Below are 144,179 nucleotides of genomic sequence, written 5' to 3'. Positions count from 1 at the left end.
ATTCTTCCCTCACCTAGACAAGAACTCACCGGGTTTTCTCTCAAGAAACCCCCATTTCACCATTGAAAAAAGTTTGGAAGAGCAGAGAGTATATTATTTTTGAAGCTGAAAAGAATAATTATATCAAATATTGATAAATCTATGTAACTTAAAAGAAAGTAGAAACTTACACAATGAACTTGTAAAGTCAACTGAGAATATTTAAAGAAGAATGTTAAAGGGGCCAAAATTATTTTATATACTGTATGTGTATGTGTGTGTGTGTGTGTGTGTGTGTGTGTGTGTGTGTGTGTGTGTGAGATACTAGGGATAGAACCCAGGGACATTCTAACTCTGAGTTATACCCTGAACCCTAGTTTTTTTTTTTTTTTCTTTATTTTTAAATAGGGTCTCACTGAGTTGCAAAAGGCACAACTAAATAGCTGAGGCTGTCCTCAAACCATAATCCTCCTGCCTTAGCCTCCCAAATGCTGGGACTACAAGCATGCAGTAACACGCTTAGCTCTATTTTAGGTGCTTCTGATAATTTCCAGATAAAGCAATGAAGAGATATGAAGTAAAGTATGAATGTTTCAGTTTTCAAGCTGAAACTAGAGGAATATGCTTAACTCAGACTGATTTAAAAAAAAAGAAAGGATTTCTTCCCTAGACACCCCCACAAAAAATACTTACATTAATGATCAAAGCTAGGGCTCTGAAAGTAAAACACTGTCTAAAGGAAAGTTTCAAAAGTGGATCTGTTAAATGCTTTCCTAGGATTTTAGATGTAAGTTCGTGGTTGTCACCCAAGCATTAAGACTGAGACTCTGAAGGACATTTATTTTAGGCCAGCTTTGCTAGAAAATAAGAACTCAAGAAATCTTAAGGTATTTAATAGCACTCTGACTTCTATCCCAAGGTAAGAAGAAACCAGTTTCAAAATGATTTGTGGGACCACAAATTTGTTTGATGGGTTAATATAGACATAAAGTAGATTTTAAATTGATACATAGGAAACCCACCTAATTTTTAAAGAAACAGTATAATTTTAAACAGGTTAATTTTAAAGAAACACTATAATTTTTATAGAAGCAGTATAAAATTTTAAAAAAGATTTTGGGATCTTCAATTTCCTTTGAGCAGAAAGCTAAATATGCTAAGTAGATGTAAATAGGGGGCAATTCTTGTGGAAAAGGAAGAATGTCATAGAGTGAAGAGCCAGAGACCCATAATAGAGCAAGGAGAAATGAACAACCAGTCCCAAGGCACATGCCTCAATAAGTTGTCAATATATTAAATAAATATGATTGCTAGATATACCGATATGACTTCAGATTTTTTCTGGACCATTAATATGGTTTCTATTTTCCAACTTTCTTTGTTGGATTAAACACTGTGTAAGAGACATTTCTTAAATTTTCAGTAAGTATGGTGGGAGTTTTTAAATCATAGAAATCAACAAATGTACCAGGCTTGGTGGCACACACTTGTAATCCCAGCATTCGGGATGCTGAGACCTGATGATCGCAGTTCGTGGACAGCCTAAGCTACTTAGTGAGGCCCTCTGCAACTCAGAGAGACCTGGTTTCAAAATAAAGAATAAAAAAATATAGGGCAGGGGGTGTAGCTCAGAGGTCAAATGCCCATCCCGAAACCTGAAAAAAAATCAACAAATGCTGCAAATCAATAATTCTCATTGAAAAACATTTGGTGATAGAATCCTTGATAGCAAAGTAAATTGTGATTATCTTGTCCCTGTCTCGCCATTCCATGTTAAGGGCTTGGGAATCAGATTAGTATCTTTAGCTCATTAGGTTTTCTTATTGAAAGGTTCCACACTCAAGATCTTATTTGTATGGTGACCTCATTTAGATGATGAGATCCCACTCTTAAAGATTAATTAGAAAAGGGTTTGAGATTTTGGAAGGTCTGGGGATAAAAAGAAGTATTTTTTCCAAGTGAAATGAATGTATTTTTCCAGTGAAAGTTGGTGAGTTAAAGATGTCTATAATTACTTTGTGTCTTTTTCTAGTTAGAGATGACATATTTATTCTTCATATTCTCAAGTCGGGTTTGTCAAGTGGTTGAGTGATTAACTAATAGAATGTGGTAGAAGGAGTATTGTGCCAGTTCTAGGTCTACCCTCTCAGGAGACTTGCAAGCCTTCATTTACTCTCAGTTTAAGACTTATATTTGGAATGCGTTCTGTTAATACTTAGTTGTCTCTAAAATTCCAAGCAGGATGCATGTCAATGTTCTGGCTGACATCCCCTCCTGGGATCCTAGCCAGGAGTCACCATTTTACCTTCAGCAAAACTCTTGGAGTTTCAATCCAATTAAGTCCCCACATAACTGCAGCACCAGCCAGTGTCACACAAAGCAGAACTACCAATCTGAGTTTAGTCATTCTAGAGAAATCTTGAAAAGAAGAAACTGGTGGTTGCTTTTAGGCATAAATATTTTGGAAAACATTGCTATGAAACTGCAGACAATCAAACATTTTATACTTCAGATTAAACTACTGATGAGGAGGGAATTATAAGAACAGTCATGCTCAAGGTAAATGTTAGAGTTTAAACCTGTAATTTTATAAATGAAGACAATGATATCTTAATCGAAGTGAAAGAATATGTACAAGGTTACATATACTGGTAGTGGTTGAGACTGATATTTTTTTTTCTTCTTAATTTTTGGTATTAGAGTTTGAACACAGAAGCATTCTACCTCCAAACTACACCCCAATCCTATTTTACTGTTTTATTTTTGAAAGAGTGTCTCACTAAATTGCTGAGGCTGGCCTCAATTCTGCAATCCTGCTTTCTCAGTCTCCCAAGTACGGGGATTAAAGGCTTATGCTACCATGATGAGCAAGCCTGATATTTTCTAAATCCAATATAATGTATATTTCTTATATCTGGTTATTTTGATCATTTTTTTACATTCTCTGATTTCATTCTCTGTAATATTTATAGTACATTAACAAACCTTACAGTGATTCTTTTATTGACTCTCACTTACTCTAAAAATTATGAAAAACTCAACTCCCACATATACAACAACAGAAAATGTTAGGGTTCAAACACATGTATCCATAAACTCCACCTGCTACATTTAACATGTTGCTAGACACTTAGTAGGTGTTTGACTCCAAATAATTTCTTGTTACATTATTCGTTCTCTTCTTCTGTATCTCAAGCATCATATGTCCAGATTGAATCCATCATCACTTGGGATTAATAAATTATTAACTTTCTTCCAGGTGCAAGGCATTATGCTAATTGCTAAACACAAAGTTGAATCAGAAATATATGTGTGTGTGTGTGTGTGTGTGTGTATATATATATATATATATATATATATATATATATATATATATGGAATTCTTGAGAAAAAGAGCATACAAGTTTAAATATTCATGAAAATAGAAACAAACTGATATACAAAGATTATGAAATGTTATTTATGAATGCACACAAAAGAGTATACAAGCTTTGTAAAAATTTTCAAAAAGTGTATCAGCCAGAACATGTACAAAAATACCACACAAGAATACACCCATCATAAAATTTTTTTCTGAAATATGACAGAATAGCCATGAATCTTTTTCTAGCTGAAAAGGTTGAGAATTTTTTTGCCCATCAGTAACTAAAAACATAAATTGAAAAATCATACTTCAGAATTGACAGGTTTCTGAAACTTCATGAGGGATTGTCTCCAACTAAGCCCCTAGATGGAAAAGTAGGGGAGAAAAAAGAATATAAATTGTATGAGCCCAGGAAAAATTGCTTCTGAATTGTGGCTAACTCCATCATAGTGTAGAATAGCTCACATCTATGTTTGCGAATGCTTTTCTAATTCCATATATTCTTGACATATTGAACAAAAGCTCACCCCTTTCTAAATTTCTGAACAATTTAGTTCAAATTCCCTTCAAGAAGTTTTACTTCTCTTCCTTCATACAACTTGAGGTGCTCTTCATTTTAAAACATGAATGGTGCTTACTTTAATAATAGAGCATCATAATAATTGATTAAATGCTCACCATGTTGACAAGCATCATTTACATATATTAACTTCATCAATCTTCCCACGAATTCTACAAGTTTCATAAATAGACAAACTAAAGCAAAGTTATGTAACTTAATCTGTGATTTCTACCAGGTAAAATTTCAATAAATATTTCCATAAAGCCAATCATTTATTGAGAGTCCACACTTGCAAATAATTTTATTATCAAATGTCAAATAAAATAACTGAGACTCTGGAGGGTAAGTGATTTGCCAAAGACCAGGCTAATAGAAAGAAGTAAAGGCTGGATTTTGAGTCTCAGTCTATCCTTTCAATGTACTATGAAACCTTTGAAGAATAGTTATTGAATCATCCACATTATAATATGCACTGGATGATTACTACATGTGAGTAAATGAAATAAAAAGAGATTTAAGAGCTATTTTGTAGAGAACATTAAAGGTAGATTTATATTAAGTGCTCATGTTTGAGCCAAGCTAAATTTTATGATCTATTTTGAGACATTCCTTGAGCATAATAAAATTAAGAGTTGTGAATAGGAGAACTCTGCTTAGATTGGCTGCAATATACTGTTTTAAGGAAAAAACAAATATGACAATACAGTTAGTATTCAGAAAAATGTAAATACCATACTCTAGGCCTTTGGGACATTCTAGTAGTAGGCTTTCTAGGACTTATTAAAGATAAATTTGTACTTAAAATGTGTGTGTGTGTGTGTGTGTGTGTGTGTGTGTGTGTGTGTGTGTGTATACAATAGTATGCTTTGGGGAAAAATAACTGTATCTACAGCAATGAAACAACAGGTTTGTCAATCTTTTTAATCTTTTAAATGAACCAGCTTTTTGTTGTGTTGATTCTTGGAATTTTTTATTCTCTATTTCATTTATTCCTGCTGTGTTTTTATTAATGTTCTGCCTTCTGTTGGTTTTGTGATTAGACTGCTGCTGTTTTTCTAGGTCTTTGAGATGTGTCATTAGTTTGTTTTCTTGGTGACTCTCTGTTCTTCTTATGTGGGCACTCAATGCTATAAACTTTCCTCTTAACACAGCCTTCAAAGTGTCCCAAAAATTTTGGCATGTTGTGTCTCTATTTTCATTTAATTCCAGGAATTTCTTTATTTCTCCCCTTATTTCTAATCTTACCCACTCATCATTCAATAGTGTATCATTCTATCTCCATGTATTTAAATAGTTTATTTTGGTCTTCCTGTTTTTGAGTTCTACTTTCATTTCATTTTGATTTGAAAAGATGCAGGGAATTATATTACATCTTTTGAATTTGCTTTGAAGGTCAGGATGTGATCTATTTTGGAGAAGGTTCCATGTGCTGCTGAAAAGAATGGGTATTGTGCTGTTTCTGGTTGAAATATTTTGTATATGTCTATTATATCTATCTGGTTTATAGTTTTCTTTAGTTCTGAAGAGTCTTTGCTCATATTTTGCCTTGAAGATCGATCTAGTGGTGTGAGTGGTATGTTGAAGTTTTCCAGTATTATTGTATATGGGTGTATTTGAGATCTGATGTTCTGAAGTGTTTGTTTTACAAAAGTGACTTCAACCACATTTGGAGCATAAACATTTACTATCATTTTATCTTCTTGGTGAATTTTTTCTTTTAATAAAAGGAAGTTCCTTGTTTTGATTTTTCTATGTGTTTTTGCCTAAAGTCTGTTTTGTTGGATATCAGCATTGCTGTCCCTGCTCATTTTATGTCTCCATTGGTATGATATCTCTATTTCTATATTTTCACTTTCAGCCTATAAAAGGCTTTGGCTGTAAGGTGAATTTCTTGCTAGCAGAATATATTTGGATTATGTTTTGTAATCCACATTTCCAGTCTATGCTTTTTAACTGTTGGTTTAAGTCCTTTGACATTCAAGGTTATTATTAAAATATTATTTTGTTTTCTATCTTCTGTTTGATACAACATTATTTCTTTGTTTATTTTACCTGCTGATCAACTTCATCTCTTCTCTGGTTCTGAAATTTTCTTCTTTTTTTCTTCTTTATGATTTTTTCTTCAAGTATTTTCTCTAGTACTGGCTTTGTATTCATGAATATTTTGAGATTTGCTTATCTTCAAACACTTCTTTTTTCACCATCAATAGTGAATAATAACCTTGCCAGATATAGGAGTTTATTTATATTTAACAAACCTTCTGCAAATTCTGATATGCTATGCCCTTTCATAAATTCGTAAATTACCTTCTTTAATTATATATATATATATATATGCCAAATATGTTCTTGTCTTACATAGAGTAATTATGAGTATATTCTGTCTGCTATAACAAGTTACCAAAGAGAAATTTACTTCCAGATACTTCTGGGAGACAGAAATCCTCTTATTAAATAAGTGGTTTGCAAACATCTTCTTCCATTCTCAAGGTTGTCTCTTTGTTGGTTATTTGTTTATGCAAATTATTTTACTTTGTTATAACCCTATTTACCTGGTTACCTATGCCTCTTTGTAGAAATTATCCATAGACATGATGACATTATCCTCATGAATTTTCAAATGCTAAATTGTTAACATTTGTAAGGACTCATTATCCTTATAAGGTAGAATTTGCAGATTTCAGAAATTATAACGTTCTATCTTTATATGGCCTTGTTTAGACTTGTACAGTATGGAAACATACTTGAGAGATAATAGTGCAGTAATATTTTACATTCTTTGGATTCCTTTGCATTTGCATATCATCATGTGGCTAGTCTTTATCAATAGAATGGAAACCAAAATGATGTATGCAATATAAGGGGCAAGGCTTTCAGAAGCTGAGTAACTCCTCCATGTTCTTTATTTCTTTTACTGGGTGGTCAAAAATGATGGTAAGCCTCAGAATGTGGTAGAGGAATGAGATATGGGAGCCTGAGTTTACTTCTTTGCATGAGGTATAGGTATCCTGGATCTCTGTATTAAAGAGAAGAGTCTCATTACTAGTAACAACACAGTGCATTAAATAAGTGAGGACGATATTTACTACTGAGTGTTTGAACCATAAACAATGTATTGTTGGAATAATTCTATCCTCTTAATAATATAATCTATATTATAACTATAAGCTAATTAACATAATTTAAGAGAAAATACATACTCCAATATCTACAGTGAAATTATGAGTTCCTACAAATCATGAGTCAAAACTTTGGACCACATGCTCTGTTTAACAGAATTTGATGGTACAAATAACATATATGTTTCAAATTATAATAGACTACACACATACATACATGCATGTGCACAAAATATACATATGCACGCATACACACACACATAAACACACACACTACCCATCATCAAATCATGGTTTCCCTTTCATATAGCTAAATGTATAAACAAGGCTTACCTTGATTTGTCATCTGAGTTTCCATCTCATTTTCTCCCTGATTTTCTCTCCAGTCTCCTTGCTTGAGCATACCTCTAATGCTACTTCTCACTGACTACTCTGTACTCTATCAGTTTGTGCCTTTCTCTCAGTTTGTGCCTTTCTCTCTTGGCTGACCTTCCCAGACATGACTTATGGCCTTGCTCATTTCTAGAACTTGCCAGTTATTTTGCTTTGGCTCAGCTTTCATATCTGGCTCACTATACTAATTTCAGTCTATTGCTGGTAGAGACTTGAAACACACATGAACAAAACTTTCTTCTTTTGAAATAATAAAACAAATTGATTTGGGAAAAATTGAGAGAAGAAATAAAAAATTCCATGTGTAGCATTAATTTAAAAATGCACATTCATGTGTCTTAGGAAAGGGCAAAATGTGAGCTACAATAAAGTCTGAAAAAATTTGATGCTTAAATATGCCTTCAAACATTTAAAAAATAAATTTTATAGCCTGTAATTGCACTTGTGCATGTTCACCTAATCAATTAATGTAATATTTGCTTTCCAAATCATTTATAGCTATTTTAACCAGTAGGTAAAGGTACATCTTGCTACTGGGAATTTGCTGCAAGATTTTTTTTTTCTGCCAATAAAGTTGGCAATGAAAACATTCAGCTTCTGGTTGTTCACATGACTGCACACTTTGGAAAGTGTGGAAAAGTGTATGTCACTAAGAAAAAGAGACTCATATTAACTTAATACAATGGCAAATAAAGTGGAGAGTAAAGAGAACATAAACCCCAAACTCATAAAATAATCTCAATAATCTGTTCCCCAGATGGTCCATCAACTCTGGGAGTGCTCCAACTGCATTGATTTTTATAAAATTTTATTTTAAAAGTAATATACTCACATCAATAAAGGGAGTTATTTTTGTATTAAATAAAGATTATTCTACTGTCCTAAAAAAACAGCTGTGATCACTTTAGCCTAAATTGATTCTTAGCCAATATTATAAAAGTCTCAGTCCTAAGAAAACTGCAGTGTTAACACATGGTATTGTCCTCATCCTTAATTCCATAATGCATAAGCACCTGCCAATTGTCTCTAATTCATAGCCACATTCATCGTGAGTTTGGTTCCTGATTTAATAGGAAGAACATGAAGGAGGAAATGTAGATATGAATCAGTTAATCTGTTTTCCAAGTATTGCTATTTCTCAACTTATTTAATGCTTTGGGTAAATATATTTTAATCTCTTCTCAGCTCTTTCTACAAATTTATAAAATCATAAAATAACAATAAAGTAAATCAACAAACACATAAAAATTTAAATAAACTCTATGCTATATCTATGAGTAAAATGCACTAATCAGTACATCATCACACCTTGTAAAGGATTGGAGTGATGGAAAAGAAGATTAAAAAGAGTCCTAATTGATAAGAAATATTATCTACTCCACAACATTTTCAATAAGCTCCTATTATACATCCTATCCCCCAACATTGGTCTTGTTTGCATTTGTTCACTTCGATTTAGATACTGACACAGACCTTCTACTTGAGAGTCTCTCTTTATAACTTCTTTCAGATATATTTTAACTAAAATTCACCCATGCCTTTTCATCTCCATTTTGGTGCTTACAGCATTTAAAGGCACTACGTGACAATTTAGTTGGAGAAAACATGTCTGCCCTTGGAGTCTTCCAATGACATGGAAGTTCATATATTTTTAATTAATTGACTGATGATGTGAAGAGAAGAATAGAGAAAGGACAAGTCTGGTTCAGTTACTTAAATTTGTTTGAAGAAGGGAGAAGAGTTGAGTTACATATCATAAGCCATCCTGGGTAATGGAGATGATTGCCCCACTGCTGTTACTGAGACCAGACGTACTGGTAAATGAACATTGTTTAGAGCCAGTTTTTCATCAAGACTAAATCACCAGACTGATGGATTATTGCATTTTGGAGATAAATTATGCTTTTAATTTTGCAAATGCATCTGGAGCAATAAAGGCACACACATCTAGACATAAAATGAAGAGCAATGCCTTAGATTAAGTAGCTTCCTAATTTGCATTCTGCTGAGCAGGACCAATAGGCATAGAGTGGTATGAATGTTTAGCATTTCTCATTTTCTGGTGTTTAGAATTCTGTGTTTCATTGACTATGCTATAGTATTTTATTTCCCAATCTCAATAGAATCATTTTTATTTGCTTTTAATTAAAAATGCATTATAATCAATAATACAAAAGAATATAGCTCAAGAGCATTTTTTAAAAATTCTGCCCATGTGTTTCAAGACTATATCATAAGGTTGTGAGAATATTCAAGTAATAGCACATTTCTCCCAAATTTTGCAGTTTATGTTCTTGAAGGTCCACAGAGAGCAGGATATCTCAACATTAATATTTGTTTAGTTTTTCTTGGTATTAAAACAACAGTATTCAAGAACTACCTGGTAAGAATTAGAAATAAAAAGGCATTTATTCTCTTCTTATCTGAGCTTCCTTAATTCCATTCTTTGAATTAAAATCAAGGTAAAAGATAAAATAATAGGAACACTCAACTGCCCACAGTCATGTATTCATTCATAAGTTTACCATATGTGTAAAGATGCATATAAATACAATGTCTGAACACAGAGATAACATACTATATGCATGTACTCATGCACATCCCCAAACCCCCTGCATATAGACCTTCACATATAAAGTTATATATACACATAAGCCAAGACATAATTTTTCAATTCACATGTCAAAGGTTATTGCTGAAAACACAGTGATAAAAATTCTAAGACTCATTCATTACCTTAATATTAATTATAAAGTCCTCTCCTAACTCACTTAATTTCTACTTCTCTCTGAATTCATCTATGTCATTCACTATCTAAATTCACTAGTGAATGTGAATGCTTATGCAAATCTATTTCTCACTAGCAAGAGTGACCAGTGTTTTGAAAAGCATCACCAGATATTGGATGAAAGTTAATTAAACACTTTCTCACAAATAGTAAATTATCACTGCAGTGAGGAATTCCTTCTCAGGACAGCAGGGCTCTAATTTCTGACTGTAGGTCGTTAATTGAATAAAACAAATTGCTGGTGAGATTCTCTCTAGATGTGTTCAATTCCTTTTTGTTACTGATTAAAAATAACCTAGATTCTACTTTGCTGGTTGACCACCCTTTGATCCAGTTTGGTTTCTGGGTTGCGTTGAAGTGATTTATGAACATTGACAGAACTGTATTTCATAGGAGAGTGTATTTTGAAAAGAACCTCACTTTGAAGGGACTTGATCAATTCACAATTTTAAAATTACATTGTGCTACTTGAGATTAGTCAGTCACAAATAGTAAAAAAAAAGTTGAATGGTTCTTCATATTTGGAAGCTAGGGAGATAATGAGACACAGGAGGGACTCTAAACAATAAAAGATGAATAAACCTTAGATGAGTAAAGAAGATGGCCTAGCTGAAGGGAATGGAAGGAGAGAAGAAGAAAAAAAATTCTAATGTGCATAACAAACATTCACAACATATTGAAGTTAAATACTATTCTAAAAATGAGAAGGAGGGAGGGGGAGGGGATGGGGTGGGAATGGGGAAGAGCAAAGTCAGCAATGTGTGTATGTATGCCTCGACCATCCTGTACCTCATTAAGATGTATGATTACAATCCACCAATAAAAAATACCTTTGAAGAAAAGCTATTATCTAAAGAATAAGTAAGGTGTGGGATGATTTGAAAATAACAAAAACGTATGCTTTGTAATAAAGACTTATTCTATTGGCTATTACGTTAATGCTTATATCATGTGTACAAGGCCAAATTCTAAGCTTCCTGTGATCAGGCATTTTGATTTGTGTCCTCCTTATCCCAGTAGAGTCAGTAAGTAGTGCACTTAGCATACACTGGGTGCCTAGTAATATTTTTTAAGTGTGAATTATTTCTCAATACTTTTCTTTTTTGCAGTACTGGTAATGGAACCCAGGGGCATTCTACCACTGTCCTACCCCCAGCCCTATTATCTATTCTTTATTTTGAAACAGGGTCTCACTGAGCTGTGTTTCTCAATACTTTAAATAATGTTGAGTACAGTACTATTATGATATCTACCTTATTAATAAAATATTTAATCTTAGCATAAATTAGTGACTATAACTCAATAGGATTAAATATAGGCCTGTCAGACTTTTAATGACTCTGCCTTTCTGTCTTTGAATCCATACTGTTATATTCTTAATAGGATGAACTGTGAAAAAATGGCAGACATGTCTAAAAGTAGAGAAATGGTTAAGCAAGGTATGGTGTAATAGTAACAATATATTAAGAAATACATTATCTAATTATAAAATATAATTTTATAATTTTATAATTAGATAATGTATGAGTAAAATTCCTAAATAATATTGCACATATGCACATCTTATATAAAAATCACATCTATATCTATATCATATCCATATATCCATATATGTGTGATAAATTGTGTGCAATATTATATATACACGTTCTGATATGTATGGCATAATAAGTATATGCTGGGATATAATTCTTAATGTGTCCTATCTTCAGTTTTGTTACAGTTCTTTTGTAATCACAATATAGGCTGGGGAACTAAATCCTTTCTTCATTTTCTACTATTGACAGAACATTGATTAAGTCAATAAATTTCTTTGAGGCTTAACGTCTTGTCTTTATGGAGTACATGTAGACAGAAACAATTTTTTTTAGAATTTTCTGAGCACTGGAGATAATGTTTATAAAGTGTTTGGCTAATGGCCACTGCTCAATTAAATCCCACAGATCTGAATTGTGAAAATTCATGAGTCTCAGTTGTTTTAAGTTACTAGGTTAGTGGGTAGGTTTTTCCATGGCAATAGATAACTGATGCATTAGGGTATGGAGATCATTTGAATTCCACAAGTGCCTTTTTGGTTTCTCCATGAAAAGAAATATAGATAACAAGATGGGGATTGGTTGCATTTTTTAAACATGATATCATAAAAGAGAAATGACCAATAGTTGCAGGTTCCACAATTAAAGCAGATTTATTCACTTAATAGCCATATGGGAATATGGCCAACTTTTGCATTCTCTCTACCCTGGAGATGACTGGATAAAGAAGTTGCCTATACTTATATAAATTATGGAAGGTGCCAGGTACATAGCAATAATAATGCAAAGTAGAATGTCATGAGTACCTTAAAATAGGTTTATGTATTTTACAATGGAAGTTCAAGAGGAAATGAATTTTATAAATAATATTATTAAAAACAAGTTATAATAGGAACAGTAGAGCATAAAAAACAAATGTATGTCAAGGTTACAAGTATGTAAAAACATGTAAATAAGTAAAAGATCATCTAAAGTGATTGACATTGATTAACTATTTTTCATATTGTTAATTCAATGTATAGTAAAATATATACAATTACTTATACATACTCACCCACTGGATTTTTTTTCTATGTCAAGGAGGTCTTTTATTCACACTCACCTTGAGCTCTACATCATCGAACTCATTACCAGTGAAGGCTCCTTTGGGAGCTGTGACAAATGAGTTCATGGCTTTAATCCAGTTTCTAATGGACACCTGTCCCCATGAAAAATACTTGCTTTCACAGTGGGCATACCTGGATCCCTTGGCTGTCAGAGACCTCCCAAGGCCAAGACCTTTAGACAATCTTCCATCCTCTTTTCAAATGCCAACTCAATCATTGTGGACCACAGTTTACCACTTCTATTTAGCAACCTTGAAAAGTGTGCATGCTTTAAGGATGGATGGGAACTTACATTTGGAGGCTCAGAAATTCCCAGCTAGTAAAAAGAAAGTAGAGACATTAAGAAAAAGTGATGCATAAGCTTAGCATGGCCAACAGGTAGTTGTATCTTCTGTAAGAATATAAAGCCTCTTTTCTCACCCTTGAATCTGGGTTGGTTTTGAGACTTTCCTAGACTAATAAAAAGTGGGAAACATACAGCTGTGAAGCCTATACTCCCTCAGTTGCTTTTCTTGATATTTTAGAAAGTGTCTCAGGAACTACCATGTAGTAAAGTCAGAACTGCATTATAGAAGATGGGAGACCATGAGAAAGAAAACTGAGCAGCCCCAGCTGAGATTTTTGCATGAACAGTCAAACATATAAGTAAGTGTGTTTTGGTCCTTCAAGCCCAACTAAATTTAGCCACTGTGAGAATGATCCAAGATGAAACAAGTTCAGCCAACCACCTGAATTATGAACAAAATTCATCTGAATTGTTTTAAGTCACTAGGTTAAGGGGTAGTTTGTTACAGGAAAATAGATAACTGATATTGGTCAGGGAGATCAACTAAATTTTAGAAGCATTTTTTTTTGTTTTTCTCCATAAAAAGAAATATAGATAATGAGATGGGGGTTGGTTACATTTTAAACATGATATCATAAAGGTGAAATGACCAATTTTTGTGGGATGCACAATTAAAACAGATTTATTTGCTTAATAGCGGTATGGGAATGGCCAATATTTACATTTTTTCCGTACTTTGAAACTCATTCCATCTTGTTACAATACCCCCCCATCTTTTCTCACTTCTTTACGCCTACACTGATCAGAGAATTGCATAAGTTTGCTCCATATTATGGACAACAATTTTCTCTTACTTTCTCCTACTCATTGATTTATTTAACTATCCATTTATTCTCTCACACATCAAATATTAATTTGTTATTTATTTTATGTGATATAAAATTCTTGGAATATAATGGTATGGTAGAAATAATATCTGCCATAGTTTCATGTTCCAAATCCATCAATGTGGCCTATTAGGAATAATAAACAAAAGAAACTACCGTTTAAGTGCTCACCCTATTTGAAAGAAAAATCTAGGTATAAGTGAAACTGGTATTTTATTTTGCTACATGTGTATAAGTACTTATACACATGTAGCAAAAAAAAAAAAAAAAAAAAAAAATATATATATATATATATATATATATATATATATATATTACACATATGTTTAAATGTACTAATGTACTATAAGGTAGGAGTAAATTATATGCATATTTCCATACATATATTCATATCTTCTTCAGGTATCCATAAATGTGAGGGTGAATGTGTATGCTTTAGTTTCTGTAGTCCATGTGTATTACTGAATAGAATGTGTTTAGCATGTGTGTGTGTGGGTGTGTGTATGTGTGTGTTTTTACAAGCACATCTGAGCATATGCAAAAATATGCATACAATATGGATTATTTGTGCTTCATTGTATAGGCATGTGTACTTCAACATGAGAGAAATATACTTGAAAAAGAACTTAATTTTAAATTTGGTTCATTTCTCACCAGTTCATTAAGATTGATTTAGGTATCCTTGCTTTGACCTTCCTGAAGATGTCAGAAATAGTGAGAGAAACAGTGTTCTACAAATTTCTGACACCACCATGTTTCAGTATTTTATTTATTAATCTCCAAGATTCCCTCCTTGGAACTAATAACTAATAAAAGACAGAGACTATTATTTAAATAAATAGTTGTGACCATCAGTATCTTTATAAAATAATCAACAAGGAAGTGTTGGTAAATGCAAGGTAAATCAGTTAATATTTATCAAAACTGAGCATTGATATTTTGTGCTGCCTTTATACAGACATGAAGATTACCAGTCAAGGGTTTGGCTTTAACAGATCGACCTCTGAAAGGTGCCACGCCAACTCCACTAATTGAAGACCAGGGAATTTTCAATGAAGCCATCGATGACATGGATTGCTGACATAATACCCTTTCTAGACTGTTAAATGAGCAAGGTCTCAGTTAGCAGTCATCACCCGTCTGGAATGAATTACTTTCTTCTTTTTCACATAGCACCCTTAGGAAGTCGTAAGCACAGTGTTTTAGTTTCCTAGATTTAGCAATTACACAATATAATGATGCCACAAAGTTCTCATTGTCCTACCTTGGAGACCTCTGCCTGTTCAATATGTTCAACAGTAACATTTGGGAGGTCCCAGCCTCATCAAGAAATTCCAACCTCCAAGAAAAGAGAAAGACCATTATGTAATTTGTTGTTTAATCCTCAGAGCAAACTTTTTAAGCATCTGAAATATACTCAGGCAGCTCCCACTTTGCTAATCAGCCTTGTTATAAATAATATGAAACACACCATTTAGAAAGAGCTGTAACAACAAAGCCTCTTCCATTTGCCAGGCATGTACATGCATTGTTTTATTTTTTCATTACAAAATGCATGATAGATCATTATTATCAACCCTATTCAGACATGATGGAAGCTCAGAGAAGATTAAAGGAATCACAATGGCATATGAAAAGAACCTGGGAGGTCTGGGTTAAAATCTGTATCTGCTTATATTACATTTATTCATTCATCATGTATTTGCTTAGCATACTCTAAATATAGGGACCTATATTATTAGTTTGGAATATTTCAATGAACAACAAAATTTATTCCATGAGCATTGATGATTGAATTTCACAACAGCCACATCATTACTGCCCTTCATAAAAGCAGGGTTAGTGATCATGAGTGACAGGAATACTTTAAGAGAAATGCGAGAAAGGGGTTGAAGAAAGAGAATTAGATAACTTAGACAAAACTTTTTAGAAAGTATGTATGCCTCTACCATCTTGTACTCCATTAAATGTGGCACACGCTTGTAATCCCCGCGCTTGGGAAGTAGAGGCAGGAGGATCACTCAGGTTCGAAGCCAGCCATGCTGGCTTAGGAGACCCTGATTCCAAATAAAAATATAAAAAGTAGGTCTTGGAGTGTAGCCCGGAAGTAGAAGGGTTTCCAGGAACCACCACCACCAAAAAAAAAAAAAAAAAAAAAAAGATGTATTGAAAAGTTGGGTGGGGGTGGGGGGCAAAGGAGACTCTGCTGGGTGATATCTAGAGATAGGCGATATCCTGAGAGGAACGGAGTTTCAACGCATAACCCCACCCACAAGACATAAACTTTAAAAGGAAGGCCATTTCCCTTCCAGCATCGGAGGAGCTCAGAGGTCTTCAGGAGTGGTCCAGCTCCTATCCCCGAGAGGATACCACGTTAAAATTGTTTTTCTTTTGGCACACCGGTCTCTCTCACCTTTTTATTGTGCCTAAAAACCTAACATGTATGACTAACAAAAATAAAAGAAAGTATTAGAGCAAAGGATAGTAGAAAAAAGGGCAGAAGATAGAAGGGCAGTAAAGGTCAATCCATATTTTTCCCTTGAATTTTTTTAACTATCCAGAGATAGCGTATGAGTGGAAGACTGGGCTTTAGACAGCAGGATAAACAGTGAAGGATACAATGGTGTTGAATTTCTTAAAGTGTTAGTTTAGATGAACAAGGCCAAAGAAACCTACATAAAAATATGGATGTGGCAATAGGTAGTTGAGAGCTTATGAACATTCTCTTCTGTTTATTGTTATTATTTTCAACCAAATACAATGTAATATAACCGATTGAGGCTGAGCATTGTAATAGGAGTGCTTTGAGGCTTGGGGAAAATGGAAAAGAGAGATTCAGAAAAGTAGAAATAAATATTTGTAACTCCAGTCTTCATCCAAACTTTTCTTAAGTATGGGATTTCAGTAGAAAGTTACCCATTTAGTACCATTGTCCTTTGGGGTAGGTAAAAATAAACATTCGTTTCTAGTTTTAAAGTGCAAAAAAAGAATACTTTATGCTGACACATTGTTTACTGTAAATTACCATAATCACATGATTTTTTTTCTTATTTGCTCTTTTAAAATATATTTATAATGTATTTATACAATTTTATATTTTAATGTATATTGGTGTATATCAACCCTAGATTTGTTGCTGTCTTTAGCACAATATTGTATATAATATCATATCAATTAATGTCTTTCCCATTTTGTAGAGGATGACACATAAAATCAGATGCCTTGAGAATTTGCCCAGACCACATTGGCTTCTATATAAACTCAGGGCAGATGATTTATAGTTTAGAACTCTTTATCACAGAACAACAACAACAACAACAACAACAACAACAAAAAGATATATTAAAATAGGAAGAAAGCAAATTGATATTCAGAAACTTAACATTGTTCTTCAGTGTTTCTATGACAATTGAAGTCAAATGACTTTGGTAGATGCTAAAGTTCAGGGGCCTCTCTTTGAAGAACTGTCAGCCACTGGAGCTAAAGATAGAGATCTTTAAGGCATTCAGAGGTCCCACACAGAAGAGCAGAGATAGAAAGAATGATGTGAAGGGGAATCAATTTCAGGTAATATGGGTGTTTTTCTGAACCACCAAAGTAATTGCAGACAAGCAGAGAAAGATACTGAGTCTTTCTTTAGACGAAAAAGAGCTGAGAAAATGGGCACTTCTTTAAACCTTGAATTTCATGTTTAAGTATGCACAACACATTTTAATTATCATCACTATTATACCATTCATCACCAGGCTGCATTGTAATAAGAGGTAATAGGATGCATTGTCCCTTTTTTACATTAAATGTGTCAAGTACCATAAATAGGACAATTGACATAATTGCTGTAAATCCCAGGGTATGTATGTGTGTGGGTGGTAGTGGGGGAAATGTTCACCCAACCTTCACTGGCAATATTGCAGGATGAATTTACATAATTGGGTCTAAAAATGGTATGTCACCATTAGATGCAGTCACAATTCTTGCTTCTTGTTCATCCTCACCACCATCAGCCCTCCCTTTTCTGTGGAAGGGTTGCTACTGTTTCCATTCTGTTCCTGCAGAACCTCCTTTTAATTTTGCAGGATAGTTGGAGGCAGGCAAAAGGGACATTAGTTTATTAAAAATAAACCCTGTTTCATTAGTTTTGGGGGAGAAAAGGAGATTGCACATTTTCATGACAGATGTACAAAGTGAAATTAAGGATCATCTAAAATATTTAAAGCACAGAACATCTCTGATATATTGGGAGACAAAGGGCAGGGTCAGCAATCAGAGATTTTTAGACACTGTTTACCTGGGAATAAACATTGTGAACTTATTATAGTATCTTATCTTCTATAAAATTACTCCCAAAGCGGGATATGTATGCAGTAGTGATTATACTTTTCTCCAAAGAAATAAGTTGAAAGAGGAAGAAATTTAGGAAATTATCAGAATGATGGAGGGTGAATGAAGTTAGAATGGAGAGCTCTCAGTTGAGTCTTGGGGTCAACCTCCTTTCTCCAGGAAAGTAAGTCAAAAATAACATTCTAATTAGCAAAATGGCAGAGGAACATTAGAGCCACTTATAACTTGTGTTTTTCCCAGCGCTCCAGGATGTACCCTTTATCTTTTTAAAATATTGCTACCAGAACTGTCTTTTCATGAAAATTGTGTTAATACCCCATTAGGATAATCTTTACCCTAAAATTTGCTCTCTTTAAAAGGGACTAGCATTTCCCAAAGTGCTCCATTTTGAACACAAACATTATTAAAATCCTAGCACTCATTTTAATTCATTTCCCATAAGACATCTAGAATACTTCTTTTAAAAGTTTAAAGAGATCTCAGTATTTTCTTGCTAAATAACCTTTTTGTCTTCTCATTGTCATTAGGACAAATCCAAACTTGGTAGCGTGTTTAAAAGGGCTCCTTTTGATCTGGATTCTGTCTAAGAAACCAGAGTCATTGCTTATCTTCCTTCACATTGCTACCCTCCACAGGACTCTTTTAGTTTTTATCATTCAAGGGGAAATACTAGGCTTGCTTCATTCCTTGCCCATGGAAGATTTTCTCTTCCATGAGGCTGCATTAGAGGATCTTATTTCTCCTCAGGAACACCTTCTCCAGATACATACACCACATCTGGTAGCTAAATTCCTTCTCCTTCTTCTAATATATATTAAAAAAACACTTCCCCTGAGAGGTTAGTGGCAATTTATCAGCTCACATATATCCAAATGAAGGATTATATCACTTCTATTTCACTAACTTAGTGTCCTTTTCCAACTCAATGAGTGACACCCTTATCATGTTCATCTCAGAAACCTGGAATAATGTACATCCATGGATTTATTACTCTGACTCTTATCCACATGTGCAGTAGAAACGCACCAATAAAAAACTTTTAAGAAGAAACTAGGGGGCCGTCCTTTATATTTTTTTCTTCTTCACTACCTTTGTTTCCTTTTTCCTCAAAATATTTCATCAGCAAGTTACCTAACCTCTACATTTAAAATATATATCCTGTATTACTCTAGTAATGTCCTCTTCACGTGGGCCATTTAGCCCCCACAAAATATTTTCTTTCATAATGACCCCTGTTTTGTATTTCAATTGACCTTCCTCTTCAACTCTTCTCCCCATAGGCAGGAATGATTATTTGAAAATATGAATTATATGTTGCTGCTCCTTTTGCTTAAGATACAGTAATGGTTTCTCATGGAACACTGAGAAAAGTAAAAATTTCTTATCAAAATATTGAAGAGAAACTGGATCTTATATACTTCTAAGCTCCCTGAATCATTTTTGACACAGTGTTAGAATAGTTGCTTCTCATAACTTGAGAATAAATTTGTCATCTCATCAATACTTTAGTGAATAAACTCAACTCCCTCCATCTACCTTCTCCTTTTTCTCCATTCCTGCTCCGATGTTCCTTAAAAGTATACATTTTGTAACTTTTTAATGTCAAAATATGAGCTCCAACATATTAGATATTATCTCTGACTTTCTGATCACTGTAGCTTTATATATTAGTTCAATGATTGACCCAGAACAAATAGTCAATAAAAATTTATTAACTGAACACATATTACTCACAATGATAATTGCTTACTTGTTGTCTTGATCAACATTCTCGCTGATATAACATAAAATGACTGACTATATTACTTAGAGGAAAGACTATTTGTTCTTAGTTTATTGGAGTTTCCAAATTCACTCTGTGCAAAGCTAGGGTCTGGAGCTCACAGTATGATTGTGAGAAGCAGATAAAAGGAAGAGTGAGACTTTCCTCTCACATCATGAAAGCTAATGTAAGAAAGCAAGGGGATTCAAGACAAAAGCACCATCCATGATGCCATATCTCCAGAGACCCACCTTCTCTAGTCATACTCTACCAGGTGAGGTTTCCAACCAGATAGATTCTTTACAATGAATTCATTTACTGATGCCACTACAAACCTCATGACTTAACTATATCAATCTTAAGCTCTTCATAAGACATTCTATATCTGACCATAAAATTGTTCTCAACCTACTCTTCAAAGGTAAAAACAGAGTATACTAATATTGTCTTTTTTTCTTTTTACAATTTTACAAACATTTACCATGAGCTTAATTTCCATTACTTTTTCCCTCATTTCTATCACATGAATGCACCCCTTAGCAAAGGAATAAGGATGTCGAGTCAGTCATAAACTGCTTCTAGCTGAACAGGGATGAAGTTGGGAGCCCCAGCTTTAGAATAACATTCATGTTTGTAGTTGGCATGGGGAAATCAGATGGGTCCATGCCGTGTGTGTTTATGACCATCCAAAGGGTTTTAATAGATGTTCCTCTTGTGTGCTCATGTCACCATCTGATGTCTGAAAGCTTCAACCCTATGAGACAACACTCACAATACAGGTTAACCATGAAAACCTAAACATAGTATTAAATGAGAAATTAAAACCTGTTTTGCCCTTTTATATTATGATAAATTGTGAATGTTTCCTCTTTATTAATTAACCCATCTTTGTTTCTCAAAATTTATTACATGATAGTAATTAAATAAATATTTTAGATTGACTAATATGGGTTAGTATAGGTAGCTGTAAATGACTGTAAGTATCCAAAGAATAGATAAAATGAGTCCTATTTTTAAAACATTAGAGGAATATGCATTCTATATTTATGTTCTGTCGTTGCAAATATTTTAAATTAAGGCTGTCAAAATTTAAATCAATCTCCAAAATTATTTATTTTACCTAGAATTTTACACACACACACACACAATCATACAAACACACACATATATATGTGTGTTCTACACACATACACACATGATGCATATGCACACACATATGTCTACATATGTACACATATTTTATTTTTTTGCCAGAGATAGAACTCAGGGATTTGGGCTGTATCAGTTAGGTACATTCCCAGTCTTTTCATGTAAATTCCAATTTCTTTGATATTTTAGAAAAATTATGAAGAAAAAATAACAAGGGACTTGGAGGAGGTAGATGATGATTTCAGTATTGGCTCTGCCAATTACTGTTGAATTACTTTAAAAAAGGTACTTAACCTCTCTGCACCTACTCTTCTCATCTTTGAGATGGTCATACATATGCCTGCCTTTCGGACTTAACTGTGTTCATAAGACTATAGAGATTTTAGTGTTTAGAACATAACAAGCATCATTGGAGGTGGTTTCACTTAATAACCTCCCTTTTAACCTCCTCTCATCATGTGTGAATATGGTATCATTTTGTTGTGTTTTTATTATTTTCTTTCATTGCAACAGAAGAAAAAATTTGGCTCTAATTCTAAGTTCCCTTGTCGGTGACAGCTGTCCTCACTTCGTGGAGTCAGGGATCATTTAATAGTTGATTTTGACCATACATACATCAGCAGCAGTCAAGACCCAGTTCTTCAATCTTCTCTGTTATAGCAGATGGCCATAGGACCATCTGGGCCTCAGAGATTGAATCATTCTAAGGGATAATGTAGAAAAAAGTAACCATTTTATATCTCACATACAAAATTTATGCTGATGAAAAATAATGAATCTTTTCCAAGATCACTTGGTTCTTGATGGATATTTGTAGCTTTCTTTGCTTTAATGCTCTAGAAAGAAGACTATCTTGATAAAGCTTTATAAAACAATCATTACTTACATTCATCTAGGGCTGCATACTATTCCCAATACAGAGATACCTCCATTAATTTCAAATGACATTTATGGACCACTAGTATATTTAGATATAGAATATCCCCTGACAAACTCATGTATTAATGTTCAGAACTGATATAATTAAGTCTTTAGGGATGTAATCTTATCAGTGTATAAATCCATTGTAATAGATTTACTGGGTAGTAACCTAGGCAGATTGTACATGGATATAGAAGATGGGTCCTTGGGTGTTTCATTAGAAATGGTGCTTTTCTCTTTGAATTTCCTTGCGTGTATTCTCTCTGTTGGCCTCTGGCCTCTTTAATTGAGGATAAGAAGCCTTGTGCTCTCTCCTTTCTGCTTTCTACAAACTTTCCTTGAGTTCCACGGACATGATCTGATATTGACTGAACCTCAAAATCTCCAAAACTGTGAGCAATAAATCTTCTGGCCTCTAACTTATATGATTGCTTGTGTTGGATAATGGTAGTGAAAATGTTGACCAAAACAACCACCAATTATATGTCATTCCCAGGAGATGTAAGAGTTATTTTGGTAAGAAATCAGTTCTTAAGAGATTATATAAAGTAAATGGTTACATAAACAATGTGTCTGTAGTAGCTCATGTTCATTTCTTTTGGGTATATTAGATATCGTGGGGTCATGATTTTAAAGCTGAGTAAGCTTGTCAGGTAGCTAATTAGAGATGAGCAGATAAGGTAGATTTGTGCAGACCTGATGCAGAGATATCAGAAGACTAACCCCTCTACTTGGTTTTGTTAAAACCAGGCACTAAGGTAGAAGACACTTGACCCCTCCAGATAAAATATGCATAAAAAGGGGGGTTCCAGAGTTAATATAAGATTTGCCATGTGGAAAACTTTATGCCATTTTTAGTTTCAGAAAGTGGTCCCTTACAGACAACACTTTATTGAATGTAATCCCTCCTTCTCTTTATTATCCTGATTGTCTTTACAAGATGCCATCACTTCTCTCAATAATCCCCTTATATTTACCATCTGTGCATTTTTATGAATTCTTTACATGTAGAGTTGCAAGGACTAGGGGGATATCACCACCTGGTAGCAAACTGAGCTAAAGAATACATAGATAAATAATTCATTTAAAGTGATTTATGACATGCCTGTCCTTTAAAATAAATTCACTAGTTAAATCGTACTGCCCTGTATAAGTGGAGAGAATTAGTCTAAAGAAATAACATATCTAAACTGATAAGTCTTTACCAATAAGCATCTTTGTCTTGCTTAATAAGCAAATAATGCAAAAAAAAATTTTGTAGTGCTACCATGTCTCAAAAGAACTCTTACTAAAGAGACAAGATACATGATTTTTACAGTTTTCAAGCATTAAAAATCATTCTACTAGGATTTTTCAAACATTATAAATATCTTGATCATGCTGAAAATTGTTTATGCTTTTAATGTGAATAATAAATTCATCCTTTTGCCTATATTTAGAATACTATCTCTTTTGTCTTCAGTTTCTTTGTGTGTGTGCACATGTTACTGAGAATTGAATATAGGGGCATTATTCTACCTCAAAGCTACACCTTTAGACCAATTTTATTTTTTTTACTTTGGAAACAGAATCTTCATTAAGTTTCTGAGAGTCTTTTAAGTTGCTCTGGCTGGCTCAGAATCACTGTTCATTCTGTCTCAGGCTCCCAGGTACTGGATTACAGTTAGGTGCCCTTTCACCTGACCCAGAATGCTATCTTTATAATGGATCTTGCTTTAATCACAGCAGATTGTTATATTTTGTCTACAATATTAACATTTTTTTACTATCATTTGAACATCAGGGCAATGGTATTTGTTCTCCAAAATCTTACTTAGATAACAGCCCTCCTGACTTCAGATAGAAGTAATTGGAAACTCATTTATGATTCCCACAATACTACATAAATATTTCTACCACAGTTTTTCAATAATTATACCAAAATTATTTCCTTATGCGTCTATGCTAAATATACACTCCCTGAACAGATTCATTTTTGTTCTTATTGACAAGAACAATAAAATAATAGCTATAACATGTTAAGTGCTTATTATAGGCTTATGCTACAGATGTTACAAAATTATCTTATTAGAGCAACTTAGCTATTATATTTTATTTTACAAATGATACAAACAGATTTAGCCAAGTTCATACAAATATGAGCATGGCATTTATCAAATCTCAACCCAGGTAAGCCTAATTTTGTAGCCTAGAGGCCACTTAATTATTTTATCAGAGCTTATATCAGTGTTTGAAACACAGGCTTTTACCAAATATTTTTGGAAGAGCATAACAATTAAAAATTAAACTCAGAGATCATATAGAGGGACCCTTTGGACTAGTTATATTCAAATAAGTACACATTGCAAATTAGCCAGGTCCAGATTAATGAGGCTTCTGTAAAGTTCTAGTGGTGCTGCTAGCAGATGCTATTATGATCTATTATTATAGCTAATAATAATCATAATTAGGGTCTGAACTATGTGTCTGGGCTACATAATTTACTAGCTACATAATTTTCTCTGACTCAGTCCAGAATAGTAAACTGGATAAAGATATGGTATTACTTGTTACCTATAGTGACAGTTATTTTAGGAATATTGAATAAAGAAAATCTAAAAATATTATATCTAAATCCATTTGGGCATAGCCTAAAATGAAATAAAATTGATAAAGAAGATGTCATTTTAGTAATTGTTGAACTCATGCCTTAAAATCACTCTATCTAAAGGGCGATACTTTTATATTTATTTAATGTCTATTATGTATTAAATGATACATCTTTTAAAATGTCTACAATATTAGGAATACTAGATATAATTATTGTTTGTGTGTAAAATGAGGAGGCTGCGCCATAAAAATAAACAGATGTAAGTCTACTAAGAGAGTGATAGATGATAGATAAGGAAACTGGACAGGCGAGTATTTTGTTACTCAGACCAGAAAACATGTCTTTCCACCTCCCTCATGGAAGAAGATGTGACTAGACAGGGATGTATCTTTAGCCCCTGAGGGATGGAACCTGCTTATTAATAGACAGAGTCACCATGGGCTATAATTAAATATAAAAAGTACTCTTAAGAGCTTATAAATTGGTGTTCCAAGCTGATGTAATAGATTAATAAGAATTATAGTCTCATCAATTAATTTATTTGAGTTTTATGCAGATAGGAAATGTCTGGAGTGGGTAGGTTCCTGGGGATATGGCCTTAAGGACTGTGTTTGTGTCTCTGAATTCCCTTGCTTGCTGTCTCTGCTTTTGGCTGCCAAGATGTTAGAGCAGAATCCCCCTCCCTCCCTTTCTCTGCTTTCCCCACCATGAACTGAGTGCTGTTGCTATATCCTGTTATCTAAGACACCAGGCTCACGTGGACTGAACCTGGAAAATTTAGGAAACTGAGCAAATAAATATTGCTTCCTCTAAGTTGTGGGGTCAGTTTTCTTGGATTCTAGCAATGAGAATGTTGACAGAGTCACCATGTGATGTGCGGTGTCTGCTCTCTCCCTTGACTTTCAGTGTTTGATAGACACAAACACACCAACTTTGGAATTACTATAGCAAGAGGTTACTCGTTCAAAACAGAATTTGTCTGCTCTTATATGCTGCTTGCAAAACAGTATGTAAGAGTACAGAAACCTCATCTTAATCTCTAAGGCAATCAATCTTCTCTAAAGCTCCAAACAGAGATGCTACACTCTAGAGAGTCCAGGCTACCTACTCTTTTCTTCCAATAATTATCACAGATTTATTTGTCTTTCATACATACTCCTTCAAGTTTCAAAAACCCATTTATATGAGGGATAACTATTTCTATCCTAGGCATGAAGACAATGCTTAAGAAATGATTTAGCAGGGATTTTTCTTTTTAATTGCAAAATACAGAAATCCAATCAATTTGTGTTTACAGAGACAAAAGAGAATTATTGGAAGGATCTTGGAGAATAGAACATAAGTTGCTATGATTTGTTCTGCAGTTTCATGAGCTAGAAACCTGGTTTCCAGTGCATTGGTGTTGGGACAGTAGAACCTTTAAGTTGTGGAGCCTTGCCAAAGGTAATTATGTCATGGGGCTCCACTCTCATAAATGGATTAATACTGTTCTAGAGGAGGATAATATTTGGGATTTCTGTATCTGATTAGTTTTCACAACATTATGTTATTATAAAGTGAGACTGCTCCACTTGAAGAACACCTTCACAAGGCTAGTTTTTATCCCACTAATCTGTCACATTGCGCTTAGCCTCAGACACCATAGGATGCCTATTCTATGCTCCTTGGACCTTCCAGCCACAAAAATTGTAAACCAGAACCCCTCTTTTCTTTTTTAAGTATTTCATTATATAAATATAAAATAAACTAAAACAGTAATATGGATGCAAAAACTTGACCGAAGATATAGATATATTTGTTCTGTAATCAAGAAAATTCAAGAACTTCCTCCTATGAGGAATCTCTCATAATCTCTTGCTTTTCTTTACTTCTATATCTTATCTTTATTCTCTGTCCTTGCAGAAAATCTCCCTTTACATTGCTTCAATGATAGCCTAGTGGTTACAATTTGATGCTTTCACCTACATCTAATTGTAAGAAGAAAATAAATGTAAAGAGTAAGGGCTCTGAAGTTTCACTACTTATGAAAAGAAGGGAATATTTTCTTTCTTAATGCAAATTAATGTAAATTCTTTGCAAAGAGCTCTGTTTATCAAAGCTTGGGATAAATGAGCATCCTATACTTATCAGTGTGACCAGTTTATGAAGAATGAAGTAAAACTTTTTAGATTAAGACAGTTTGGAGCAAACATAAATTTTGAATGGGAGAAGAAATGAACTCTATAAAAAGGAGAGGGTTGCTAATAGCTACATACATAAGCAATAGGTATTTATTCTGGGGAGATTTAGATTAGTTGTTTAGATTATTTGGTCCCAAGATTTTTAGTCAGTAAATGATATTATATATATATATATATTTTATAATTATGTATATTTTAGTCAGTAAATGATAATATAATTATATATAATTATACACATAATTATATTTACTGAATATAATATACTAATAAATTAGTATATATTAGTACATACTAATATATATTATTAGTATATAGTAACATACTACTACTATGTTATATTAGTATATAATATATATTAATATATTATCATATTAATATATTTATATATGTATACACACACACATATATACACATACACATATATTGCATTGCCTTCTGCTTTACTCACACAGCCACACAGCAGTCTCATCCCTATTTCTATGCCATCATTCACTGGGGTTTCTCAAATCTCTAAACTCTACCTCCAACTTATTCTTCTTGGTCCAGAATTTAGATATTTTTCAAGAGGTCCTCCATGCAGTTTTAACACGCTAGAGGTTTCTTTTTTTTTCTCAAATATTATTCAGCAAGTATACTTCACCCCTACCAGTTTTCTACTTTTATATTCATTTGTAGTACTGAGGTTTGTGCATTTGTTGTTACACATTTGTTCTCTTTTTCTTTCTCTAAGCCTATTTTAACTTTTTAAGTTAAAAAAATCTATCTTAAATTGTCATGCATAATGCTTCTACCATTTTGTACCCCATTAAGATGTATGATTACAATGCACCAATTAAAAATAAATAAATAAATAAATAAATATTCATAATTTTACACATGTTCAGGTATAGACCCTCATTAATCAAGATCGGCCTTTCTCCTCTCCTATCTTTCCATTAAAACTTAGCTAGTATTTCCCTTCTAATATCTGGAGTCCCATTGGTATCCTTTGTGTTTTCTAGTTTGGGCATATTAGAGGAAACATGTGTATCTTCTCCTTCTGTGCTTGGCTGATCTCACTTAACATGATGCTCTCCAGGGCTTTCCATCTTCTTGCAAATGATTGGTGGGAGGGGGGAAGAGAAAACGGGGGCGGGGGGGGAGAGGGCGCCAAATATAGTGTAAATGTATACTATTTATGTTCAATAAAAAATTGTTAAAAATAAATAAATAAATAAATAATCATGTCCAATAATAAGAATTTAGCATGAGGCTGATTTTATACGATATTTACAGTTAACAAAATTCTATTTTAAAATATTCATAGAATACTTATGATGAACAAGCCACTCTTCTAAGTGATAAATGAATTATTTGTTGTTGTTCTCCTTTTTTACATGGAATATAGAAATAATTTAAAGAAATGTAGGTAATCAATGATGCTCTTTTTCCTCCAAATATGTTCCTCATCTTTAACTTGCATGCTCTGACCTAGTCACACCATATTATTTATATATTCAAGAATATGCAATGCTTCTTGAAGCTCACAAACAATAAGCATTTAATATATCTAAAATGTGTTTTATATCATTTTAAAATTAACACTAACTCAATAAACTCAAATTTAGACCGTGGATCTTTTTACCTTATAAGCTTCAATAAGAACCTCTTGAAACACAGCAGCCCCTCCTTGTATATATATGTATGTATTTAGAGCCCAAACCACTTTTATACCATTATGATTCAAAAAAAGAGTGGCTCTAGAAATGAGGGTTCATTTTCCTGGCATGTGTAAAAAATTGGGTAAAGAAATAGCAGCCAGTCAGACTCACCCAAAATATTCTCTGCTGCCCTCTGGTAATTGAAGAGTGAAACTCTGAGGGGAAATGGCCACTCAAAGCAGCAAATGTAGCCTACTGGTGTTTGTCAAACTACATCTTGCTATTTTTTTAATCTGGTTTCTGTTGAACTTTTCCCCTTCTTCCTGATAGCTTCTCTGCTGTTTGCCAGTACCTTGGGGAATCAGTGGGGCTACTTTGTTATTGAAATATGTTGGCTGGATTTTCTTTATTTCTTTGCCTCCTTTTTCTTTGGGGGATAAAATGATTATGGAGTAGAAAACATAAAATATGATAGAATTAAAATATTCTCAAAATGATACACATTTAAGTATAAAATCACGGGTGTTTTATCTTTATAACCTATTATATAGGGTTCATTTTCCTAATTTGTTTTGGGGTATGGCCCTCCTGATGGAAGTCATTCTAATCATCTGACATAAATGGTGAGGGAAACTGACATTATGAAGACAAGAGCAAGCCAGGAATTTTCAAATTTTGTATTTCAAACTGCAAAACTGCTATCCACATCTGTCTATATGCTGTTCATGTAAGAAGGGCCATTTTCTGCTTAGCTTAGAATCTCCTTTAACTCTCCCTTACTCTTCCCATCGTTTTCTGAATGGTAGTATTAGTCTTTTTTATTTTTTAACTTTAATATTTTATTACTGCATTGTAGTCATACATCTTAATAAAGTACAAGATGATAGAGGTATATATGCTCACATCACTTCATCTGTCCCTTCCCCAATACTCAACCCCTTCCTCCTCATACTTGGCTTAGTGATTGACTTTGATATTTTTGTGAATGTACAGCATGTACTTTAGTCTTTTAATTTCTCCTAAAAGAAGTCAGAAATACCAAATTCAAGCTTTGTTCCATGATTCTCTAGTTGGATGACTCATAGTAAATACTTTAACATCCCTCCTCTTATGTCATTTTGAAAACAATTCCTGTTTTACAGGAAAATCAGCACTATATTCTGCAGAAGGTTGCTCAATATATTTGATGAAATAAGCAATGTTAAAGTACTAGAACAAACGTGAAACAGAGTTTTCAGGCACTTTTGCTCATTATCGATCAGAATTTTATATGACTACTGATGCTATTCATTCTATATTTTATGATTCAGTACTAGAGAAAATACTCCCAACCATATGATCATTCTATTGTTAGTTCTGTACTTTATTTATAGTTTCCTATTGTTTTTACAAACTTTCAATTGGCTATAGATGTCTCAGTATGTACATATCTAGCTATTACCTGACTAATCTGCTTACCAAAAAAACTAAAAAAATTATCAATCTCTTCATCTCTATTTTATACACCATTTACACCTCCTGATGTATCATCTTTGGTTTTTTAAGCTATATCATACCAATTCTTGCATGCCCAGATAAATTTTACTAATGTTAATAGTCACTGTTTTTTCTTTCATTCTTCACCCATGTTAGTCTTTCATTTTTTCATAATCATCTTGATTATTCTCTTTGCAAAGCTTCAATTTAATACTTTCCTAGTCATATGTAACATGTATCAGTGAATTTTATTCTTGTTCTTGTGTATTATCTCTTATATTTGCATATTCCCATGACTTATATTTTCAACTGAACATAAACTAATGTGCTGGGTCAGCATGAGTCTTTTGACTCTTTATTCATTATAGAGATCAAAGATGACCATTACAATGATGATATTAATGATGATAGTGGTGATGCCCATGACTATAATGCAACTGTTGCTAATAGTCATCATCATCATTATTCTAAACCTTGCCTGATATAGGTCCTGAGTGGCCATAACCAGTTGAATTAGAGAAGACTTTATTATATCCACAGACAGGGTAAATGGAATTATTCAAAAGATTTATGAAAAGAGATTGTGTGGGTATCAAGGATCCAGATACTACACTAAAGGCAAGAGTCTATGCAACCAATGAGCTCTGGAGCAAAAGAGGCTTAAAGCAGTGAACTGGAAGGACAGAGAAGTCAAAACGGATCAGGTAGAAGAAGAATCAAGATATGAGTCTGTTCATTGAAAATAATCCCTACACTAAATCTGAAACCACCAGTTTTGCATTTGAGATGGTAACTCTTTGAAGTCAGAAGCATGGGTTTGGAAGCAGACAGGACTTACCAACCATATGACTTTTGTTAGTATGTGCATCTCCACATGCATTTCTTTTGTTTAATAGTAAAATAGTTCTCAGAATAAGTATAACAAAAGAATTAGTGTTTCTGAAGTGTTTCACACAGTGGCTGGCACATGTAAATTCTCAATCATGGCAGACAAATGAAATAAGGATAATTCAATGAAAGGGGACATGATGGAATCCTGCAGCTGTTAGTGATTGAGTGATAATGCAGCAGAACTTCTTTTGGAAATATTTATATCAGGATGACAAGAAATTGGGAGGCAAAATGGCTAATGTTCAACCAATGGGTTGAGGCAGAGATCAGGAATTTACAACAATCATTGAATTGAATTACCTAGCAGGGAGACTGAAAAGAACAACATAGACATATAAAAAGGACCAAGGTAGTGGGAACAAGCAAGAAGAAATTATTGTGCACACAGATATTAGGAGTGTGTCTATACCAGATAACAGGTAGATATTTAAAGCAGTAGAAATCATTCCATGCCCTGCTTTACTATGGGCTTGAGGTTAGTGAGCCATCTGCCCTCATCAGCCTGGCTCAGAAAACAGACAAATCCAGGTTTACAGATGAAAGATAGTCATAGTCATGGCTCCTGTAATGATAACCAAGGAAGATGGTGGTGCCCAGTAAAGAAAATAATATATACAGCTGTGTAGTTTAAATACAAGGTTAAGTCTGTTCTCTGTGGTTTGAGTCAGATCTGAGAGCACTTGAAGAAGTGAACGTAACATATAGGAGCAATACTAATGTGTCAAGAGAATGCAGGTGATAAAGATGCATTTTGTAACCACTAAGTGCATCTTAGTATCTTATGTCAAATTCTGAGACCTGCTAGCCTTGCAATCCTGAGGAAGTAGGTTTACCTTTGCAAACTCACTCTGTCATTACCTCTATCACAACAGCGGTAACTCATCTACTGAGCAGTGATCAGATACCAAGCTGATAGGGATAAGCGCCTTATATGCATTATGTATTTCAATCCCATAACAAATTATTAAACACAAATTCTTATTTTACTGAACCTCAAATGAGATAAATGTAGGTTAAAGAAAATGTATAATTGAAATAACATCATAGAGCTGGAGAGAGCCAAGATATATATCTGGGTTTATATGATGCCAGCTTCTGATATATTAATTACTAACTTGATAGAATAATTCAACTTTTAAGCTTCTTTCTTTTCTTTCTTTCTTTCTTTCTTTCTTTCTTTCTTTCTTTCTTTCTTTCACATGAATATAGCCTATTGACATCTTATATATAGTAGATATTTAGGGTGTTTTGTTGAGTAAGTTTAAAAAGGTAACATGTTTAAGCAGAGAGCCAGGATTAGCATCTATGGTATACACTGTCTGATCTGTATATGAGTTCAGCGATAACATACTTTCTGTAGATCAGAAAGTTCTGTTTCTGTTCTCTTATCTTTGTCTTGGGTATTTTCAACAATAACACTAGTGACATATTAATTATTATAGTGTAATGGGCTTTTCTATATATTGCACTTAGCAACATCCTTGACTTCTATCATCTAGATGACAGCAGCCTCTGTGTGCTGTAGTTTGGATTTTGGATGTTTCTCAAAGGTCCATGTGCTATAGACATGGCCCTCAGGGTGGTGCTATTGGGAAGTTGTTGAACATTGAGGTGGACCATAGTAGAAGGTTTTTAGGTCTTTGGTTTGTGGTCTCAAACAGGATTATGGGATCTGGATGCTGGCTTGCTTTCCTTTTGCTTCTTTGACCCTAAGATGAGCATCTTGCTCTTCCATACACTCCTACCATGATATATCCTTGTTACATGCCTAAAGCCACAGACCACCTTTGATGGACCAGAACGTCCAAAGTCATGAGCCAAAATTAATCTTTTCTCTGACAACTTGATGATGTCAGGTCTTTGTTTTAGTCAGACAGAGAGGTGACTAACAGTAGCCCTAGCTCAAGTAGAGACAATTTTAAAAGTTCTCTCATCATTTATGAATGTCCTCTGGGAGCAGCATTTTCCTCAGTTGTAATTGATTCTTCCTAATTTATATCTCTCTTTTTGGTGTGAGGAGGGAGGCAGATTGGGGTCTACTGAGAGGCTAAACACTGCAGGGGTGGTGGTTTGTTATCACAGTAGAGAGAAAGTGCCAGTTTTTTTTTATGATATTCAACACAATACTCAACATTTTTCAAAGTCAGATTCTGCCATACAATATGCTGCTTTATCATGGAACATGGAAAGGTGGATCTGAGTTCAAATCCAGCTCCACTGTTTGATACTGTGAACTTGGACAGGTTCCTTAACCTCTTAGAGTCTCATTTTCCTCAACCATGAAATATAGATAACAACATAATTTATCTCAAGATATAACCTATATCATGGAGATAATAGTGGAATTGACCTCATAAACACACAGTAATTTAATCTCTGTAAAGTACAGGGTCAAACAATAATGAGCAGAAAAAAAAGGAAGCTTTTACTTTTTATAGTGCCTGGTCTCATTTTATAATTGTTGCATTTTCTTCCTGCTAGGTGGGCTGTTCATGTGATTAGATAGTAAGCTCTTTTGAAAAAAGACCAAAGTGTAGTCTCTTTACTGATAGTCCCTAACACCTAGGGCAGTGCTTGGAACATAATATGTGCTTACTAAATATTCAAAGAATTAATAAATTGACTAAATAGCAGAGCAATAATCTAAGAAGGACCGAATGCTATATTATTAAGCTTTCATTTTTTTTCATAAGCTCTGGTTGTAATGTCAATGACCATCAGTGAGTACACTGGGAGAGAAAAAGGTACTCATTCCAAGGAGAAGGAAAAACGAAACTTATAGGCCAGCTAGCTTTCAAAGTGTCTCAAGTGTAATTTGGATATGAAAGTTGATTATCTGGCCTCTCCCTTACTCTAACACAATGCAGATCTTAAGTGAAACACATACAAAAGGAGTAGAAAAATAATGAGATGCCTTCCAAGGTATCACTCCTATAGAAAAGCAAAGGCAAATCCATTAGGGACACTTTTCTTCCCTGGGATTAGTGGCTCAGCTGTGTGGACCAGGAAAGGAGAGGAGAGGAGAGAAGAGGAGAGAAGAGGAAAGGAGAGGAGAGGAGAGGAGGGGAGGGGACTGGAGGGGACAGGAGGGGACAGAAGGGGAGGGGAAAGGAGAGGAGAGGAGAGGAGAGGAGAGGAGAGGAGAGGAGAGGAGAGGAGAGGAGAGGAGAGGAGAGGAGAGGAGAGGAGGGGAGAGGCAAATGAAGTAAAAAGGAAAAAGATGGTTTCATTATTGGGGATCTGAGCAGGCTTTGCAGGTAAGTGTAATATGAAACTTTATATCAGGTGGGATAGAGTTATACCATTTGGGATAAAAAGCCTAGTAATTTCATGTGTGCTTATAACAAAAAAAAAGTTGTAAACCATAATTCTGTATCCAAATTGCTGAATGTGAGATGCTTATTTTAATTTTATCTGATTTTTAACCTTTTTCTAAGCTCCTCTTTTCTGATCTAACATATGGAGAAAACAATGCCCTGCCTTACCTTTCACAAGATCATTGTAAAAATTACATGAGATAATATATAGAATCATTTGGCATGGTTCTTGGTACATGGTAAGTTTCAAATGCAAGAGGCTGATCATTGATGTTATGGTTAGTATATGTGAGCTTTCATTCCATAGGGTGAAGAAGCAGAAACCTGGGGATGAAATGATCCTATGGAATGAAGAATTCAGAAGCCAGTTCTATTCTTTTAAAAAAAAAATGCTAAGAGAGGTATAGTTGGAAAAGGAGGTAGAGTCAGAATGAGGAGGATATGGAATGCATATGGAATGCAATGCTAAAGATTTGGGGCTTTCATGACAGAAGAGTAAAAATAGAGATGGTCTTGGTTTTCTGTCAGTCAGAGGGGCTTATGTAGGCAAAAAATGGCCTTTAAATTCCTGCAAATCAATTCATATAGGTGACCAGGCCCAAATTCTCTGAGAAGGAAATGTTGCTTGTGGCAGGATTTATTCCCCAGCCAGTATTTCTCATTTTCCTGCCAAAACAAGAGCCCCTTTCCATTGTGTGATGGGGAGAGAATGCCACATGTAATTAGAGGGAATGAGCAGAGAGGAAGAGAAAAGGCAGCACGCAGGCCACAGCGCTGGCGGAAGTCTCCCAGGAACAGAAGGCGATGCGTTGTGACAGATGCCTTTGTTATGTTGTTTGTTAAACACTGCGTGGCTGCATTTCACAACAGTTCTGAATCTGCCCCTGCATTCCCCAGGCATTCTGGCAGTAGAAATGGAAACTGTTGAATCTGGGGACTGGAGCTGTGGGGTAGAGGGCAAGGAGGGACCTGGAATATTCATGTGGTGAGATTCATGCTTAAAGTTGCCTTCACCCAAATTCACCACCCTCACAGAATTACTGGCCAGTTTGGAGTCTGAGGGTCATTGCTCAAAAGGTATATTTATAGTGTCCCATTAAATTCAGATGAAATTAATATACCTGGAGTGTGTCTAGTTATGATAGGTATTGGGAAAGGAAATGGGTCAAAACATTGTTTCCAAATGCTCAAGACATTCACAACCTAGTGAGTACAGTTCAACACACACAGCACACACACACACACACACACACACACACATATGCACACACACACACACACACACACACACACACACACACACACACACACACCAGATTAAGATGCAGTGAAAATCCAAGTGTGGTGCCTCATGTTTGTAATCACATTACTTGGAAGTAGAGACAGAAAGATTGTAGTTTTGATGCCAACCTTAGCAACTGAGATTCAAAGAAAGCCTCAGCAATTTAGCAAGTTTTTCAGTAACCTAGTGAAGCCCTATTTTCTAGCAAAATTAAAAGGGCTAGATGTAGCTTGGAGGTAGAAAATCCAGGGATTCAATCCCCAGTATCCCCCCACACTCAATACAAATAAAATGAGAATTTATTCAAATTTGAAGGAACTAGTGAGAGAAGTACATTTAATTCTAAGTGAGCAATGCAGGAAGAGTGAGATTTTGACAGATGGTGATATATGAAGTACCCGGTGCAGGAAAGAGGATGGACCAAGAACATGAGTGTGTGAACAAGGGTGATGATTCTATCATTCTGGTGGAGAGGGGTGTATAGAAAATAATATCAACAGACCAGAAAGGGAGATTTTTCTACTATTAAGGGATTCTTCAATAGGAAAGAGAGGGAACAAATAAAGGAAAGAGAGAGGCGGGAGAGAGATTTGGTAAAGAGTTGCCGTCAAGTGGTTTCTGAACATTTAAGTGATGCTTTAGGTTATACTTTGAAGTGTTACTGAAAATTCTCATTGAGATACAGACTTGAGAGAGCTACTAAAGACAACAGTAACCTAGCTGTTGTCTCAATCCTTCTACTGTTGACTTTAATCTAGTCACTCATTCTGTGCCTAGCCTCTGGCACAAAAGATAAGTGTAAATAAACTTTTGGGGAAGCATCTGATTTCTTCATTTTTGTAACTGACTAATCTCACTTAAAAAAAGGGTAACAGGAGGAACTCTAGATGAACAAGGAGATACTGTAGAGGAGCAAATATGGTGACTTAACTGAGGGGATGGGAGGGCGGAAGAGGTAAACTCTAAAGCACATGATGTACTCAAAAAAACATATCAAAATCAATCACTAAGCCAAGCATGGCGAGGAGGGATGGGGAGGGAATGGGGTGGAGACCAGGTATGGGCTAATTGGATGATATATACATGTATGTTTCCACAAGTCTTTTATACCATTGAGATATATGACTATAATGCACCAATAAAATTTTTAGAGAAGAAAATAAATAAATAAAATTTTGGACTGGAGTAAGTTTCAGGATGAAGAGCTGTGCCTGAAGTCATCTTTTCTGTGTGCTATGAAAGACGCTGAGACCAATTCTGTAGACATCAGTCTTGCAAATGGAGATCCTAAGAGAGCTAACTCTCAAAGATCTTGAACCTTTTTTTAAATATATTTTTATTGGTGCACTGTAGTCAAACATCACAATGGAATACAAGACTTGTGAGGATATCCAAGCACACATCATCCAATTAGCCTTTATCCAATCCCCATCCCACTCTCTCCTCCTCCCTCAATCCCATGCTTGATTTAGTGATTACCTTTGACCTATTTGTTTACATACATCATGTGTTTTAAAGAGATTCCATCTTCTCCCATCCCATCCCCTCTGATTGGTCACCTTAATTGCTCTTCCATAGGACCCTTTCTTCAATTAGATTTCCTCCTATTACCCATTTCTTCCTAGTTTTTGCATATTAGGGAAAGCATCTGATTTTTTATTTTGGTGATATTTCTCTGTGTATGCCACATTGCAAGTTTTGATCCCACTCTTGAAGGCAGGCCCTGGTACTGGCCTGGCCACCTGGCAGATTCTGTTCCTGGCCTCACTGGCTCCAGCACTGGCTTCACCCCTCAGTAGGCTCTGATCCTGGCCTCGGAGGCCCCAGCATCAGCCTTACCTCCAGGCAGTCTCTGATCCCGGCATCGCTGGCCCAGCACCAGCCTCACCCCATAGCAGGCTCCGATCCCAGCCTCGGAGGCCTCAGTACTGGCTTTGCCTAGTGGTAGGCTGTGACCCCAGCCTCGGTGGCCCCGGCACTGGCCTTAGCCCTTGGCAGGCTTCGATCCCAGCCTCTGAGGCCCCAGCACCAGCCTTGCCTCGCAGCATGCTCCGATCCTGGCCCCACTGGCCCTGACACCAGCCTCACCCCTCAGAAGGCTCTGATCATGCCCTCACTGGCTCCAGCACTGGCCTTGCATCATGACAGGCTCCAATCCTGGCCTCGGAGGCCCAAGCACGAGCCTAGCTACCCTGCAGGCTCCTACCCTGTCCTCCAAGGTTCTGGCACCAGCCCTGCTGTGCATCAGGTTCTGGTATCTGTCACTATGAGCAGGTAGTCTACAGATGTTCCCTTTTTTCTTTCTTTTTTGGGGTACTGGGGTTCCTGGAAACCCGTTTACCTCTGGGCTGTATGCCAAGAGACCCATTTTTTATATTTTTATTTGGAAAAAAAGGTCTCTTAAGCCATCAAGGTTGGCCTCAAACCTGAGCGATCCTCCTGTCTCCACCTCCCAAGCGCAGGGACTACAAGCGTGCACCACCACGCCCTGCATTCTTTGATTTTTTTTTTTATATATATGAGAGAGCAGTACATGTCTTTTGCAAAATCTGGGAGCCCAAATACCTAGTGGCAATAAATTTTGTCTTCCCTCCAAAGGCAGAGATCCGCAGCTTCACTTTGGAGAGCAGGCTCTGCTGCTCCAGGTGCACCCTGGCATCCTGCTCTGCACAGAGGAGCGCGATGTCCATGAGCACTGATGACTCCCAAAACATGCAGCATGATAGCCTATCCTGGCTATGCGGGGCTCCCTCTGAAACCCTTCAAACCCTTTTACCACTTAGCATGTTGTCCAGAATTTCTGAACATGTGTGGCAGAAGCAATCTACTTTTGAGGTGATTTCCTCAAAAGTTCAAGATGTACTGGACTAGATCAGTCTGCCCCTCCAAATTTTGGTCACCACCATCACTGCTGCTGCCAAGACTGCCATCTTGGTTCTCTCCTAAACATCTTTCCCACACAGTTTGTTTTCCAGAATTCTCAAACATGTGCGGCAGTAGCAGTTTATCTTTCAGAATATTTCTTTAATATTATGAGGTAGATTGGATTGAATCTCTGCCTCTACCAAATACTGACCACCACTGCCACTGCCACAGCCATCACCGTTCTTTTCCAAGCACTTTACTTTCACAGCATGTTGTCCCAAATTCCTGAGCATGTGTGGTCATAGCATTCTACCTTTAGGGTGATTTCTTCAAAAGATCAAGGTGGATTGAATCAGATCTCTGCCTCTCCCAAATACTAGCTGCTGCCATTGCCACTGCCCCCACAATCTCAAATCTCTGCAAACACTTTCCCACACTGCATGTTGTCCAGAATTCCTAAGCATGCACGGCAATAGGATTCTACCTTTGGTGCTATTTCTTCAGAAGATCAGGGTGGGTTGGATCAGATCCTAAATACTAGCCTCCACTGCTGCTGCCACTGCCACTGCTGCCGCTGCTGCCACCACCTTCCTCATGGTTCTCTGCTGAGCTCCTTCCTTACATGATATGGTGTCCAGAATTCTTAAGCATGTGCAGCAGTAGCAGTCCCCTTTGTGGGAATTTTTTCCCAAAAGTTCCAGATGAATTGGATAGGATTTGTCTGCATCTCCTGAATCCTGGCTGCCACCACCACCATCTTGGCCCTTCTCCAATATATATTTTTTTTTAATAAGAGAAGACAGTATGTGTATTTTGAAGAGGTTGTGGGATCAAACACTAAGCAGCAATGGATTTTATCTCCCCTCCAAGAGCAGAGGCCACAGCCTCACCTCATAGAGCAGGAGCTGCTTTTCCAAGTGCACCATGGCCTCCAGCGCAGCATTGAGCTGCGCGGCGGCCAGGTGCACTGAGTTCCCAGGATGCTCAGCTGGGCTTCCTGGCCGGCACTACTGGGCTTCTTCCACCACGCCGGGATCATTTTTCCTAAGAGGTATGTTATCAAGATTTCCCCAACATGCGTGGATGAAGCAATCTTTTCTCTAATCTCTTCTGGGATGTTCTTCCAAAATCATTTTTCTTGTGTGGCAGGTGCCTCCTTGTCATCTTGCTTCTAATTCTGCCATTATCTACTCTCTCTCTCTCCTGTATTCTATATAGGAAGTCATGGTTTGAAATATCTCCTTAAGTTTTCCCAATCAGGTATTAAACCAAAATCTGGTGTCCAGGGCTTCTCTGAAGAATGCATGTTCTTTTCAATGGCTGCAATTGCCACTGTGACTGTGGCTGCCACCATCTTGCCCCCGAAAAAAACCGGATTTATCAATCTTAAAGTTATAGAGAGAGTCAGCATCTGTGTCTATATGAATGTGCTTGATCTTGTTGGCTCTAGAAAGAGAAATAAGAGCTGAACAGTGATCAAGAGCTCACCCTATTCCTGGTACTGGCAGAGGGAGGCATGGAAAAGAGGATCCCTGGTACTACACAATTGCATCCTTGCTCTTTCTTTACATGTCAGGGATAAACAACACTTACATTGCATCTTTCTTGGGACTATGTCACCTAGATTGACCTAAAGGATAGACCAATATGCTGACCTAGGAAAATGACCACACATAATGAGAAATTCAAGACAAAGGTAGCAATGGAAAAAAAAATGGGAATTTAGAAAGAGGGCTCTGAAACAGGTAAATTTGATGACCTAACAAAAGCAAAAAAAAAGAAATCCCATATTAAGTATAAATGCTAATACCACCTACAACTAATAATTCTAAAATTTCATGCCTAGAACAATAGGGTCAAAGAGAAAAAGAGAAAGTAAAATGGCTTTGAAGCTGTTGCCCAAGGTAAGTGAGGAAGGAGATGAAGAACAGACAAAGAAAATGTTTTCCATAATTTCTTGACAAAGGGAAGAGGGGAAAAGAAGAGTGTCTTCTGGGGGTTGTACCACTATTGGGACAAGGCTTCCAAATGTATTAATGTACCAGTATTGGGAAGATTTTCAATTTTAAAAATATATCTTTGGTAGTTAAAAAAAAAAAGAAAAAAATCCAGGAGCTTCAAGGAGAGGGCTGCAGATTTCTAGGAGCCAAGGGTAATTAGGGAGATAATAGGAGAAGCCTAAAGGCCTAGGGATTTTTTACGTTTTTAAGAGAGGTGAACTTCCTCAAGGATGTGGGGGAATCTCAGACACCAGATAAGCAACTTAATACATTTTGGAGTGAAACAAAAGTCATGGGGGCCTGTGCTGGAGATAGAGCAGGTCATCTACACATCAAAACGCCTGTCCTAGAGATCTAGTGGGTTCAGAAGACTGGTTATAAAATGCTCTGTATCCAGGAATTGTTGGTGACTTTGTTTCAGGCTACCCCCTATACTATCCCTGGATAGTATAGTATAATTCTCATCTTGAGGAACTAAGAAACAAACAAACAATATTACACAAACTCTTTACAGAGAATAAAGGTAAAACCTGAAATTAATTTTTATAAAATAAAGAAAGTATAGGAAAAGTTATACAGAAATGCAAACCAGTTTGTTGTGAGTGGAAAACATGAAATTTCCTTTAGCTTATAATAAAATGAAACAACAAAAGCATATCAAAATGAATAAATATTAAGGAGGTCTAACCACAGTAAAATGTAATCAAGAGATCAGTGTATATATTCAGTGCTAAAATTTCTAAATCCTAAAGAATAAAGATGATTGTCCAATGTCAAGGGCCAGCCATGGTTTCAGGTAGTGAGATTCCTAGGATGAAACAAACAAACAAACAAACAAACAAACAAACAAACACAAGCAGAGCAGCCATCTAGAGTGGAATAAACAGCAAATACCAACTTTGTTTCGCTAATTTGTTCCTTATATAGGCCTCTGCAGAAAATGGCAAACACCCATCATTGGGACATGTACATGCATGTCACATTTGGCTTAATTGCTGCATATAAGTATATGTAATGCACATGCATGTGTGTCCACCCACTACTACATGGGAAGTTAGAAGATCCCATGGCCCTGCAGGGACCACACCTATATGCAACTGTGAGGACCACATGCATCCACGACTATGCGGGATGCATGTGTATCTGTGGCTTTGTGGGGTCATGCTGTCACAGCCAGCCATTCTTCTCCTGAGTCCCCACAGCCAGGAATTTATAAATCATTATAATTGACCCCCAAAGAAGTAGAAAAATTGAGAATAAAGCAAGTCCAATAAAATACATAAAAATTACTAAGTTACTATAATTAAGGCAATCTCCAGAAACAAACAGGTTCATAGCTGTCTGTATTATTTTTGGAAACATACCATAGGAATTTTATGCATAATTTATAAATGATTCTAATGTATACTCCTTGTGATAATAAAAATACATATTATTGAAATAGAATATAAATGCAAATCATAAGTATTCTGATTGAAGAATTCTTATAAATGAAGAGATTAATGTTAAAATATTCCAACATATAGGAATAGGTAGAAACTTCTTTAACAAGATCCCCAAAGCTCAGAATATTATAAAAAGAATTAATAAGTGGGATGTTATTAATTAAAATGTTTCTGTTCATTAAAGAAAACCATACTCTTAAATAAAAAAACCTATACAATGGTAAAAGATCTTTGCCAGTTATCTCTTTGATAGAGGACTAATAATGTATAATATGCAAAAAAATTCAAAGACTTTACAATAAAAAACATAACCCAATTTAAAAAATAAGCAAATTAAGGTAGGCATGGTAGGATACATTTGTAATCTTAGTACTTGGAAGGCTGAGACAAGAGGATATCAGGCTTGAGGACAGCTCAACTACTTAGTTAGACATTTCACAATTTAGTGAGACCCTGTTTCAAAATAAAGAATGAAAAATAGGACTCAGGGTGTAACGTGGAGTTAGAATGATGATTCCATCCCCAGTACTGCAAAAAGAAAAAACAATGAATGAAATGAGCATTTGAATTGAATAGACACTTCACAAAAGAAGTACAAATTACCAGTAAATACTAGAAAAAATGTTTAACATTATTAGTAATAAGGGAGGTGCAAATCAAAACTGAATGACAATCAGAAGTCAAAAAATAATAAATGTTGAAAGGAAGTGGGAAATCCGGAACTCGTCTACACTGTTTGTAGAATTGCAAATTAGTTCAGCTACTGTGGAGATCAGTGTGGAGATTCCTCAGAAAACTGGAAATGGATCCAGCATATCATCAAGTTATAATACTCCTAGGTATCTTTCCAAAGGACTTCAAACAAGAGAACTATAGTAATATACGCATACTCATGATTATAGCAGCATAATTCACAATAGCCAAATTATGGAACCAAAGTAGGTGTCCATCAACAGATGAATGGTTTCCAAAATTACGGGAACATGCAATAGAATTCTCAGCAATAAAGAAGAACAAAATTACCTGAAGAATAGTATGTTAAGTGAGATTAGCCAGTTACAGAAAGTGAAGGGTCATATTTATCTTCCAATGTGTGGACTCTAGGGAGTAAGGGGATACCAGAGAAAATTCAGATAATGGAGAAAATTTCTCAGTGGAGCTAGGGAAGTGATTTAAGGAAAGGGGAGGAGGAAGAATGAAATTCACTGAAGAAATTACTACCATTGCCTATGTGTACATGTGTTAAAATATCAATGCCAGTCTCAGTATTCTGTATTGGAAAGGAGGGAGATGGGGAAATGGGGGAAGCACTAAGTGCTTTGTATGTCACTGTTAACATGAAATCTATCTGTATACTTACACCTCTCCTACACACACTTTGGCATACTGTTCTCCAAGAATAATTTTTTCTTGACTCTTAAAGATTTTCCCCACCAAAGGAAGGTGTTAGATATTAGTAATTTTTGAGTTGAAATTGTTAGTATTCTAGCCACTCAGTTCAAATGGTCCTTAGGTTATTATGCCAAATCATTTTTATCATTATAAAAATCATAAGTAGATTTTTAAGTACATATGATAAGTTGAGTACTTTATATTCATTTTATAATTTGAGGCACATAAAACCAATCTGAATATCAACTACTATTTTATTTTGAAAATTAAGTGTTTGAGTAGATGGATGAAAAAATTGCCCAAATTCATACAGCAAGGAGGCAGTAGAGCCAGGCTCAGATCTGTTAGGTGTTCTCATCTCTCCTCCTTGTAGTTTCTATACTACAAGTTGGTACTAGAATTGAACTGGATTATACAAAGTGTTTAACCCACCACCTATTCCAAAATATGTGCTTTCTGAAAGTGTCAGCACAACCTTAATGTCAAAGACACTCATTCCCTGATGATGTTGTCAGGTAGGCTTATTAGCCTCAGATTTGCAGATGAGAAAACCAAGTCTCAAGGAGGTTAATTATCTGTTGATTTCACACAACTTTCTGGAAAAAAAGTAGAGTCAACCTCAGCCTTTTTCTCTTGAAGACTAGTCTTTGAAAGCACCAAGCATCCTGAGTTCACCCGCGGTTGCACTGACCTTGGCAACCCATCTACTCTCAGTGTGTTAGCTGGATAATCAGAACGTTTGAGTCATAACTCCAGTCTGGCTTATTTCAGAGATATAGTGTAAGAAGGCAAAAGGGTTTGGAATAATAACATCATAGACAAAAGATTATTGCTTATTTCTCCCTTAGCAACACAAAGTAGCATATATAACAAGCAGACAACCAGGTCACTATTACCTCCAATAGTCATTTCAGACTAAAAAGAAAACTATGTGCTTTGATACGTCCTCTCATAATAGTTTCATTAAATGTCTGATATTTCTGAAAATGAAGTTTTATCTGTCTGATGAATGGTTCTTATTTTCTTATTTCACAACATGAATGCTGAGAAAGCAAAGCAAGCTGTTTCCTTTTCCACTCTGAAAGACAGAGGTAGTGTGGATAAGTGAGGCACAGAAAGTCGACAGAAATTTCTATGACTCTGATCTAAACTCTTTTTTAAAAGCAAGAATCCGAATCTCCTAACTGTATGAGGTCTTTCACGGAGAAGGGAGAAAGTCACCTCAGCAGAAACCCAGAGCAAACCATGGAGCCCTGTTTCCAAAAGGAGGTTTCCTTGAACTACTTCTGTTCCCCTCAGGTACCAGTCTACCCCAAACTCACTCTAAATACTTTGCATACGTTTTCTGGATCTGTGTGTACATCCCACGTGTCCCTTTTAATTTTTCCTTCTTGAATTCCTACTTATCAAGAACAACTTCAGCCAGGTGTGGTGGCACATATCTATAATCCAGTATTTGGGAGGATGAGACAGGATGCTCCCAGGTTAAGTACATTGCTACAGCTTTAGCAATGTAGCAAGATTCCCAGCAACCTAATAAAACACTTTTTGAAAAAAAAACTAAACAACAACAACAAAAAGGGTGGGGTTTAACTCAGAGGCCGAATACCCTTGGGTGAACCATTTCAAAAACTACAGTATTCGTTAAACTTTCTCTACTCTACCTGGTTGTGTTACAAGCCTTGTTTTCTTTAAGTATATTTTATTTTCATTAGTGGTATCTTTCCTATTCTCCACAATAACATCACCATTTCTCTATTTCAAAAGTACAATAATAATTAGATTAAAATGAAAATGGTTTTTACTATGTCTTCACATGCTTAAAGGGACCAAAAAAAAAAAAAAAAAAGCATAATCAGATCTCTCCAGCCTTCAAAAATCCATGTGAAGTGAAACCCTTCTGACTTAATCCCCTCTGATCCTCACCTCCCCCACAATCTTTTAACATCACTACAGTAAGAATTAAGACTGTGCCAGCGTGGTGGCACATGCTTGTAATCCCCATGCTTGGGAGACGGAGACAGGAGGATCACACAGGATCGAAGCCAGTCGCGCTGGCTTAAGAGACCCTGTTTCCAAATAAAAAATAAAATAGGTCTGGAAGTGTAGCCCGGGCATAGAAGGGTTTCCAGGAACCCCAGTACCAACACACACACACACACACACACACACACACACACACACACACACACACGACTGTGAAGGGGGCACCTTGGAGCCATTACTCTATTATATTCTTCCCTCCCTTAATTGATACTTGCTTTATGTTTTGATTTGTGATTTTAGACAATGTTGCATTTGCACATTTCTTAACAAACCAACCAAAGAATTTATCTTATATTCCAGTATGTAGGAATGTGCTGAGAAATATCTCCTTTGGAGTTCTTTTTCCTGCAGAATTCTGGACTTAGTCACTCTCTGGCATAAATTTACAGAAGTCTTTATGAATTCCTTTCAGGATATCTTTACAATGTTTCATCTTTACAATGTTTCATTATTTTTTCTGGGTTTGATCTTCTTTTGGATAATTTTGTGTTTACTATTTCTGGGTTTATAATTTTTTTTTATTTTGGGGTAGGTAGTTTAGTATATTCTTGCATACTTTCAGAGATACACATTTGAGGTCTTGTGTTATTAAAAATATCTTTATTCTACTCTGCTCCAAGTTATATAAGTAAATGTTTTAATATTTCTGCATATCCTGTGCATGTCCTCTCCTATACTTTAAATGATCTTTAGGTTACTTGTAATATCTCATATAATGTAAATGCAAGAAAATTATTTACTACACTGTACTATTTAGGGAGTAATTACAAGAAATATTATCTGGACATATTCAGTATAGACTCATTCTTTCCTAAACATTTTATGGTATTTTTAACTTTTTATTGGTGCACTGAAGTAAAACATTTTGATCCACGGTAGATGAATCATGAATTCATAACTTATGAATGTAAGAAGGCTACTGAATTCATATATCTACTAGATTTTTCCTCTGATGTTTTTTCTGTCTTGTTTTGGATATCTTTGTTTTCTATACTTTTATGGGTATATTATAGTCTCACATTGTAATGTATTTTATAGTGGTAATGACCTAAATGCATATAGCACTTGGTGAATTTTTTCTTTGGTTCCCTTCCTACACCCCCCCCTTCCCAACATGATGTTGAGATTGGCTTTGTTATTGTCATATATGTACAGAATGTCTTTGGAAGTGTTTTCATTAATTCTCTTTATTTTTCACAGTTCTCCCCAAAACCACTTTCCTGGTTAATTTTCAGTTTCTCTTTCATTATACGAAGCTCTTCTTACATCCCATTTAATCCCTCGATTTCACATATGAGGGAACACAAACATGAAAGCCTATAGAAAACACTCTCTGTCACTGGCTAGTCTCACTTTACATGATATTCTTCAGGTCCATCCATTTCCCTGCAAATGATATAATTTTATTCTTTTCTTGTGATACTGAGGATTTTACCTTCTACCTATAGCTACAGCCCTATATTTTTATTCTTTATTTTGAAGCAGAGTCTCACTGAGTTACAAAGGGCCTCACTAAGTAGCTAAAGTTGTCTGTGAACCTCAATCCTTCTGTTTCAGCCTCCAAAATACTGGGATTACAAGCATATGTCACCATGCCCAGCTAATTTTATTCTGCTTTATTGATAAGTAAAATTCCATTTTGTTTATGTACCATAATTTTATAATCCACTCATCTGTTTATGAATACCTGGGCTGGTTCCATAATTTGATATTGTGAATTTTGCTGCTATAAACCTGACATTTGTGTATTAATATAATATTCTGATTTTAACCCATAATCCTATACTTAGAAGACCCCCAAATCAATCAAAAGACATTTACAACTTTTAACAAATTCAGCAAAGTTGTGGTATACCAAATCAAAAAAAAAAAAATCAGTCACTTTTCTACATCAATTATGAATCAATTGAAAAAGATTTCCAGAAAACAATTTTATTCACAATAACCTCAAAAACAATAGAATACATTGTAATAAATATAACCAAGGCAGTCTAGGACTTCTTCCATGAAAATCACAAAAAATCTAAGAAAAAATATTTAAGAGATTTTAGAATGTGGAAAGATCTCCTATGCTCTTGGATAGGCAAAATAAATATTATCAAAATGGTCATTATACCAAAAGTAATCTATAGAGTCAATGAAATCTCTACTACCATAATACCAATGACATTCTTCTCCAAGCGAGAAAAATTAGCCATTAATTTCATATGAAAAAACAAAAGACTGAGAACAGCCAAAGCAACTCTTAGCAAACAAACAAATAAACAAAACAAAACAACAAACAGACAAAAAAATGCAGGATGCATCACAATTTATGTCTTCAAATTGTACTAAAGAGGTATAGTAATAAAAACATCATGGCATTAGCGCAAAAAACAGAGACATAGACCAATGAAAAATAATAGAAGATATAGGAACAAATCCACACATGTATAGCCAATTGATTTTTGACAAGGGTACCAAATACATAAGTGAAAAAAGACAGCTTTTTCAATAAATGGTGTTAGAAAAAATAGTTATCCATTCCATTCACAGAAAAATTGAATTTCTATCTCTCATCCTGCACAAGTCAACTCAAGATAAATCAAAGACCTAGAAAATATACCAGAGACTGCTAAATTCCTAGAGGAGGCTCAACACTCCAACATAAAGACACAGGTAGAAACTTCTTCAATAAGACCCCTAAAGCTCAGGAAACTAAAACACATATTAATAAATGTTTTGTACACTTTTTTTTAACTTTTGTTTAACTCTCTAGAGATTCCTCATATATATACATATATCATATATATATATATATATATATATATATATATATATATATATATGTATATTTATCATCCTACTCATTGGATTTCTTTTTAGTGGAATTTCAGGTGTCCATCAACATCCTGCTCTGTAGATAATAAAGTATTTAAAACTATTTTAAGCAAGATGTGGTGGCCTACTCTTGCAATCCCCATGCTTGGGAGGTGGAGACAGGAGGATTGCACAGGTTCAAAGCCAGCCACGCTGGCTTAAGAGACCCTGTTTCCAAATAAAAATATAAAATAGGTCTGGGAGTATAGCCCGGAGGTAGAAGGTTTCCATCCCCAGTATCACCAAAAACAAAACAAAACAAAATAAAACTATTTTTAAAAACTCATTCTTTTTTTTTGTTGTTTTTGTTGTCAGTATTGTGGCGTGAACCCCAGGACATTCTACCTCCAAGATATACCCCAATCCTTTCAACTTCATGTTTTGAAACATAAAAAATGCAACTGAGTGTCAGTAATCTACTAAGACTGGCCTTCAACCTGTCGTCCTCCCGTCTTAGCCTCCCAAGTACTAGTATTACAGCTATGCACTAGCACACTCAGGTTCACATTTTTTATTTTTAGTTTATGAATTTTCTTTTATTTCTAGTGGAACATGTCTATCCCATTAACGATGTTGATCAAATGTGAAATACCTGAGCTTTGGCATTTCTGTTATCCTGTAACCTCCTGTTTCCTTCCTCTGAATCCTCCTTTTGTCCTTGTAATCCATTCTCAACATGAAAACTGTGGAATGATCCTTTACAGAAAACAGTATTTTACATGGAAGAATCATCCTTACAAAAAATGTCTTTACACAAAAATGTGTAAAGTAGAAAATGAGAAATTAATTTCCAATATTCTGCATACCACTTCTCAGTATCTACCCAAAAGAAAGGAAACCAAACTACCAAACGAATGCATGTGTATCTATGTTCATAGCTGCACAATTCACCATACCAGCCAAGATGTCCATCAACAGATGAATGGATTACAAAACTGTGGGATATGTACACTATGGAATTTTACTCAGCCATTAAGAAAACTCAATTACATCATTTTCAGGGAAATGGATGGAACTGGAGGACATTATGCTAAGTGAGATTAGTCAGTCACAAAAAATAAGAAATCAAATGCTTTCCCTAATATGTGAGAGCTAGGGAGAAATGGGTCATAGGAGGAACTCTAGATGAAAAATGAAATCCTATAAGGGAGCAAACAACAACCTAAATGAAGAGATGGGAGGGGAGAAGAAGGAAATTCTCTAAAACACACAATTTACTTAAACATATTGAATTCAACCACTAAGCCAAGCAAGGGAAGGAGGGATGGGGAGGGAATGGGGTATGAATTGGGTAGGGGTTAAATTAGTGATGTGTACATGTATGTACAAACAAGTTTTTTAACCCCAATATGATATATGAATATAATGCACCAATAAAAATTTAAAAAAAGAACAGCCACAAAAAAAAAAAGGAAATGAGAAGTTACCTAGAATTTCAACTTCTAGCAAAAAATGTTATCAGCATTTGGTGGCTGTCACGCTGACATTTCTCCAAGGAATATAAAGATATATAAAATCTTGCCTAAGGAATATATAGAAATATATAGATGAGTAGGGAGCAGATACAATGTGATGCTATTATAAGAGCTCTTCTACTTATTACATGTTTTTAAAAATTATGTATATTTAGCTCTTCACTGTGATGTACTGACCTATGCAGGCACAGGGGAACAGACAAATCAAATTAGTAAATACAAGCATCACTCTATATCTGTTATTTTTTCTGTAGTGATAACACATAAAATTCAGTCTCCCAGCAATCCTTAAATATACAATATATTATTGCTAACTATTGAAACTCTCATGTACAAAGGATCCCTGGCCTCATTCTTCCTAACTAAAAGTGTGTATCTCTTGAGCAAGGTCTCCCCAATCTCCTAAAACCCAAGCCTCTTGTAATAATCACTCTTTTTCTATAATTTCAACATGTTTATATTCCACATAAAAATCAATGCATGTAGTTTTTATCTATGCTGTTTATTTCAATTCACATAATATCCTTCAGAATTATTTTAACATAGTTTAAATTTAGTTTTATTTGAACTTATTAGCAAAATATTCATTAAAGTAAGATGTTATATTTGACAGATGCCAAATGATTTTCTATAACACAAGAAGATAGCACCTAAAACATCTGTTAGAGTTCAGGAAAAACAGGTAGCACAAAATTAAGTTGTTAAGATCTTTCTTAAAGGAACTATGTTTCCATTTTAAACCTATCCATTGACTCCTGCTGTGAGAAAATTAGTACTCTTGTGCTCCCTCCCTCTGCAGTCCTCTTTTTTCACATGCTATTATTAGTAAGGTTTATAATATTTACAAATTCTGGTCTGAAACCACAATTCTCACTGTTGCTCCATTTTAATTGTGTATTGAATTGGAATCTGTCGTCACCCTTGCTCCTCTTCCTTATTTCCAATTACTGTCATCATTTATAATTTTGTCTATCTAATTTCATCTTCCAGAAGCTTTTCGGTTACAGAACTTTAATAATATATCTTATTTTTACCCCATGTGTTCATAAGATTATCATTTCAACATATAATCAATACAAAATTATTAAGATAATTTATATGAAAGTCTTTTTCTGTATTGTATTTAAAAATCTGGTGTGAAACTTAACACGTAGAGCACTTCTCAACCTCACCAAACACATCTCAAGTGTCTTGTAGCAATTTATTGGGTCCAGTAATAGGGAGCTCAGTTCCTGACTTTCTCCCTTCCTTTGTCTCTCTTCCCCATTGACTATTACATTGTTTTCCACCACCACCACATTTTTTAAAGAAATTTTAGTGTTCTGTCCTAGAAAATATCCAAAAATGTTTATTTTTATTTATCACCTCATTAATGCATATGTTGCCCCCCTACTCAACGTGGATTTCTACTCCTCAATTCCCACTTGGCATTCCCATTCTCTGTGTTATGTTCATCTCATTTTATCTTCCAAAACACTTCCAGCTTTCAATTTCTATGTATCTTACTAATTTTTTTCTTCTTCATCCCATAGTGAGATTGAGGTCCTTATTACTGTTGACCGTAAGAATTCGTTTGAATACTTGTTCTTCTTGAGTAGCTACCACGCTCAATCCATGATAATATTTTCTCTCTCTGTGTGTCTCTATTTCTCCTTCCCTCCCTCCCTCCCTTTCTCCCTCACTCCCTCCCTCCCTCTGGTACTGAAGATTGAGCCTGGGGGATAACCTCTGTACTAAACCCAAGCCCTATTTTATTTTGAAGGAGAGTTTCACTAGGTTGTTGAGGGCCTTACTAAGTTTTTGAGACTAGCCTCAAATGTCCAATCCTCCTGTCTCATCCTCCCAAGTACTGGAAATGTACCACATAGGCATTGCTACAGTGATGTGTTCTTTATTTGTAATTTGTTTTATAAGCACTATAGCCTTTGGCATAATTGCTCACATTTGACAGCTTAGGTTACAGATTAGAAAAGTTGCATGACTTGCCCAAGATCTCCCAGGTAATAACTGAAACAAAACTGTTAGAATTATAAATACATCCCTCCATTTACATACATGCATCTTTAATTTTTATTATACCAATTTAAAGGGAATCTTTTTTTTTATTTTTTGTCTTTTTGTTTGGAACCGGGGATCGAACACAGAATGCCACACTTGCAAAGCAGGTACTTTGTCCCTGAGCTACATCCAGGCCCCTATATCAATTTTAATATTATTTATGCAGTTATTCCCATTTCACAGAAGCTAAACTCCCATAAGTGGCAAGACTTGGTTGTAAGACTTGTGATGACCAAAGATATATTTTTTTTCTCATGTTCCTCTGGCTGCAAAATGCATGTCTCTTAATTCTCCTAAAAGACTTTCAAAGTTTCTTGGATGAAAGAAAAAGAAGTTATCCACTGTGACCAATGGATAACTCTTTACTTTTTCTTCCTAAATATCTTCTATCATTTTAACACTTCTTAAACATATATAATTTGATCTAGATATAATTCTTCTAGTGAATCAAGGCAGTGAAGAATCAATACCATTTCAATAAATTAAACATTGACTTTTTTTTAATTACTGTCTACTTTACTCCAATTTATGGGGTAATCAGCACTCTCTCTCATAATGTCATGAAGTTTCCCATGGCCATCAATCATTCGTCTTCTGTTCATTGTATTGCAGTCTTCACTTGGGGGCCTCAGCTGCCAAATAAAAGGCTATTTAATGGGTTCTTACTCTGTTGAGCACCATCCAAAGCCTCCTCTTCAATCAGCTTCTCAGGGAGAGCTCCAGGTGGGGGCAAAAAGGCAGGTCACTTCAGCTCCGTTTCCATGGTGACCCATACATGAATTTGATCTTAGCCCACGACTTTGGACATAATGACCCATAATCATAGCCTTTACACCCCTGAGGATTGCTATGGCAATTTCTGTGACTTTCTTTAATGGAAAGACTTTCAGAAAGGTAGACTTCCTACTTTAAGCCAGCAGGGCCAACCAACAATTACTTTGGGGCAGAAACTTTGAACAGACAGGTTTTTTTTTTTTTTAATTTTTCTATAATGATATGACAGCAGTAGATAAAACATGCTAGTAGGATCTGAGGTGCCAAATAGATCATTCTCTTGTTGGAGTATTTCAGTTCCTAATTAACCCTCACTCCATTTAGTTCATATCTACTCCATTTCTAAACCCCACACAAAGATAATGTAAAAACAAAACAAAACAAACAAACAAAAAACACTGTTTAGAAAGAAATCATTGGAGGAACAACGAACACTGGAATAATTAAGAGGAAGATGCACTATAAGGGCAAAGTTCCTCATCTTCAAATACCTTAATGTTGACATAAGATATAAAAATTAGACTGGCGATTACAAGTGAGGTCAATAAGAGGCAGTTACAAGCATGCATTCTCATGTTGGCAGGCTTCTATGGTATAGTAGTCAGAATAAGAAGTAAGACACCACTTTGCCTTTAACTAATGGTATAAGTGTATGAAAATGTTGGCTTCCTTATACTAGATTTTCTCCTTTATAACACAGAAATAGTCCTAGTATGTTTATACTCAATATTGATTGAGACTTTACTCTGTATCTTCACTGAGATACTGCATGGAATCAATAGAACAATCTATAGACAGCACTTAGCTTGGTGTCTGGCACATCATGGGTATACTAAAAGTAGAAATTGCAGTTGTTATCATTATTGTTATTATTCATTCCATTACTAAAAATAAATTTCTAAAAGTCAGAAATATTAGAAAGGATTGTCTTAGAAGCTACCAAGCTTTCTGTCACTAGACAAATTCTAAAAGAGAGTGTATGATAAAGTGGAAGAGGTTTAATCAGTAGCAGAAGGTAAAATATTAAGCCGCAGACACAGGAATTACCTGTGTAAAATAGCTTGAAACAGCAACGGCACATAAATTAAAGTTATCCTATCAACATGGATACATCTCCAAAATTATGTGAGTGAATGAGAGAAGTGTGATGTTAGTACACCCTAGCAGTAGCTTACAATAAACATGTAGATATAAGCAAAGAGAAATAGCAAAAAATTCAGAATAGTGCCAACATCAGGGTGGGTTTGAGAATAAGAGAGAAAAATGAGAACTAATAGAGGCATGAGGCCATAAACACTTTTGGAATATTTACTTTCTTTTAAAGGTAAGTATATAAATGTTAAATATAAGAAATGGTTTCTAAGGAAAAGATTCCTATCAAACAATATTATAGGTTACAAAAATATTCTAAATGGCACTGTGGTATTAAATCAAAATCAGTAGTACCTGATTTAGAAGGGGCATGAGACAGAAATAATTCCTTTGTGTCTCTGTGGAAATATTCTTAAGTAAGAATTAATCAGGTAAAATGTGGAGATAAGGGACAAAAAACTGTTCAATTAACTATCTATTCTTTATTAACCTCCCTGTTTGCATTTTAGTATAAATTTCCAACCCAAAACCTCCTTCATCTTCTTAACTGAAGAAGAAACCCATTAGTACACTGAGTCTCATTTACCTTTGTACTCACCCAAGTTCTGTGCACAATTTTTTATATTAAACACTCATAATGTTCCCGGGGACCCCTTTAGCCCCATTGAAACAATTCCCCTAAAAAACATGGGATCTTGTCCTGAGCTAAGGATAAATATGCAATAGTCCAGACACTTGCTGAAGATTTAAATTATTTTATTAAGAAGATAGAAATACAGAAGACAGTTACACCCAAGGGTAACATAAGGGGGTGCTTCAAACGAAATCACCAAAATACCAAACCCAGAACAGCCTTTTTATAGACACGACATCCTCCGTCTTGCTTTTTCCTATGTAACTCTGCCATAGGTAAAGTCCCTCCCCTTGATTTTTCTTCCTAAGTTTGGTCTATGTCCAGGTTTTTCTTTTCCTGAAGGTTGATCTCCTCCTCCTATCCTAGCTAGATTATTCACTATTATGTAAACCTGTTTTTAGAATGACAAAGTCCTAGATCCCCTTCTCTTTCCACTTGTTAATTACCTTTAGGTAGGTTAATTTAAGTTGCAATAGCTGCCTGCTTCTTGGCAGAAACCAAGTCCTTCAACAGATCTGCCCCTCACCCAAGTTTTGAAATATATTTATTAATAATCAGAGCTTTCCCAAATATTTCTAGGCCATTCCTAATACTGGTACATTAAGAGTAGAGGTCTTGGACTCCATCGAACTTGAGGACCATAAATGTGCTAAATATTGAATGTATACTTACTTTTTACCTCTATTTCATTGGCAACTGATTCAAGTTTATATGGTTTTAAAAAACATTTTTATTTCAAAATAAAGTCTTGTATCTTGAGAATGAAGACTTCATAGGAAAATTTAGTGCACTTCTGTTGTAATAAGTGGCAATCAGCTGGGTGTGGTGGCTCCAGCTTGCTGTGATCCTGATACTTAGGAGGTAGAGACAGGGAGGATTTGGGGATTATGGCCTCAGCTACTTAGGCCCTTTGCGATTTAGCAAGATGCTGTTTCAGAATTAAGAATAAAAATTAGGGCTGGTGATGTGGCTCAGAGGTATAACACTCCTGAATTCCATCCCCAGTACCACTCCCCTGAAAAATTAGTTGCAATGTAAAGAAAATCTTAGAGAGTGGTTCCACATACCTGTCATACTAGAGAGTTAAGACATAATAATTACAGATTTATGGCAGCCTTAGATACTTTGGAAGACCCTGTTTCAAAAAAAAAATTAAAATGGAACTTGGGATATAGCTCAGATGTAGAGACTAGTTTCTCTAGTATTAGAGATTGAAAAATACATCTTATTTTAATATTTCCTTTTATTTGCACTTTATGCTGAATTTAGTTCTCTGCCAGGTTTTTGTATTCTTAAAAATACATTTTAAACATGAGTCAGTTTGTGTCTTGATCTTTGTCATCAAGAGCCTGTGGAGTATAACCTATAGCTACTGTGTGTAAGGTAGATTCCAGTGAGTAGTGTGTGCTGGGTGGTGTAACTATGATTAATTTTTATTTTTATCTTCCTCTTTTTTCTTTTATTTGATTCTGTGGATTGTAGAACCTATAGGCACATGTCAAGCTCCTAAATATATTTCACCTAAAATCCAATATGGAATGTACTTATGTCATAAAGTTATATTTTCTTAGAAAAATTATGTTTGTCTCTTTGTATTTGCAATAAATAGAAACAAAGTTGAAAATGTGTGGTGATTGGATTCTGTGCCACCTATTAGGATGTGAGTTTTTTGTGTATATGGTACTGGGGATGGAACCCAGGGGCCTTCTACCTCCAGGCTAAATTCCCATACATAATTTTTATATTCTATTTGGAAACAGGGTCTCACTAAGTTGCTGAGAGTCTCACTAAGTAGATGAGGTTGGCTATGAACCTGCACATTACTCCTGTCTCAGCCTCCCAAGTACTGGGATTACAAGTATACACTGCCATGCCCAGCTCAGGATGTGATTTTTTTAACAAAGAAAAAATAGATCTTCTGTCTTTAAATCATGCCCTTTAGTTTGCATGGAATATACTTCTTTTTCATATTGAACATGTCAAATTTATTGTTCTTTATTTTTAAGGCCCTGTTCACATGTCTCTTATCTCCACATAGTCTTTACTAATCAACTTTGTCCAAAGACTCATCTCTCTTTTCTAAATTTCTTAACAAATGTATGTTCAACTTGCCACAAGTTTTCTAGATATAAATGGATTAGGCTAGCATAGTATATGAATGACTCTAGAAAACAAATACATTATATTTATTATTATTATTATTATTATTATTATCATTATTATTACTAGATATTCTTTGTCCTCCCAAAATGAATACTACACCAGGAAATAGAGCGATGACACAGGTACTACTCTATACAATTTAATGCAAATTTTTCTTGCCATACAACCTATCACATTTATTCTTTTGGCAAAGAGCAACTGTTCAAATAGGGAAAGAAAAGAAAAATTGATAAACAAATCCAGAAAATAACCAACATCTGTATTATATGTGTCTAGCCAATTGGAGATCTCAGCCTCGTAAACATCTACCTTCTACTTGAAGGGGCGGAGTTATTTATTGTTTGCACAGGATAGCTCTTTGACAAACGAACAAAAGTCTGAGCTGGCTTCATTAAGAAGGATGGATAGAAAGCAGCACCATGTCTGTGCTGAGCCATTGAAAGTGAAATGGGATAATTGCTGTGGTTACAATGAGGCTGATCAAGCTGAGAGAAACAAGTTTCAAATTGTTCCAATCAGTCCTAATCCAGCAGAGTTATTAACAGTGCTCTACCCTGGTGCGACTGCATCTGCTAACTCGAGATAATGATTTATATCACAGTTTACCAAAGTCCCAATTTGTCCTAATTCAATAACTGAATCACAGCAAGGCAGGCAGGAGACATATATTGTGCTATGCCTGGAATCCTCACTTCTCTCTCTTCTCCCCGCCACCCCAGACAGTCATAGCTGGTGTACAACTGCTCTCCACATCTTTTGTTTTGTGGTCCTAAATTGAGGGAGACAGAGCAGTGAGTTGGAGTTCTCATTGGACTCTGGTTCTGAAATATTCAGCAGGATAATTAAATATATTAAATATATTTAAATATACATTATTCAAATATTTATATATTATTTATATATTATATTATACATTAAATATTTATATATATATTATTTACATATTATATAGTAAATATTTATATATTATTTATATATTTATATGTAATTAATATATATTAAATATATATTAAATATATATATATATTTAGATAGTAGGAATATAAATAAGATCTATGTCTATAATAGACATATATGCAATTAAAGCAAGTAATTGTTTTGATCCCTGCTTCACTGGGGTTTGGTTGGGGTTGGGAATGCAGGAAAAGGAAGAAAAATGCAAAATTACTATTCATGGCTATGGAGTTTTTCTTTTTTCATTTCTTTTTTCTTTTTCTTTGTGTTGAGGATTGAACCCAGAAGCATTCTATCTCTGAGCTACAACCCCAGCCCTTTTTCCTTTTTTTTTTTTTTAATTAAAGCAGGGCGTCTCTCATTTGCTAAGGGTCTCACTAAGTTGCCAAGTTTGGCTGTGAATCTGAGCGCCTCCCATCTTGGCCTACAAGTACTGATATTATAGATCTGCACCATTGTGCTTGGAGTTTCTTTTTTATATGATTAATGTTTTGGTGTTCTAAAACTAGCAAAAGTGAGAGCTACACAACTCTGAATATACTAGCAAGCATTGCCTTATATACTTAAAATGGCTGGATTCTGCAATATGTGAATTGTATCTCAATACAGCTGTTTTAAAATAAATAAATCTAAACAACAAAAATAAAGAAATATCTTGGGAACTTGAGCCTAATAGTTCTTTCATGTAGAATGTAATGATTCTATGAGTAATGTAGAATTGTACAATTGTTGTATATGTGTGTGTGCACGTGTGTGTACATGTGTTATGTGTTTACATGGGTAAAATTTTCCATCCTAGGAAGAAAGTTCAGAGTTATCACCAGTTCTCAAATTGCTTTTGTGACCTAACAAAGTTATAAACCATTGACAGTGCTGACAGGTCTTAAATTTAAGTAAAAAAGTAAGAAAACAGGAAGCGTTTTGTTAAAGATAATTTGCCTGAACTGATATTATAGAGAGTAAGAGCTGCAGATTACTGTAATCTCAAAAAATCCAGGAACTTATTTACATATTTGACCACAGAATAAAACGTAGATTCAGCCAAGTGTGATTTCTTAGGCATTTTTCTCAACCTAAGCTCCTTCCCTAGGGCAGCGATGCTCCCACTGAAGCAGCCAGTCATGCATCTCTTTCATATCCAAAGCCACCCTCAGGAAAGGGTCTGTTGATAGGCAGGGAGATCACATGTCATGATAGAAAGAACACAGTTAGGGTTTTATCCTCTTTAGTTATGTTTAAATATTCACATAGCATTGTGTTATAATTGCCTAGGGTATTACTTACAGTGACACCCTGTATATTTTGACATTTACATTTTGAGAAAAAATAAATCACGAGAAGACTATTTTATGACAAGTAGAAGTTACATGGAATTCAATGATCAGTGTCCATAAATATAGTTCTATTATAAACCATTTTTTTCATTTATTGTGTATGGTGGCTTTTGAACTGTGAGGCCTGAGTTGTGTAGCTATAGCCATGAATGGCCATATAATGCCAAAGCACTTACACAATCTATCCCAAATATTGTCTCTTAGGCTATAGAGCTTAAAATCTTAACTGATGATGAGAATCACCTCAAAACATTCTAAGATCATAAAGTACTGGGATCTATCTTAAAGATTGTGGTTCAGAAGGTCTGAAGTGGGCCATGAACTTGAGTCTCTGGCAGGCTCCTGGAAGACTTAATACCATTGATTTTAGAGTGACCTAAAGGAAAAAAATAAATCAGGGACTTGGGGCCAGGGAGTGGTGGTATTCAACAATCTTGCCCTGAATTCCCTTCCTGGTAACACATCTGAGGGCCTTGGCCTCAAGCTATGTTGATCTGCAGTTGCAGCTTGAGCCTGACAAACAGAACCATCATACTTGATTCTTGGAGAAAGCAGAGAAAGCAATTTGACACAAGCAGATCACATTAACTATGTAGATATTTATTCCTTAGAGATATCCCATATCTTTAGCAGAATCTGAATCCTAAGAATAAAATGTAGATAATTATCTCCTCACCCAAATAACTATACTGAGCTTTTAAAGAAAACCAGGGAGGAAGACTTGATAAGGGTATGATATGAAATTACTTAAGAGTTAATAGGAATAGTATCTATTTAAAAAGTTGAATGTCAATTTCCACCCCCTGTCTTCTTCATGATTGGAATCAAATGTGTTTTGGGGTCTGCATAGCCTTTCAGTGTAGGACCATGGGTTTTGCCTTGAGTTGGTGTGGCTTGTGGAGGAATGAGCATACAATGATATGGAAGACAGTGAGTCTTGGCTCTACTCCTTCCAAGCTGCATGAATTTGTCCAATGTATATAAACATTCTGTGTTCAGGTGTTAGAATTCCAACTTGTTCTCGCTTGTTTAGTACAATCCCTGTTTTAGATCTGAAAGTCTCATGTCTCAGGAATCTCTTAGTCCTGGGAAAACCAGTATGTTTGGTCACTTTACCACATCTGTTAGGAAACAAAAGCAAAAAACAAAGGGTAATATTATCTATCTCATAATTATATTGTGAACACTAAACTCTAAAATGGTAGGCACGGAGCCGGTTGTCAAAGGTTGATTTACTCCTCCCTCTGCCCCTGCTACCCATACTTCAAATTCTAGAATCCTCCTTGAACTCTCGAAACAAGTACAAATCACATCCTACTCACTGTAATTCTCATAGATCATCTTTCATTGGCTACTGCCACTCTTGGTTCCTGAGTCCACTCTCTGATTATAAAGTCCCATGCCACCATGTCCAGGATCTTTTCTAAGTTTTATAGCACGTCTTCAGACCTCCATTTCTGCTCTCTCTCTCTCTCTCTCTCTCTCTCTCTCTCTCTCTCTCTCTCTCTCTCTCTCTCTCTCTCTCCCTCTCCCTCTCCCTCTCCCTCTCCCTCTCCCTCTCCCTCTCCCTCTCCCTCTCCCTCTCCCTCTCCCTCTCCCTCTCCCTCTCCCTCTCCCTCTCCCTCTCTCTCTCTCTCTCTCTCTCTCTCTCTCTCTCTCTCTCTCTTTCTCATCTCACAGTTTGCTTCTTCTGCATTATCAAACCACATTATTTTAGAGCAGATCTGCTTCTGAGACTCACTTTTAGTTAATAGAAGCTGAAGTCCCAGCCTCTCCATAGGTCACTCAAAGCCCTGTAAAGTAGCAATCACCTCCTTTAATATTCTAAACCCCTACTAGAAGCCATACTCCAGCCTTGGCAATTTGTTTGTTGTCCTCAACAATGCATTAGTTCTTTGTTTGAGCTATTTCTTCTGTTGGAAATGCCCTCTCCCTCCATTCCAGATCTAAAGCAGAATTAACTGTGGTACCCTTGATATTTTTTCAGATGGCTTATTCTTTGATGTGTGGTGCTCTTCCATGCACTGCAGAATATTTAGCCACAACTGGAATCTACACCCTATCATTCAATGCCAATATTACCCCATGCTCATCTGTTATGACAACCAACATTCTCTTCATACAATATGACCCAGGAGATGAAATTGCCTGTTAGGGAGAACCACTGCTACCCACCTCTGTGCATCATCCCAAACATCCATGGTTGTCACATCTTCCAAACACACACTTATGCTTCATATCAATTGTTTATGAATATATTTTTCCTACTTGTGATTTTGAGAACTCTTTTAAGAAAAAATCTATTTTTCCTTTTCATCTTGCTCTTCTCACGGCCCAGTATAAATTCTTTATTAGAAAGCCTCCAGTCAGTATTGGTTGAATGAGCCTTAAAGTCAAATAGATGTTTCTTTTGCTTATGAATCATATTTCTTGATGAAAGTTAATTCCGGGCTTATTAGTACTCTCAGATCAGCAAATACAGCTAATAACTTTAACTAAATAGACCTGCATGGGTGAACATATTTGCATTACCAAATTTCTGAAGCCTGGGTTTATCAGCATCTTATGAAGACTATACAGTTTGAGAAGAGAAAGGTATGCCTGACTTTTCCCATCCTCTTTTATATCCAGCTCTGTGTTTTCCTTGACCTTGCTTTTTCAAAACTGGTCCCATTTTACTGAGATCCTCAACTTTTGCTTAGCTTGCAAGGCTTTATTGCTGAATTTGCCAGTTATGCAGAAACATTTGCTTCTGTTTCTCTCTTGTCTCTTCCAATCAGTGCCTCCACTAACTGGTGGCTGGCATAAAGAAGTCATGCTACGTGCACATCTGTTCACATCTGGCACATAAAGGGCTGCAGGTCACATTTGCACAGACAGCACAGCTGACTTCACAGTGTCTGGGAAAGGGGAAAAAGACAACTCTGGCCTAAAAGTTCTCTGTATTTGATTGACCATGGTAATTGGGGTTTTTCCAGCTGGCATTCAGATTGGCACAGGGAACAAAGAACAAGTCAGGTTTGGATCAGGAGCTGGGCATTGCCAAGACCCTTTTTTCCTTTGGTTTTCTCTTGGAATTGAATATCAGCTAGGGTAAAAAGCTAGTTTACCTTGCCCTGTCTTGCAGTGTACCCTCTCTCAGTTTGCTGGGACCAGTCAATTTCAGATGCCAGTTTTCAAGCAGCAATTCCAATGGTCCCCAACATGTGAGGATTAACAAAAGGAGAAAATATTTTCTTTTCCCAACAACAGTCATTTTAATTGTCTCTTCTCATGCTGCTCCTGAATCTAAAGTCTCAGATTGGAGAGTGGGAGCCAACATTTGAGGTCCCATTGGGAAGATCAAAGCCTCCCTTTTATTTATCGGAGGCTGCCTGCCGAGATGAAGAAGTGGGGAGAGAAGTTGAAAAGTAAGCAGAAAAACACAATAGATTGAGTTCAAAATGAACTGAGATTTGAGAAACAGATTTGTAAATTATTTTTCAGATCAAATTGTTTGAGGGGCTAAATAAGAATCTATCAAAGGACTTCAACTTAAGTCACATTTTTTTTTGTGTGTGTATATATGGTACTAGGGGTGGAACCCAGAGGCTTTCTGCTGCTGGGCTTTTCTCCCAGACCTATTTTATATTTTATTTGGAAACAGGGTCTCACAAAGTTGTGGAGAGCCTCATTCAGTAGCTGAGTCTGGCTTCGAACCTGTGTGATCCTCTTGTCTCAGCCTCCCAAGCACAGGGATTACAAGCATATGCCATCATGCCCAGCTTAAGTAACTTTTAAATCCTGAAAAGTATTCAATATTCTGTATATCCATCCTCGATTTCTATTTTTTTAATTTTCATATAGTAACACCTTCTATATATTTCTCCTCCCTTACTTCTTCCACTGGTATTTTATGACAGAGAGAAGGTAATTGAACACCATACAGTATAATATTCTATAGAATACATCATAGAGTATGAATGTATATGCCACAGGGTATACTGTATATGTTTATAACAGATATAACAATCAAGGACCTTCCTCAGACAGTCTAGTACCTGATGTTCCACCATTAAGGACTATACTTGTTAATAGAAAGTTTTTTGTACTTGAGTATTCTTTATCTTCTAAGATAATAACTGATGGTCCTACTTTGCTGGGAAAAATACTAATATGTTTTACTAACAAATGATTTGCTGAAGAGTGTAATGTGTGCTACTTTATGTGATCTCCACTTTGACCTTGATGTATAAGCAGGTACACATGACCTGGTCCACTGTGTAGATGAGAGATATTTTTAAGATAGTACTGATGTATCCATGACTGCACAAGTATTTATAGCATGAAGTAACAGCTTCCAACTCAACATCGCAAGCCCAGAGGGCTGATCTACTATTGTGTCTTCAATATACACCAAAAGAATGAATACTCAATATAATTCTGAGCTAGTAACATCACAACAGGAGAACAACCTCAGAAGACAATATTTGACCTGCCATTCTTTCTTTTATTTAAACATGGTGATTTATATTATTTGAATTTTAGCCACAAAGGGAATTTATCAGAGAAGGTATTGTCATCAAGGTCTCTTTGAGAAATAGTGTCCATGCATTAAAAACTGACCAAGAATCTAAGACAAAATAATGAAATAAGCAAATGATGCTATAAAATTTTGGATGAGAGTTGAGAGAGGTCATAAAACACTTCTTGGATGAGCTGCATCTTGTCCCATTTAATAGTAAGGTAGACTCTTCAGAGAGATTGTCACATACCTAGAAATTCAACAAGAAAAAAATTTAAGATGATTACTTATTTTATTGGTGGTAATGGGGGTGGAACGGAGAGGCTTTTTACCTCCGAGCTATACTCCCAGACCTATTTTATATTTTATTTGGAAACAGGGTCTCACTAAGTTGCCAAAAGCCTCACTAAGTAGCTGAGGCTGGGTTCAAACCTATGCAATCCCCTGTCTCAGCCTCCCAAGCACGGGGTTTACAAGGATGTGCCACCATGCCCAGCTAGATTATTTATTTTAAATGTTTTCTTTTTTTCTTTTATTCCTTTTATTGTACTGGTTACAAGGCAAAGCAATCCAAGGGTCTTGCATACAATTTTCCACTGAGCTATTTAGACCCATTCCACTTTCTTTAGGTGGGAATAGTTCATGAAGTACAGTAGATGGAGGATATGGTTTTAGCCACCAATATTTCTACTTTACTGACTCTGAGTACTAATATCTTCATGCTTTATTTTTCCACCCTAAAAATAGAGCTAATAATGCATTCTATTTGGCAAATATTTTCGTGAGACGCTAAGCAGAATGAACAGTAAAATATGATAGTAAAATATAATAATAAAAGCGAAGAACTCAGAAACATGAACTCAGCAGTTAAATATGTAATCCCTGGAATCAAGCAGGTTTGATTGCTAAATCATTTCATTGAATTGATACATAAATCATGTGAAAAATGTTAAATATACAAATAGTTAAGTAAAATTCTCCTACATATCAATAATGGAAATACAAAGAGATTAATAGATAAAGGGGAAAAAAGACTTAAAGTGACATTTTTCAAGAAGAGTATGTTCAACTTTATTAGTTATTCTGGATATACATATCTAAATCACAAAGCAATAACACTTAGGCACCAGCATAGCTAAAAACAAAAAAAGACTGTACAAAACCAAATATTAACAAAGAGGTAGAAAAATTAAGACAGGTCCACATTGTTGCTCAGGGTATAAATTGTTATGACTGCTTGGACCAACAAATGGTTTAATAGTGTTTGCTAAAGTTGATAATTTGTATAACCTATGACCCAACAATTCCATTCCTAGGTATAACTAATTTAAATGCATTTATGCATCACCAGAAGACACACCAAATAATGTTTATAGCAACAGAAATACAGTGGGACAATAATCCAAGCTAATAACAAATGATTGTCAAATGCAGTAACATCGAAGAAGATAAATAATAATAACAACAACTGCACTGGATAAAGAAGGCAGGTAAAATCAACTGCTTAGTTTATCATAAACTTTTATTAAAGTTCAAAAACAGGCAAAATTAATGGATGGAAGTAGAAGTCATGACACTGATTATTTTGGGTAGAGGGAGAGGCCAAAACAGGTATGAGGCTTTTACCTGGTATGCTGGTTTTGTTCAATTTCCTGAGCTGGGTGTTGTTTATATGTTAGATATGAGGGCAGATTTTGTGAAAACTCAAATTGACTTTTATATCTGAGCTCCGACATCTATTAGCTGTCTAATCATGAACATACGTTTATGAGAATCTCAGTTTCCTAAACCTCACAGAGCTGCTCAATTTTTTAAGTAACACATGTAAGGCATGTAGAGGATTGTAAATACAGTATGTGCCCAATAGTCATTAGCCTTGTAATTAACATCATTAGTTATAAAGCAGGTTAATAAAGATACTTACTTTGTAAGGTTGGTATCAATCAGCTCTGAAATGGTCAAAACATAACACAGTGCCTGACACATAACAAATTCTCAAAAATGTGAACTTTCATGACTTTAATTAATGAAAGCTGGGCTTGCACAATCCCTGAAGATTTGCAGTCACTATAGGTCAAAGTGTTCCAGCAAACATTAGCATTCTGAGAAATGCATGTGTGAGGTTTGTCTTATGCATGGGGGAGACGCCTGGTTTAGAGATAGCAGCTGGGGCCTGGGCCAGCATCCTCTCCCCTTCTCATCATTCTCCTGTGAGCATGTATACATGTTCCACCCTGCTTATGGAGTATGGCCCAGGTGTGAAACATTCAATTTCTATCCATAAGGGAGCTGTGAAAACAGAAGGTATTAAATATTTATCAGTATCTTCTATTTCAGCTTTTATTTTATTCTTGTATCTTGCAGGCCAGCACAGGTACACCAAGGCATGCTAGGAGGGATGTTACAGACCAGTGAGCTGGGTGGGTACCTTTGGAATCAAACAGAACTGCCTTCCCTCCCTGCTCAGCCACTCACCAAATGACATTGGCTGAGACATTTTAGCTCTTTGTGCTTTGTGCTATTTGTCTATAATGAGTGTAATAATAATGGTGCCTACTTGTTAGGGTTGTTATAAAATGAAATGGGATAGTATATTAAGAAGACTGCATAGTTCTTGGCATGCATCTTTATAATGGTAGTTCTTATTTCTATTTTCTTTTTTTTCTTAGTCGCGTTTACATTTTTCTCTTTTTTATAAATTGAGATATAATTTGCATGTTTATAAAGGTTGCCTTTTTAAGATGTGTAATTCAATGGATTTTAATATCTTTGCAAGATTGTGCAACCAGCAGTACTATGTAATTCCTGAACATGGCATCACTCTTAAAAGAAACATCACACCTCTTAGCAAATACTCCCCCATTATCTCCCCCCGCCCAACTACTGACAAGCAAATCTAGTATGTGCATTTTATGGATTTGTTTACACAAGGTATTAACATAAGTATAATTATAAAGTGCATGACCTTTCCTAGGGCTTCTTACACATGGCAAGTTTTCAAAGTTCGTTTTGTAGCATGGATATAATACTTCATTGCTTACTAAAAGCTGGATAAAATTGCTATTTTTTTTTTCTGTTTGTCTTTGACTATGTGAGGAGAGGAGTATACTCGTACTGAACCCAGAGGCCTTCTACTACTGAGCTACAACCCTACCCCATTTTATTTTGTTTAGTTTAAACAAAATAAACAAGGTCTCCCTAGGTTGGTAACGGTCTTGCTAACTTGCTGAGTCTGTCCTCAAGCCTGTGATCCTTTGTCTCAGCCTCTCAAGAACTGGAGTTTTGACAACATTTGTAAGGAAATTTGAGAAGTACCTTAGAAGAAGGCTTACAAAATCATAAATATCCTTTCATCTGTAGAAATAGAAACTTATGTTAAGCCTCACAGTGAGAGGTGCCATTGCATATCTCTTACAAGGCTCAGGAGCCTGATGCTTTCAATGAAAACTAGGTTCATCATCTCTGATATGAAGGCAGTTAGGTAAGTATTATGATTGCTTTCTTATTTTCTTCATTTTTATGATGGGGATAATAGTACCTTTATAATTATATATAGAATGTCCCCTGAAGAGCTCATAACTTGGAGTTCAGGGTTGATGTAATTGAGGCTTGTAATCTTGTCAGTGCATAAATGTATTGTAATTGACTTATCTTGGTAGTAACCTAGGTCATTGGGATGTGGCTGGAGAAAGCTGATCCCTGGAGGTGTGGCCTTAGAGATTGTGCTCCTGTCTTTGAATTTTCTTGCTTGCTCTCTCCCCCTACTTCCAGCCTTCATGATGTGAGAGCAGAACGTTGCTCTCTCCCTTCTTTGCTTCCTCTTGCCAGTGAGTCTGTCACTGAGAAATTACCTCTCATGTAAGTTTATTGTGAAGGCTGAATTAGACTTTCCCTAGTCTAGGAGTGCAAAAGTAAGCCTCTTTATGCATATGTGTTAGAGATGGTAGACTATTCAGATTTTCTAGGAATTATTTCCACCCATATCAATGGAAATGGACATGCACCAGAAAAATCAATGGTCTATCTTCACCATTTACACAACAAAAACCCATATCAGAGCCAGGTGCCATGCACTACCCTATGCTCCCAACTATGATATAAAATAAAATTGTGTTTTATTTTATTGGGTTTTTTTTTTTAGGATGACTATATACCTAGATCAATACTGAGTAAACTCATCTGAACTGGATTTAAATATTGATTAACATGACTTGATTGGCCTGATTATAGTTTCAAAAATAGAAAAAAAAAGCTATTTTAAAATAGTTTAATAGAAGTGAGTAATGCCATGTGCATTTTTAACTAAGCTATATATTGATATATATGTAACATATATGCATTTATATTCACATTTATTTATATGTAATATATATGTGCATGTGTGTATGTCTGTGTCTATGTCTGTGTATGTTTGTAGATAGATAAATAGATAGATAGATAGATAGATAGATAGATAGATAGATAGATTTGTCTGCATCTATTTTTCTGTTGCTGCAACTTGAATGGGAGCCAATCATCAAAATCTGCCGAAATCAATTGAAGAAGCCATTATGCAGGTTTCGAAGAGTTGTGTAAGAGTCCTTGTGCATGATGGATTCTAAAGTGGGCCTCATTCATTCCTGTTCTTTTCAGCAGCTTGTTTCGTTGGTCTGGATCACTAGACTGGGACTAGGTATCCTGAAGATCCATTTTCTGCAGTCATCCATGGAGGAAGCAGTCACCTGTTAAATTTAGATTTCTTGAATCCGCCAAGAGTCTGACACAAAGATAAACAGCCACCATTTCTAGGAAAGGTTGGGAAAGCTCACTCATTCACTGTTAATTGGTTTGTGCTACTGAACCATAAAAACTGCAGCAACTCAGTCCATTGGAAGCTGCAGGCCTGTAGGGATGGCCACCCATCTTGATGACATGAAGGTCATTTCATCCATCTCAGAGTGTTGTCTAATTGGCTACTATCTGTTTCAGGAGGCAGCTTTTTGAGTAAGTGAGAGGATGTAGGAATTTCTTGAGAATTTATTTCTAAGTAAAATTATTTTCTCACAATTATTACTCATATGGGGAAGGGGAACTCTTGGGATTCTTAATTTTTATCTTCATGGTTCTTCATTTTCATCCCATCTGAGTTCTTGTGAAAAGGAGATATCAATATAATCAATCATATGTGGAATCATTGACTAAGGGATGCTGTACATGGGTGTTGGGACTCATTACCAGTAAAGTGGTCCAAAATACATTTTCTAATTCTGTCTCTCTCCTATTTTGTAAGACCTAGATAATAGTGGTAAAATCTGATATCTAGGTTAGATACTGGAGGTCATAATAGAGGAATAATAAGCTTTGGCCTAAAGAGGGCACTCCATGTGTTCGAGTTTGATTATTAATTTCTGTGTCCAGAGGGCCCACAAACAATAGGATCCTCTATGAATTACTACTGTGAGAAAATATTTTGTACAAACTGATTTTCCTTAAGAACCTCGTTATAAAGAATTTCTCTGCTATTGGAAAGTACAAAATGATTTCCAAGCTATTTGACAAAATTCTATAAAAAGACCTCCCTACACTCACACTTGCGTGCAACACACTCATACATTATATGTCTCTTGTGTCCCCTGCCCCAACCAAAGGCACAAAGGCATTTGGAAGCTAGCCTGTTTTCTTTCAAAATAATTTGTCTTTTATAGAATGAATTCTTCAACCTATAGTATTTTGTGTCAGGTTTCTTTTACTTAGAAAGAAAATGAACAAAAAAGATATCAGATACATCTCAAGTGTGTCATGCTGAATAGTTTTTCTTTGGAAGAATTTGCCAAACATGTGTATTCAAATTCACCTGTTGATGGACGTTGGATTGTTTGAGCTATAGGAACAAAGATTTTGTTAACATATGCATATAATTTTTGGAGGGAAGTACATGTTGAATTTTTATCAGCTAAACACCTAGAAGTAAAATGGCTAGGTTATGTGCTATGCATGTATTTGACTATATAAAAAAAATGCAAAACCACTTTCAAAAATGGGTGTACCATTTTTCATTCTCACTAGCAATATATAACACATTTTGTCACTTCACTTATTTATAAATATTTAATATTGTGAACCTATCATAATTTAGCCATTCTGTCCATTTTCTGGAAGTATCTCACTGTCAGTTTAATGTCCATTTCTATGATGACTAATGCTTTCTTATAATCTTTTTTAATCTACTTACTTTTATAAATATTATATTGAACAGGTATGCACTGAGACCAGAGTATTGCAGTTCAAGGACAACCTCAGAAACATAACAGTTCTCCCAGAAGCCTACTGAGATACTTCAAAACAAAAAATAAATAAATAAATAAAAAGGGCTGGGGATTTAGCTTAGCTTAGAGGTAGAATGACCTTGAGTTCAGTCCCCAGTACACACCTTCCAACAAATTATCGTGATTCAATATTTTTATAAAATTATAAAGGCTTTTTTGTTGTGAGAGCTATGTATGTATTCTGGATCCTAGTCCTTTGTCAGTATATATGCTAGTTTTTAATTTTCTAATGATATGTTTTAAAAATGTATGGTCTTAATTTTTCTAAATTCTAACTTTGTGTGTGTGTGTGTGTGTGTGTGTGTGTGTGTGTGTGGTACTGGGGTGGAACTCAGGGTTTTACCTAACCCTGGGCTATATCCCCAGACCTATTTTTATACTTTATTTGGAAACAGGGTCGCACTGAGTTGCTGAGAGCCTCACTAAATAGCTGAGGCTGACTTTGAACCTGTGCGGTCCTCCTATCTCAAGGCTTTATCATCTTTTTTTTTTTTTTGTTTGTTTGTTTGTTTTTGAGATACTGGGGTTCCTGGAAACTCTTCTCCCTCTGGGCTACACTCCCAGACCTATTTTTTATATTTTTATTTGGAAACAGGGTTTCTTAAGCCAGCAAGGTTGGCTTTGAACATGCAGGATCCTCCTGTCTCTGCCTCCCAAGCACAGGGATTACAAGCGTGTGCCACCACACCTGGCTTATCATCATTCTTTTAAAACATTGACTAGTGTAATTTTTGACTAGTACAATTATAACTTATAGGAGTTTTATAATTTATAATTGTACTTAATATTTAAGATTATAATTTATTTAGTGTTTTCTGATTTATTTAAATATACATGGTGTCAGGTAAGAGTGAAGATTTTTTTAATAAGAATATTCATATATTCCAGCAGTATTTGTTGAAAGTGCTACACTGCCATTATTAGAGTTTAATCAACTTTCTGAAAATTAACTGGCCATATATGTACATGCCTCTATTTTCTTACAGTCTAGTTCTATATTTATGTAAATATTGTGCTGTTTTATTCATTTTAATTCATGATTGTCTTTAAATCAATCAGTATAGTTTTGGTTTTTTTTCATAATTACTTTAACTATTTTATCTTTATTGTGCAATATAAATTTTAAAATCATTTTTAGTTTTTACAAAAATACCTGCTGAGATTACATGTATGATACAGATAAATTAGGAATTATAAATATTTTCACAATATTGAATCTTTTAATATATTAACATCATATATTTATCCATTTGCTTAAGTCTTTATGCTCTGTCAGCAGTGCTTTATAATATTATGTTTCTTATAAGTTTTAGTTAAATTTATTAGAAATATTTAAAATTTAGTTTGATATTACAATACAGCAGTACTTGTTAATTTTAGTAGCTTATAGAAATACTTTTTTATATTTTTTAGCAGTACATTATAGTCCCACATCATGATGTAATTTATTTATTTAATTTTTGTGTGTGTGTGGTACTGGGGTTCCTGGAAACACTTCTACCTTCAGGCTGCACTCCCAGACCTATTTTATAATTTTATTTGGAAGGAGGGTATCTTAAGCCAGCGAGGCTGGCTTTGAACCTGCGAGATCCTCTTGTCTCCGCCTCCCAAGCACAGGGATTACAAGCTTGCCCCACCATGCCCGGCTTATGATGTAATTTATAAGTAGTAGTGACATACATGCACACAGCACCAGGTGAGTTTTCCCGCAGCTTCCTCCCCATCCCTTCTCTTCCTGATACAAAATATTGAGATTGGCATTAATATTCTCACATATGTACATACTGTCAGTGGAAATACTTCTTTTATTAATTCTTCCTCCCCAAATCTACCTCTCTCACTGCAGTGGAGTTTCTCCTCCATCAACTAAAGTCCCTTTTAAATACCAATACCTCCCTAGTTTCTGTATATAAAAGAAAACATATGACCTTTCACTTTTTGAGATTGACTAATCTCACTTAGAATAATGTTTTCCAAGATCTATCCATTTTTCTGCAAATGACATATTATTTTTTTCTTTTTTATTGCTGAGTAGGATTTCATTATTTGTATATTTCATAATTTTGCAATCCATTTACCTTATAATGGACCCCTGAATTAGTTCCAAAATTTGGCTACTATGAATTGTGCTGCTGTAAACATAGATGTGTAGGATATGCATGTATATACAGAATATTATATCATCATTATATTCTGATTTCAGTCCTGTTGGAAAGATACCCAGGAGTGGTATAGCTGAATCATATTGTAGATCCAGTCCCAGTTTTCTGAGAAATCTCAATTTTTTTGTAGTGGCTAATTTTTGTAGTGATTAATTTTGTAGTGGCTGCACAAATTTGCAATTTTACCAAAAATGTAGAAAAGTTTGTATTTCCCTCCATCCTCTACAAGATTTTTTGTTATTTGACTTTTAATGATTTTCATTCTAACTGGGGTTAGATGGAATTTCAGTATAGTTTTAATTTGTATATCTCTGATTGCTAAAGATATTTTTTTATTAATTTATTTTTTAAATTGGTGCATTGTAGTCATATATCAATCACATTGGAGTACAAGACTTGAGAGGATATACAAGCACACATCATCCAATTAGCCCTCCTCCAGCCCCCATCCCATTCCCTCCCCCTCCCTCCATCCCACGCTTCTTTGGTGATTTACTTTGATACATTTGTTTATGTACCTCCTGCGTTTTAAAGAGGCTCCGTCCTCCAGTATTACATACCCTCTGATTGGTCACATTAGTTGCTTCACTATAGGGCCCTTTCTATAGCTCAACCTCTTCCTGTTGCCCTTTTCCTCCTAGTTATTGCTGATTAAGAGAAGCGTCTGATTTATATTTTCTGCGATATTTCTCTGTGCATGCTGCGTTGCAAGTACCGATCCCACTCTTGATGGTCCCAGTAGTGGCCTGGCTACTCAGTGGACTGATCCAGACCTCGCTGGCTCAAACAGCGGCCTTGCCTCACGGAAGGCCCCAGGTCTAGTCTCGCTGGCCCCTGCACCGGTCTAACCCCTAAGCTGGCTTCGGTCCTGGCCTTGGAGGCCGAAGGAGTGGCCTTGCCTCACGGCAGGCTCCAATGCCGGCCTTGCTGGCCCCAGCATCGGCCTCACCCCTCGGCAGGCTCCAATCCCGGGCTCGGAGGCCTCAGTACCAGCCTTGCCTCATGGAAGTCTCCGGTGCCGGCCTCGCTGGCCCCAGCACCGGCCTAACCCCTCGGCGGGTTCTGTTCCCGGGTTAGGAGGCCCCAGCACTGGCCATGTCTCACGGCAGGCTCCGATGCTGGCCTCGCCTCACGGCAGGCTCCAGTGCCGGTCTTGCTGGCCCCAGCACCGGTCTAGCCCTTCGGCAGGTTGTTATCCTGGCCTCGGAAGCCCCAGTACCGGCCTTGCCTCACGGCAGGCTCCGATGCCGGCCTCGCTGGCCCCAGCATCGGCCTCACCCCTCGGCAGGTTCCAATCCCGGGCTCGGAGGCCCCAGTACCAGCCTTGCCTCATGGCAGGCTCCGGTGCCAGCCTCGCTGGCCCCAGCACCGGCCTAACCCCTCGGCCGGCTCCGATACTGGCCTCGGAGGTCCAAGCACCGGCCATGCCTCACGGCAGGCTGCGATGCCAGCCTCACTGGCTCCAGCACCGGCCTAACCCCTCAGCAGGCTCTTATCCTAGCCTAGGAGGCCCCAGTATCGGCCTTACTTCACGGCAGGCTCCGATGCCGGCCTCGCTGGCCCCAGCACCTTCCTAACCCCTCGGCAGGCTCTTATCCTTGCCTCGGAGGCCCCAGTACCGGCCTTGCCTCAAGGCAGGCTCCGATGCCGGCCTCGCTGACCCCAGCACCGGCCTAACCCCTCGGCAGGCTCTTATCCTGGCCTCGAGGCCCCAGTACCTGCCTTGCCTCAAGGCAGGCTCCGATGCCGGCCTCGCTGGCCCCTGCACTGGCCTAACCCCTCGGCAGGCTCCGATCCAGGCCTCGGAGGCCCCAGCACTGGTCATGCCTCACGGCAGGCTGCGATGCCGGCCTCGCTGGCCCCAGCACCGGCCTAACCCCTCGGCAGGCTCCAATCCCGGCCTCGGAGGCCCCAGCACTGGTCATGCCTCACGGCAGGCTCCGATGCCGGCCTCTCTGGCCCCAGCACCGGCCTAACCCCTCGGCAGGCTCTTATCCTGGCCTCGGAGGCCCCAGTACCGGCCTTGCCTCAAGGCAGGCTCCGATGCCGGCCTCGCTGGCCCCAGCACTGACCTATCCCCTCGGCAGGCTTTTATCCTGGCCTCGGAGGCCTCAGTACCGGCATTGCCTCAAGGCAGGCTCCAATGCCGGCCTCTCTGGCCCCAGCACCGACCTATCCCCTCGGCAGTCTCATATCCTGGCCTCGGAGGCCCTAGTACCAGCCTTGCCTCACGGCAGGCTCCGATGCCGGCCTCGCTGACCCCAGCACCGGCCTAACCCCTCAGCAAGTTCTGGACCCGACCTCGGAGGCCCTAGCACAAGCCTTGCCTCATGGCAGGCTCCAATGCCGGTCTCGCTGGCCCCAGCATCGGTCTAACCCCTCTGCAGGTTCCAATCTCAGCCACGGAGGCCTCAGTAGTGGCCTTGCCTCACAGCAAGCTCTGATGTCGGCCACTGGCCCCGGTGCCCGCCTAACCCCTCAGCAGGTTCCGATCACTGTCTCTGTGGTTATTATTTCAAAGGTTCCAGGTGTAATGTATCAGATCTCTGCCTCCCCTGAGTATTGGCCACTGGCATTGCCACTGCCTCCACCGTTTCAAATCCTTCCCAGGCTCTTTTTCCACTCTGCATGTTGTCCAGTGTTCCTAAGCATGCGTGATGGTAGCATTCGACATTTGGTGTAATTTCTCCAAAAAAATAAAGTTGGTAAGATCCGGTTTCTGCTTCTCCTGAATACAAGTCTCCACCACCATCGCCGAGAACTCTTTCAACACCGCATTTCTCCTTGGTCTCCGCTAAACTCTCTCCTTATATGTGATGTCTGAGATTCTTAACAATATAGAAAAATAGCAGTCCTCTTTCACGGCGAATTTTTCCATAAGTTCCAGTGCATTTAGATAAGTTTTGTCTGCATCTCCAGTGTCCAGGCATCCATAACGGCTTTCTTATCTCCTCTCCGATATTTTTCTTTATCTTTTTCTGTTCTGGGCCCGGTTTCTCCAGGGGTCTGGCATGCTATGCGCAGTTCGGCCCGGGGCCCAGAGTCCCACGACCCGGTCCCCAGCTGGCGTGTCCCGCGACCCCCGCCCAGAACCCAGCATCTTACTGGGCCTGGTTTCTCCAGGGGTCTGGCATGCTACTCGCAGTTCGGCCCGGGGCCCAGTGTCCCGCGACCCGGGCCCCAGCTGGCGTGCCCCGCACGCGACCCCCGCCCAGAACCCAGCGTCTTACTGGGCCTGGTTTCTCCAGGGGTCTAGCGTGCTATGCGCAGTTCGGCCGGGGCCCAGAGTCCAAGATATTGAACAATTTTTTGTGTATATATTGCCCGTTTGTCTTTCTTCTTTTGTGAAGTGGTTATTTAACTTGCCCATTTCTTGGTTAAGCTATTAGATTTTTTAGTGTTAAATATTTTAAGTAATTTATATATTCTGAATATTAGTACTCTCTCAGAGGAATAGTTGCCAAAGAACCATTCTGTAGACTGAAAGTCTAACAAAAGTCTTTAGACTTTTGTTAGTTTTCACTGATAAGCAGAACTTTTCATTATAATACATTCCTATTTATTAATTATTTTAATTTTCTGAGTTTGGGGGATTTTAGTGAAGAACTCTCTACTTGTGCCTATATGTTGGAACGTTGGACCTATGCCCTTTTCTAGAAATTTCAAAGATTGTGGTCTAAATTCATGGTCTTTGACTCATCTTGATTTGACTTTTGTGCAGGATGAGAGGTGATAATTTAATTCCATATTTTTTATAAATTGATAACTAGTTTAGCTAGCAAAAGTTTTTGCATAGGAAGGCTTTTATTCAACATACATTTTTAGCACCTTTGTTGAAAATCAATTGTTCATAGTGTACAAATTTGTTTCATATATTCTATTCCATTGTTAAATGTTTGTTTTTGTACCAATACCACACTAGTTAATTACTATAGCTCTGTAGTATAATTTCATGTCTTTTGGATGAGTTTTGTGGAGTCTTCTAAGTATAAGATATTGTTATCTACCAATAAAAATAATTTTAGTTCTCTTCCAATCTCAATTCCTTTGATTTGTATATTGTGTTTAGAATACTGAGGTAAACTCCTTCTATTCTGAATTCCTGCAGTGTTTTTAAAATGAATGTGTGTAAGATTTTGTCAAATGCTTTTTCGTCTTCTGTTGAGATGATCATGTGATTTTTTTATCTTAGTTCTATTCACATGGAGAATGACATATGTTGATTTGTACATGTTGAACAAGCCTTGCATGTTTGGAATGAAATCAAATTGGTTATGGTGTTCAAATTTATTGATATGATTTTGAATGTATATGGCTAGTATTTTTAGAAGTTTTTCATCTATGGTCATTAAAAGTATTGGTCTGTACATTTTTTTTTTCTTGCAGGATCTTCATTTGGCTTTAGTATTAATGGGGAAGGCTTCTATTTCACAGAATAATTTGTGAAGTATTTTGTTTAGTGCTACAATAAAGGATTTTTATAATTCAACTGATAATCCATTAGAAGCTTAACTTTTATGTAATGTAAGGCTTTTGTTGCTGTTTCTATTTCTTTGCTTGTTATTGGTTGGTTTAGGTTTTATACATTCTCTTGAGTCAATTTAGGTAGGCTGTATGTGTCTAGAAATCTATCGATTTCTTCTAAGTTTTCCAGTTTATTGGAGTATAAAATTTCAAAATAGTTTCTTATTATCCTTTGAATTTTCCAACTGTGTGTGGTAATATCTCCTTTTTTATTTCTGATTTTAATAATTTAGATTTAATCTCAATAACTTGGTTATGTTGGCTAAGGGTTCATCAATCCTGTCAACATTTTCAAGAAACCATCCTTTTCTTTTGTTAATTATTTGCACTGTATTTTACCTCTATTTTACTGATTTCTGCTCTGATTTTAATTGTTTCCTACCTCCAGTGGTTTTAGGATTATGTTTTTTGTGAGCCTTGAGATATGTCATTAAGTTATTTATTTGGTGACTTACGATTTTTCATATGTGAGCACTTAGTGCTACAAATTTCTATCTTAAAACCATCTTCAAAGTGTCCCACCAATTTAGATATGTTTAGTTCCTATTTCTGTTTAATTTTAGGTAATTTATTATTTCCTTCGTTTATTCTTATATAATCCAGTCCTCATTCAAAAGTATAGTATTTATTTTTCCATGTATTATTTAATTTCTTTTGGTCTTTCTGTTATTGATTTCTTCTTTCATTCCATTATATTCTGAAAAGATGCATGAAATTATATTAATTTTTTTAATTGCTGGAACTGCTTTGTGGCCCAGAATATGGTCTATTTTTTAGAAGGTTCCATGATCAGCTGAGAAGAATGTGTATCTGAGAAGAATGTGGCTTTCAGCTGCTGTTGGTTGTAATATTGTGTATATGTTTATTAGGTCCATTTGATTTATGGTGGTTACGTCTGAAGAGTTTTTACTCATTTTGAATCTGGAAGATCAATATAGAGGTGTGTTAAGGTCTCTCAATATTATTGTATTTGGGACTGAGACCTAATTCCTTAAAGAGTTTGTTTTATAAAGTAGATGTACCCATATTTGGGTCATAAATATTTACTGTCATTATATCTTTTTGTTGTATTGTTATTTTTATTCATAAAATGTGACCTGCTTTTGAATCCTCATTATTTTAGTGAGACTATGAGTACCCTACTGAAACATGATTTCAAAACAAAAATAAATAAATAAATAAATAAATAAATAAGTAAAATAACATTTTGATGTCTTTCTGCTTTTGTAGTCTTTCACTCATTTTTTTTGCATCTCCTCCACCATGTAATTAATCCACTAGACTTATATTGCATCATAGTCTCGTAATTTCCTCTATGCAGAAATTCTTGGGATAATTGAACATATCTTGTTAATTTCTTTTTCTAGGTACAATGATTTGTTTTACTTGTTTTTCCAACACCTAAAAAATATTTCATGTATTTTTTTCCATTTTCCTGTTTATCCAGAGTTAAAAGGAGAATCCTGTAGCAGTCATTCCCTTGTGGATAAAATATAAAAGTCCCTCAATCTAGTTTAGATGTTGCCACAGGGACAGTCATTTGAACCCACTAAGACTTTGCCTTGACATCTGTAGAGTATGATTGATGGTCTTTATGGTTGCATCCTGTCCTGATGCACTGTCTTTATAACTCCTTTGGCTCTACATACAAAAAGAGCAGAATTGAGGATTGTAGTAGAATTGCTTGGTTGTTTTTAGAGTAGAGATAGTTCACATTGGAGTGTGGGTGGGGGATGCTTTTAAAAAAATAAGGAGTCCAAAAGAAAAATACCCAATGGATGGGAATGAGTAAGGCATTAGTGATTTGTTTTTTTTTTTTTTTTTTTTTTTTTCTGTCCTGGGAATTGAGCCCAGGGACATTCTACCTCTTAGCTACACCCCAGTTCTATTTATTTTTTGTTTTGAAACAGGATCTACACCTACTAAGTTTCTGAGGGTCTGGCAAAATTTGTTGATCCTAGTCTTCAAACTGTGATCCTTCTGTCTCAGCATTCCAAAAACTGGGATGGCAAGACTAGGGGCCAAGGATATAATTTATTGGTAGAGTGTTTGCTTAGCATGCACTCAAAACCCGGATTTAATCTTCAGTAATACACACACACACACACACACACACACACACACCAAGATGAATATGTATTTATAAAATAGAAAAAGGTGTGTTAAATATGCTAGTAGTAGTATAACACTGTATATGCCTGCTGCTTTAAAATCCATGTTTCATCTTTTAACAAATCTATAAATCTGTCTTAGAATGTTTTTTCTCCAAATATTTCTATAAACATAGGGTAGTTAACTACAGTTCTTGAATATAACACATTGAGATGTTATTATTTAGATTTAACATTATAGTGTAACTGGAAGACAGTGTGAGTAAAAGTGTATGTGTGTGTGCACAAGTATATATATGTTCGCATTTGTGCATTTGTGTATATCTCATGGCACACTAGTGAAAACTGCAATAGAGGAAATACTCATAAAAATCAAAATTCACTGACAGTATTATTAGGAGAAAAACTAAGGTCAAAATATATTTAAAGCTAATATAAAATTAGAACTACTTGCTTAGAAGCAGATCTGTTCCAACAGAGAAATGTCCTGGGGAACTGAGTTGATGATTATGAGCTATCTTAGTTTCCCATGTATTTTACAAAGAAGAAAATAAAACTTTGAGGACCAGTACTCACTAGTTAGAATTCAAGGCACAGATGCAGCTATTCTCCTTATATGTTAATATATTACAATGAGGACAAGAAAGCCTTGCTTCTGGTGGGGACATTTTCTGTGTGTTCACTAGATTATTAAGCATGATGGTCAACACAGTGTGACAAAAATTGAATAGTGTAAACGTCAGTAGTACTGTGCCGGATGCTGACAATGCCATTTTTTAATCTTGTTACCATGTCCAGGATAGCCCCTGTATCTGGATCAATTTTTGTGTCTGGGAATCAAAAGAATTGTACTGGATAACTCATACTCTAAATGTGCTTAGGAGTCCACTTGTATTTGAACCAATCTAATAGAGAAAGTTATAAAAAAAAACATGTGTTCAAAACAGACCCAGTATCCTGAGATATTTGTAATTATTGTTGTAGATTAAACACTGATTTTGCATAGATGCCCTTGGAGTTTAAGTATACCAGAAACAAACAACAAGTACTTTCCATACTGTGGTGTGAAATTTTTAAACAGAGCTGTTTACTTATCACAAAAACATACAGCTGCACAGATAAAGTGTGATCTTCAATGTAAGAGATAATAGCTATATGATTTCTCTCTCTGATGCACATACACATAGACACTAAACACCTGAATTTTAATTCTACTATTATTTAATTCAGAGTTGGTTCTGATTCACTGAATGCAGTTTCTGAGCAGTCATTCTCACTGGGCACTATGACTTGGTTTGGGGAGTTCCTGATGAAATAACTGTACATGAACTGGGGGCCAGACATCTGTGAACAGTAATTATCACAGATCAAGATGAAGCTGCAGCTGACATTACATCAGTTAGGGCTCTGCATGGTTTTGGTTGGCAGTCAATCTTCAGTTAAGGTCATTTACTAAATGGTTGGGGAGAAGCAACACAACCTAGATCCTTGGGGGTTATGTTTTGATATTAGTTACATGTCACACTTCACTATAAATAAATCAGTTTGTAAGTTTCTTACCATCACAATATGAGTGATTCATATGTCTGGATCACAGAAACCTACTGAATTAGAGAACTGTAGAGTAGCCTGGCATGGAGGTACATACCTGCAATTTCAGGTATTGGAGAGGCTAAAGCAGAAGGCTGGCAAATTCAAGGCCAGCCTGAGTAATTTTTTAAATGTGTCTAAAATAAAAAATAAAAACGATTGACTCTGAAGGGTAGCTCAGTGGCAGAATGTCCCTATGTTCAATATCTAGTACTAATAAAATAAAACAAAATAAACAAAAAAAACAAAACTGTAGAGTGACTGAAACCAGACCAAGCATGGTAGAAGGATAAAGGCACAATATGTAGGCATACTTTATTAAGGCATGAGATATTTCATGTTAAATTTTGAATCTTAAGTATTTGGCAGTTTATATTACCCCACATATTTGACTCAAAAATATGAAAGCCTATAGCAAACCAGATGGAAACAAATTCTTCAAAATATATTTTAATTCTGACCACCTACCATCCTCACTGCTACTATCCTAGTGGATATCACCATTATCCCTGGGTTGAGTTACTGGATCAACAGGTTTCTGTTCTTCAAAGCAGCCTGAGTAATCCATCCTAGCAAAGTTAGACCACATAGCACCCTTTACCAAAATCTACCATGCCTTCCCTTGCTGCTTCTTCAAAGAAATGACAACAGTCTACAAAGCCACACATGAAATGGCTGATTTTACTCTGACCCACCTCAAACATCTGTTCAGACCACAGGTCTGCCGTGTCAAGACACTAGACACCTTGTTCTGCACAATTTCCACCTGCTCTTCCCTCTACTTTAAATGATTTTCTTCTAGTTTATTTTCTAACTTTCTCATCTTTGAGTCTATAAACCTTTGAGGTAATCTCTTTTGGAGTTACTCTGTTCTAAGTACACCTCACTATCTCTGTTTTTTCCATAGAACTTTCTGCCTTCTGGGACATAATTTAATCATTTTCTTTTTTGTTTTTAGTTATATAGCATATACATAATAAGCTGTTTACAGTCTATTAATAAATAATAAACCATTTACAGTTCTCCACAAGAATTCCAAATTTTGGGTTGTTTTAAACTCTTTTAAGGCCCTAGTGTCTAGAAAAAAAAGACTAAACAATAAAAACAGATAATAAATAAATAATAATAAATAAACAAATGTATAGAAAAAAGGAGCAGAAGAAAGGAAAACTAAAGGACAACTAGAACCCGGAATAATTCACTTTGAATTATTCGTAGAAGAGTTACGTTTTGCCTGAGAACGTTAATTGAAATTCTTATTGGGCAGCACCCAATGAGGGCATAGCAAGTCAGAAGTCCAGTGACCTGAAAAAGTTCACTCTGATTTAGTGGCAAAGCCCAGCTAGAGCAAACTCATATACTCTTTTAGCAAAATGAGAGTCTCCCCACTCCACAGGTGCGAAGTCATACTAGGAGCAATCATTTGCCAGCTTCTGAAATTTTTTTTGCCTTTTCATGAGTTTGTGTGTCAGAATTTTTTAAAGAAGGATATGTAATTTTAGCATCTGAAGTTTAAAAATATGAAGTATTGACTTAAACAACAGATTCTATGTACACTTTAATCCTTTTTTTTATGATCAAAGAGACCTTTTCCTACACCTTCCTTACTAGTAACTACATTCCACAGTGAGAGGATGGAGACACTGCTACTACTGCTCATGTTCTTTTCTTATTAAAGCATAATGGAGGTTTCAAAGGAACTTTGTGATGTGTTTCTTGCTATTTTTATCTTTCCAATGAGCCAACAAAATTTTAAAAATTAAAAATTATAATATGCATTCAAACTTGTTTTAGAGAGAATGAAGCTGGGGATATGAAATGGTGGGGGTGGGACTCCCTGTGATCTTCATGGAGAGAGCATGATGGGGAAAAACAAAAACTGAATATTTTTAAAGCCATTAATTATTGATCATGAAAAGGACTTTAGAGCCCTCCTCCCTCTCTTCTAGCACAGCATTTTAAAAATGAAGTAATGGTTACCTGGGACAGTGACTCATCCATTGCCACATGTCCCAAGAGCAAATAGGGAGAGGAACACTAATCATGTGATTTTCCATTTGGAACTGTTTCATGATTTGTGTGCTATTTCTGTAAACCAAACTGCATTTATCTAAAAACCAGTATGCCAAGTTACAGTCAGAGAAAATCCGGAAGTGCCACAGTACACAGCCAAATATGTACTTTTATATTTGATGATATGTTTGTTTGTATCCAAGGTAAAGAAATCAAGTTGTGGAAAGTCAAGTCAAGGAAGCACACTAGCAGGATTTATCCTGAGATTATTTGGGTTCAGAAACTATCCTTTTCTCATTAACCATTCTGCCTACAGCTTCCAAACCTAGAATTTTTGATTAGCATACATAATGATATTTTATTAGTAATATTTGGATAAAAATACTTTAATAAAGGCATTATCAAGAAAGTATGAAATAAGTTGGGGCATTTGGTCTTTACAAGCAATTATGCTTTGTAGCCATTTTGCAGGACAGACTATTGAATCTCCCAGTGTTAATAAAACCACAAATATGTGTATCTGAATTTGATTTCACAACTCTTTGATGCCACTCTAGTGTCTACAACAAAGGACACTGGCTTCCTTAGAAAAGATATAGTGGGGAATGAGGAAAACTTTATATAGTCCTTGGAAGCCAGAATCACTAAAGCACAGCTTATGATTTGGTTGAGATCCACTTTACTTACTCCCTAATGAAGGTCCAGCCTTCCTTAGACATCAGGCAGATAACTGGAATATACAGTATCCATCATGTATTAAGTTCTTAAATCATATTTGTAAGAATAATGTAATGATTACAAAATAATTATAGTAATAAATTATACTAATACATACTGATTAATTTTAATATGAAATCATTTTTATATGATCTCAGAACACTATTTATGAAACCTAAAATGATGCTATAAATATTTATTTGCATATTTATCTCTGTTACTAAATTTGACAATACTTGAGGGCTAAGAGAATACCATATTTTTCTCTAAATCTGGTACGTCTATAAACACTTATGTAGTAAACAGTTAAGAGACAAATGAGTTAAAATCTCCTTGAGATATTCAGGGTAAATATTTTTACAAAACTGAGGTTCCAAGTGATTAACTTTCTGTCGAGCTAACAACTGGTGTATTTGGTATTTGAATTAGAGCTTTCAGTAATTAATTGAATATTATGTATATTTTGTATTCCCTATTCCAGAATACTACCTATTACCTATCTAGTAGAAATAAGAGTATTCCTCTTTCTTTTATTTACCTGGCCATTCCAACTTCCAGTCACCTGGGTAATTTTTTAAAATATGCTTGGATACTTCACGGCATTTTATTTCTTCTCTGTCTCCTTTCCAAGTCACTCAGGTCAAAGATTTTGCAAAGCCCCTATAATTGTCAGATAAATAAAATCACATTGCTCATAATTACCAGGAACAATTCTGTGTAATTAGATGTTAACTCTAGTGTCCCCTCTCCTTCATGACTCTGAATAAATACCCATTCCTGTCTCGGTCTGGGAAAGAGCTTGGTTGAAAATGGAACTGCTTTGTTGCTCTCTATGTAATTAACTACCATTAAGAGCCACTAATTAGATCGTAAGTTTTAAATAAGTTGCCCTAATTACCTTTGGTACATGGTGTATTGAGTCAGGAGGGCAAGTCCTTCAGAGCCAAGAAAACTTGGCTCTGTCACTAAGAGAATTAACAGGGCTATTGGGTTTCTTTTCTTTCTGGTTTATTTTTTTTTTCATTCATAAATGTAAAGGTGACAACATAGAGATTGGGGTAGATAGAGGCTGAGGTAAGGATTGCAGGTGAAATATATATTCCTGGGCAAAGCAAACCAGATAATAACTCATAGGGTCTCTCTAGAAAAATTTTCACATGTATGCAAAACGTAATGACACCAAATGTTGCTTTAGGACATAGTCTGCCATGTCTAACTGCTATGACTGTTGAATGAGGAAATGGGCAGATAAATGAGTGATACAAAAGCAGGCCTGAGGCAACATGACATAATCGTTAAAAATTTCAGTTTCAAAATAAAAAATAGCCGGGCGTGGTGGCACACGCTTGTAATCCACATGCTTGGGAGGCAGAGACAGGAGGATCTCGCTGGTTCCAAGCCAGCTTTGCTGGCTTAAGATTCCCTGTTTCCAAATAAAAATATAAAATGGGTCTGAGAGTGTAGCCTGGAGGTGGAGGGTTTTCCAGGAACCCCAGTACCACCAAAAAATAAATAAATAAATAAAATAAAATAAATACATATATGTATATATATGTATTTGAAAAATATGTATATACGCATATATGTATATAATATATATTTATATCTATGAAAATTATATATTTATAATGTTTGAATTCTATTATATTAGTAACTGAGTTAGTGACACTATGAAACTGTTTTCTCCTTTGTAGTAGGAGGGTAATGATTCTTAAAACCTGACCTGTGATAACTTATGAATAATGTAAAAATAGTATTTACACTAAGAAAATGTCCAATAAATCTGAGTAGTGATAATAATGGAGGGATAGTGTATGTGAGGGGGATACAAAAGGCCCGGGGGAGAAATTCTCCAGTAAACCCTATCACTTAAACTACCATGGGACCTTTTCTCTATCACACAATTAGGACATTCCTGATCCCAGAACATTTGCTAGGACTTTGGTTAGTGCTGAGCGATTAAAATAGAAAATACAGCCTTTACCCTAAGGAGTGAACATTCTGATGAGGCTATTACAATGTAAAAATAGCACCATATTTTTTATAGCAAAAAACCTTTACAAAGTACACTGTGGAAGAAAGTGTAGAAGATTCTCACAGAACAGGTAATGTCAGTAATACATTTACTTAATCACTTTATCTTAAAGTACTTAATATATAGCCACCATCACAAGGAACTGTAAAAACAGTAATGAGAATAATTGTAAGAGCCATAAATTGTATTATCTAAGTATATATTATATGTCAGGATGTATTCTAACTGATTTATGGATGCTAACCAACTAATCATCATAACAAACTAGAAAATAGAGACTAATAGAGGTTTCATTATTTGTCTGCCCAAATATGAAAGGTAGCAAATGGCAGTTTTAAACTTCATAAACTATATCATTATTTAAAAACTGGTATTCTTAACCTTTATACAAAACTGTCATGATTGCTAGGAAAAAGACCTAGGAGTGTTTTTCTTTTTAAATATATTTTTCCCCCAAATCAGAAAAGGCAAGGGTTCTGAATATTTTTCTTTCACCTTCTTTATCTGAGAATCAGCTAGTTGATCCAGTGAAAATAAGATAAGGGTTAGTTGTCTTCTCAGGTCACATACAATTGCATATTTCTCTACTTGACTTTTTCTCTGAATCTGGTGGAGTTAGATGAACTTTCCTATGTAAACCAGAGACTCCCTGAAGCCAATGCTGCCTCAACATTTTCCCCCAAAACCTGACTTAGAACGCAAAGCAAAAAGTTGTCATTTGACTCTGTCTATATCTCTCTTTATCAATCTTTTTCTCTATGTAATATATACATAGATGATAAATATATGAATATTTATTTATATATACTTATACATAATTCATATATAAACATGTTTAAAAACAAAAATGTATACCTACAAACATATACATTTGTGCATATATACATATACAGATACATCTAGAAATATTATATTTACATGTTATATACATTTAATATTAGAAAACTCATTTTTATCAATATCAAAATCAATAATAATGCTCAACTACTAACTTGATAGTATATTTTCCTCCCCAAATTCTCAAATTAAATTATGACTAGATACAGAATGCCTCCTGAAGAGCTCATATATTAATGTTCAGAGTTCAAGTAATTGAGTTATAGGGGTTCCAATGGATTTACTGAGTAGTAAACTAGACATACGGAGTGTGGGTGGATAAGGTGGCTTTTTGGGGATGTGAGCTAAGAGACAGTGTTTGAGTCTTTTAATTTCTTTGCTTGTCCTCTTTTGCTTCTGACCTCTATGATAAGGAAAAAAAGAGCCCTTTCTCTCTCTTTCTCTGTTTAATGCAACCATGTCCCAAGATGTGCAGAGCTGACATAAGCTGAACTCTGGAATCTCCAAAACTGTGAGCAAATAAATTTTTCTTCCTCTAAGTTGTCTTGGTCAGTTGTTTTAAATGACATCAATAAGAATGTTGACTGAAGTACTAAGTATATTCTTTCTGGCCACCCAGATATCTTTTTTCTACTATGCATATATACTTTTTTCAGAAATGTCATGTGACTGATTCGAGTTTAATCAGTTTATTTTAGTTACATGATTTTCGACATGTATGTACATTATCCTTGACTCTCTCTTTGTCCAGATATACCAGATATACCATATCTAAGAAAACTCCTAGATGATCACCTGGGGTACCTTCCTGGGTCTCTGTTCCTGGCACTGATATTCTAAACACATGGAGAACATTGGTAACTTGCAATCATCCAAACTGACTGCTCATAGAGTTCTCAAACATGATGCTAGTCCCTTTTACAGCTCTTTCTAAACGGACCAACAACCTGTTACATTTGTATGTGGTGTGAAAGGGGCTGCCTCTGTTTAGCTCCACATGAATGCCCAATTCAAATATTCAGTAAAATTACATTTGTATTTTTCAGGGAAAATAATTGACTAGACTTAGAGTCAGATATCCTTTCCCCAACAAATAGAATTTATGCCCTTGCATAATTTTCTGTTTTCCAGTTTAAGTTGGATTTAATTCCTTGCTTCTGATAAATACTTCAACAGCTGATCATTATAGTCAACCTGTGCTTTCCAAAATTGGCAGAGTCTTTACACAGAGACCCCAAGAATAAAAATATTTCTATCATTTAATTTTTAAACCTAGTTATATATCTATTTTTTGCTTACTCATTATTCAACAAAATACAATGAGGATAGGAGTAAGGCAATAATCTAAGGACCAATAATTTACAGAAAAAAGACCCAGTTGTATTCTTTGTATATAATTTGAGTGTGCCCTAATAAGTTCTCAGATGAGAACAAAATTATTATGATCCAAACAAATAAAACATAAGGAAATTTTAGACACAGGAAGAAGCATTTGTTTTGAAAGGTGTTATTGGATGGTATTTATAACATATGCATAAACTGGTAGAAACAGAGAAATATTTTCAAAAGGGTCCAATATCAGACTTTATAATACAGACATTTATTATCAGCAGGCAGAGTGATGCAAACCTATAATCCAACTACCTGGGAAACAGAAATATTACAGATTAAAGGCAAGCTTCAGCAACTAAGAAAGACCCTCAGCAATTTAGCAAGACCCTGTTTTGAAAGAAAGAAAGAAAGAAAGAAAGAAAGAAAGAAAGAAAGAAAGAAAACAGAAAGGGTTGGAAGTGTAGCTGGAGACCAAAAAAGAGCAAGGGTAGCAACCCTAATATCTAACAAAACAGACTTTAAACTAAAACACATCAGAAGAGACAAATCAGGGCACCTCCTTTTACTAAAAGGAATAATACACCAAGAAGATATAATGATAGTAAATATTTATGTCCCAAACGTGGGTGCAACCACATTTGTAAAACAAACCCTTCTGGACATCAGATCCCAAATAGACACAAATACAATAATTCTGGGAGACTTTAATACACCTCTCACACCACTAGATCGATCTTCAAGGCAAAAGATGAGTAAAGACTCTTTAGAACTAAAGAAAACAATAAACCAAAAGGACCTAATAGACATTTACAGAATATTTCAACCAGGAATTATAGAATACACATTTTTCTCAGCAGCCCATGGAACCTTCTCCAAAATAGACCACATACTGGGACACAAAGAAAGTGCCAGAAAATTCAAAAGATGTAATATAATTCCTTGCATCTTTTCAGACCATAATGGAATAAAAGTAGAAATCAACAACAGGAAACTCAAAAGAAATTATTCAAATACATGGAGATTGAATGATACACTATTGAATGATGAATGGGTAAGAGCAGAAATTAGGGAAGAAATAAAAAAAAATTATGGAAACAAATGAAAACAGAGACACAACCTACCAAAATCTATGGGACACTATGAAGGCAGTATTAAGAGGAAAGTTTATTGCGTTGATTGCCCACATAAGAAGGACAGAGAACCGCCAAGTAAAGAACCTAATGACACAACTCAAGGACCTAGAAAGTCTGCAACAGTCTACTCCCAAAGCCAGCAGAAGGCAAGAAATTATTAAAATTAGAGCAGAAATAAATGAAATAGAGAATAAAAAAAAAACAATTCAAAGAATCAATAAAACAAAAAGTTGGTTCTTTGAGAAGATCAATAGAATTGATAACCCCCTGGCCAACCTAACTAAAAGAAAAGGAGAATCAACTCAAATTATCAAAATTAGAAATGAAAAAGGAGATATCACCACAGATAGTGAAGAAATTCAAAAGATTATCAGAAACTACTTTAAAAATTTATTCTCCAATAGACTTGAAAACATGGAAGAAATTGATAGATTTCTAAGCACAGTTAAGCTACCTACACTCAGACAAGAGGATATAGCAAGCCTAAACCAACCAATAGCAAATAAAGAAATATAAATAGCAATAAAAATTCTTCCACCAAAGAAAAGCCCAGGCCCAGATGGGTTTACACCTGAAGTCTACAAAACCTTCAGTGAACAACTAATACCAATACTTCATAACATGTTCTGGGAAATTGAAAGAGATGGAACACTCCCAAATTCCTTCTATGAGGCCAGTATCACATTAATCCCCAAACCAAATAAAGATACTTCAAGAAAGAAAAATTACAGACCAATATCCTTAATGAACATAGATGCAAAAACTCAAAACAAAATACTACCTATACGCATTTAAAACTACATCAAGAGAATAATACATCATGACCAAGTTGGGTTCATCCCCCAAAAATAAGGCTGGTTCAACATACACAAATCAATACATGTTATCCACCACATAAATAGAAACAAGAACAAAAACCACATCATCATAGCAATAGATGCTGAACAAGCATTAGACAAAATCCAACACCCATTTATGTTAAAAACACTGCAGAAAATTGGGATAGAAGGAACGTACTTCAACATCATTAAGGCAATACACTGTAAACCCAAAGCCAACATTATACTGAATGGGGAAAAACTGCAAGAACTTCCACTAAAGTCAGGAACAAGACAAGGATGCCCACTATCACCACTCCTTTTCAATATAGTCCTTGAGACTCTTGCTGCAGCAATAAGACAAGAGAAGGAAATAAAAGGAATTCACATAGGAAGAGAGGAATTAAAATTATGCTTATTCGCAGATGATCCTTTATCTGGAAGACCCAAAGAACTCAACCAACAGACTTCTGGAGCTGATTGACAAATTCAGCAACTTCGCAGGATACAAAATCAACGTAAAGAAATCAATGGCTTTTCTTTTGGCCAACAATGAATCCACAATGAAAGAAACAAAGAAAACAATTCCATTCACTATAACCTCAAAACCAATAAAATATCTAGGAATAAACCTAACACAATATGTAAAAGACCTCTACAACAAAAACTATAAAACTTTAAAGAAAGAAATTGAAGAAGACCTTGGAAGATGGAAAGATCTCCCGTGCTCATAGATAGGCAGAATAAATATCATCAAAATGGCCATTCTACCAAAACTGATCTATAGATTCAATGCAATTCCCATTAAAATACCAGCGACATTTTTCAGAGACATAGAAAAATCAATCATGAACTTCATATGGAGAAGGAAAAGACCCAGAATAGCCAAAGCAATTCTCAGCAATAAGAAACATGCAGGAGACATCACAATCCCAGACTTCAAATTATACTATAGAGCAATAGTAGTAAAAACAGCATGGTACTGGCACAATAACAGATATACTGAGCAGTGGATTAGAATAGACGATACAGAAACAAACCCACACATCTTTAGTCAATTAATCTTTGACAAAGGGGCCAAACGCATATGCTGGAGAAAAGACAGCCTTTTCAACAAATTGTGCTGGGAGAACTGGCTATCCATTTGTAAAAAGATTAATCTAAACCCCTATATCTCACCATGCACAGGAATCAACTCAAGATGGATCAAAGACTTAGAAATTAGACCTGAGACTGTGAAGTTAGTAGAGGAAAGCATAGGTTCAACACTACAAAATATTGGCACAGGCAGTAACTTTCTCAACAAAACCTCCAAAGCTCAGGAAATTAAAGCAAGAATTAACAAGTGGGATAACATCAAACTAAAAAGTTTCTTCTCATCAAAGGAAACCATCAACAACTTAAAGAGGAAGCCTACAGAATGGGAAAAGCTCTTTACCAGCCACCACTCTGATAGGGGGCTAATATCCAGAATATACAAAGAGCTCAAAAGACTCTACACTAGCAAAACAAACAACCCAATCAAGAAATGGGCAAATGAACTAAATAGACACTTCACAAAAGAAGAGATACAAAGGGCCAATAGATACATGAAAAGATGTTCTACATCATTGGCCATCAGGGAGATGCAAATCAAAACTACACTGAGATTTCATCTAACCCCAGTCAGAGTGGCAAGCATAAAGAAATCAAATAAAAACAAATGCTGGCAAGGATGTGGGAAAAGAGGAACTCTTTTACACTGTTGGTGGGAGTGCAAACTAGTTCAGCCACTATGGAGATCTGTGTGGAGATTCCTAAGAAAGCTAGGAATAGATCCATCATATGATCCAGCTCTACCTCTCCTGGGTATTTTTCCAAAGGGGTTGAAAACAGAGAACTATAGCAACATATGCATACCTATGTTCATAGCAGCACAATTTGTAATAGCCAAAATATGAAACCAATCCAGGTCATTAGATGAATGGATTAGATGAATAGATGAATGGATTGCAAAACTCTGGGAAATACACACAATGGAATTCTACTCAGCCATAAAGAAGAACAAAATCATATCTTTTGCAAGAAGATGGAAAGTCCTGGAGAACATTATGTTAAGCGAGACCAGCCAAGCACAGAAGGAGAAGGTACATATGTTTCTGCTAATATGCCCAAACTAGGGAATCCAGAGGATACCAGGAGTACTCCAGATAATGGAGGGAAAATACCAGCAAAGCTTGAATGGAAAGATAGAGGAGGAGTAAGGCTGAACTTGATTAATGAGGGTTCACATCTGAATATATGTAAAATTATGAATATGGCATGGTTACCTGGGATAATCATTGCTTTATTGCTGGGAGGGGGGAAGGGAAAACAGGGGCTGGAGGGGGGAGAGGGCATCAAATATAGTTTAAATGTATACCATTTGTGTTCATTAAAAATTAAAAAAACAGAAAGGGTTGGAAGTGTAGCTTAAATGTGGAATTCCACTGGATTCAATCCTAAAAACAAATAAAACAAAATAAAAATGACACATACATCTATTAAATTCTTAGTGTTCTACTTAAAGCTATGAGTGGGCAAAAGATAGCTTCACCCTTAGTATGTAAGTCATCTAATGATGGAGGAAGAATTAAGAAATGACAAGGAGGTCCTTAAACTTATTTATTTATTTTTATCTTATGATATATATATATTTTTTTTTCTTAAAATTTTATAAAACAGCTTTGGATGACTTATAATACTCAATGTCATAGCAACTGAAATGCTTTTTAAGTATGATTGTTAGGGGCAATACCCATTTGTTTCTGAGGATCACTCTATTATTTTTGTCCAGCATAAAAGTGTCTTCATTTTCCAAATTTTTTCCTTCCTTAGGGTCTGGGAGCAAAATTGTGAAGGCATTTGCAATGGTCTGTCTGTCTCTTTATTCTTTGCGAGGTCAGAATGACAAGTCAAGCAAAGAAATTGAATTTTTCACTTCTCTAAACACTTTTGGCCCCTAGGAACACTAGAAAAGGTCAAGAATTCTGCAGTATGTTCTTCCCAGGGCTACCAGATCAAAAACTTCTTTTGTAAAAGGTTGTTCCAGGTCCAATGAGATAGTCAGTCATGATGCAGAATATAAACAGCATCTGTGTCTTTTTGTGGTTCCATGTGTTTCTCTTGGGAAGTTTACCTTAAAACCAACTCTAAAGAGACTCATTGCTCTCATTAGGGAAACTTCAGGGTTAAAAACAATTTGATTTAAACTCTGAGTTATGTACAATAATTCTTTCTTTCTTTCTTTCTTTCTTTCTTTCTTTCTTTTCTTTCTTTCTGTATTTATTTATTATTATGGAACTGGGTATTGAACTCAGGGGTTTTCACCTCTGAGCTAAATCCTCACTATATTTTAACTTTTTTATTTTGTAATAGGATCTCTCTAAGTTACCCTGTACTGGCTTCTAAACTGGGATCCTCCTTTCTCAGCCTCTGAAGTACTGAGATTACAGGTGCACAGGCCTAAACCTGGTTGATTCTTACTTTCTATTACCATTCTTTTTGTTTGTTTTAATTTTGATTTGTTTTTCTTTTAAGTGTTTCTTTTTACCAGCTTCATTCATCTCTTTTTCTTAATTTGTAAGAACAATCTTATTATTATATTTTTCCTTTGGCTTATTGACCCATTTGAAGTCATCGTCTAACTGGCTCAGAGGCACCACCCCTTGTAGTAATACCCTCGTGTAATTTCCTCACTTTGATTGTAATCTGTACCTACTAACTCATTTCTAAAAAACAAGATAGCAGTTATAGTATTTCACATCCCAAATGAATGTGCATAATGGATTTGAGTTTCATCTTGCTTAGGGTACCTCTGTCTCTGCCTGTAAGTAGACCCACATGACTAGGAATTGCTGTTTCCAACCAGAAGCCATTAAGAATTGGAGTCCTTCAACAGCCATGTGAGTAAGTTTGGAAGAGGATTCTTTCACAGTGGAGTCTTGAGATGACAAACCCCTAGATGGAATTTTGATTGCAGCCTTTGAGATCTGTGCCCAACGATGCCATTATACTCATCTAGATTTCTGACCCAACAAACTCAGATAATATTTACTGTTTCAGGCCATTAAGTGTGGATAGTATGCTTTATATATAGGTAATGATTGAGACCCTTGGCCTTTCATGTTTCTCCTTTCACTAACTTCTTTTCTGGAATCTAGATTATTTCTTCTTTTTCTTTTTGTTTCCCTCTTATTTTCTTTTAGTTCTTGTGTGAATAGATTGCAAATGTGTGTGTCATATTGAAAGCTATAAGGAATCAAAATTTTTTTCTCTGTCATCTTTAAAACAAATCAGGTAACTGCAAACGGAATATGCATAGTAGAGAGGTTGGCAATTTGACCTTCCTTTAGTTTTACTGTCTGGTAAGTATACATTTATTTTTCATTTAATTTGAACTTTTCAATGGGAGGCCAGTATACTTAATAAACTGTCTCAACTGCCACATAGAAAAGGACAATGAAGGGGGATTTTCTGCTATCAAAGACATGTAGAAAACTATTTAAGCAGTACAAAATTAAGCACCCCCAAAAAGATGCTCTTAGAGGTTTCTGTGTGTTAAGGAGATGGGGAGATCAGCTAGGCAAGGTGGCACACACTTGTAATTCCAGTATTTGGGAGACTAAAAATGGAGGATCAAAGGTTTAAGGCAAGCCTCAGCACCTTAGCTAGACATTCAGAAATTTAGCAATAACTTGTTATAAATATTTTAAAATAGGGGCTGGGAATGTGGATTGGAGTTAGAATAACCTTGGGTTCAACCTCCAGTACCATAAATATAAAAAATGCATAGAAAGAGAGAATTATTATGTTCCATTTGGAAGATCAAGAAAGAAAACTAACTCCTACTTCACAAGCAAGGACAAACTGAAATTCCATTTTTTTAAGTCACCCTCTATAATTGTGGTTGGTAGATTACTGCTTATCTTTTAAATACTCCCTTAGCCTTCACTAATGTCATCTACTTGAGCATTTCTCAAATACTACTCATTAGGCTCTTTCCTTAATCAAAGGAGAAAGTGTAGTTCAAAATAAACATAACAATTTACTCTGTCCCAGGGTTAGGACTACTATAGGCTGGATGATGGAGGTTGGAAGAGAGCAGAACAAATTAGAATAATAAAATGTTAGAATATGAATAAGATATTTGTGAGAATGAAAGAACAATTATTGACATATTGTAAACATATTATTAATACTTAATACTTTGCATAGAATACTATCTATTTCCAGGAGAATTTTCACTTCTCATATTTTTGTCTTTCTTTGAAATTAAATTATGGAGATATTTCAAATGTCTCATGCATTTGGTGCTTAGTTCTGAATGTTCCCTGAAATTTATGGTGTATATGCTCCTTGGGAAAATTAGAGGAATAGAAAAAGGAAATCGGAGTTGTTTGGGAAACAAATATGATTTTAAAGCTTAGAAAAAGTAATCGGAAGTTTTGGCTTTTTTCTTTTGAATTTCACTTATTATAAGATATGCAAAAGTTAAATATGTCAATTTGAGTAATGTCATTATCATGTACTCTTTTTAAATAAACTTGGTAAATTGAAGATAGCCCAGGTTTATTAGTGATGGAACACTTTTGAAAAATCTTAAAAATAATTATATTGATGACAAAGTTATTTATATTTCTGAATATCTTTCATAATAAGTCACTTAAAATAAGAAAATATGTTGGAAACATCCAAAATAATAATAAGATAATGGTATTGCTCTAGCTAACTTCTCAAGTACTATATTAAAAGGAAGTGGTAATAATGGACATCATTGTCTTATTCCTGTTTTTTAGGGGAAATTCTTGTAGATTTTTCCCATTTAATATGATGTTGAGTTTGGGATCTACAGATTCAAGGCAATACTCTTTAAACTACCAAGGTCATTCTTCCCAGACATAAAAAAATCAGTTTTTAAATTAATTTGGAAAACAAAGAAACACATAAAACAAAACAAAACAGAATAGCCAAAGTAGTTTTCAGCCATAAGAACAATGCAATTAGTATCACAATTCCTGACTTCAAACTATACTACAAAGCCATAGTAATAAAAGCAGCATGGTATTGGTACAAAACAGAAAATACTCCAATGGAGCAGAAGAGAAGACTCAGAATCAAATCTGCACACTTACAGTCAATTGATTTTTGACAAAATTGCCAAAAACATACACGGAAAAAAAGATTATGTCTACAAAAAATGTTGTTGGCAAAAATATGCAGAAAAATAGACATAAACCTCACTTTCTTACCTTATACAAGAGTCAATTCATGATGGATCAAAACCTGTAAATCAGACCATAAACCTCAGAAATCCTTCAAGAGGGCATAGTTTCAACACTTTAACATATAGGCACAGGTAAAATCTTTCTCAACAAAACACAAGAAATTTAAAGGAGGATCAATATGTGGGATTGCATTAAATTGAAGAGCTTCTGTAAAGTAAAGAAAAGTATCAAGAACTTCAACAGAGAGTCATGAGAATGGGAGAAAATGTTTGCCTCCAATAGACTACTAATATAGAGAATATATAAAGAATTCAAGCAACTCACCACTGAGAAAACAAATAACCCAACAAAAAATAGACAAGTAAACTAAATAGACACTTCACAAAACAAGAAATGTAAATGTCCAATAAATGTATAAAAAATGCTAACCATCATCAATCAGAGAGATTTCACATGACTCCAATTATAATGTCAATCGTTAAAAACACAAACAATAATAAATACTGGCAAAAATGTGGTGAAATGCAAACTCTAATTGTTGCTTGGGATTGCAAATTAGTGCAACTACTTTGAAAAATAATATGGAGGATTCTCAGAATGAGAATGATTCTACCATATGATCCAGTGACACCAATGTTGGTATCTACCGAAAAGAGTGGAAACCAAACTGCCGAACTAATGCATGCATATCTATGTTCCTAACCAAACAATTCATAATTGCTGAAGTATGACATCAGCCAAGAGGTCCATCAACAGATGAATGGGTTACAAAACTATGTACACAATGGAATTTTACTACCATAAAGTAAAACAAAATTATGTCATTTTTGGGGAAATGGATGAAACTGGAGAACATTATGGTAGGTGAGGTTAGTCAGTCACAAAAAAGTAAAAAATCAGATGTTCTCCTTAATATATAGAAAATAGGGAGGGATTGTCATAAGAGAAAGTTTAGAGGAGGAAGAAGAAAGCATAGAGGAGCAAATAAGGTGACCTAACTAAGGGGGATGGAAGGGGAGCAGAGGAAAATTCCCTAAAGTACATGATGTACATTTTCAAACATATGAATCACTAAGCCAAACATGAAAAGGAGGGAGGAAGGAAGGAGAGAATGATGTGGGAATTGGGGAAAGTCTAAATGAGTGATGTGTGTATGTATGCCTCTACATCTTGTACTCCATTAAGATTTATGACCACAATGCACCAATAAAAAGAAAAATTAAAAAGAGAATGGTATTGTATGTTTCATTAGATCAGTCCAATGGGTTCTTAGGCAGCCATTAAAATGATAATTAGAAAGATATAAACATAAGTGTGGAAATGTTTAGAATGTATTATTAATAAAAAGAAGAGGATGCTAAATTACATGAAAACATAATTATGCTTAGTGAAGAAAACAAGGACAGAATAATAGGAAATTAAGTCAGCTGATATGCTAGAATAGACTTTTTAAAAATTTAAGGTAGTTTCTCTCAATTCAGAATTTCTTTGGTGGGGGTGGGATGTACTTGTTCATTGCAGAAAATTTAGCTATTATCATGGCCTCTACCTATGCCAGTATTTCAGCAGGCAGGGCAAATAAAAGTGTCATTAGACATTTCCAAAAGTCCCCTCTGTAGGAGACAGGAAAACCACCAGATGATAATCACTGTTTTAATGAAGTATTTTTATTAATTTTTCAATGTTATGTTTAAAAGGAAGAGCACAATAGGATAAGAGTATTTAACTTTGACCTTGCATTCACTTGGATAACTTACCCAGAGAACAGTTGAAATCAGCAATGTTCTGGTTCTATCAGACAAGGAAGGAAAGTGGTAATGCATGCTGACCTTCTTGAGGATGTCAGCAAACCCTACCATTCCTCTGAGTACTTGCAAAATGGAGGAAAGAAATCAGTGTCTGTTATATAAGAATATCTTTTACTGACAGTGCAGAGTATTTTTATCCTGGTGGAAGTTGCCTCTGGGCTCTGAAATCCTCTGTCAGGGAGTAAAGAAAACTAATTGCAGTGAAATATATTTTCAGGCAACCTGCCCGTCACCGAATTCTATAGGTAGGGGAAATGCACACTTACTTTAGAAGATGTTTCAATGGAAGGCAAGCCCCAAAGGAGTTCTTTTTAGCACTGGAGAAAATTTCAGGGTGTAGGACTTTACTTCAATGAAGAATGTTAAATTTCAAGGAGTCATTAAAATTTTCACTAAAAATGTTTCAGCAGCCCAATACTCAACCACCTGGCTTGACCTCTTATTTTATATTCAAGGTAACTGGGTACAAAAAATGTAAAGCCACTTGCCAGTTCAACACACTTAATTAGCTGCACAGCACACAATTAAGCCAGGTCAACCTGGAGTTTCTTATGCTTAAGGCAAACTTTGAATTTAAAAGAATAGTTTTCATTTCTTCAATTCTATATTATTATATTTTATATTATTATTATTATTTCTGGCTTATGATCTATTCCTCTGTGTTTGACATGTGGATTGTGTTTGAAAGGGAATATAAAATGCAAACACTCAGCAAGTAAACATTGACTGAGCACTATGTGTCCAGTGTTGTGCCAGAAAGTGTTGGTGGATCAGAATCATCATGTTTTACGCTTTTCATCTAGAGTAAAGGTCAGCCTGATCTCAGGGAGTGTGAATTGCATCAAGAGCTAGTTTTACATGGCTGTGAGAGTGTCAGTCTTTCTTATAACTATAATAATAATAATAATAATAATAATAATAATAATAATAATAATATTGAATCCAGAAACATTTTACCTCTGAGTTAGGCCATCATCCTTTTTTAAAAAAAATTTAATTTTGAAATGGGATCTTTCTAGGTTGCTAATAGTCTTGCTAAATTAATTTGTGAAGTTGGTATTGAACCTATAACCCTCCTGATTTAACCTCTGAAGTACTCGGCTAATAGGCATAGGCTCCCATACCTAGCCAAAGTTTCATAACTCAATAGATATCAATTAGGTCTTGTGTTCTGAACACCCTGAGAGAAACTCTAACTTCCCAGATTTTATTGGGAAGAGTGACTTTTTTTGGCAGAAAGAATCAGCAATTAAGCCACTAGCATTTCTTACAGAATTTTTTTTCTCCTTTTCTCCTCTGCTGACTATATCCAGAAGCAGTTCTTGACTTTCTAAACTTATAGTAGCTATCCTTTCTCCTTGAAACCAGTGCCTGAGTTAAATTATGAATACCATGAGCCTAGAAGAGTACTTGGAAAATTGTTGCCAATAAATTGTATTTTGCATTTTGGTAGAAAGAAAGAAGAAGTAATATTCCTTTTCTGTTGTTGTTATCTTTCCATTTTTGGCACTGGGGATAGAAACAAAGTCATTGCACATTCAAGTCAAACACTTTACAACTGAGCTACATCCAGGTCCAGAAGGAATATTCTAACAAAACAAAGGTAAGACAGTGACTATGTGCAATGAACTTTCTGTCTACTATCTTGCTATTGTCTCCTGTGAATTAGGATCTTAGTCTCTCTCAACTGATTGGTTATTATTTTCTTTCTTCTTTCTTCTTCCTTTCTTCTTTTTCTCTTTCTTTCTTTCTTTCTTCCTTTCTTTTCTCTTTCTTGTGTGATTGTGTGTGTGTGTGTGTATGTGTGTGTGTGTGTGTGTGTGTGTGTGTGTGTGTATGTGTGTGCGTGTGTTACTAGGAATTGAACCCAGGAGCAGTTGACCTCCAAGTTACATTCCTAACCCTTTTTTATTATTTTGAAAAAATTCTTGCTTCATTGCTGAGAAGTCTCACTACTTTGCTTAGGCTGTACTCAAACCTGGGATCCTCCTGTCTCAGCATCCTCAAGAACTGAGATTACAGAGATGTACTACCACAACTACCTCTATTTATTATTATTATTATTATTATTATTATTAATATCTTGAATTCAATCACAATTTTTACATTGCTCAGTTAGAAAAGTAAATATTTGATCAATTTTTAAAATTCAATTCAGAATGTAACATGATAGACTTTGGGGGTTGAAAGTTATCAAAACAGGTCTTGTCCTTTATAAATTTTTTTCTCAGATGTACTTATGCTGTGTCTTCTTAAAACAATAGTTTGAATTCTGTCACTGAAAAATCAAAAATTTTAGTACACTGTTTCTCATATGGAGTGAAAATTGTGTTCCTATCCCACAGGGCTTTGTGGACAGCCCCCCAAGACGCTATCTGGAATTGAGTGGAGGTCAAAGTTGCTTTTTTCCTTCTCTCTCTTATCAGTCAGTGCTTCCCTCTCTTGTATTTTGGAGGATATTTGAAAAACTTCAAACTTGAGAGTAAGTGGGAGCACAGACAGTGTCGATCCTGGCTCAAAACTGTCTTTCGGAACCATCATCACCCTGGGCTTCTTTCTGGCTTTTGTTCAACCTGCCTATGTGACAGTCCATTCTCCCTGACTCAGCCTTCTGTGTCAAGACAAATGATTCACTCCCTGTGCATTTTTCTGCTATTACTAAATAGGCCCTTTAACCATCACTGTATCTTTCAATTCCAGCTAGCAGCTAGGACAGCAGTTTTTAAAAAATGTTATGAAGACAGCCTGCTTGGCCAAAAAAAATATTGCAGGCTCCATCTGCAAAGTGTTTTCATGTCTGCTGGATGCAGAGATGGCTGCCTTCTTCACATTCAGGACAAAGTCCATCTCTCTTGCTTTGTTTGTTGACACTGTTTTTTTACCAAGCTCAGCCATTCCTTGAATCTCAGCCAAACCATATTAAACACTAACTCTAGGCTAAACACTGTGCTAAAGGCTTTTCACACATTATCTCATTTAATTTCCACCTCTCCTTTGAGATTAGCAGTATTTGAATTTCTGTCTTGCAGAGAGGAAGAACAAAACATAAGAAATTTAATTGGCATACATATAAGCCTATGGCTAGTGAATAGAAGAAAATAACTGCAGACAATTTGACCACTATATCAAACAGCTGTCTTAATCATTATAAAATATGTTGAATCAACCCACACAAGTAGATATCTTTCATTTATGTCGTGACTTCTGTCATATCTCTTAAACTCTCTGGGCCTCATTTTCTTAGAGCATGGCTGAGTTCAGGATTTCCAATACAATTAATTGAATATAATTAATTGAACATATCCAATATGATGGAATATATTGGGTAGGGAGGCAAGAAGACAAAACTGAATCATCGACAACAGCCTCCAGTAGGTAATACAGGGTGAATAGGAATAACAAGGTTTGCTGATTAACCAGGAGCTACCCAGGGCCTTTATATATTGGAAAGCTAATTCTAAGTTATGGCACTATCTTAGGTACTAACATTTACTGTGAGGACCTTTACTTCAGTTCATAGACCTGCTTGCACTCTAGACTTAGAAACCAATTGAGCACCTCTCAAATAATTCCATATGTTTGTGAAAAGTTAGAAAGGGAAGAAATAAAAGCATGCCATTGCAGTGTGTGTGTGTGTGTGTGTGTGTGTGTGTGTGTGTGTGTGTGTGTATTTGAGGGAGTATATAATTTAAAAGGCAATTCCCCATACTGCCAAAGAGAAAGACTGATGACTACCCCACATCTATTTTCCACTCCTTCCAATGATATCATGTTAGAGGTCTAGCAGTCTTCTTGACCCATGAAGGTGAGGACTTCCTCTCCCATAAACCATTCTTGGCAGAGAGGGGATCTAAAGAAAGAGTTATTAAGTACCTTATGCACCTTCCATACCATTTCTGGACAGCTACCTTCTGACCTCTTATGCACAAAAAGACAATATTTTAACCTCTTTAGTCTACTAAGCCATTAAAATTCAGTTTTTCTCATTTAGTCTGCAAAATTGGCTAAGAAAAATCATAAAAGAGAATTAAAAGCTCACCACTAAGTTTCTTAGCAGTCAATGTAAATACGGAACAAGAGGAGTGTGTTAGTGAAGATTTTCAAGGAAATAGAGCAGATAGAATCTGTAGATATAGATGTGTAGGTGAAATTCAATCTGAGAAATGACTTCTATGAATACAGAGGCCAAGACCTGACTCCTGTGATGGGCAGGACAGGACCAAAATTTCTCCATCTTTTTCCATCCTCTGCTATTATACCTTCAACCAGAAATCATGTCCTTTTGTCAAAATTGGTTGTACCTTTAGAAGAGATTTTAAAAATATAGAATCCATCATAGTGCTCAGTAAGTCAGATAAAATGACTCCAACTATGCATACCAAAAGTCTGGGTAGTCCTTTAGAAAAAACTTAAATGCTACAGCTGGGCATAATGGTGCGGGATTGTAATCTCAGCATTCAGGAGGCTAAGACTGAAGGATCACATTTTGTTGCAACTCTGTGAGACTCTCTTAAAAAAAAAAAGATAAAAAAACAGGGATTGGGGTGGGGGTGTATATTGGAGGTACAATGCCTCTGGGTTCCATCCCCAGAAAAAAAAAAAAAAAAGAAAGAAACATCAATGCTTTTTTATTTAAAAAATGAGAAAATAAGTGTACTTCTGATAAGCACTGGCTTATTCTCTTTCAATTTATTCCTCTTCTTTCAGTAGGAAAGACATACACAATCTCAGAATTCTAGAAAGGAATCTGCCCTAACACTTTAAAGACTATCTTGATTATATTCTACATTTAAAAGTTTACAATTTGGGCCCTCAGAAGCAAAGATTAAGGATACAGAAAACAAAATCTAAATAGAAAAGCAAAATGAAGAGTCAGAGCTTCTGACACCTGACTTGTAGAGAAATGGTAGAAAAGGATTTCATATGTCACTAATATGGTATTATTTCTTGCCATATTTCTTCACAATCCTTAGAAGTTCTCAGTCTAGATTTTCTTTTATTCTTGTAAAATCTGAGAAAATATTAAATAACTAAATATTATCCTTTATGATTGATCACTTTAGGAAAGAAAGAGGGCTTAGATTCAGAAGTGGTCACAGACATTTTTCCTTTAATAAAAAAGAGTGTTTTCTTTAATAAAACAAGAACATGTGTATCATGTCTTAAATCATAGGTTTAGGTTTAAATTTTGTCATCTCACACTTAATAACTGCAGAATTCTGATTATATTACTTAATGCCTTTGAGACAATTTCTCAATAAGTAAAAATAAAAACAAAACAAAAGGTGCACACTGTCCTATATATCATAGGCTTCATTGTCAGGATAAATAATCTATTTGTAATATGCTAAGCAAGAGTTTTGCATGTGAGAAGTTTATTAATTTTATTTGGCTCATTTTAGACTATATATATATATATATAGTATACTGGGGATGGAACTTTGCTTCCTCTGGGCTACACTCCCAGACCTATTTTTATATTTTTTATTTGGAAACAGGGTCTCATAAACCAGCAAGGCTGGCTTCTAATTAATGTGATCATCCTTTCTCCGACTCCCAAGCGCCGGTATTACAAGCATGTGCCACCATACCCTGCAGACAATATTCTTACTTTTGGGAAGGGTGATTACACAAAGACTTCTCTCTTGAAAATTTAGTGGTTCCCTCAAATATAAATGATCAGACCAGATTAATTAAGGCTCAAGTGTGGCTGCAACAATCTCAGTAAAAATTATGGTATGCATCATGGAATAAACTTTGACTCCAAAATAGATATTATGATGAAAGAGCGGGTTTCAGAGGAATGATAGAATGTTAATTATACCTTGCAAGAGCACACATTTAGGTAGGGAAAGGAAATTCTAGCAGGAATTTTTCTTCTCATACAGAAAATGGATACAGAATATTAGGAAAAGGTAGCCATAGTGTTTTAGCTTGCATGTAATTCTACCCATTTGTTGCATAAAGGCTAAAACTGTCAACAGGAGAGATAACCTGATGCATCCAAGAACAGTATTCCTGTATCCTGATTTCTCTCTTATCATGTGAAAACATGATATAGTTATTGACAAACAGTTGACTAATTGCTTATTGTCTTACGTTTCTCACTGTCCCATTTTTCATCTACCTTTTTGTGATTTCTTAGAACACCTGCTGCTTCTTCCCAATGAAATTTTAGGTATATTTTTTAGAATAAATCACATTTTAGGCATTCCTAGGTAACTGACTTGTGAAGTGGATTAAGTTTGGCATTGATTAATCTTTATGACCTGGGTCAAGGCCAATTTCCATAGACCTTTTGCCCTCTATTACTAAATCCATTGTAAAATGTTTATCCAATTGACTATTTCTCCACCAACCCACTTTACATTAACCTTATGGATTAGCCTTTGATGTGCATTGTACCAAAAGTCTACTCTAAATCCAAGTGAATTATACCTTGTATGACTGTCACCTCCACTGAAAAAATTAATCAACTTCATTGAGAATGAGTTCCCTTTAGATATCTATGCTTCCAGGTTTCTCTAAATTCAGAGAGGACACAGCTGTAATTGTAAAGTGATTTCAGGCCTGAGAATCTAATCTAAATTCTTCGATTTTAGTTTCAGTCTACCATACATAAACTTTCTATAAATGATCTTAGTGAGCTTAAAGAATGAAATGGAGTGATTAAGAAGTATTTTTTTGAAGTCACAATGAAGGTGAACTGCCTAATAGATATAAAACTGTGAGGAGGCTATTCAAATGTTTAAAATTTCAAGGTTTTCCATCAGTAAATATGGAATGATCATAAAAAAAACTGTATTACTTAGAATTCATGGATGAAGTATCTTCTAAAATACCATGGTTTAAATAATATGCTGGCATTTATGTAAACTTTTTAATATATACATATGTGTAGTAACTGTAGTAACTGTGTGTATGTCTGTATGCGTATGTTGTTGTTTCCTCAAAAAGATATTGAAGTCATAGTTCCAAGTACCTGCAAATGCAACTGCATTCGGTACTAGAATATTCACATGTGATAAATGGTATTGGATGGTGGCATTGGAAAGAACTTTAAACAACTAAGGCTTGTGTCTTCACAAAAATAATCTGTATACAGAGACATGGACCAATAGAAGATGGTGTGAGGACATGGGAATAATGACATCTATGAGGCAAAGAATTTCTGAAGCTACCAGAAGCTAGAATAGTAAAGCACTCTATTTTATTTTAATATATTCTAACCAATTTTTGACTTTTACCTCCAGAACTTTTAGAATAAATTCCTGTTGCTTTAAGATACACAACCTGTGGTTCTTGGTTGCAACATCCTCAGAAAACTAACACATTATGCTAGAAATTACAATGTATGTTCTTAAATTTTCACTTAATGTTTTCAATTTTTAAGTTTTTAAATTAATGTGCAGACATAATCCACATAAAATATATTATGAAGGAGAAAAGGATTCAAAATGGCAACTGAGGGACACAATACATTTTAGTAACTGGAAGAAATGAAGTTCAACTACCAAGAAGGCAGTGACTTGACAAATAAAATAAATAAAGCAGCAGAAAATACCATAGGGAACCATGGTGAAAGGAAATACAGTTTTCAGAATATAAGATTCACTATGAGAAGCCCAAGTGCGCGACTGACCTGATGTGGTTTACGGTGACATCTCGGGCCAACAGCTAAGATTGGATCAGACTGATTACCCACAGAATCACATGCATAAAGAAGATGCCAAGAATCAGAAAAACAAGCCTGAGAACCCTGAACATACAAGAAATAGGAAAGTAAGGGAAATCACAAATACTGACCTACAAGAAATGCAAGAAGGAGAATTCCACATCCTGATCTTCAATATGATGAAAGGCCTCACTGCAAGTGTCCATGAAATAAAAGAAGTAATGGAAACATTAAGAAAGAATCAGAGGTCTGGAATTAAATTGAAGAGTCAATAAATTAAATAAAAAGAGCAATAGAAAATAATTCTGGAATATTAGATGAAATGTAAAATTAGAATTAAACTGTTAGAAGACAGTTCATTCAAAACCAAAAGCACAGTCAACAGCATACAAAAGTCATTATAGCAACAAAACCTGAACATCCAGCAACTATGGGAAACATGAAATGTCCTACCTTATCGATAAAATGTATTGAAGAAGGGATAGAGGTAAATAGCAAGAATATTTGTAATCTCTTTAGAGAAATAACTTCAGAGAAGTTTCCAAACATGGAAAGAGACTGGGACATACATGTACAGGAGACATACAGGACACTGTTAAGCCTAGATCAAAAAAGGACCTCCCCATGTCATATAATAATTAGAATGACCAACATAGAAGCTAAGGAAAGAATTGTAAAAACAATGAGAACAAATGAAACCGTGACATACAATAAAAATCAACCCAAACTTTACTACCCAAGTCATGAATGCCAGGAGAGACTGGTATGATGTAATTCAGACCCTGGGAAAGAACAACTTACAACAAAAACTGCTATATTTAGCAAGGTTATTATTCAAAATAGATAAAGAAACAAAAGTATTTCAAGATAAGCAGAATTTCAAAAAAAATCATGAATCAAAAGCCAACACTAGAAAAAATTCTTAAAGAAATAAACAACAACATAGCCAGGTGTGGTGGCACATGCTTGTAATCGGCAAGCTTGGGAGGCGGAGACAGGAGGATCACGCAGGTTTGAAGTCCCTCGCTGGTTTAAGAGATTCTCTTTCCAAATAAAAATATAAGATAGGTCTTGGAGTGTAGCCCAGAGATATAAGGGTTCCATCCCCAGTACCACTAAAATAAATAAATAAACAAACAAAAAAACAAACAAACAAATAATAAAGAAGAAAAAATTAAGCAAATTTCACAACCAGAAAAGAGATGAAGTAGATTAGTGGGGCAACTAAGCAAAGAATAAATAATATTATATCAAACAGAAGATAGAAAACAAAATTGCAGGAAACAAAAATCATATTTCTATATTAACCTTGAACTTCAAAGGACTTAACTCACCAATTAAAAGACACAGACTGGAAATGTGGATTAAAAACATAATCCAAATATATGCTGTTTAAAAGAAACCCACCTTACAGCCAAAGACATTCATAGGCTGAAAATGAAAGGATGGAAAAATATATCATGCTAATAAAGACCAAAAACAGGCAGCAGTAACAATGCTGATATACAACCAAACAGATTTTAAGCTAAAACACATCAGAAGATACAAAGTAGGGAACTTCCTTTTATTAAAAGGAACAATTCACCAAGAAAATATAATGATAGTAAATATTTATGCCCCAAATGTGGGTCACCCATATTTGTAAAACAAACCCGTCAGGACATCAGATCTCAAATAGACCCAAATACAAAAATATTGGGAGACTTCAACATACAACTTATGCCATTAGCTCAATATTCAAGGCAAAAGATGAGTAAAGATTCTTCAGAACTAAAAAAAAAAAAACTATAAATTAAATTGACCTAATAGACATCTAAAGAATATTTCAAACAGGTAAAGCATAATACACATACTCAGCAGCCCATGAAACTTTCTCCAAAATAGATTACATCCTGGGCCAGAAAGCAAGTAATATAATTCCCTGCATCTTTTCAGACCACAATGTAATAAAAGTAGAAATAAATAATAGGAAGATCAAAAGAAACTATTTAAACACATGGAGATTGAATGACACACTACTGAATGATGAGTGGGTAAGATCAGAAATAAGGGGAAAAATAAGGAAATGCCTAGAATTAAATAAATTTAGTGACAGAGCCTACCAGAATCTATAGGACACTTTGAAGGAGGTGTTAAGAGGAATGTTTACAGCATGAGGCCCACATAAAAAGAACAGAGCGTCATGGGATTACAAGTGTGTGCCACCACTTTCAGGTGCTAGACATGTTTTAACTGGGAGTTTTAATTCCTAGTCTCACTTTAAGTTGAATGTCATCATATAAAGAAGTTTGGATTAGTGAAGGGCAATACGAAGAGATTTAAAACTTAAAGTTAGACGGGCGTAGTGGCACATCCTTCTAATACCTGCCTTTGGGAGGCAGAGACAGGAGGATCATGCTGGTTCAGAGCCAGCCTCACTGGCTTAAGAGACTCTGTTTCCAAATAAAATATAAAATAGGTCTGGGAGTGTAGCCCGGAGGTAGAAGGCCTTCCAGGAATCCCAGTACCACCAAAAAAAAAAAAAAAAAAACCAAAAACCAACAACAACAACAAAAAACAACTTAAGTTTAGCACCTTAAAATTGAAGGTGTTGTTTTTGACTCCCCAATTTATCTGATGATATGAAAGTGACAATGATTTAAACTTTTTTATTTAGAAATTAATCTTTGTTTTGAGAAAAGTGAACTCAGCAAATGAGTCTGGGTCTAGAATAACTTCAAAACAAAGAACTACCTGATAAGCTTTATATTATTAGGTTAAAGAGAAATTTGTTCTGATTTTAATAAATGGGAATTGACAAGTTGGATTCTAATAAATGTTCAAAAGTTTTTAATGAGACCATCCCCATACATACAGAAGTCAAATATAAAAATTAATATTTAAATACATTGCTGAATGAACCAAAACAGACTAGAGTGTGACCAAACCCCAGGATATAGAAACTTAATTTTATTATTGAATTACTACAGATAAAATATAAGAATGTGAAACAGTATAAAACTAGCTCTTTTTTATCCTTTATAATATATTTTAATTAATTAATTAATTAATTAATATTTTATGTGGGACATACTGAAAATGGCCTACAATTCACACAGTGCTTGATGCCTTCTTCTCCCCTGCTTCCACTATCCCCCTTCTCAACAAGGAGTGTCCAGGATGAACATGCCAAATTCACAATTATACACATAATTGGATGTAGCTCCTCTTCTTCATTTACCCTTCCTTTATAGCTTTGCTGAAGTTTCCCTTCCATTACCTGGAGTCCCTCTGGTATCAATAATGCTCTCTAGTTTGGAAATATTAGAGAAAACATATGTCCCTTCTCTTTCTGTGCTTGGCTGATCTCACTTAACATTATGTTCTCCAGGTCTTTCCATATTCTTGCAAATAACATGATTTTGTTCTTTATTTCTGTGTATAATTCCATTGTGTATATTTTCCATAATTTTGCAATCCATTCATCTGTTTGTGGACAACCTTAGCTACTTATTTAGGCTTTTTGGAACTTAGGGAGACCCTGTTTCAAAATAAGAGAAAAAAAATCAGGCTGGGGGTATATATCTAAGGTAGAATGCCCCTGAGTTCAAAACCCATTAGTGTAAAAACAAACAAACAAAAAAACAAGCAAACACAAACAAACATGACAAGGAGAGAAAATCTATTGTGTCTATGCATGGTATTGGGGTTTGAACCCAGTGTGAGTCTAACTCCAAGGCCAAAATGTCATTCCCAAAGCCCTATTTTATATTTTATTTTTGAAATAGGGTCTTGCTAGGGTGCTGAGAGTCTCATTGGATTGCTAAGGCTGGTCTTGAACCTGTTATTTTCCTGTCTCAGTCTCCCAAGTACTGATAGTATAAGTGTCCACCATTAATCCTAGAAAAAGAGATAAAATCTATTAATAACAGCAAGATAACAAGAATATATTCTGAGAGAAAACTGTGTTCTTGTCATTGCCCACTCTTCTAACCACCCAGGTATTCATATAATCATCACATAATCACTACCTGCCTAAGGTAGACCATTTACGTTTGATCCACTGAAGCCCAGGATTCATTCCCACCCTATTTTTACCTATTTTCTGAGAATCAAAAAACCTACTCAGGATTATACAAATATCCATCCTGTCTTCACATGTCAAATGTATAATGATGAAATAGAAATAGACTGGTACTGGAATTATAGCTGAATTCTGAAAATGGATGGATGTAAAACGTGGTAGTTATTATTCTTTGGCAAAAATAAAATCTGTTAGATACTATGATTACATTTGCCTACCTTTCTCAAGTTTATGCATGTCGACTTTGAAGTCATAGAAACAAATGCGTGTTCAGTAATGGTCAGACATCACCTTCAATCTGATTTTTGCTGAAGGAAATGCACTTGATGACTATTGTTTAGGATACAAATATAGACTTTTCAACACCAAGGCCCTCATGTTTTTAGACTCTCCATTTAAATTGTATATCTAAGGTAATCTAGGTGGGCATTATTCAATGAGTTGAAAGGCTTTCACAACAGAGCTAAGGCTTTTCTGAAAAGAAATTCCTCCTGTTGACAGCAATTTCAGCTCATGCCCAAAGGTTCCAGCCTTCCCCACCTGATTATTTCACCTTCCTCATAAACTGCCCTACAAATTTTCTGGCTAGCCTTCACACATGATATACACCAATTCCTTGCAGCTAATATCTTTTTGTATTAAGTAATTTTATATTTTTGACTGACCCATAATATCAATACATATTTATGAAGTACAACATAGTGTTTTGATTCTGTATGCATTGAGTAATGGTCAAATCAGGGTAATTAGCACACATATCATCTTAAATTTTTATTGTTTATTTCTGGTTATACATTGTAATTCTTTCTTCTAGCTATGCTGATAAATGTAATGCATTGTTGTTAGCTATGTTTATCCCTTGTGTCATAAAACATCAGAGCCCATTTCCTTTAGGTAAATTTATTTTTTTTGTGTGTGGTACTGGGGATGGAACCCAGGGGCTTTTCTACCTCTGGGCTACACTCCCAGACCTTTTTACAAATATTTTATTTGGAAACAGGGGCTCACTGTGTTGCTGAGGGCCTCACTAAGTAGCTGAGACTGGCTTCGAACCTAGCGATCCTCCTGTCTCAGCCTTCCAAGCACTGGGGTTACAAGCATGTGCCATCAGGCCTGGTTTCCTTTAGGTAATTTTAACCCTGTAGTAGTTGACAAAATTTTCTCAACCAACCATCCGTAATATATATTTCCTACAACTGATTCTATTTCTCTGATTGTAACCTAGCATGTTTCCTGAAAATTTTAAAAAGTAAGGCAACAAAACATAATTTAGGCAGGTGGGATGGCCCACTCCTGTAATCCTAGTACATGGGAGGCTGAGTTAGCAGGATCACAGGTTCAGGAACTGAGTTATCAAGTAGTAAGACTCTCAGCAACAAATGGCCCAAGTGAGGCCCTCCCTGTTTCAAAACAATATAGGCCTGGAGATGTAACTTGGAATTAGAATGTTCCTGGCTTCAGTTATCAGTATAATAAAAAGTATAATTTTAAACAAAACAAAAAAAATATTCTCTAGTAAGAAAGAAAGCAAAAAGAAATATTGAAATGTTATCTTTAAGTCACCAAATGTTGGTATCAGACAAATGAAACTGTTATGTGAGATTATCATTTTTAATTTTGGATAAATTGCTATAATACTAGATGTCAACCACTAAGCCAAGCATGGGAAGGAGGGATGGGGAGGGAATGGAGGGGGGACCGGGTGAGGGCTGACTGGGCAATGTGTGCATGTATGCCTACAAAAGTTTTTTTTGTATCCCACTATGATGTATGAATACAGTGCACCAATAAAAAAAGACATAGTAAAAAAAAAATGTAATGTAAATGTGCTGTATGTGGTGGTGCATGCTTGTAATCCCAGTAGTTGGGAGGCTGAGACAGGAGAATCCCAAATTCACAGCCAGCCTCAACAACTTGTGGGGCCCTCCTCAACTTAGTGAGATCCTGTTTTAAAATAAAGTATAAAACAGAGCTTGGGGTGTAGCTTGGAGGTAGAATGCCTCTGGGTTCAACCCCCTGTACCACACACACACACACACACACACACACACACACACACACACAATAATGTAATGAAATGAAAAGAAAAATATGTTGTGTTAATGAATTAGGTGTCTATATTTTAAAATCTCAAAACTGGAATGTAGCTTTAGTGCATTTACAATATAAATTACAGAAATAACATTGTAGAAATTGACGAACTTAGTCTAAAATGTATATACATGAACAATGAACCTAAAACAGCCTTTTGTTTTGAAAATAACATATTTGGTAGATTTACTATATCCAATTTGATGTTTTATTTTATTTTAAGATGTAAGTTTCAGCCATAATAATCAAGAGAATATGGCATTGGTGAAGGGTGAGAAACACATATACCCACTATGTGAGTAAATGCTTAATTTAAAAAAAATTAAATGTTCTTATTGATGCATTATAATTATGCATAATAGTGAAATCATTGCAACAAGTTTGTGTATGCACATAAATGTACATTAATTTGGTTAATTTAATTCATTGTCCTGTACTGGCTCTGCTCTACTGATCTCTCTTCTATTTTCATAAGATCCTTTTAAAAAAATTTTTTTCTAGATTTCACATATGAGAGAAAACATTTGATTCTTTACTTTCTAAGTCTGGCTTAGGTCACTTAACAAGATGTTCTATAGTTCCATCTATTTTCCTGTCAATGACATAATTTCATTCTTTTTTATGACAAGGTAGAATTCCATTATATATAATATATGAATATATATATATTATATATATTATAATTTTTTTCTTTTCATCATTAAAAAAACATATAGGCTGGTTCCATAACTTAGCTATTTCAAACCATACCGCTATAAGCATGGATTTGCTTATGTCACTATAGCATACTGACTTTAGTTCTTTTCAATAGATACTGAGAAGTGGTACAGCTGTGTCATATGGTGGTTCCATTCTTTTATATCCAGTGTTGTTAAGATAGTTTAATTGGGAAAAATAGCATTTTTTTACAATTAATTCTCAAAAATTAGATATCCATATTCAATACCTTACACTGAACAAAATAAATGAACCCAAGCCCACATGTCAATTATAATAAAATTAACTTAAAATTTGATCATTGGCCAAAATGTAAAATCTAAAACTAAAACAGTAAAACTTCAAAAGAAATCAGAGAGTAAATCTTTTATGATCTTGGGTTAGGAAAAGATAAGCTAGATAAAATTTAATATATCTTGAATATAAAATAAAACATTACAAATTGAGTTTATTAAAATTTAAAACTTCAGCACTTCCAAAGACACTGTGAAGGAAATGAAAATTCAGGCCTAAGACTACTTGACAGGAAAGATTTTCAATACATATATCTAATAAGGAACAGTTATCTGAATGTTCAAATAATCCTTTCAACTTATTAACAATTAAATAAGAAACCCAATTTAAAAAAAAAATTAGCAAAGTATTAGAAGATTTATTTCACCCAAGAAGGGTCACAGATGATATGTAAGTATATAAAATATGATGAACACATTCAGTCACTGAAAAAATTCTATTCGGGGCATAACAATATACTGCTGTACACTCATTAAAATGGCTAAAATAAACACAAATTGACAGTATCAGACACTAGGAAAGATAAGAAATGACTGGAAAACTTAGTCATTGCTTATGAGTAAAAATGCTATGAAAAAACACATGGGCAATTTGTAACATTAAATATAAGCTTACCATATGACCTGCAATATATTTACCCCAGAGAAATGAAGACATATGTTCACAGAAAAATGTGTGCACATATGCTCATAGAAGTTTTGTTCATTATTACCCAAAACTGGAAACAACCCAAATGTTCATCAGTTAAAGTCTTCTTTATCTTTGTGATGAAAGTGGAAAGACCATAAAATTTGTCAAGATCTATATAACTATGTGCATTATGAATCTACTATATACATTTTATTGTATTAAATTATACCTTAATAAAGCCACCTTTGAAAATTAATTCAAGATAATTTGATTCTCTAAATGTGAAAAGCAAAACCTTAAATCAGTTAAAAATATACATTCATATATTTATGACTTGGTCTATAGAGAACACCTTAAATAAGAAGGGACGGAGAGGAAAACACACTAGGTATTGTGTGCATGCATATTCTAATCTCACTATACCTCATTATAATGTATAATTACCATACACTAATAAAGTTATATAAAAATAAGATCTGTACAGCTTTCTTGAAAAAAGACTTGCCAGTAAACCACATTAAAATTAAAAATTTAACTTTATCAAAATTGATCATCAAATTAAATAGCAAGCCACAAAAATGGAAGATAATATTTGTTGTACTAATATCCCAACTGCAAAATTATTTAATCAGTTATTAAAAATATAGCAAATAACTCAATAGGATAATTGACAAAATCTAGAGTAGGTATTTCAAAAGAGATGATAAAATAATATAAAGTTAACTTATGTAAATATGTCTATCCGTAATCATCAAGAATTTTGAAATAATGATTAGCATGAGATAATTTTATATCCATTTTTCAGTATTGGAAATAATATAGATAAATGGAAATACTAAAGCAGTTTGGTGGAAATGTAAATTGATATAAACACTTTGAGAAACAATTTGATTCTGCTTGAACCCTACTAAGAAATGTTCCTATCCCAAAAGTCAATGTAAAATTAGCTATCTAGTCAAAAGAGCACAAATAAATTTAAAAAATACACTACTCAATGGGGAAAAAGTTGTAGAAAATTACATAAGGCATAAAACCATATTTAGCATATGCATTCATAGCAAATATGTAAAAAGGAAATAGATAATTTAAATACAATTTAGGAAAATGATTGCTTTGGATAAAGGGGGAGGGGAAAATGAAGGGAGGGAGATGGATTCAAGATGAGATATGAAGTTTAACTTCAGTGATTTAGAGCTGTGTTACATTCAAGTCAGGTAGAATGTTCCTGAATACTGTTTTTTATTATGCTTTATAACTTTATCTATTTACATATGTCCTTTCATAGGTTTCAAATACAATATAAATTAAAAAGTGGTATTGTGAATAAACCAGAATGATGAAAGCTGAGAAGTGGAACTGGCATATTTAATTACCAGATTTCAAAGCTGAAATGATGGAGGGATCACTGTTAATCAAAGGTCTAAGTCATATCTTTGTCGCAGGGTCACTAAAAGGATGATAGAGAAGGTTCTAGAAACTGAGGAAATTAAAGAAATAAAAGGCTAGAAGCTATCTTTATAAATGTCACTCAAAATGATCAAATACTGGTGTGGAGAAAGCAATGAGCTAGATGCTAATTAATAATTAATAAGGTTTAGTAGTAAGTAATAGATGTTAACAACAGGTAGGACTATTTCTATAAATTGCAAAGCTTAGTGTAAAGATTTGGGTCTCCTGTTGAAATAGTATTAAGTACTTCAAGAAGGTAATAAACAGTGCATTAAACTAAACATGGAGCTCTTCTGAGCATAAGGCCCTGCGTGACTGCTAGGTGGATAAATCCCTGAAGAAGATGCTGGCAAAGGAAGGCTACTAGTGTCTGGTTAAGTACTCATGTTTGCTTTAAAAGAAATAATTTAGAAAGATCAAGGTAAAGAGGTATCTACGTTCAATTAGGGAGGTAGGAGGATAATTATCTTCATCAAATTCTCCCCAAATATCCATGGAAGAAAGAAGAAATTAGGCTTGAATGAAAAGAACTTTCAGAAGAAATGGAAGGAAAAAATAAATTGCTGATATTCAACCAAGAAGTATGGAGAATATACTGAAGAATTGGGAAGGGTGAAAAGGACTAAGAAATAAATGGAACTAGTGATGCATAGAACATAAACTATTCATATAGTAATGAATAGGTGTCTGTAACTCCTGTGTTGAACACACATGATAGGAAATACAATAAGATTTTGAGCCGGGTGTGGTGGCGCACGCTTGTAATCTCAGCATTTGGGAGGCTGAGACCAGAGAATCACGGTTCGTGGACAGCCTCAGCTACTTAGTGAGGCCCTCCACAACTTAGTGAGACCCTGTTTCAAAATAAAGAATAAAAAATAGGGCAGGGGGTATAGCTCAGAGGTCAAAAGCCTCTGGGTTCCATCTCCAGACTCAAAAAAAAAAAAAAAAAAAAAGATTTTGACCTTAAGGTCTATTGAAGACTGAGAACCACAACTTGCAATCTGAAGTCCTAATCCACACCATTTGAAATAAACAAGTAAAATAAAGGGTAAATAAAATCATGAGTGAGGCTCCTGTATAAGATGCTTAATATCTTTATAAGACACAGAACACTTCTCTCTCTGCCAGTCTTGTCACAGGCCTCCAGCTTACTTTCTCTTCTCTACAAGGAAATACTGAAGAAAGGCCACACACAGAGAAGGCAGCCATCTGCAAGCCAGGAAAAAAGCTGTCACCAGGAAGTAAATTAGCAGGCACCTTCATCTTGGACTTCCTATCTCTAGAACTGTGAAAAATAAACTTCTGTTGTTTCAGTCTGTAGCATTTTGTTATATTAGCTTGAGCAGACTAAAACAGTTAGGTAATCATTTCAAGTGAAAAATATATAATATTTACCAGGGACTGAGAGAGTCTTCAGTTTTGAAGCTGAAGATAGCACGAAGCCTGATAGATGGGCAGGGTGGTGTCTTCAAGAATGACCTTCTTCAATAGCTCAAAGAAATATAACCATTTTACTGGAAACATCTAGTATGCTTGTTTCTTCCCTCGGCAGGATGTGTCATTCTTCAGGGATGTGCAGGGAGAAGATGCTTTCTGATTTTTCTTCACCCTGAGCAGAAGAAACTTCTGTTTTCACTTCCAAGTAGAAAACTCAAGGCAGCTGTTTATGCACCTGGTTAGATATTATTTCACATTCTTAGAAGAGTGGAGATATAGTATGTCTGCTTCTTTTTACTTTGAGTTTTAAGACAGCATAGAACGAACATGCAAGGAGGCCTCTAGAAGAACTAGATGGTGACCCAAATGAAACCATTATATTAAGCTGGCTATATTAAGCTTTCCTGTAGTTTCTATACAGTAGCCCCAATTGTGCTTCTTGAGTTCAGCAAAATACCCTTGCTAACCAGCCAGAAATAGCACCACAGATGCTGAAAGAGAGCATTTAGACCTCTTGAGATTTCTCTTTTCAAAGTTAAATGTATTTAATCCTCTTAGAAAGATATCTTGGACAATAGTATCATGTTACCCATCCCATCTTCACCAGAGACCTTCAGTCACCTAGTTCAGTTCTGCTTCTGCACTGGGTCTCTCATTCTCCCTTATCAGTATTTACAAGGCCAGTTTTTAATGCACACATATGATCAGATCTCTCTCCTCCCAATGCTTCACTGGTCTCTTATCGTCTACTGAATGAAGTAAAAAGTCCTTACCACAGCCTGCTCTAGTTCCTGTTTACCTCTTCAGTCTCATATCTGGATTGACCTTACCTGACCCTCATGAAACATACCATGCACAAGCTTACTCTACATATGAAATACCGTCTTAGAACTCTTCTCTCCTACTTTTCTCGCTCACTGCCAAGGCTTTGCATACGGTGGATTTTTTCTTCTCTCTAGAACATATGTCCTTACACTCCATCATCTAACCTAAACCCAGACATATACCCAGGAAGTATTTACTTTTTAGGTTACTTTTTTTATCAGCTTTCAATTTATTCTTAAGTAAGAGGAAATGCCATTTTATGAAAAATATGTAATATTACATGCGTGAGAGTGTATTCCCAAATGGATCATAAGCTCAAAAGAGGCAGCAACCATGTATTTCTGGATGATCATTTAATGTTTTAGTAGACTTACCACAGAGTTTGACATAGTATAGGTGCTCAGGAAGTACCAGGAGAAGGGAGGCAGGGATGATGAGAAGATGGAAGAAAGGAAAAGAAGTATTCAGAATGTTTCATTTTGTGGTAAGGTAGTAGGGGGAAAATCTGTGGCCTTTAAATTACACCATATGGGTGTGAGTGGGTAGCTTATGGTAGTGCCTATGTTTATGGCTGAAAATACTTGGGTTTATATGGATATACTGTCATCTGTACCATCCCAAACCCTAACGTAGGGCCAGCAGCACCTTCCTTGAGCTCTGACACTGAATCCTATTTTCTCTTTTGCTGGTTTATGCATCTGCCTCACTGGTTTAATCCAATGTATTTAAGACTATATTTGCTGGTAGGGGGAAATATGTGGCTTTTGTGGATTAGATGGTTTTAAATCAATAATTTGCATATTTCATTATGCTAATGGAATCTTATGAAGAAGGAAGGGCTTGTTTTGTAATATGTTTAATGCATTAAACTCATTATCATTTGGACAACACAGCCAAAAGCCTAAAGGGAAGGCTGTGAGCGATGAGGTTGAGCTGGGTTCACAGGTGCTCTCCATCCCTGAGAGGGGCCATGATCAGGTGACTTGACCTTACTGAGTTCTTTTTCCTAATCTTCGATTGGATAAGATTAAACTTAACAAAGTAATTAAGGATGTTAAAGGCACAATACTTAATCTTAATAGACAAACAAAAATGGATAATATTTTCCCTGTATATCTTTGAGTTTGTGCCCCCTATTCTAACATTATTTTAAAAAGTATGGCTTTTGCCTTCTTCAGCCAACACATTCTGCATCATATGCGTGCTATTGGCATCTTAGAGTTGAAGATATTATCAAAATGTCAATTAAGTCAGCTATTTGGAGAAATATAATTTTTTTCAAAAAGTTTTAATTTAGACGGGTGTGGTGGTGTACGCTTGTAATCCACACGCTTGGGAGGCGGAGACAGTAGGATTGCGCAGGTTTGAAGCCAGCCTCGCTGGCTTAAGAGACCCTGTTTCCAAATAAAATATAAAATAGGTCTGGGAGTGTATCCCAGAGATAGAAGGGTTCCATCCCCAATAAAAAAGTTTAATTTAATAAATGATGAAAATGGAGTAACCACACAGTTTAGTGAGTTTTCAAAGGTGGTGAGGAAAAAAAAAATTCTTAAGACCCAGTATGCATGGGGCCAGTTCATATATATAACAATGAGAGGTAATATTTATTTGAAGCATGATATATAGTTGGCAGTTTATTGGGATTTGCATTTAGGAAACCACATGCAACTAATAGCCACTTTATATACGTACGTATATAATAGCCACTTTATATATGTACTTTATATACGTACAATGTTCCCTAAGAAAAAAATCAGAGGCATAGAAGAATTAAATAATTAGCCAGTGTCCTATAGGTCAAAATTTACATGTAAACCTGAGCCTTCAGTGTGGGTAATCAGCACATGCATTCTATTTTTCATTTGTGTGTGTATATGTGTTTTGTGTATGTGTTACCAGGGATTGAACCCAAAGGCATTCTACTTTTGAGTTATACCCTAACCATTTATTATTCTTTTTTTTTTTTTACTTTGAAATAGGTTCTTACAGAGTTATTGAGGGTTTTACTAAGTTGCTAAGGCTAATCTTGAACTTGTTATCATTTTGTTTCAGCCTTCTCATTACTGAAGTTACAGGCATGAGCCACTGTACCAACTTTAGCATATATATTCTTAACCATAACTCTATACTTCTTCGTGGAAGTCTTCATATTATGGAATAATGTGAAGTTATTATAAATAAGATCACTGAGACTCAGAAAAGTACATAATTTTGAGCGAGGTCATTCAACTACACATTGTAGAGCCGAATATTAGTAGGACCTGTAATCTCCAACTTTAGTGCTTATTCTGAAATACCATACTTTGTCCTTTTTTTCACCTAATACAATTATGTAGACCTCTTCTAACCATGTTTCCAACAGGGTAAGGAAATACTATCAGGTTCATGAAACCAAATACTTAGGATTTGTTTAAGGATTCAATCAGTGAATAGAGATAGAGCTTTGAATTTATATCAGCACCATTCTAGCCACCAAAAAAATGCTAAATCCAACAGAAATCCTCATGACAATGGTATTTTCTGCTTTTTATCCCTGAACAACTCAGTGGGTGCCACTGACACATAATTTCCTTGTCTATAGTATGTGGATAGTGATGATATTTTGGTGTCTGACAAAACCCTGGTTGGCATACAACACTTGACACAGATCTGACACATGAGCAATGCTCCATATGTAATAGCGAGTGGAGTAATACAAATTCTGTAGGTGATTAACATTCTAAGAGTTCATATAAAATGCAACCTTTATCAGCCAGGCATGGAGGTGCAGGCTTGTAATCCCCACGCTTGGGAGGCGGAGACAGGAGGATCTGGCAGGTTCGAAGCCAGGCTCGCTGGCTTAAGAGACCCTGTTTCCAAGTAAAAAAATATAAAAATAGGTCTGGGCGTGTAGCCCAGAGGTAGAAGGGTTTACAGGAACCCCAGTACCACAAAAAAAAAAAAGAAAGAAAAGAAAGAAAGACCCTGTTTCTAAATTAAAAAAAAAAAATATATATATATATATATATATATATATATATATATATATATTAGGTCTGGGAGTGTAGCCTGGAGAAGGCTTCCATTCCCAGTACCACACACAGAGAGACAAAAGCAACCTGTATCAGATTAGGTCACATAAGGCTTCCCTCAGGTCCTGTAGCCCATGAAAGGTTTCAGCAGAGAAGAGAAAGAATGTTTCCAAGAAGAAAACATTAGGGAATCAGAATACTGACTTCGATTTTTATGGGTCAGTTACCGCCAATCAAATCCAAGTGAAGATTATAAACGCTAGTTTAAATAGAAACTCTACCTGCAATAGCCCTGGGGTTATAGGAAGGTATGGTCACTCTCAGGTGCCAGAGGTAACACTTCATCTCAAATTGATAACAAATTCCAGTTAATTCTGAGAAGACAATTTTGAAACTAGCTGATGAAGAATAAACAAATTAATATTTTCCCCAAAATATACATATCTCTCCCACCCCAAATGTGTATGCATTTCCTTGGCCTTATTGTCACTTTTGCAAGGTTGCTCCTGGCCACCCTGGTGTCGTTGTCAGACAACTTAGTTTCAGTTGAGCTCCCTCGTTTAGGCCGTTCAACAAATGAAAAGCAAAATTGTCACTTTTAAATAGAGTCCACACATAATCACATTTTGAAATGGTCTTTCTCTGGCTGAGAAGAAGTTGTGTGCATTATAATATTGAATTTTAAATAATATATTACACAAAATAGCTTCCAATTTGATTTGAGGGGGATACATTTTCATGAATTATTGAATATCTGATTATTGTAGAAAGCTTTAGCCATTATGCACCGAAACTGTCATTTTCTCAGCTCTGTGATATATGAGCCTGGTTATCAATATTTTAAGTTGCAGTCTGCTCACTGTGAGGCCCTTGGAAGCTGAGACAAGGATTAATCAGCAGTGACGCAGGCAGAACTCGTTTCAGGCCCAGAGATGCTGCTTCAGGAGGGTTTCCCATCCACTCCTTTGCAGGTCCAGTTCAGGGCTCAACTGATACTAATGTCATCTGCTCAGCAGAAACAAGTTCTTAGCGATCAGTAGGAAACTGATTCGACATAAAAAAAAAAAAAAATGTATCTGTCAGTTGTTGACTTCTTCTGTAAAGTTAACATATTTTGTACGAGACAATATTTCCTTGCAACTCAATTAAATGATGGTGAAAGACATATACATCTATTTGTTTTTTTTTTTTTTTGCAGCAATAATATAAGCTACCTTAATTGAGGGATGCTGTCCCATGTTTTAGCCTAGGATTTATCTAATTGTTTGGCATAGAGTCAGTGCTTGAGAAGTGTTTTATGTGTAGTCTGGCTTAATAAATGCCTTACAATTTTACTTACCCTAAATGAGTGAATAAATTAATGGAAATTTAGGGATTGTGTATAGAGTACAACAATAATACAAATAATATAATGATACAAATAGTACAATAATACAAAGTAACTTTGTATTATTCATATCATGTGCATGTTTTCTTATAATAATATAAAATTTAAAAATTAATAAAAACAACATAAGTAAACTTCTTAGAATATTTATAGAGTCCCAAATATTTTATTACTTGAGAAGGAAAGGGATCTCTCTCTTCCTTACCCCTATACCATCTTCAAAATTATTATTGTTATTAATTATTAGACATTATTATTTTGCAATACCAGGAATGGAACTCAGAGGCATTCATCCTTCCAGATATATTCCAGTCATATTGTATTTTATTTATTTTGAAACAAAATTTCACTAAGTTTCTGAGGCTGGCTTTTAACTTGTTATCTTTCTGTCCCAGCCTCCTAAGTACTAGAATTATAGATAAGAGCCACCATGCCTGATTTCCACTTACTATATGGATGGAACCATCATATCTTACTTTGTGAGGAATTGCCTATGACATTAACTGAAATGAAGATGGTGAATAAAAGGCAAAGACTTTAACATTTAGAATTTCATAAGAGCCTTAGGACATTTGAGTCCTTCTGTCTCTGCCTGTCTTTTTCTGTGTTTGTCTGTCATCTGTCCCTCTTTTTTCTTGATCTCCCAGTGCCTTTTCTTCTCCAATCGAACATGCTCTAGTACATATGCTAGTGCACATTATTTTAGGGGTCAGGAATCTTTTTAATATGAATTTCATGCTGATTTTACTCTTCATGCTTGTAGCTCTGAGTGCCCAATTGCAGCAACTTCCATAGCTGTGTATCATAATGGTTTATTTGAAAAAAAATTCAGTCTATATTTCAAAGTATATTTGAATAGCATCTTATTTGTAATATATTTTTCTTTTTTGCAATATGTTCTTTATTTTTGAAAATGTATTTTTTTAACACAGATAGTCTGGTCTGTGCTCAAATTCCTGGAAATCTCCCCAAAAATGGTCTTGTTTCCCTTCATGCCTTGACCTTGGGGAAGCTTGGATACAAACCTTGTTCTTCAGGATGTTTTGCATATTTGTTCTTCATTTTCATAGGTTTTAGAGACAAGGCAGAATTTCAAGCGCAGCAGTCTTCAGGCTTTTTTCTTCCCATGACTCAAGTCAGCTTTCTATCACATTGAATACTTCCACATTTCAAATAATATTTTCCATTTCTTGATTAAATAATAATTGTGTATTCCACTTATAAATTTGAAAAATTAGCCTTGTTCCCTTATAATCTAAATGCATATATTCCATTATCTTGGTAAATTAGCATTATTGATTCAAGTACAATCTATATTCAACCATTGTGATGAATGTAAATATTTTCCACAAATAAACCATGGGGTAGTGTAAGGTGGTCTTCCATTTCTCATAATTTTGTTAATTGTATCTCATTCCATTACTTCATTTTCTAAATCTCTGTAATTATCATATAATCTTCCATAAAAAAGCTATGAGTCTGGATACTTATGAGTATTATTTCTTTTCAGAACATCTTTCTCTTTAGTCTAGTACTATTGATAAACTAGGCTTCACCATATACAGAGATATTCTTTGATGACTCTTTTTTGTTCTATCCTTGATTTTCTCAACCTTATTTATTTGTTTAATCTATTTTTGGTGGAATGTCTTTTCTAGTAACTTCCAGAAAAAAAATGTTCTTTGAAGATTCTTAAAGCATATTCTCTATAAAAATATTATAATTTCAATTTATATGGCAACATTTAAATGATATTTTATTGAAACTTTATCTAACTAATAGTTGTCATTTGGTTTGGGAATCATTTTCTTTCAGTTATTTAAGAACATTTACTCACTGTGCTTTAGTAAGACACACTATATCATTGTTCTATGATTATTTAAATAAAATGTCCTTTATACTTTTCAAACTAAGGGATTTTGAAGATTTTATCCAGAAAGTTAAGAGAGAACACTGTAAAACTGATTTAACAAAGTCATAACTGTCTGATCCCAGTGCCAGATCAGGATACTACAAGAAGAGTCAATAATAGGCCAATATCTCTAACAAACTGGGATTCAAAAATCCCCAACAAAATACTAGTAAACCTAGTTATATATCCTATAAAATAGTGTCTGTGTGGGATGATGGATACATTAGTTAACTGGATTATGATAATCATTTTACAGTGTGTATATATATCAAAACATTTTATGCCACAATATATCAATGCAAAAATACATTAAAATATCGTGTTGTATATCTAAAATATATGTAATTTTTAAAAATCATACTTCTGGAAAGAGGTAGGGGGCTAGTTTGGAATTGTGCACTATACCCAGTGTTCACTTCTTTCTAAAATAACCTAGTTCCTGTAATACATTGTTAGTTTTCTGCATTGCTTGACTTAATATGCCCTCATGATATCAAATTATACCAATGCTTAAATCAATAGGTAGAGACCAGTAAGATCTTCTCCTTCATTTAGTTATAATATTTTGCTACCGTGGTTCTTTGGCATAGACATTTAATGAAAGGCTTTCAAATTTTCTATCAATTTTAACAAAAAATATCTTATTTTTATAATATTATGTAATATTGGTTTAATTTTGAATATTTCCGATGAAACGGTTTGCTTTTTTTAATTTAAAAACCAGCTAGGTTGATGACAAATGACTGTAATCTCAGGATTTGAGAAGTTGAGACAGGAGGATCACAGGTTCATAATCAGCCTCAGCAATTTAGTGAGGCTTTCTGCAACTTAGCAAGACACTGTTTCAAAATTTTAAAAATTGGTCTGGGACCTGGGCATGGTATTGCACGCTTGTAATCCTAGTGCTTGGGAGGCTGAGAGAGGAGGATCACACAGGTTACAAGCCAGCCTCAGCTACTTAGTGAGGCTCTCAGCAACTTAGTGAGACCCTGTAGAAAAGCCTCTGGATTCCATCCCCAGTACCACCAAAAAAAAAAAAAATTGGTTTTGTGGTACATCTCAGAAGCAGAGTGCCTCTGGGTTCAATCCTCAGCAAAACAAAAATATTTAAAAGCCATTTTTAATAATATCATGAGCTGGCCATGGTGGTGAACATTTGTAATCCCAGCATTTGGGAGGTTGGGACAGGAGGATTACAGTTTGAGGACAGCCTTAGCTATTTACTTAGGCCCTTTGAAAATCAGTGAGATCCTGTTTGAAAATAAAGAACAAAAAAATAGGGCTGATTGTGTAGCTTGGAGGTAGAATTCCCCTGGGTTCCATCCCCAGTAATCCATGAACTTTTGTGAAACATACATTAACATACATTGAACTAATCTTTCCATTTACTTCAACAATTTCATCTATTGTTCTCATTTTATTCTTTAAATGTTGGTGTTCAGTGCTTAATTTGTTATTAATTTATAGTTCTTTTTTTTTTTTTTGGTGGTACTGGGGTTCCTGGAAACCCTTCTCTGGGCTACACTCCCAGACCTATTTTATATTTTTATTTGGAAACAGGGTCTCTTAAGCCAGCTCGGCTGTCTTCGAACCTGCGCGATCCTCCTGTCTCCGCCTCCCAAGCGCGGGGATTACAAGCGTGCGCCACCACGCCCGGCTATATAGTTCTTGAAAATTATGCTTAGCATCTGGAGTACACAAATATTTTAATTTATTAGGTAAGTTTTCCATACTCTGTATTTACAGAAAAAGAACATGTGTATCCTATGAAGGGATGTCTGTCTGCCTGTTTCTCTCTCTCTTCTCTCTTCTCTCTTCTCTCTTCTCTCTTCTCTCTTCTCTCTTCTCTCTTCTCTCTCTCTCTCTCTCTCTCTCTCTCTCTCTCTCTCTCTCTCTCTCTCTCTCTCTCTCTCTCACACACACACACACACACACACACACACACACACACTTCATATTTTAGAAACGAATTTTCTCAGCCGGGCGTGGTGGCGCACGTTTGTAATCCCCACGCTTGGGAGGCGGAGACAGGAGGGTCGCACAGGTTCAAAGCCAGCCTCACCTACTTAGTGAGGCTTTCAGGAACTTAGTGAGACCCTGTTTCCAAATAAAATATAAAAAATGGTCTGAGAGTATCGCCCGGAGGTAGAAAGCCTCTGGGTTCCACCCCCAGTACCACCAAAAAAAAAAAAAAAAAGAATCTTTCTCTATGATTTTTACCTGTTCTCTCTTCCAGAACACCTGAAGAAATTAACATACTTTCTTTAGTAACAAAAAACATAGAAGTAGCCACATCAACATCTTTAGACATACTTCCAGAAAAAAAAAAAGTAAAGCAAAATATGAGGGCTGAGGCAAAAGTCTATTTGGAAAGAAAAATAGTCTTTTTTATGAAGTTGACAATAAAGAATAATTTCTATAAACGTGTGTGTGTGTGTGTGTGTGTGTGTGTGTGTGTGTGTGTGTGTGTGTTTGTTACTGGGGATTGAACTCAGGGGCAATTTATCACTGAGTTACACTCCCAGCCATTTTTATTTTTTATTTTTAAATAAAAACTCCCTAAGTTACTATTCGTTGGCATCAAACCTGTCATCCTCTGGTCTCAGCCTTCCAAGTACTGAAATTACAGCCATGCGCCACTGTGCCCAGCCTCCAAGTAGTTTTACTTATACCATCGCTGTCTAACAGTGATTGTGAATAAAGTCTGACACTATTATTGTGTTTTTCTATTCTCCTATTTTCAGTATTTTTATGTATTAATTTTTTTCATCTTTTTAATATTATCAATACTACATGTTAATTTCCAAGTATCACTATCATGTTAAGTAGCTGTCTTTATGCCAAATTAGATCAATTTTGAGTATATTTTTACCATCTCTGTTTTCAGTTCCCAAGAGTTTAAATGCCTCTATGCTTATTGCTATCACGTTAGTGACTTTTGGATTAGAAGAATTATTGGTAAGAAATGTTTTTTATTGAATGCTCTATTTGAAACAGTCATAGATCTTTGATTCAGTGGACCTAAGATGAATATTATAACAGTATGTCACCTAACATCCTCTTTATTGAGCTGAAATACATCTTTTGCTTATTTGTTTATGCCTTCGGATATATGTAAATTTTTGTTTTATATTCTAGAATGATTTAGAGACTAAATACTGCATTTTGGAATTATTTATCATTACCTTAAAATAATTACTAAAACTCCTTGACATTCTATACACATAGGATGTTATGTACTGACTTACAATATTTAAAATATTTTATGCCTTTGCATTTTTCTTTTTCTACATTTTCTTAACTAAGACATTTACATAACATATTATTCTATATTTTCCTATTCTATATTTTCAAATAATTATTATTTTAGTTGAACTTAAAAGCATTCCTATGTATTGGGTTTTCATTAATAACTGCTTAATTAATATTTATTTCTCATCTCACTCTAGTAATTATTTTCTTATCTTGCAAAATTTAGAGTGCTTTTGAATACAAATACACTAATGATTCTCATTAAAGGACACGCCAATAAACTATGGAAAGAGTAAACCAGAAAATGTGCACGCATGTACCAGTGCACACCCAAAGGCAGCTAATGAATAATATAAAAAATAATTTTTTGAGAACTGTATTTACAAATATAAATATAACACACCTTATATACATATTAAAAAAACAGGGTGTTTATTGCATATATATGTAATTTGTGTCTTAATTAGGACTAAGTAAAATAAGACTATAAAAATTAGAAAATTTTCAGTGAAGAATTTATGATTATTATATATTAAATAAAAATGAATGCATCCATTGTCTCATTGGTCAAATCTTTAGATTTTTCTGCTGTGTGATTCATTTCATATGGAAATAAAGGATACATACTAGGATGTTCATTGCAGCATTATCATTATTTTTTTGTGGGTCTAGGGATGGAACCCAGGGGTATTCGACCTCAGAGCTACACCCCCTGCCTTATTTTGTATTTTCATTTTGATACAGGGTCTCAATAAATTGCAGAGGGCCTCACTAGGTAGCTGAGGCTGTTTGCAAACTGTGATCCTCCAGTATCAGCCTCTCAAATGCTGGGATTACAAGTGTGCGCCACCACGCCCACCTGGCTCAGCACTATTATTAAAAGAATGAAAACAGAGATAATTAGAAATATTATAGTCGACTGCTATAGATCAATATGTAGCTACTACGGAGTATTATGCAGTAATTGGAAATAATTAAATTAAATGGGTGGAATTAAATGGGTTGTAAGAATAAGCAATTTTGAGGAAAAATCCTCCAAAATAAATGTTCATGCACTCATGCAAATAAATACATCAATAAAAACTTAAAGATCACATATTAGATTATTAATAGCACATTTTGTTAAAAAAATTAATGATGGTGATGAAAAATTTTAGTTTGTTAATACTGATCTTTAGTAGCTGTTTGAACTTTTCACAGAAAACACATACTGCTTATGAAGCAAAAAAGGACAGCAGAAATAGAAAAGGGGAATGGCAGAATCCATCCTTAAAATAACAGAGAGAGAAACTCTAAAATCAAATGTCATAAGTATTTGAAATTCCATGTACATATTCTTTAAATTCATAGTCAAAATATTGTGTCCTCTAAGATTACTGTCCTTTTAAATTTAATACATTATCAAATGAATTAACATAGGAAAATGTAAATGGAAAACAGGAGATGGAGATATATATATATATATATATATATATATATATATATATATGTTCTTCTCTTAAAAATTATTAAATTACTATCGTGGAAAACAGCAATAAAAGTAACAATGATAAATGATATATAAGGTTTTTAAAAGGCTTACTATGTGTCTGTAACCATTTTAAGTGTTTTTCATGAACAAATTCATTTAATATTCATAGCATCCTATGAGATAGGTTTTGTTTTACAGATGAGTTTGGGACACACAGGGGTAAGTATATTGCAAGAGAACATAAGAGAACTTATCAATTGATCTATGACTAGATGCAGGTAGTCTCAGTCCAAAGATCTGTGCCTCTGAAAACTACTCTTAAATTGCCAAGAAGAATATTAGCATAATAACAATTACCATTTGGAAAACATACTTAAAAACCCTTTCATAATAGCAATAAAATATGAAATATTGAGACATAAATTGAATAGGCAATATGCAGTCATAAATAAAACTATAAAATCATATTAGAGAGAATTTAAAAGAAGATTTGATTAAATGGTTGGGTAGCCTACATTCTGAATAGGAAGAAAAAAACATTGAGAAATTGTCTATTAACCTTGAGTTTTAGATTTAATTTAATTCAAGTTAAAATCTGAACCATCTTATCTCTGAAACTCAATTAAGCGATTTTATATTCATTTGGAAATGTAAGCAGGTGAAAGGTCCAATATTCAATAAAAGAAAATCAATGAGAGTAGTTCTAATCTCAGCAGATTTAAAAAAATCATGATAATGTTGTACCTAAAATAAAACAATAAAATTTCAAAGAAATATATTATCATGCAGGTAACAAGTGGGTTAACATACTTTTTTGATTATTTATTGCTATTTTCACTTGTGACTGACTTTAAAGATGAAGAGGAATTGGTTACTTCATGTAACTGGAAATTTCAGAAATGGACTGGCTCAAGTGCAGTGTGGTCAAGGATTTGCTTTCCATTTCCTTAGAGTTTTCTTGGCTCTGTCTTCTGCTTAATGACAGCTTCATTTTAGACCTGTCTTCGTCATGGTCGTAAGATAGTCACTAACATCATTGAAGAGTTCATTCTTTGTTATTCCTAACAAGGTACTAAATAGACCAGGTAGGTTCCTATTACTATGAAACAGGAGATGGTAGTTTAGTTCTAACAGGGCCTTTATGAAATAACTTTATGTCTAGAAAATGGCACATATTTGCAGGAGGTCAGGATTTATGTTAAGTCCTACTCGTCAGTCTGTTGCTCTGTGGCAGGAAAGAGTTGCTTCCCAGGGGAACATCTCAGAGTGATTGAGTGGTGGGGTGGAAAGGCAAAGAGAAAAAAAGTTATCCATTCACATATGTGTACTTGTGTATTTGTGGCTATTCTGTTTGAAATGATATAAGTGAAAGATAATTCTAAACTAAGAACCATGCTAGAAGAGTACTGCATGCATTTTTATAAAGTAAAATAATTCTGGGCATTACATCCCAGCCTGTAATTTCAATACTTAGGAAGCTGAGTTAGGAAGATCCAAGGCAGGTTTGAGGGCCAGCCTTAGCCATTTATTGAGACCTGTTTTAAAATTTTTAAAAAGGGCTTGGAGTATAGCTCACAAGCAGAATGTCTGTGGGTTTGAGTCCCAGTACCCCCCCCAATATATATATAATTTTATTGTTTTAATTATAATTATTACTTACTAAGATTTTACCAAGATGTGGTATTACAGAAAATATAGAAATACAGATCAGATGAAGAGAGAAGTTGCTGCTGAGATAGAGAAAGCTGTATATTGACACATGAGTTAATAACTGGTTTGTTTATCAGGCTTTGGATGGCAGACAGAGAACAATCATTTAAATTGAAATAACAACCAAGTGATTTATTATTTTTCATGTAATTGAAAATATCTAGAAGCATTATCATTATTATTTTTCAGATATGGGAATGGAGCATTAGAAAGTTTAAACAATTTACCCCAGTCCCATAGGCTATAGATTTAGACTTTTTACCCATATTTTGGTCTCATGAGCTGATGGTGATATATGTTATCTCATTATTATTATTTTTTGACTCCTAAGAATTCACTCAAAATTCTGTAATATAGCAATTTGGGGAGGAAACATGACACCAATTTATATTTAAGGGAAAATAACAATGAGATGATATGTTAAATTCTTATTATTTGAAAATAAGGTTCATGTTTGAGGCAATAACCTCTGTTTTGAGAAATAACTGCAAATACTACTTCAAGTAGGTCAGATTCAGTTCTGGAATGTGTAGAGAAATTACATGAGGTAGACAATGTATCTGTTGAAAATTGGGATATTATTTTTCTTCGGAACTTCTGAAATAAAATAGGAGATGTAGATAAGGATAAAAAAGAAATTAGGGGAGGAAATGTGTGGTAGGCTGGAGGAAGGTGCAAGAAAAGCCTGGATAGTGTACTTGGTGGTTGAGGTGCTGTTGGGAGCATATTGGAGATTGGTGATAGCCAGAAACTTTGGAGGCTGTCTATCAGGCCACAATAGAAACACTATCTCTGCCCCCTTTTCAACCTTTGGCCCAACCCTTGAAATCTTCAGTAATATTGCCCATATTTAGAAATAATTCAAGTAAATCTATGTATATACATTTTTAAGTAAAAGACAGAAGATAAATTTTCATATAGAATGGAAATGAACTTATCACACGATCCAGCAATATCACTTTTGGGTATCTACCCACACGAACAGAAACCAAACTGCCAAATTAATGCATGCATTTCTATGTTCATAGCCACACAATTCACATTGCCAGACTATGGAATCACCCAAGATGCCCATCAACAGATGACTGGAATTACAAAATGATGGGATATGTAGACAATGGAATTTTACTCAGCCACAAAGAACAAAATTACATCATTTGTGAGGAGATGGATTGAACTGAAGACATTATACTAAGTGAGATTAGTAAGTCAAAAAAACTAAGAAATTGAATGCTGTCCCAAATTTGGGGAAGCTAAGGAGAAAATGGGTCAATGGAGAAACTCTAGACAAAGAGGGAGAAACTATATATGAGCAAATAAGGTGACCTAAATGAAGGGGATGGGAAAGAGAAAGAGGGAAATTTTCTAATTTATAAACATATCAAAGTCAATCACTAAGCCAAACATGAGAAGGAGGGAATGGGGTGGGAATTAGGTAAGGGCTAATCGAGTGATGTGTGCATGTTTGCTTCTACCATCTTGTACTCTATTAAGATGTGTGACTACAATGCACCATTAAAAAATAAAATAAATATACTAAACATTTAGCAATGGTAAAAAGGAGAAAAAAAATCTCCAAACAGGACTCAAAGACCAAATTTCTCAAGAAATATAACACTGTATAAAAATGTACAGAAAAAAAAAAACAGAATTTCAGTGATTAGTGCATTCATGGCTATTGGAATTAGGGGCTTGTGCCAATTCTGCTTAAAGTTTGAAGTTCAGAAAGGCCTTGCTCAGTTTCAATTGTGTTGTATTTGTAAATTAAGATCCTTGAGGTTCCTTGCAGAGGACATAGATCTAACACTGCAACACATAGGCACAGGTAAAAATTTTCTCAACAAGACTCCAAAGGCACAAGAAACTAAAAGGCAGATCAATATGTGGGATTACATTAAACTAAAGAGCTTCTGTACAGCAACCACTTTGAAAAACACTATGGAGGATTCTCAGAAGAATTGGAATTAACCTACCATATGATCCAGCAATACCAATTCTAGGCATCTACCCAAAAGAATAGAAACCAAACTACCAAACTAATGCATGCATATCTATGTTCATAGCTGTGCAAGGAAACTATCAAGAAACTCAACCGAGAGCCAACAGAAATGAAGAAGATTTTTGCCACCTACTCCTCTGATAGAGGACTAATATCTAGAATATACAGAGAACTCAAGAAATTCACTGCTAAGAAAACAAATAACCCAATCAAAACTGGACAAGTGAATTAAATAGACATTTCACTAAAGAATAAATTCAAATGGACAATAAGTGCATGAAAAATGCTCAACATCATTAGTGTTCAGAAAGATAAAAATTAGTACTACTCTGAGATTTCACCTAATTCCAACTAGAATGGCAACCATTCAAATCACAAAGAATAATAAAGCTGGAAAGAAGGTGGAAAAATGGTATCTCTAGTACATTATTGGTGGGATTGCAAATTAGTGCAACTACCTTGGCAAACAGTTATGGAGGATTCTCAGAAGAATTGGAATGAACGGATCCAGCAATACTTTTCTGGGTATCTACCCAAAAGAAGGAACCCAAACTACCAAACTAATGCATGCATATCTATATACATAGCTGCACAATTCACAATTGCAAAAATATGGAACCAGCCAAGATGTCCATCTACATATGAATGGATTACAAAACTATGGGATATTTACACAATGGAATTTTATTCAGTCATAATGAAAAACACAATTACTACATTTACAGGGAAAAGGATGGAACATTATGCTAAGTGAGATTAGTCAGTCACAAAAAATAACAAATCAATGCTCTCCCTATTATGGGGAAGCTAGAAAAAAAATGGATCATAGGAGGAACTCTAGACAAAGAAGGAGATGCATAGATGAGCAAATAAGGCAACCTAACTGAGGGAGATGGAAGGGGAGAAGAAGGAAATTCGCTAATGTACATGATGTACATTCACAAACATATCAAAGTCAATCACTAAGCCAAACATGAGACATGAGAAAGATGGAGAGGAGAGGAAATGGGCCTTGACTAGAGAGTGGAGGGCTGACAGAAGATTGGTGGATGGTGATTGAGTCAGAGATAGGTAGTTAATAGAGAAAGAAAGATGGTCAAGCAATATAGGGAAATGTGGACATTTCAACTACCCTACCCATTAAAAATTGTGAATCCATCAAGGATCAGAGAAAAAGGGAGTCAATTCATATTCATGATATGATTATACATATATTTTCAAAAGGGCTACATCTGGTATGATGGTGTCAGTAATTGGGAAGCTGAGTCAGGAGAATCACAGATACAAGGACAGCATCAATAACTTCTCCAAACTCTCAGAAACTAAGTGAGACAGTTTCAAAACTTAAAATAAAAAATATGGCTGGTGGTATAGCTCAGAGGTAGACTATCTCTGTGTTCAATCCCCAATACCCACCAACCCTTCCCCCCAAAAAAATCTCAAAACAACAAAAATCTGTCCTCTGTTGGGTTCTTGATCTAGACTGTAAGTGACCCCTTCTTTGTCTCTATATGTGGCATGTAGTAAATAGCACAATATTTCTTTATTTGGATCTAAAGAGAAAGGAGTCAGTATAAATACCCACACTTAGTCCTTTGTTTTCCCATGCTTCAGAGGACTCCAAGGGAGAGGATGAACCAACATGTTTTATTAGAGGAGATACCATGAAGGGAATCAAAAAATGAAGCCTGGAGGAAGCTGAATGGAAATCCCACCAGTGAGCACGGGTGTCACTAATGAGAATCCCTGAAGCCCTCTTCATGCAGAAGGCATGCTGCTTCAGAACAGTTTGACTGTGTCTGTGGTCTTTTTCATTGCTCATTAACACCTCCGCCTGCCCCACACTAAAGTGTTTTCTCATTTTGTGCTGACTTCACATATTTGTTTTAAGCACATTTTCTCTTACTTAGTATGGTTCCTAGGTGGAGAAATTACACAGAGACCCTTGAAAGGCTTAATGATTCAGAAAAGTTGAGAACAGGCTGGATTAAATTTGCAGAAGAGCTGGGCATGGTGGCACATGCTTGTAATCCCAGCACTTGAGGCTGAAACCGAAAAATTGTGGTTCGTGGACAGCCTCAGCTACTTAGTGAGGCCCTCCGCAATTTAGGGAGACTCTGTTTCAAAATAAAGAATAAAAATAGGGCAGGGGATGTGGCTCTGAAGTCAAATGCCCCTGGGTTCCCTCTCCAGACCCGCAATAAAAAAAAAAAAATGCAAAAGTACTGTGGTTTGCTGAAATAAATGTTATTTTCTCCACTAGGCATTTTTTTTGTTCATTTTTATTCAGGTTTCTCTTTTGTGATGGAATAACATATATTTCAGAGTTAAAATAAAAACTTCTGAAGAGTGTCAGTTGACAGGCCCTAGAGAATACCTCAACATTACCTAAATATAGACCCCTCTTGTTCTAAGAAACCAGAAATTTCCATAGGTGGCATATGTATCTTATCCTAACACACAGGAAACTTAGTGTACCTGTTCTCCTTATTAACATGGAATAGAGGTGCAATATATTTGGAATTCTCAGTCCAAAGCATTTCATATCTTTATCCACTTCTGGCCCTTAAATACTCTAGTTCCTTCCTTTCCTCCTTTTTTCTCTCCCTTTCTTCTTACTTATCTACAAATCTTTTTTTTTTACCTCCAATATATAATGAATAAAAATACTCCAAGCTACAACATGGAGTGGCTTCTGACTGTTCACTTTATTACATTTTTGAAAGGGTGCTAAGACAGCAGAGGAGAGGACAATCATTCCAGGATCATCTTAAAGAAGTGGAATTTAGATTGAAATCAAAGTGTGGAGGTAGAGACAGGAAAGTAGACATTGAGAGGGTGCAGAGTATGCATTTTAGAACAGTGTTTCCTTTCTCTTGATGTACTATGGTCCATAGACAACAGCAGGGAATGCTTGCTAAAAATACAGTTTCAATTTGGTGTCTGAACACTCTAAATTTTAAATTAATTGGATGTATTTCCTGGGAATTTTAGATTAATTGGAGGTTGTTTGTATGCTTCTCAGGCCATGCTAATGTACATATGTTTGGATACTGATGACATATAGTATTTCTCCAAATAAGCTAGTCTCAAGAATCATCTTTCATTTTGCTAATAAAATAAACATTGATTTCTCTGGTTCAGGATTCAGATTCAGTAAGTCAGAAATCATGCGTCTTGGAATATAGCTGTTTATCCAGTGTTGATGAACCTCCAGATGATTCTTTAGGTACTTGAAGTTTGAAGATAGTGATAGAAATGGCGAGGTGGTAGGAAACTAATGGGATGAGACCATGATCCTTGTTTTGGCAGCAGTTGGAAACTAACTTCAGTCAGGCAGTTTAGGATTAGGGCTTTATTTTAAGAATTGGTTTAGTAAGCAAGCCAGAAATGGTGGTGCACATTTGAAATCCCAGTATTTGGAAGGCTGAGTCAGTAGATGTGCAGGTTGTAGTTAAGCCACCAATTTCGCAAGATCTGGAGCAACTCAGTGAAACTCTACTTCAAAATAAAATGTAAAATGGCTGGGGGTATAGCTCAGGGGTAAAATACTGCTGGGTTCAATTCCCAGAGCAAGAGAGAGAGGGAGAGAGGGAGAAAGAGAGAGGGGGGGGAAGGGAACATGAAAAGGGGAGAAGAAGAAGAAGAAGAAGAAGAAGAAGAAGAAGAAGAAGAAGAAGAAGAAGAAGAAGAAGAAGAAGAAGAAGAAGAAGAAGAAAAAGAAGAAGAAGAATTAGAAAAAAGAAGAAGAAGAATTAGAAAAAAGAAGAAGAAGAAGAAGAAGAAGAAGAAGAAGAAGAAGAAGAAGAAGAAGAAGAAGAAGAAGAAGAAGAAGAAGGAAGGAGGAGGAAGAGGAGAAAATGGTAAGAAGGGAGAGAGAAAGGAGAGGCAAAGGGGAAGAGAGAGATAGAATAATTAGTTTAGTAAACTCTCATGGATAAGTAAGCTTCTGGGTTATCATCAGGTTAAATGTCATACATGGACCATAAATGTTTTACTATGATAAGCCGTTGGTGTTTGCAGTAACTGGTTACTTGTGTGCAGTGTATTCATAAGCATTTTCCCATATACTTCATCCTCTGATGCACAGAACAGCAACGAATGTTTAACAATCCAGTTCTGAAAGCAGAGGTTCAGAGAGATGAAATAAATTTCCTCAAGACATCAGCTGCTAATTGTCACGAAAACTTCTAATTTGATTTTTTCTGTCCTTGAGTATATATTAAGATTCTTATGTTTAACAAATAAGATTCCTAAGTTCATCATCTCTTATACCAGAAAAGTAAGAAAACCTTTTGTGATTGGATGCAAATACTTAAATTATATAATTAGAGATTTGCCACCACATATTCTTCCAGGCTTATGACTACATATCATCCTTCAATTTTCTGAGTAATACACTTCCTGATCCACCTACCTGAATTATTAGCAATCTCTCCGTGAATCTTCCTTGTGAAATATAAATGTATTTATTTATAGATTTTTTGTTGCCTACTCCCACACTAATATTTTTAAGGTCCAATTTTGAGTATTTATGTCATTAATTTTGGCTCTACAAATAATATTCTATATTATATTTGCTTCATTACTTGTTATGGTCTCCTTTTCTACCAAGATTGTAAGCTCAGTACTCCAGCATATACTCAGTATTTAGCAAAGAGAACGTGCTGAATTATTAATGTGTCAAACTGGGCATGGTGGTGCAAGCTTGTATCCTCACTACATAGGAAGCTGATAAAGAAGGATCACAAGTTGAAGGACAGTCTCAGAAATGTAGTGAAACTCTCATTAACCTAAGTATATCCTGTTTATAAAATATGGGGATGTATCTTGGAGGTAAAATCCCCTTGGGTTCAATCCCCAATATCGCACACACTCCTATGCATACACAAACACGTGTCAGATGAGTCACTGACCTTGCTAAGCTTCAATTTAAATAAATTTATGACAATTATTAATTCTCAACTTAAAAGACCATCATAAACGTTAAGAAAATATATGTAAAATGTGCTATTGTACGTTTCTTAACACACATGAACGCTCAACAGATTATGTATCTCTGATTTCAAAAACATCAATGGCAACATTTCTGATTTCACATTGCATCTAAGCTCAGCTCCAGACAACCTTACATGGCTACTTTGCATGAGCTAGAAGTGAAGAAAAGGATAAGAAAATTGTTTTCTCAGTAGCAGCAAGTATTAATTCAACTGGTAGGTGATGCTGGCTATTTTGGATGGCAGTCTTCCCGCTGGTGAATGGAAAACACATGATTCCTGATGCTTAAAACACCCCAAGCCTGATTAATTGTTGTTTGTTGACAGGCGAAAGGGTGTGTGTGTGTGTGTGTGTCAATTTCTACCCCTGACCCTGCACTTAAACAAAGTAACACACCGATTGATTTCCTCTTCCTCCCATTAACAGCTTTGTAGATGTGATTATATCAATGATCATTTTTATAATTCTCTAGAATTTAGCAAGCACTTTCACATATATTCTCTCATATTAACTTCACAATCTTTCACAGGTCAGAATGAGAGTCATATTGGCAAAGAAATGGGAGCATGTTAATTTTGCATCTTCTGCAATAAAGCAGAATGACTATGTTTCCCCCTTGGTATCCTCATTTTACACATGTGGGAAAAGTTTTGGAAAATGAAGGTCAAATTGCCAAGGTCACTCCATAAGGGTTAAAGCCAGTTGGGAATAAAAGATACAGAATTCAGAGCCAGTTGTTTTAGTCAGTTCAGGATGATATAACAAGTATACCATACACTGGGTTTATGTAACTGTTGGCTTAAATATCAAACTTCATTTTCTATATTACTGAAATTTGGGAAGCCCAAGAATCAAGATATAAAAAGATCAAGGTGTCTGGTGAGGAACAAGTTCCTCATTTGCAAAGCGCTATCATCTTCTTGTATACTCACAGGGCAGAGAGCCAAGGAGGAGGTAAATTCTCATGTGTATCTTATCATATGGCACTAATTCCATTCTTGAGGAAATGGATTATTATAAAAAAAAACTAATGACTTTCTACAGGCCTCCTCTCCACATACCATCACATGTAAGATTAGAGTTCAATGTGTGGATTTTGTAATGTGAATGTGGAATTTGTGATGTGGAATTTAGTCCATATCAGCAGTGATCACCAAACTTCCGATGGCCTGCAGGATGTTGGAACTGACAACTTTATGCCTAAGTTTCCCCTGAGGGTCATGGACCAAGTTGAGATGATTGTTTTGTATCTATTTAGTGAGGTACCCAAAGGATTACAGGACCCCAAACTCTAGCTAGAAAGAATGTCTAGTGACCAAATAAGGAGAGCCAAATATCAGTTAATGATATGACATCTTCTTCTGAAAATTGTGAAGAGAAAAAAAATAACAGAAGATTCCAAAAATCTGGCTATAATTTTTCTAGTGTGAGGTCACAGGCAGAAGTAGGTCTGGAAGAAATAAGAAAGTTATCATTAAATTAAGTTCAGGGTTTTGATTAAGACTTTGGATATAGCTGTTAGTCATTAGGGAAATGCAAACCCAAACCACAAAGAGATGTTACTTCATTCCCATAAGGTAGGCAACAATTGAAAATTAGAAAAAAATCAAAAAAAAAAAAAAAACTGTTGGGAAAGATATGGAGAAATTGGAAAATTCACACATTGCTGATGGGAATCTAAAATGATTCAACCACTGTAGAAATGAGTTTAACATTTCCTCAAGAAATTCATTGTAAAAGTCCAGTGTAAACTAATCATTCCACTCCTAGATACGTAATCCAAAGAAATAAAAAATAAGTGTCTGCTCAACAATACTTATAGAAAGACTATTCACAAGAGCCAAAAGCTAAAAAATAACCTGTTAAAGCTGATAAATAGAATGTAATGTTTTGTATGCACATAATAGGATATTGTTCTGCCACAAAAAAGGAAATAAAATACTGACACACACTACAACACAGAGGAACCTTGAAACATCACACTAAGTGAAAAAGGCCAGGCCCTAAAGGCTATATGGCATATAACTCCATTTATATGAAATATTCAGAGTAGGTGAATTAAAAAAGACAAAAAAAAACTACAACAAAAGATTAGTCATTGTCAGGTGTTGAAATGAGAAGGGCTTCATCCTTCTTACTTTTTTAATCAGACTCTTCTACTGAATAGTTTTGGGAAATTGGATAAGTTATAGAATGCCCATAAATCTATTTCTTTTTTCTGTAAAATAAAAAAGTAAGTAACACCTACATGATGTGGGGGTGTGAGGATTTGATCCTTGCTAATACAGGTATAGTACCTGAACCAAGAGCATTGTCATTACCTGCAAGCTTGTTAGAAATGCAAAATCTGCAGCCCTGCCCCTGTCCTGCTTTATGGAATCTGAATTTAACAAGACCTCAGGAGATACATATACACATTAAAATTTGAGATGCACTTGGTCACATGGCATAACACACAGTAAATTGCCTACCACTGAGCCTAACATAAAAAAATAAAAAACTCAAAGAAAGGTTGTTCATTCATCTAACAAATAAATATTGATCACCAACTCAAGACCAAGAACCATATTATGTATTGGTAATACTGTCTTAATAAAACTGTCAAGGACCCTAAACTTGGAGTATATAGGAAGGATTTAGTCTAGTGGAGAAGACAAACAATAAACTTATAAGTAAATAAATATATAATTTAATGGCAAATATTAATAGAATCAGAACTCAGCCAGCCAACTTCAATTAAATACATATTTTCTCAATATGATATACAAGTTACCTCATAGATACCTGCGGGGAATAGAATATATCCAGATCTGTTTCCTCTTAGAACAGATTTCTTTCCAAAGTACCATGTTGATATCTTCCTTAACATGAGAACTAAATAATTCATCAGGCCCTAAAACAACAGGACCAAGATGACATTGAACCACTTTATAAGTGACATATTGTTACAGGGACACAACTGGGGCCTGTGTTGTGGTTGTGTACCTCACAGCTACTGTTTAAACATATCACCTGCTTCACAATGTAGATATAGAAGATGTAGAGGTCCATTTTCCTAGAGTTAATGATATCCGGGAGAATTCATGGCTCCAGAGCCTTGCTCATGTCACTAACCTTGTCTGATCATTAGCAGGCCGTGGTGTGTGTGTGTGTGTGTGTGTGTGTGTGTGTGTGTGTGTGTGTTGTGTTACTCAGGGGCATTCTACCTTTATTTTGAAACAGAATCTCTTTAATTTGCTGAGAGTACCACTAAATTACTGAGGCTACCCTCAAATCTGTGATCCTACTCGCTCAGCCTCCCAAGTACTGAGATTACAAGCATGTGCCACCATGCCTGGCTTGATCATTAGTATTTTAATTGGGTCTAAGTTTCTTGTAGAGACCAGCAGCTTGTTGATACATACCTGTGCACCTGTATGCCTACATACATATGTCCATACTCTGTAAATGTGCAAAAGCAAATGTATGCTTGAGGTTAGACTGTTTAGGGTAAATTCACACTGTAATATATTAAAGAGAACAAAGGTGATTCTTGGAGGATGCTGGATTTAGCACATGCTCAGGGTATGTGTGCCAATTTGGAGACAGAAATTTCTATGTGCCTTATCCCATTTCTGATTCCCCTGAATTAGAATCTCAGACATCTTTACTCCCTTTATGATCCTGCAACATGAGACCTCCTTTTTTTTTTCAATCACTTGTTCCTGCAGAATGGACAGTATTACTTTTTCAAACCCCATTTTGCTTTAGTAGTATAAAAAATTTTTTCCGTTCTAACTTTTCCCAACCAGGGATCTGGAAGAAAATTAGCTCCTGATGTCCCAAAGAATCCGTATTTTAGAAAACCTTAATTTCCCTTCAATAAATGAAGAATGCCCTACTTATATAACAACCTTAGCAGAGTTTAGAATTATTCATTGCATTGGATATCATTGGATAACAAATTCATACTGAAGTAGTTGGATATCAACTTTTCTACCATAATTTGTAACTAGACCATGGAAATCACTTGTCCACCCAGAGAACAGCACTTGGTTGAGATAATTCTTAAATAACTTATTTAAATTCTTGACTTTATTTATTTTTCTGTTTCCTTATACCCAAATAAAATATTCTGATAGATTTTTGCTATGCATTTATAGTACATGATTAATGATATATAGTTGATTCAACTATTTTGTATATAGTAATAATTGTAGATGAACAGATTCTAAAGTGTTGTGCTGACTCAAAGGCAATAGTATTTAAAGAGTAAAGAGCTTTGCTGAAATATGAAGCGTGCTTTCCAGAAAAATGCAAAACTCATGATGAATTTGATGGTAGAAAGTAACATTTGCTGAAAGATTGCTGTTTCAGGTTCTGACTGCTTAGCTCGTGAAATGTACCACGTTCCTGGTAGGTTTCTTCATTGTCATATTCGAGGATGAAGACACAGAGACTCAACCAGCTTGCCTAGTACATATTGTACAGTGTGTGGTTGAGCCAATTCAAAGTGATGTTTGAGCTGTTTTTCTGAGACATCTTTGGTATCCCATGGCATCTGTGGGGGCCAGAATCAGCTTCTGATCCTTAATGTGTTTTGTGGTTTGGACTTCCAGAAATAGGCTGACATACTGGCTTCTAAAATTTTAAAAATTTTGATAAATCTTGAACCCTATTTTTCTACCTCTAGACAGAAAAAAACTTACTATTTCTGAACTATTCTTCAGATTTATCAATCAACAGATCAACAGATTTATCTCTTTTTTGGGTACTATTTCTATTTGCTATTTGTAATGAGTTTAGTGTGTTTAGTGACCTTCCTTGAATGGAGTTGAATTATTCCCAAAGTATTATATTCCAGCCTCAAGAAAGGCCTCTATTCTCCCAGAGTATGATGGGTTGTATGCTCCTATTTTCCTACACCCCCCACTACTCCTTTATCCACCCCTTTGTGATTTTATAGAAGCTGAAATGGGCCTTGGCAAGCATCTGGTGTGGCTTTCTGGGCTTTGCATTTTCTTCTCTGTGAAAGGCAGTCAGCAGGAGGAAGACCTTCCTCCCTAATCAAACTGCCTTCCTCAGCATTCAGCCAAAATAGCCACCCCTTCCAATTTCCATAGCACTTTTCTCAGAATGTTTAAGACCATTACAATAGCTTGCCACAGGAGAGTCTGAATGGGGAGCTCATTAGCTTTGTGAGCCTGCATATGTCCAAAGTAATTTTATTTGTATTCCCAACAATTTTCTTATGTTTGTTCTTTATGTTTTACTTTCTTTGGCTGAGGTTGATGGAATCATTAACTCATATGGAAATGGAAATAACCCTGTGGGGAATCAGCCCAGCCCAGGCCCCAGGGAAGAGCAACATAATAGTTTCCCTCTATCTGCAATGACTCTGCTTCTAATTAATGATGGTCTCAATACTGTTCTCCATACTTCACTACTGCATTAGACTCTCAAGAGGAAAAGAGCTACTTAAAACCTCCCTTGAGAATTTAAGTTCCTATTCCTACTTTTTACCTTTCTATTGAATCTTGACTTAGCTCATACTGTATGGGTTCTCATGAAAAAGTCTAAGGCCAGTGTTGAGGTTCAGGAAGTGATACCCAAAGGGCAGGCTGCAGAAACAGCCTAAGAAGTGAAGTTTTTCTCTGACATTGTTCTGCCTTCCTGACTCTCACCCTTCTTTTTCATGATAGAAATTAGAATTCCTTTTATTCAAAGTAGGTTATAGAAACCAGAAATCTTTACCCACAGCAAGGCATAAAAGATAAATATTTCACTCTAACTTTCTACCTCTTTTCAGTGTAAGACCTGGCCACAAGAAAATTCTCTGACCTACTCTTTTTATTGTAGGTCATAAGATTCTCATTCCAGAAGGGTTGTATTCCATAGTGTGAAGGAAAAACAATTCCCAAATTGAGAGGCCAAAAAAGATTCTAAGCAGAAGTATTTGCTGGATTTCTCTACTCAAGTCTATTACTATTATAGCATAACTTTTACTTCCAATCATATTTTTAAGTAGTTCTCCATACTTTGTTGAATCTAAAAATAGTCCATCTCAAATATTTGGGCTCACAATCTGAAGGTTTCAGTGTCATGTAAAACTATTATTCAATACATATATATTTTTACCCTGTTCACCTAACTTTTACTGTATTGTGTCAGCTGTGACCTTTGATAATGGGGAGAAAAGAAATTGGCCCTTTTCTCCTCCAATAGTACTATCCCTATTTTATTCACTTCTTTTGAAATATTTATTTACACATTCAATAGGTCTACATTTAGAATATCATAGTAAATATTCTCTTATTTGGCTTTAGGTTTTTCCAAAAGTTGAGAATATAAATTACAGTTTAATATTCCTTTATTTAAAAGTTATGGTAAGTGCCAGACTTAAAATAGGTGCTTAATAAATAAAAATCCCCTTTTTTTCTCTTACAATTTTAAGATACCAGTATCCTATCACTTGAATCATATCAGTAATATTAACCCACAGAATGTGGTCAAAGGATCCAAATACATTTACAGAAACCAAGTCATAGAAACTTAGACATAAAATTATATTTGTATCCATAAAGTGAAACATTATCAAAATAGTGGTTTGCAAGCTGGGCATAGTGGTACACGCTTGTAATTCCAGTACTTGGGAGGCTGAGACAGGAGGATCACAGGTGGGTGGCCAGCCTCATCAACTTGTGAGGCCCTCTCCAACTTAATAAGACACTATTTTCAAATAAAAAATAAAATAGGGTTGGGGTATAGCATGGAGGTAGAATGTTCCTGCACCAAAAAATAAAAGAGAGGTTTACATTCCTAGCCTGGTGCTAATGCTGTTACTACTATTTTTAGTACTAATGTTTCTGTGATTGTTTTCACAGTCATTGAATGCTTACCATGGGCCATGCATACTACCAAACACTGAATGTGCACATTTTTATTCATTTCCTCACCAAACTTTATTAACTTCTTTAAATTTTGTTTACTTGGTATTATATTTTTATTGGTGCAGTATGATATCACCTCATAGCTAGATTCAAAGCTACACAAATATACATTCACACATCACTTGATTAACTATTTTAAATGAACAAATATATATAATTATACCAAGTATAATTGAACTTGGTAAGTAATAGGTAATGAAGTCCAGATTTAAAAAAAGGCGCTCTAACTTCATAACTTAGGAGCATAATTGGTCTGCCATATTCTACCGAGACACCCTGTCCTCTCTCCTTTCTGGTCCTATTCTTGTCTTTACATACTAGTCATCCATTATACCAGGCTTTAATGTGAATGCATAGTGGGAATGAAGAATTAGGCCGTAGTAATGGAAAGTGCTGAAGATTTTTATTGATCAGAAGTAGAAGGGTTTGGTAGGTTTAAGTAGTTATGTACGATGCTTGAAGGAAGATCCTGGCGACTTGGCTGCCAGTTCTGACTGTCACTGACCATATTTGTAGACTGTCTTAAGTTTTGGTCATGAGACACTGAACAAAGTTTTATATCCATTCTCAATATCTTGTAGTTTAGCAAAAAAAAAAAAAGAGTGAGCAGGTAAAATATTTGTAATTTTACAATACTTGCTATGGCTGGGCATGGTGGTGCATGCTTGTAATCCCATAAAGGATTGCAGTTTGTGGCCAGCCTCAGCTATTTAGTGAGGTCCTTTGAAACTCAGTAAAACTACTTTAAAATAAGGAATAAAAAAATAGGGCTGGGAGTGTAGCTTGGAAATAGAATGCCCCTGGGTTCCATTCCCAGTACCAAGAAAAAGGAAAGAAAAATAAAGAAAGAAAGAAAGAAAGAAAGAAAGAAATAGAGAAAGAAAGAAAGAAAGAAAGAAAGAAAGGAAGAAAGAAAGAAAGAAAGAAAGAAAGAAAGAAAGAAAGAAAGAAAGAAGAAAGGAAGAAAAGAAAAGAAAAGAAATACTTGCTATGACTGGGTGCTGTGCTTTGGAAACTCAGAGTCTCACTAATTAAATCTAAATATAAGAGAAAGTGTTCCTGGGAATATTAAGTTGAGGCTGATTACATAAAGAACAATTGTGAGGCAGGCTGTCTAAGAAGTATAGTGAACATTAAGAAGTCAATTCAGGAACAAAAAGGAACATTGCAGGTAAAGTCTTTGAGAATTTCTCTATGTTAAAAGTAAATGTGATCTTTCATAAAATGAGATCCAGAGTGAAATTTCTAATGTCCCTAAAGCAAAACACATAATTCACTGTAGATGCTCTGTGAATGTCACTGTCCTTATTTGTGATAAAAGCTAATAGACTGGTTCTTGAATGATGTGAATTTTTCTCATAACTAAGTGTAAGATTAGGGGAGCCTTGTTCTAGTTGAATATTGTTGCACAGTAATCTAATCCTAAATACTGAATTGTAACCGACCCAGCTCCACCAAAGAATTTTTTTTTTGGTGGTACTGGGGTTCCTGGAAGCCCTTCTACCTCCAGGCTACACTCCCAGACATATTATA

The sequence above is a fragment of the Muscardinus avellanarius genome (genome assembly GCF_963383645.1).
Source record: "Muscardinus avellanarius genome assembly, chromosome: 13".
Classification (NCBI taxonomy): Eukaryota; Metazoa; Chordata; class Mammalia; order Rodentia; family Gliridae; genus Muscardinus; species Muscardinus avellanarius.
The sequence above is the reverse complement of the archived record's forward strand: the minus strand, read 5'-3'. Positions refer to the sequence as shown.